The 134,768-nt window shown below is 44.6% G+C and overlaps 2 protein-coding genes across 2 annotated transcripts; one reads left to right on the plus strand and one right to left on the minus strand.

The window, feature by feature from the left end:
- The first annotated feature begins 3,766 nt into the window (after nt 1-3,766).
- Nucleotides 3,767-61,011, plus strand: LOC132582269 (zinc finger CCCH-type antiviral protein 1-like). The gene is made up of 15 exons (XM_060253810.1): nt 3,767-4,074; nt 4,330-4,341; nt 15,127-15,259; nt 18,740-18,992; nt 19,090-19,221; nt 20,204-20,244; nt 27,245-27,389; nt 31,732-31,855; nt 39,129-39,291; nt 46,701-46,821; nt 47,478-47,571; nt 49,476-49,563; nt 51,043-51,173; nt 54,085-54,236; nt 59,789-61,011. The coding sequence occupies exons 1-15, from the start codon at nt 3,767-3,769 to the stop codon at nt 60,067-60,069; spliced, it is 2,178 nt and encodes a 725-aa protein (XP_060109793.1). The 3' UTR covers nt 60,070-61,011.
- A 918-nt stretch (nt 61,012-61,929) lies between these two features.
- On the minus strand, nt 61,930-90,485 carry TTC38 (tetratricopeptide repeat domain 38). The gene is made up of 14 exons (XM_060254145.1): nt 90,438-90,485; nt 87,696-87,773; nt 86,287-86,368; nt 82,148-82,319; nt 80,783-80,956; nt 79,705-79,780; nt 77,895-78,014; nt 77,073-77,132; nt 74,268-74,306; nt 70,867-70,948; nt 68,692-68,857; nt 68,346-68,505; nt 65,463-65,536; nt 61,930-64,595 (listed from the first exon to the last, which is right to left on the minus strand). Exons 1-14 carry the CDS (start codon nt 90,459-90,461, stop codon nt 64,502-64,504), a joined length of 1,401 nt encoding a protein of 466 aa, XP_060110128.1. The 5' UTR covers nt 90,462-90,485; the 3' UTR covers nt 61,930-64,501.
- Nucleotides 90,486-134,768: the final 44,283 nt, after the last annotated feature.

Consider the following 134,768-nt stretch of genomic DNA (forward strand, 5'->3'; position numbering starts at 1 on the left):
AATTGCGGAGGAGACCCTGAGGAAGTTATACCCCGGCTACAGGGGACAGCTGTGGCCGGCCGATTTTGTACTGCGGGACTTTCAGAAAAACCCGGTTCAAATTGCGGGGTGGGCGAGGGTACACGTGGAGCGAGGGTCCTTCAAGGGCCCGCTAGATATTCTGGTAGTCAAGCGACTGCTGGCCACCCTGTTGGGCCTCACATGGTTCGATCCCTTAGGAATCAGAGTAGAGGTGGCACAAACGGCCACAGCCGGCGGGTTTGGGGAGGTGTGCAGAGAGTTCCCCGAGGTTTTTGACGGGTCGCTGGGTAGTTACAAGGGCCCGGCCATCTCCCTACCGCTGGACCCAACAGTCAGACCGATCCGGCTGAAGGCAAGGAGGGTCCCCTTTGCCCTAAAACCCAAAATCGAGGCTGAGTTGGACCGCCTGGTAGCACAAGGGGTCCTAGAGCCGGTCGATTACGCCATGTGGGAAACCCCCATAGTGACTCCGGTCAAACCGAATGGGGACGTGCGGATATGTGCCGACTACAAGTGCACAATCAACAAGGCGCTCCAGGATAACCCCTACCCAGTGCCGGTAGTCAGCCATGTCCTGGCCGCTCTTGCGGGGTCCAAGATTTTTGAGAAGCTGGACTTGGCACAAGCCTAGCAGCAGCTCCCAGTGGACACCAAAACAGCCGAGGCACAGACGATTGTGACCCATAGGGGGGCGTTTAGGGTGAACCGGCCACAGTTTGGGGTCAGCGTGGCGCCGGGGATCTTCCAGAGTATAATGGACGCTCTCCTCAAAGGGATCCCAGGAGTCCAGCCATTTTTCGACGACGTTTTAATCGCCGCCCCGGACCCTGAGGAGTTCAGCAACCGTCTCAGGGAGGTGCTCCGTCGTTTTCAAACCGCTGGACTAAAGGTGAAGAGGGAGAAGTGTTTGTTGGGGGTGCCCCGGGTGGAGTTCCTAGGATTCGCCGTGGACGCAGAGGGAATCCACCCGACCGAGGAGAAAACCAGGGCCATCGTCCAAGCCCCGGCCCCCACGTGTAAAGCGGAGCTACAGAGCTTCTTGGGGGTGCTCAACTTTTACCACACTTTCATACCTCACAAAGCGGCCATTGCGGAACCCCTACACCGGTTACTGGACAAAAAAGCTCCTTGGGTGTGGGGGAAGAAGCAAGCCGCTGCGTTCCAGGCGGTGAAGGACGTCCTGGTCTCCAACGCGGTGCTCCACCACTTCGACGAGCGCCTTCCGGTCATCCTGGCATGCGATGCATCGCCGTACGGGGTGGGAGCTGTCCTGGGGCACCAACTATCGGACGGCCCGGGAGGTACCGGTCGCTTACTATTCCCGCACCCTAACGTCGGCGGAGCGTAATTACGCTCAAATTGACAAGGAAGCCCTGGCGATTGTAGCGGGGGTTCACAAATTTAACGATTATTTGTACGGGCGCAAGTTCACTATAGGGACCGACCACAAGCCGCTGTTGGGTCTGCTGGCCCCAGACCGCCAAACCCCCCAAATCTTGTCCCAAAGGGTGCTGAGATGGAACCAATTCCTAAATTCATACACCTACACATTGGTACACAGGGCGGGCAAGGCGATGGGCCACGCTGATGCACTCAGTCGCTTACCGCTCCCAGACACGGGACCCGACCAAGCCCCCGCACACCAGGTGATGTCAGTAGAGTCACTCCCGGACCAGCCCATCCACGCTGCCGAAGTGGCAAAGGCCACAGGGAAAGACAAAACCCTGGCAAGGGTGCTCGACTGGGTGGTGAGGGGGTGGCCAGAAAGGGACATGGGGGGAGAGTTCAAGCCGTACAAAATGAGGCGGGAGGAACTTGCGGCCCACAAGGGGTGCCTGCTATGGGGAAGCCGGGTGGTGGTCCCCTCCCCCCTTCAGAAAAGGGTCCTGGAATCGCTACATGAAACACACCCGGGCATAGTGAGGATGAAGGCCCTAGCCAGGAGCTATGTGTGGTGGCCGGGAATGGACGGGGAAATAGAGGACTGGGTCCGGAGGTGCAGTGCGTGCCAGGAATTGCGGCCAGACCCACCCAGCGCCCTGGCCACACGGTGGGAAACCACAAGGAAACCATGGTCCAGGCTCCACATAGACTTCGCGGGGCCGTTCCAGGGGCAGATATTCCTAATAATTGTGGACGCCTACACAAAATGGCTAGAGGTCCTCCCTGTGGCGTCCACCTCCTCAGCAGCCGCCATCCGAGCCCTGCGCCGGGTCCTGTGCACCCACGGCATCCCTGACACCCTGGTCTCTGACAACGGGGCCGCCTTCACCTCGGGAGAGTTCCAGGCATTTCTCCAGAGGTACCTCATAAGGCACATCAGGTCGGCCCCCTTTCACCCAGCCACCAACGGCCAGGCGGAGCGGATGGTCCGCACCACCAAAGAGGCCCTGGGCAGGATCGTGCAGGGCGATTGGGACCATAGGCTAGCCGCCTTCCTCTTTGACAACAGGGTCATCCCAAACCCTGTCACGGGGGTCAGTCCAGCAGAACTCCTCATGGGGCGCAAGCTCAGCACAAGGCTGGACAGGCTACACCCCGACCGAGCCTCTGACATACGAGGGTCCCCGGAGGTCCGCGAGGCAGCTAGGGGGTTCTTTGCCGGGGACCCAGTGTTCACCCGCAACTACGCGTCGGGACCCGAGTGGCTGGCAGGGCGGGTGCTACGGGTCGTGGGTTCCCGCCACTACGAAGTATCCACGGAGGGTGGCCAGATCCTACGCCGGGACATCGACCAGATGCGCCGCCGGACCCTACCCGAGGCACCCACGGAAGCAAGGGAAGCGGCCAGACCCGAGGAGCCACCTACAACCCTGCCGCCATCCACAACTCTGCCTCCCCCAGCAGAGGCAACCCAAAACCCCGAACTCGGCCCGCAACCCCAGGAGGTTCTGGCTCCCGAGGAGACTCCGGGGGCCGAAGCTACCACGACTCCGCAAGCCACCCCACGGCGTTCAACTCGAGAGCGCCGGCCTCCCGCCTACCTCCAGGATTATGTTACTAACTAAAGGGGGAGGGGTGTAATGTATGGCGCTCGCAACCATTTCGTTATATTGCACCATCGAAAGAGCATTAGTCCGCGAAAGCCGCGGAGGCAACTGTGACAGCCAGGTGCCTCCGCGATGGGCGCCGAACATCAGCCAATCACAGCGAGTGGCGGAAAATATGGCTGGCCAGCATTGGACTGGCCAGCAGGAAGAATAGTTCCGGTGTTGTATATATGCGGGACCCGGCCCGCGTGTTCTCTCTCTTACCTCGTGTTTTGTACCATGCAATAAACTATGTTGCCCTACTCCCGTCTCTCAGACTGGTACATTACACACACTGCCCAACTTATATTAAGAATTGCTGCTTGCCATTCCCGTTTTGTCTGATGAAGTCCGCTTAAAAGCATAGGAAAGCTCATATTCTGAGTACAACTTAGTTGGTCTTAAAGGTGCCGCTCGCCTACGGCTTTGTCCTTCAGCTCAGAGGGAACCCCGGCTGGCAGCCCTCATTTCACGGCGCGGTTCCCCCCACCTGAAGGACTGGAGGCTCAGCAGAGCCCTGCGGAAGGCGAGACCCTCTTGCGCCCTCTGCAGGCTGCCTGGCGGTTCCAGCAAGCGACCCCGCCACGCCCTCCTTGGTCTCCTTGGCCGGAGCTGATTGGCGCGGGGCCCCTGCCGAGCACCGCCCGCCCAGCCCAGCCCTCCCGCTCCGTTTCGGTTTCGATTCCCCGCGGCCGGTTGCTGGGGCTGCCGTCGCCATGTCGGACCCTGCTGTGTGCGCCTTCCTCACCAAAGTGTTGTGCAGCCACGGGGGCCGCCTGGAGCGCGAGCAGCTGTCCAGCCAAGTCGCCGGCCTCTCGGAGCAGCAGCTGAGCCAGATCCTGGAGGAGGATGCGCCCGAGCGCTTCCTGCTGGTCCGGGCCCCTGGAGACCCGGGGGCCGCCTCGGCCCGCACCGTCTTGGCCGTCTCCGCGGTGCGCCTCTGTCCGTCGAGGGAGTGCAGCGGCAGCGACTGCGAGCGCCTCCACCTCTGCAAGCTCAATCTCATGGGCAGGTGCCGGGTCAGGTGAGAGCGGGGGGGGGGGGGTGATCCTTTTTGCCTGGAAAAGGCTTCGTTGAAGGCGGGGGGGGGGAGGGGAGAGAGTCAGACTTTTAGGGGAACCAACGCTGGGCCAGTTGGTTGCCATGTGCCACCGTGCTCTCCTCTTGGAATCCGCAGGATGGAAAAGCGCTTCGCTGTGGCTGGATCGTGCTCAGGCAGCATTTGTTCCAGAGTGGGGTGGCTTTCCTTTCTGCTGTTTCTTTGCCCCCGGCTTGGAAGCCAAACTGAAAGGTTTTAGCGGATTGGACCGCGGCTTTACGGAGGCCCCCCCTTTTTTTGTAGGAAAACTTCTCAACTGCTGCCCGCAGGGACATCTGTATTTGTTTTTTAAGCTTAAAAGTGTTTTGACCTCTTGATGGCTTCTTTCACTTGTTGGTTTTTATGCTCTTCCAGTGTTGTTCTGCCTGGCTTTATGGACCTCCCCCCTCCCCCAGTTTCCCCCCAGATGAAAGTGATCCTTTCTCAAGGGTCCTTGGTCAGCATGTCTGACTTCCCTTATGGCAGGGGTGGCCAACGGTAGCTCTCCAGATGTTTTCTTTTTGCCTACAACTCCCATCAGCCCCAGCCAGCATGGCCAATAGCTGGGGCTGATGGGAGTTGTAGGCAAAAAACATCTGGAGAGGTACCGTTGGCCACCCCGCCTTATGGGTTCCAGTCGCATTCTAGAATAAAGGGATAATGCAAAGGGTTGAATAGCACTGAACGGGGTGGCGGAGGCTTCTTTTCAGGAAGGTGTCAGATGCCTCTGGGTTTAATGCCTGGGTACTATTCCCCATCTGCTCAGGATCAGTTCTGCCAACCGGAATAGAGTTGCTGACAGAGGAACAGCTGTGTACTCGGGGCTCAGTTTGTTTGGTGGTAGAGATGACAGTCTCTCCACCCTGGTTGGGTTGACCTCAGTCAGTGGAAGCAGCAGCCAGCTGGGCCTGAGAATTTCTTTCCATTACTTTTCACCACAGAGAACCTTGTTTTTGAACAAACTGTGTGCAATTCTGGTCACCCCGCCTCAAAAAAGGATATTATAGCATTGGAAGGAGTGCAGAAAAGGGCAACGAGAATGATTAAAGGTTTGGGACACTTTCCCTATGAAGAAAGGTTAAAACGCTTGGGGCTCTTTAGCTTGGAGAAACGTCGACTGCGGGGTGACATGATAGAGGTTTACAAGATTATGCATGGGATGGAGAAAGTAGAGAAGGAAGTCCTTTTCTCCCTTTCTCATAATACAAGAACTCGTGGGCATTCAATGAAATTGCTGAGCAGTAGGGTTAGAATGGATAAAAGGAAGTACTTCTTCACCCAAAGGGTGATTAACATGTGGAATTCACTGCCACAGGAGGTGGTGGCAGCTACAGGCATAGCCAGCTTTAAGAGGGGATTGGATAAAAATATGGAGCAGAGGTCCATCAGTGGCTATTAGCCACAGTGTGTGTGTATTGGCCACTGTGACAGAGTGTTGGACTGGATGGGCCATTGGCCTGATCCAACATGGCTTCTCTTATGTTCTTAAACCAGAATTTGTCACCAGGAATATTCTTTATTCAATATTCAGATATGTCAGCTTTCAAAAGATCTACCTCTGCATTGAACATTCTTTACCATTGATTGCCTGTAAAAATGACTGCCCTTGCCATGAACTGGGCAACCACAAAATGGTTGCTGTGATAGTGCACTATGGTGAGAGAGTTCGTGCGCCTCTTAGACCAACACAAACAACTCAGAGAAAAAACTTACGTGTCCTTACACGACTCCACAATAGCACTTAAAAAAAAAATCAGTATTAGCCCCCTGTCTATCTCCAGTAGGTGACAATTTCTCCTTCATCTATGCCATTTCATGTACTTCCTTGTACTAAAAAGGGCTGCTTGTTTTGTGGCATTCAGCCTTCCTACTCCATTCACTGTTTCCTTTTAAATCAGAACAGTTTTATTGCTACAGCTCTGAAATGTAATCGGAGGGAGACCTCACTAAAAATGCAGGGAAATGCATGCATTGGAGGTGGAGCCTGTCACTACAGTAGCCATTTAGGGTCTGACCATGGAGGGGATCTGCGGGGCTTAAGGTTTGGCTCAAGGAGAGCAGACAGGGTAAACATCTAAGGTAACTGAAAACAACCAGTCTGAACTGGAAAGGAGTCTGTTTTCAAGGAGAAAGACTGATTACCCTGGTATTGCTGCGACTGGAAGGTTTAGCTAAAACTTTGTTCGTCTTAAAGGTGCATCTTGACTCCTGCTTTGATCATCTCTTAACAGTGGTTCTGCCATGTGGCATTTCACTCAAACAGGTTCTGTAAGACTGGGCTGGAGGTGATTGGAAACTGAAAATATTTGGTTAAATTGATTCCATGCCCTTTTGTAACAGTTTCTCTGTGAAATGTAGCTTTTACCTGAGCAGAATGCTATAATGCTACAACACTCCTTTCCCACCTGTGGGCACCAAGTACTACTTACATCATTCTCCTTACAATAGCCCTGTGAGGTAGATTAGGTTGAGAGTGTGACCGGCTTAAGGTCACCCAGTGAGCTTCTTTGGCAGATCAGGGATATGAACCTGGGTCTCCCAGTGCCTAATCTACCAGACTGGCTATCCAGAGATGGGAATTATGTGCTACCAAGGAAATAACCAACTCAACTTCTTTTGTAGTTCCTGCCTCTTACGCATCAGTCATTGTTATAAATATTACTGCACTCCTCACAACATATTAAAAGGGGAGGGCAGTTTACTGTCCTAGATCAGGGGTCCCCAACCCCTGGTCCATGGACCAGTACCGGTCCGTGGCCTGTTAGCAACTGGGCCATGAGTTGTATAATTATTTCATTATATATTACAATGTAAGTAGAAGATGACAACATTGGATTTATATCCCACCCTCCACTCAGAGTCTCAAAGCGGTTTACAAACTCCTTTATCTCCTTCCCCCACAATAGACACCCTGTGAGGTAGGTGGGGCTGAGAGGACTCTCACAGAAGCTGCCCTTTCAAGGACAACTCTTGCGAGAGCTATGGCTAACCCACGGCCATTCCAGCTGCTGCAAGTGGAGGAGTGGGAGTCAAATCCGGTTCTCCCACACTTAACCACTACACAAAACTAAATAGAAATAAAATGCACAATTGTGTCATCCCAAAACCATCACATCCCCCACCTCCTCGATCCATGGAAACAAAACCGGTCCTTGGTGCCAAAAAGGTGTTGGGGACTGCTGTCCTAGATAACCCCCAAAACCTACAGGGATATGGCAACCAGCAGGATTAGCTCTCTTTTGACTGGCTCCCAGACTGCAGTTAATTTGATAGGTCCCCAAGAACTGAATGAGAAATTCAGGAGCATACATTCTTTTTGCTCATATAGAATAAAAATTGAAGGCAAATGCAGCTCTGTGACATCACAACACTGCAGTGGCCCCCATTCTCTTGAAGACTAAATGGAAGCTGTGTGTGTGTGTGCGTGTGCGCGCGCATACAGGTTGAAGCAGATTCTCAGTGGTTGCCGGGAATATATGCTCATTAGGTCTGGCTGTAAAAATAAATAAATAAAAATCAAAAGTCCCATCTTGTGTTTTATTAGTATCGACTAAAATAATCTCCAAATTAATGCACAAAGTTCAAGTTTTCCAGAACTCATCATGCTGGATGTTAAAAACTGGAAAACCTTTTAATTTTTTAAATTAATCAGTAAAAGAAAATTTGGCTACAAAGGTTTACAAATTTATCACCAGTTCTATAAACAAATTCATGTATATGTTATAAAGTTCATTCTGCTAATCGGAATAACTTTACATTTATCAAATGTTTTGAACTGTTTACCATGTAACATAGAGGGTAGTCCACTCAACTGTATGCATTCCCTTCGATTCTTCAACCACATGTCTTTATTTGGAATCATGTTCCTTTTCCATTATCTAGCATAAAACTAATCTTGAGGAGATTATGGCATTTGCAACCAATTCTTGAGTATCTTTAGAAAGGAAGTCTGCATGATTTAAAAGGAACACTGGTGGGGGGAGATAATGTCGCCTAACCTTTCAGAAATAGTTTTAGAAATTTTTCCCCAATATCCTTCCACCAAAGAGTTTTTAAATGCACACCCAGCTTAGGCAACTTGGGGGTAATATTATGTCACCTTACATTTCCCGTGAGCAGTGAGCCGTGTTTCCTGTGCTTAAAGTTGGTTTTCTAATCACGTGACAGGAAAGATAGCTTATTTCATACTTGATGTTCAGAATACATTGTAGTGTTATTTTCGTTAGTGTGTCTTATTTTGGCAGCATCTAAATATGAAAGAATGTCAGTTTGAGGGTTGTGAGCCACCCCCCCCCCCCTGTGAGCTCACAGTCAACTGTTTGGTTCCTGTGCAGAAGCCAAAAGCCACAGAATTGGGCTACTGGCAGATAAGACTGGCGTTTCTGTGTACTCGGAAACTCCCAGGGGGTGCAAAAGAACATGACGCTGCTGTTTATCCGACAGAAAGAAGCCCTCGAAGATAGTGCTCTATAGAGGGGTCAAAGAAAAGCATGCTCTGGAGAGGGGAAAAATCAGCCTCCTTAATCCTCAGAGCTCATAGACTGTTGGGGGGTATTTTGTCAAGTTGGAGGTTGTCCCTTCCCTACTCTCTTCTCCTGCATTCCTTGCCTCTGACCCGTTTTTGTTTCTTTGTTTATAATAGCAGTTTCAGTTTGCAGAATCCATGAACTGAGCAGAGATATGATAGATGCGTCACTATATGTGGTCTGAAACTGTGTGTTTGTAGAGGAAAGGAAAAGGAAAGGTCCCCTGTGCAAGCACCAATCGTTTCCAACTCTGGGGTGATGTTGCTTTCACAATGTTTTCATGGCAGACTTTTTACGGGGTGGTTTGCCATTGCCTTCCCCAGTCTTTTACACTTTCCCCCCAGCAAGCTGGGGACTCATTTTACTGACCTCGGAAGGATGGAAGGCTGTGTCAACCTCGAGCCGGCTACCTGAAAACCCAACTTCTGCTGGGGATCGAACTTAGGTCGTGAGCAGAGCTTAGGACTGCAGTTTTATTACTTTGCACCACGGGGTTTGTAGAGAGGAGGGGGCATTAAATAACCCCTGCCATCCTGCAGCTGTTCCCCTTGGTGGAGTTGGAATTTGTGGTCACTTTTGTTGCTGGGGGAGTTGTTACACTCATGACTGGAGAGGGGCAGATCCCTGCTGCCTTCAAACTGCACCCCTCCCTCTTGACACCATAGCTCAGGGGTGGCCAACAGTAGCTCTCCAGCATGGCCAATGGCTGGGGCTGATGGGAGTTGTAGGCAAAAAAACATCTGGAGAGCTGCCGTTGGCCACCCCTGCCATAGCTGATTCTCTCTGCCCTTCTACCCCTCACATTGGAGGGGTGTAATGTTTCTCTAATGGATTCTAGCCTTTCTGATCTCTGCCTGGTGTTGTATGCAGAAGGATAGCAGGAAAATTGTATGTTGGGGGCAGCAATTTTGTGATTGTACTCTTGTCTCCAGGCTGGTTTTTTTCTTCTGCATGTATTCTTCTGCATGTATTTTTACAGAGTTTGAAAAATTACAGATAACAAAAAACAGATGATATTCAGTTTGTTTATTAAAATATTACAACAACAAGCCTTTATTGGCATTAAACAGATTTAGCAGTACAAATAACAATATAAGTAATATAAAATCCTGGAAAATAAGAGTACGCAGGGGAGCTAATGTACATAAAATGAGAAAAATATATGTAATTTCAAATTTAAAAAAATTAAATGAATAAAACAAATAAGATATGGTCATTCCAGAGCCAGTCTCTGTCGGATTTCCATGGCCTGTTGAAGAAATTCGGCAACCGTTAAAGTTAACTCACAGCAGGTGTCATTTAAAGTCTGTAGACTTTGCCTGAATCAGCACAGCTCAACATATCCGCTAAAATATCTTATCTGTGCCTTCTGATGAAGTTAAAGAACTAATTTCACAATTGAAATTAGGTAAAGCAGCAGGCCCTGATGCTATTCCTTCGGAAAACCCTCTTTACAAGTATTGACAGAACAGACATAATTCCTAAAGCCTCGCTCAACTCAATAGTGGTCCCAATTTATAAAAAAGGAGATCCTGCCATCCCAAATAATTACAGGCCGATTAGTCTCCTATCTACCATTGGCAAACTATATTCTAAACATCTGCTGAGTAAACTTGAACAATGGATGACACGAGAAAAAATTCTTGGTCCAGAACTGGGATTTTGTAAAGGCAAAACTACTCTTGATCATTGTAATACCTCGTCTCATCTAAGGCAGTGGTGATTCAGTGAGCCTGAGTCAGGTTCTCAGGTGCTCTTTTGCCTTTTTTTTCTTTGGCTTGACTGGGCTGTGCTATATTTGCCTTCAGTTTCTATTCTCGCATGAGGTGAAGCAACCAAGGCGGAGTTTGGTCTGCGGGTGTAACTAAACGCAGTCAGAACTCTCTCCCCAGAGGTGAATGGGCTGGAGGGAACATGTCTGATCCTGCTGTCTGCAGCTTCATTACTAAAATCCTTTGTGCTGGAGGGGGGGCCTTAAACTTTAAGGAGCTCCCGCAGCATGTGGAACTGTCGGAGCAGCAGCTGAAGCAGATCCTGACCCAGGCAGGGAAGGAGCGTTTCTTGGTCTGTCAGCAGGGCCTTTCCTCCCAGGTGCTGGCCGTGTCTCCTGTGCGACTGTGCCTGAGGAATGAGTGTGAGGGGTGCGAATCTCTTCACCTCTGCAAGAACTACTTCAAGGGCAGATGCTACAGGCCTCTCAGTGGCAGAGGGTGAGCATAAAGCAGGAAGGGAGGTGTTGCTGGTTTGGAAGGAGTTATTAACCAAAAGAAATGTTTGCTGGGTCAGGCCGTGAGCAAAGGTTTGGTGGCCAGTGGCCAGGCAAGTAGAGGCCTTTCTTACCCCACTGTGCTGTCAGTTCAGTATTTGTTCATTCAGTAGAGGGGAGGGGGGAGGAGAGAAATCATCCAAACGGTTCGTCAATGACTGTTGCAAGGTATAGTGATTAAAGTGTCAGATTGGAGATCCAGGTTCGGATTCCCCGCTTGGACACAAAAGCTTGCTGGGCCCCCTTGGGACTAGTCACATGCTCTCAGTTCAGCTGACCTTCACAGGGTTGTTACGAGGATAAAATGGAGGAGAGGCAAATGATGTCATAAGCTGCTTTGGCTTCCTTTTGGTGCAAAAAGTGGGGTATCAGTATATTTTGAGGGGAAACTTTTGTTCTTAGATTTTAGGCTGTCAGCATGTTAATAAGCTGGAGGCTTTTCAGCACGGCTTTTGTGTCTTGGAGTCCATAGTGTCAGATTTGTGTCAGTGTTCCTTCTAAGCTGTGCATGTGAGCAGCTGCTCATTAACTAGGAAGCCCCTTCTCAGCAGTTATGTTTTGCTCAGGATGCGAACTGTTCCATTCGGGTGTGTGTGGGGGGGAATATTCCATTCAGGCAGGGGGAGGAGGACTCACTGTATGTATGTAGTTTTGAAGAAAAATAGTTTAAATAGCCATGGAATGCAGGAAGTACAAAGTATCATCTGATTAGGTCAAACTCAAATGCAATGATGACGAATACTGTGATTATTTACAGTAGAAGTAATTGGTAGTCGCCAATTTCCTTATGCCCTTCCTAAATTCTTGGGAAATGGTATCAGACTAACTTTCCGTGGTTTTATACTGAAGCATCTATTTGACTCCTCTAGAATTGCTTCCAAGTGTATGTGCCCTCTAGCCCTTTGCTGGATTCTAGCTTTGAAATCTGAGCTGGTTTTGGAATACATTGTATATGTGATTGAATTCTAGGAAGGTGGCCTTGTTACGTCTGTTGCAGCAAAAGAAAAAGATAAAGTCCTGTGGTAACTACAAAAGCTTTCATGGATTAGGGAGCCCTCATGATGAAGCAGAATAGTAAGATAGTTGCAAAGCACAGGCTGATACAGACCAGGTGGGGAAGACTCCCGCAATACATAGTGGGACCTAGTTCTTCTTTCCAGAATGCAAGTGTCATAATCCAACACCTACAGCAATCAACCTATAATCCTGCTAGCGTCCATCCTCAAAGACTGGCACGACAGGGGCTTAAGATCTGGACCCTGAACATTTGTGTCCCGCCTCCCCTTCGTTGTTGTTTTTTTTAAACATCTGCCTGATGAAGGGTTCTGTAGAACCTGAAAACTTGCACAATCATTTGTTTTAATTGAGTTGCCCTCAGTAAAAGGAATTACATTATTTAGATTTGTTTTTTCTGGTCAGAGTAGCTGTGAGTTGTCACGCATATTCAGGTGATGATAGGTCAAGGTATCCATGGGTGGGGAGGAAACTCCAGATAGGTAGTCAAGGCAGCAAAAGTAAACAGAACTCTTATGGTGCTTTAAAGGCAAACAAGAATTTATCCCAGCAGAAGGTTTTGTTGACTAAAGCCTCCATCTTCAGATGCTGCCCAGTGGGGGCAGCTGTAGGGCACTCTTGGGGTGTGTCCTTGGCATAAGAACTTGTGGTTGGATTGGGCTCCTTGTTGCTTATTACAGCCAGCAGCTGGTAGCCCCAGTGGTGAGAAATCGACACAGCAGAAAAATCAGCTCATGACAAAGCAGACTCTCCATCTTGGGCTATAGTTTGTCCTTTAAAAACAAACAAAATAACATTTTGTATTTAGGCAGTCCCGTCCTGCGCAGAGAAAAGCTGCATTCTGTGGCCTGTAAAAATACTTAGTCTCTGTTACTTTGCATTTGCATAATTTCTTTTAGCTTTCTTTATTTTGGATTTTGCTGTTTTGCATATTTTATTTATTTTATTCACAGTCTGCTTTTCTCACTAAGGCTCCTTATTTGTTTTTGCTGTTCATGAGAAGGGCACGGACCTCAACCATTGAAAACTATTCATCCACCATTTTGAATTTTGAGATTTCAGCAGGTTTTGCCCATACAATTTCATACATATCATAGCTATTAAGACCAGAAACCTGTGTTGGAAAAAAAAGAAAAGAAAGCTAAGATTGCTAAAGATGATGTGCCCACTAGCATACTTCCTTTTCCCTGTGGCCTAATGTATGATATTGCATCCACATCCTTGCATATCCTGCAACTGATGTGTCCATCTGTAGGGGTCCATGGGGGTGGAGGGGGTGTCTTAATTCCTTTCTGCACTGAAGTGCTGATAAGTTAGTATTTTATTGTTGTAGCCATAGGCTAAACTCAGCAACCCTCCCCAAAGTATACAGTTTACTTCCAACCATAAAAATTAAAACATAAAAATACATAGCAAAATACAGTACTATGAACAAGATTTAAAACATATATAATAAAACAATGTGACAGAATGAGGCTATAACTTGGCCAAAATTTCTTATATTTATTGCTAAAAAGATGAAAGTAGCCACATTAAGGGTAACATCTGGAATGGTATCAGCCATTAAGAATTTAATACATTCCTGATTTAAACTTTGTGAGAAATTGATTCAGCAGTTTATTTCGGATGGGCCCGTAAAATGGACATGATAGAATACAATGAACAATATCTATCTGATCGGTACCACAGGAACAAAAACACTGGTCCACGGGTATTTTTTGAAATCTACCCTGAAGGTACAAGGATGGCATGGTTTGGAAATGGGCTTGGGTAAATACCTTTCTTAAAGGGGCATTTGAGAGATCAGCTAGATAGCGGGAAAGGGATTTATTTTTCTTGAACTGGGGATACCAGACAGAGAATTTAGATTGACGGATCAGATTGAACAATGAAGAGTGCCAGAAAAACATTGTCAATTCTTTGACACCAAATCTTCAACTGCCAACCGTCCCCCAGCTGTTTGTGAAAAAGGACAAACCACAAATACATAAGTGTGCATTGCTAATCATTTAGTTTTGTCTCACTTGGCCTGCAGTTTTGAATGACTTGAGAGCCATTTGCTTTTCTATTCGTTCCGCTAGCCTTTGCAAGCTCTTAAGGTACAGAAGGAGCTGCCTTGTACTGAACCATCACTTGCCAAAATCTGAGGCATTTATACATTTAAATTCCATAAATGTGGTCCATAGTGCCATTTTAGATGCTAATTTTATGTTGTTGAAGTAGTAGGTTTGATAGGGAAATGTTTTTTACTTGGTCTGTGACCGTAAATTGACTGACTGACTGACAGATTATGTAAATTTCAGGTGGGAGCGTCAAGAAAATCCCTACCAGTCCTCTAAATGTAGATGTTTGCAACTGAACCCAGGACTTCCTGCACATCAAATTGCCTGGCCTTGTGGTCCAACATAACATAGTCTATAGAGGGATGAGTAAAATTGCAAATTGGAGAAGGGAGCCTGGGGGATTCAGCTATTAGCACTATTCCCGTATCCATACAGATGGGTTTTGAGCAACCAGTCACAGACAAACTCTGCTTGGTGAACAAACAGGTGCCCTGAACCTCTTAGTTACTTAATCAGCCAGCAGAAGTTCTATCTCTTGATCTAGAGGACAGCTTTGTAGCTTCTAGGCTTTCCACTCCCCCCAGGAGAGGGGAAAATGCCCAGAGATTCTTTACTTCCTGGCAAACTGTACATCAGCATGTGGCGTTCATGTGTGTAAGAAGGCCCTGTAATGCACAGAAACACTGCACATCTCTTTTTATGGGGCCCTTATATCAGTGAAGACCAGACCACGAGTTATGAGGTATGAAGGGCAAATTTTGCCTACACAGGAACATAGCCCATAAGCACTTTGCTTTTCTCTACGGCGGTGAATACCACTAATTCAGTCATGTGAGAGAAAGTACGGGTATTCCTTGTTCCTGCTGCTCAATCCTGCCCCAACTTTCATAGCTCTAGTTTATCATCTGCACTTCTCCATCCTTAATACTGTTTGTTTTGAGGTGGGTCACTCTAGAGAGTGATGGGATTTTGGGAACCCACTTTAGATTTGGTTTGATATTACATTCTTCCAAAGAACTTAGGACAGATTTAGAAACACAGAAGAGGAAGGAGGAGGAGATTCGCTGTCTGTACACACCTAGTCAGGTCATAATGCTGACATTTCCGCTCCTTTGTGATTTATTCCCAGGGCCTGTAAGTATTCTCATGATGCCTTCTCGGAGCAAAACCGGAGGATCTTGAAGAACCACGAACTCTCTGGCCTCAATGAGGATGAGCTGCATGTTCTGCTTCTCCAGAATGACCCTTTTCTGCTGCCTGATGTGAGTTGTTTTGATCCCATGGCACTGTGTGGTTATGTCAACTGCAGGGTCTCTTATTAATTAAAAGGGCTAGTTGGTCTCAGCAGGGCCACGAGAGAGGTGTATTTAAACAGGGTGCAGGAAGAAGAAGAAGACTGCAGATTTATACCCCGCCCTTCTCTCTGAATCAGAGACTCCGAGCGGCTCACAATCTCCTATATCTTCTCCCCTCACAACAGACACCCTGTGAGGTGGGTGGGACTGAGAGGGCTCTCACAAAAGCTTCCCTTTCAAGGACAACTCCTGGATAGCTATGGCTGACCCAAGGCCATTCCAGCAGCTGAAAGTGGAGGAGTGAGGAATCAAACTCGGTTCTCCCAGATAAGAGTCTGCACACTTAACCGCTACACCAAACTGGCTCTCAGTAAGGTCTTGCAATCAACGACGTGGAACGAATAAGCTTCTGTCCTGCCTAAGCTGACCATATTAACCGATCTATGATGGTAGTTTTACATGGTCTTAGATGAACAAGGGTTTGACGTGAATTCAGCAGTTGTGCTAAAGTTGATGTGAATTCAGCAGTTGTGCCAGTTTACAGTATAGAGAGGAGATTAATATTTCTCAGCTTGTGTACCTATGGATAGCTTGTTTGAAAGGTCCCTCAAGGGGGAAAGAGAGCTCCTTTTATATAAGAAAATCAGAGTGGACTTCAGCTTACCCTTCTAGCAGGCTAGCTTTGTGTGTGTCTTTCATATGTGGGAAATTCATACGTGAATGGCCCTGTGGCTTGAAATACGTCCGTCTGGAAAATGTTCCCCTGTTTGATTCTGCAGAATAAACTGGTTCTGTCTGGATCCTCCGAAAAGGGAAAGAAAGTCAGGGCTTTCTGACCATTTTAAAGAGGAGCTTGGTGAGAAAGGTAGGAGGCCTCAGGTAGAGAGGGAGAGGCACCCATAATGGGTAAGCAGTTCAGAGTTTGGACAACCTCTCTTTTCCAGCTGCTTATAACAAGCTAGAATTGTGGATAGAGTTGCCATCTTCCAAGTTGGGAAATACCTGGAGATTTGAGGGGTGAAGCCTGAGGAGGGCAGGACTGCGGAAGGAGGGACCTCAGTGAGGTACAATGCCATAGAGTCCGCCCTCCAAAGCAGCCATTTTCTCCAGAGAGATTGATCTCCGTAGTCTGGAGATCAGCTGTAATTCCAGGAGATCTCCAGTCCCCACCTGGAGCCTGGCAATCCTATGAAACTCCCATTGATTGGAGCACCTGCCACTGATTTGGACATTCTGCTTAACCGATGCTTGATCAAACTGGGAATTTGCCCTCTGTGCACTATGTTACCAATCCGTTCTGTCCTGCTGAAGGGAGAGGTGGCACCCAGAGAGAGAAGGACCGTACACCCTTCATATTTAATATCACTCTTGATATCAGTTCACATAAAATCAGTGCTGGTCCCAAACACTGCCTGCCGGGAACTAGCCTGGGAAACAAATTTGGAAGTGACTGAAAAAGGCTGACATGCAAACACGTCTCTCCCACCTGAAAAGGAACAACAGAGGGTTCCCAGGAACACTTTGAAACGTATCAGTCTCTGGGAAGACATCAAGTCTTTTTGTTCTTAGACATCATTTTCTTTTCTATAAATTCAAGCTCACATCTTCAGTGGTTTGCTTTTAGCTTGCCTTCTCGCTTGCAGGGAGAGGGGGGCTTGCTTGCTAAATCATTTTGGCTTGCTGGGTTGCTCTTCCATCTGTCTTTTCCCTACTCACAGGTAGGCTCTTTGAAGTGCAGGTAATTTCTCTCTCCTTCACAGATCTGAATCTTCAAAGGCAGGTAATTACCTATATATAACCTCTTCCCTAATCGTACATCCCCTTTTCCACAATGTTTTTTTTCTTCCTTAGGCCAGCCTTGCAAGAGTGTTTCAGTTTGTCTTTTAGAAGTGTATATTTGTCTTTTTTTAGCGTTTTCCAATAAAAACGCTACTAGTTGAACATCTGCCTGATTTATTTAAGAGTTGTCTAAGGGGAAATCCTGGTGTATACAGGTGAAAAGATCCCAGGTTACTCCCTCTTGTTTAGTTAGATTTCCCAGTCAAACAACCAATTAATTACTAGACCATTTTGAGTAGTAACTAGAGGAGAAGGAAGAGGCATCTGATGAACACAACCAAATTGCAATGCATTTTACACTTTAGATTCCTTCCTGTCATGCCCAGGCTTTTCCGTGCTCTCTGCAAATCATTTCTTACTTCTTGTCCAGATTATACCTCCTTTCCACTTCCCTTTCCATCAGCTCTCGGCTGCTTCTATGACACCCTGCCAGCAACTTTCCTAGCTTCTGAGATGGCACTGGGTAAATCACATACACTGTCAAGCCTGCCTTGATGACTCTAAGGGCTAGGAACTTGCTTGTTTTCAACAACAAAATGGAGGCAGCTGTTGCTCTGCTTTCATGTCACCATGGTGTACACATGTTGAAGAATAAGCAGACTCAACCCAGGCTAGGTCAAAAGGGTTTTGGTCCCATGGATAGCAGAGACAGTTTGGTGTAGTTGTTGAATGCGCAGACTCTTACCTGGGAGAATCAGGTTTGATTCCCTACTCTCCACTTGCAGCTGCTGCAATGGTCTTGGGTCAGCCATAGCTCTCACAGTGCTTGTCCTTGAAAGGGCAGCTTCTGAGAGAGCCCTCTCAGCCCCACCTACCTTGCAGGGTGTCTGTTGTGTGTGTGTGTGGGAAAATAAAGGAGATTGTGAGCCACTCTGAGATTCAAAGTGGAGGGCGGTGTCATGTTCTCAGGGTGCAGGCAGGCAGGAGTCCAAAGCCAGTCCAAGGTCAAAGTCCAGGAAGTCAAGCAGGAGCCAAGTCACCAATGCAGAATCACAAACCGGAATCAAGTCAATGTCCAAAAGCCAAAAGGTCAGGATCAGGAAGGAGTGTGGATGCAAGCCAGAGAATAGACTTGTTTCTTCCACAAGGTTACCAGGTCCTTGGTGGGAGCTATATGGGAGTCTCAATCAGCCTGCTCCCTGAATGGCAGTGACTCTGCTAGAACGCAGGGCTGAGAGATCTGAAGCATTGCTGTGCTTCATGTCTTTGCTCTGAAAGTTCTTTCCGGAGCCTGCTTCAAACTCTTGAGATGGGAGGAGGAGAGCTTGGAGGAGATTGATCATCAACAGCTGACACTGGTGCCTGGAGAGTGATTGATGGGCCAGCTGCTGTTTGTTCAGCTGAGGAACTGGCTGGCAACTCTTCCAGGTCTGTTAACCCTTCCAGCTCCTCCTTGTCAGGACTCATGACAGGCGGAACATAAATCCAATGTCATTGTTGTCATCTTCTGGAAGACTCAGTAGCATTTAAAAATGCAATGATGCTTGAAGGAGTAATACCAGTAAAACAGATTCGAAGAATGTTATCTTTGCTTTGTGCTGCTTAGTGTCATATAGCATGATCTGGAGTAAAATCTCTCCATGTCATCTTCTTCTCTGCTGGTTCCAGGTATGCAAACTTTACAACAAAGGAGAAGGAAATTGTCCTGAAAAAGAAAATTGCAGAAAACTTCACATTTGCAGTTTCTTCCTCAAAGGAAACTGTCGTTTTCTCAGATGCAAGAGGTCTCACAACCTTTTACAGCCGAATATGTTGAAACTGCTGCTTGAAGAAGGGGTGGATGATAAATTAGCTTGGAATATCCAGAAAATCCGTGATCACAAAACTGCTGAAGTGGCCAGGGAATTAGGACCGCTAAAAGGTGAGTGCTTATTAATGCCTCGTGAGCAGACAGAGCTGACTGCATCCCACTCTGGTTTGGAGAAGTTGCCTTTCTTATCCTCTGTGCATCCTTTCAGTGCATCCCCCGAAGCCCACAACTGCCCCGTGTGAAGAAAAAAAGAAACCAAGAGCTGGAATTCAGGGAGAACACAGCCCACCCCCTAATCAAGCTTCTCCATCTGTTTCTGGAAACAAGGATCTTCAGCAAGGTGAGCCAATTTGCTTTCCACCATAGAGCACTTCTGTGTCCCCAAGGCAAAGGTTAGCATTCAACCTCTCCTCACTGAGGGCTGAGCCGTACTTACCTTGGACTGTAGGATTCACTTTCAGATTTGTTTTTGTTGAACAGTCTGTGGTGATTTATATGCTACAGTGATTGTCCAGAATGGAGTGAATGGGGGGGGGCATACTTTTCAGCAAGGTGATGATGCCAGATGAATTTTGTGAAATTAGGCCTGATTTCCCCGCTCTTGAGATGTGCAGAAGTGAATGCAGACAATCTCATTTTGGTGACTGTTGGTATTTACTGAGATGTATTAGTATTTTCAGATATTCGCTGAGAGTTTGGAGTTCTCTCTGACTGTTGGCTACTCCCATGTGTATTTGTTTTGATTTTCAATTTTTTAGCTGCCCTTTAGGCTGCACTTTCTATTCAAATGTTTCTGAAGGGCCTCACAAATAATTTAAAATAATACTGAAATAAACATCAACGTAAAATATTTTTAAAATAGCAGCAATCAGAATTTCAAAATGTTAGCAGTAGGGTTTTTTGTTTCGTTGTTTTTGCTGTCAAGTCATAGCCGACTTATTGTTACCCCTGGTGCGATTTTCAAGGCAAGAGACACTCGGAGGTGGTTTCCCATTGCCTGCCTCTGAATAGAGAGCCTGGTATTCCTTGCTGGTCTCCCATCCAGACACTGACCAAGGCCAACCCTGCTTAGCTTCTGAGATCTGACAAGATCAGGCAGTTAAACAGCACTGAAATCATGATACTAAACAGAATGCTAACAGCAGTAAACAAAGTCCAAAATATATAAATAGTAGCAGCCTAAAATAGAGACGCTAGTCTCCAGGTGGGACCTGGAGATCCCCCAGACATATGTGTCATTTTCAGTTCTTCTGGAGAAAATGGATGCTTAGGTAGGTAAGCGCTCTCTTCTCCTCTTCTTTTCTCCTCCATTTTTGCTTCAGCTTACTCCTCACCTGCCTACAAGTCAACAGTGCGCTCTAGAGTAGGGTAGGAAAGAAATACCTGACACCATCTGAAATAATGTAGTTGTTCTGTTGGTCCTTGTTTTAAACTTGCTTTTAGAAGAATTGAATTGCAGATTTAGACCCCGCTCTTCTTCCCCCACAACAGACACCCTGTGAGGTGGGTGGGGCCGAGAGGGCTCTCACAGCAGCTGCCCTCTCAAGGACAACCTCTGCCGGAGCTATGGCTAACCCAAGGCCATTCCAGCAGGTGCAAGTGGAGGAGTGGGGAATCAAAACCGGTTCTCCCAGATAAGAGTCCACGCACTTAACCACTACACCAAACTAGCTTTTGATGTAAATCGCCTAGACCCTTACATTATAGGGAACAGGTGATTCATAAATTGAATGAATGAATGAATAAATATAAATAAATATATATATATGGCATTGTACCCCACTGAGATCCCTGTCCTCCTCAGGATCTATATGTCTTGGAACCTTAGCAGGCAGCAGACTCCATTTACCTTCAACTGCCCACTAAGGTTTTTGGAACCAGGCTTCTGTGCTCCAAACACCCTTTAAAGCCACAGAGTCCTAGCCCCATTTTATGTTGTAAGCTGCCCTGAGCCTGCCTCGGTGGGGAGGGCGGGATATAAATCAAATAAATAAATTCAGTAATACTGCCACCAGGCCCTAAGATTACAATTCCCCTCAGGCTGTAGGCAGGGCCAACCTCCAGCCTTCCTCGGGAGTTTAACAAGAATCCTGCCAGGTTGTCTTGCAGCACAAAACAAGATGATAACACCTTAACTTGTAGCGAGCAGTCTAGGCACTTAGACTTAGTTTTAAGAGCAAGGATTCCACACAGACTTATAATATATGTTTTATTGTGTGCAGTTTATTATAAAGGACAAGACTTGTAGGAAGGGGAAAAAACAATACTAGATAACACAATTATAATTACCCAGGTCACAGCAAACAGGCATGAGGACGTAGCACAAGTAGTTCTTAGCGTTCAGCCAGACACAGAATTTAGGTAGTTACCCATCTGGTCACAGCAAGAAGACACATATGAGGACTAAGGGGGTCTAACCTCAGGGGGTCTAACCTCAGCAGCATGAAGGCCTATACGGCCTCGGCCAATGTTCCCTCTAAGCTGCAGAGTCTTGTTAGCAAAAAATTCTACTTGGTGAGCTACTGGCATTAAAGCGGTGAGCTGCTGGCATGAGAGTTGTGAGCTACTGCATCAATGATTGTGCTCTGGGGGTCATCCTGAGCTAAGACAAAAATGTGTGAGGTGGAGGCTAAAAATCTGTGAGCGAGCTCACGCTAACTCAGCTTGGAGGGAACACTGATCTCAGCCCTCCGGCATGAAGACTGACATTTTCAGCCTTACAGCATGACGACAAGGTCTGAAGACTGAGGGGCTCAGTCTTAACAGTGATTTCTGCATAGCCAAACTTATGCTCAGTTTGGGTTCATTGCTGGGCCCTAGCAGCCAACCAGAAGCAAGCATGATGATATACCCGTAGGCTAATTGTTAGTACAATTAGCACTTGCTTGATTTAGGGTGGCCTTGAATCTCTCTCCTCAGCTGGATGGAATCCATGAACAGGGGAGCTAGCACTAGGTTGGTAACACTCCCACCTGAACTCAGTTATCTGAAGGCCACATTCCAATTTACTTACCTCTGTAGGCACAGGCAGTCAGTCTGCTGGCAAGAGGCCTAGTTTGGGAACTTAAAGCAAAAGGCTTCTTGACCAGAGTTTTACATTTAGGCCAAGAACCAGTGTTCAGCGATTCTAAGGGACAGAGGAATGGAAAATTCCCCTGTGCAAGCACCAGTCATTTCCGACTCTGGGGTGGCGTTGTTTTCACAGCAGACTTTTTTACGGGCCACTGCTTTTCCCAGTTCTATCCCAGCGAAAGCTGGTTCAGGTAGCCAGCCCAAGGTTGACTCAGCCTTCCATCCTTCCAAGGTTGGTAAAATGAGTACCCAGCTTGCTGGGGGAAAGATGTAAAAGGGACAAAAAACATCTGGAGAGCCAACATTCCCTACCCCTGGACCAGATGAAGCTTTGGACAATCTTTAAAGGCAGCCCTACATAAAGTGTATTGCAGTTGTCTATGTGAGCTTGGATGACGTCCAATTCACCTGCTAGGAAAACCACCAAAACCACCTCTCTGTGTAAAATACAAATTAATTTACAAATAAGTTTACTAACAAATCCAAACAGTTGCTTCATTCAGTAATATTCAGAAGTCAAATAATACAGGGAGAAAACCATCCACAATGCACAATACTACTACTACTGTCCTTGTATGACACAATGTCCAAATCAAATTGTAAAAATCTTATTAAAGTCCAACAATGGGAGAATCAGTTCAATATCTTTTTGGATTAAACATTCCTTCTTCCTGGGACCGTCTTTTCTAACGATGAGTCCAGTAGTTAGGAAGTGCCGTTAGATTGTGTCTACAATTCACTATGTATCGCTTCTCCTGGCTTTCTCTGTTACAAATTAATTTCCTTGCAGAACGCTGCTGCCTATTTACCTTCATGTGTTTGATTTGAAAGTGTTCCTGAGCAATGCAGGAGGTGGCTGCTGCCAATAAAATATTGTGGGGGGAGAGGGGTGCCCGCCCTGTGTCTTCTGGCTGTCTCCCCATGGCCTCAGAGTGGGAGGGGGCTCCCCACCCAACCCCTCTCCAGCTCCTGCCCAGCACAGCCGGGTGTGGGAACCTGAAAGTGTCCTTGCTAGTCATGTTATCGTAGCTTTTAAAGCAAGTGTGTCACCATGCTCGTGTGCTCTGGCCTCCTGCAAGATTCTCTGCTCTGCCAGGAGATCACAGGCAGAAATGTTGGCCAGAGTGCTATCATATGATGTGAGTGGCCAACCCAGCCGGTGCCTCCTCATGGCCTGTTGCTTACCAGGCACCCATCCACGACGTGGTGTAGAGTTCCTTCTCTCTGCACTGTACTGGGGCATTTGAGGCAGCCGTGAGTTTGAGCCTCATGCAAATTTAGCCACACCTCCAGTCTTTAAACCTTGATGTTGGAGAGGATGAGAGACCCTTTCTCAGCCAGGCTAGCTTCTCAATCCTTCATCAGCTGCTGCATCAAGAATACCACAACAGTCTTGTTTTGCATGATGAGAGCTTCAGTTTGTCAGCCCTCATCCAGCCCATTATTGCCTCCATGCAGCCATTCTGAGTCTGACCATCCAGTGTCTTGCTTCACGGCGTTGACAAAGCAGAGGGGGGTTGTGTGTCATTAGCATATTAATGCTACTCTGGATGCTCTCTTGTGGCTTTTTCATGAAGATGCTACCAGGGCCATCTTAACAGCATTATGGGCCCTGGGCAAAGCAGTGTACTGGGCTGCTACGACAGCTACTCACAGGAATAAAAATGTAAATGGTTATTAGTACTGCATCATACACAGATTAGTGTGGGGCCTACGGGCAAATACCCATCAGGCCCATGCGTTAAGACAGCCCTGGATGCTACAGAGCAGGGGCCAAGAAGATTCCCTGAAGAGCATCGCTTTCATGGATCCAAACAGCTTTTTTCCAAACACCACTTTCTGTTAGTGGTTGGCCAGAGTGGGACAGAACCACTGGATTGTGGTGGCCCCAGTACCCTTCTCTGCCTTCCATTTCAGAAAGGTACCATGGTCAGTGACCTGAAAAACCACAGAGAGGGACAAGAGGCAAAATGGCTGCATTCCCAGTGAAGTCTGGCACAGCAAACATAGCAGTGTGAGTCTTACAGCTAGACCTGATGCCATATTGAAACAGATCCAGATTTCAAACATTCATCATAGCATAGATAGCCTTCTCTTTCTTAGTGCAAGGTTACACTATAAACCCATAGTTTATTTATTTTACAACATTTATATCCCTCCTTTCTGCCCTCACAGGGTCATCCAAGGCAGATGACAAATTAGAGGGGCTGTGGCTCAGTGGCAGAGCATCTGCTTGGCTTGCAAAAAGTCCCAGGTTTGATTCCCAGCATCTCCAGCTGAAGTATCAGGAAAACAGGTGATGCAAAAGACCTCTGCCTGCCTGAGACTCTGGAGAGCTGCTGCCAGTCAGGGTAGGCAATACTGGCCTTGATGGACCAAGGGTCAGACTCTCAGCATAAGGCGCCTTCATGTGTTCATGTGCAGAACATACATAGATCACATTTTAAAGCCACAAAACCCAACCAAGACGCAACAGTAGCACATCTTTGAAACATTTAAAATCAGAACTAAAAAATGAACATAAACATCTCTGCCAACGGAATTCCAGCCTCTCCACCTCACCTCCGCCCTTGCGTTCCTGGAAACTCTATACCAACATCAAAAGTCTCCCATCTTCAGATTCAACTCATTTCAAAGGTCCGGTGACTTTCTTTCCACCCTGTATATTATAAGCACCGTAGAGCCTTTATTTAGCTCTCTGTCTCTTTAAGAAAATCGCCATGCACAAGCATATGGGAAAAGGGAGAGGAAAAGAAGTTCATGGAGGCTCCCCTTAAATCGTCAGAAATCTCCTGCTTCTTTCCTCTTTTCCCCTCTTCTTCACCTCCTCTGTCTCAGTGCTCTTCACAAACTTTTACAATCATAGCCAGTCTACGACTCCCAACCTCTGCCGTTGCTGCCAAGGTAGTCCTCCACCACTCCTCCGCTTTCTACCTTTGTGCATTCGCCAAACCAGGTCTCTTTCCCCCCAGCTTCAGATTCCACTCGAAAGTAGGGGCAGAACAACGCACTTAGTAAGTTCTTTCCTTCATTTATGTCTCCAGTTTAGGGTCAGATATACTTTTTCCCCCCTTCTTTACCATTTATTCTGTCCTCCAAATGCCGCTTCGCCTACTCCCCTTCTCCGGTGGTCACAGCTAATTCGCCATTAAGGCGTCTGATCTATCCGGGCTTGAAGTAATACGTTGAACGGGCTCTATGCTCAGAAAAACCGGCACAGAGCACCCAGCACTCCCCCGCACGAGTGCCCCTCCAGCTGAAGAACCCCCCCAAAAAGACCAGCACAGACGCTGCAGAGCCGGAGCTCCGACAAACACGTCTGTTAGCACCGTGCTGTTACCGTGCCGTTACCGGATTTACTGAACTGGCTTTTTGAACTGGTAGCAGAAGAGAGGAGCAGAGATTGAGATTAAGAAGAGGAAGAAAAAGGAGAAGAAGAAGATGAAGACAGAAGGATAAGCGGTTGGGAAACATTAGATGGCCTGCAAAAGCAATTGACGGAAGTAAAGGAAGAGATTCATGGCTTGACACAATGTGCAAAATATGTGGAAGGAAAGTTGGAAGTGGTGAATGAAAAGTCTGAGGAGATTGAAAAAGTTCAAAAATATGAAGGGGACAGATTAGTGAGAATAGAAACGGTGCAGGTAGTGCATATTTCAGGAATGCAGAATATTCCAGAGGATAGGTATGACCATATAAAGGAGGTGATAGTAGAGATCTTGACACCAGTTCTTGGTATGAAGAAAAAGGAATTGGAGAAAGATATAGAAAATGGCTACAGAGCTTGCCTTATTTATTTCAAGGAACACCGCCTGCTGAGAGAGGTTTATATAAGGTGTATTAGGAGGAAAATGAAGGAATTGGTCTGCCAGACGATGAGAGACAAATCATTAAAGTTATATCGTTGGCATATTACACCAATAAAACTGAAGAAAATGTATTTCGAAATTGCTGGGTGCTTTGTTGCAGGGAAACAAATTGATACCATGCAATTCACAAACAAAGTAAGATGTTTTGAAATGCCAATGTTTTTTTTCCTTCTTTTTTGGACCACAGTGTAGAAGAAAGAAAGTTTTCTTTTTTGTTAGTTCTACACTTAGCTGAGGTAGATACTCTGATGGAGATACTAAGAGAAGAAATTAACAAATAGATAGAAGGAAAACGGAACTTATTGTATGAAAGTGTATTCCAAACTTGCTGGGGGGGGTTGTTGTTGTTGTTGCAGGGAATTAAATTGATACTGTGTAATTTACAAATAAAGTAAGATGACTTGAAATGCCAAATGTTCTTTTGGATCACAGTGTAGAAGAAAGAAAGTATTTTTGGTTGGTTCTAGACTGAGCTGAGGTAGATACTCTGATGGAGATATTAAGAGAAGAAATTAACAAATAGACAAATAGAAGGGAAATGAAACTTATTGTATGAATGGTTATGGGGGAAAGATAATAAGAATATAGTGTAAAAAGGGGTTAACTGTAGAATGTATGATTTGGTTTAGGTTAGAACAAAGGATTTGTATTCTAATGATATAAGTATATAATGCATCCCGCGGTCTACATCCCTAAGTTTATGTTTTGTGTGTGTGTGTGTGTGTATATATATATATAGTCTTATTATTGTTGTTAAATGTAATAAAAAGTTAAAAAACTAAAAAAAAAGAACATAAAAACAACAAATTAAAACAATTAAAATATTAGTCAGGAAGAGGAATACCAAACTAAACAAAAGGGCCTTCACCCACTTGTTATAAGATGGGAACAGAAGGGGACAGACAGTTCTCTTTTGGGAAGGATTTCCAGAGCATTGGTGACACTACTGAGAAGGCCCTTTCCCACCCAGGGTCAAAAGGTGGGAGCACCCATCAGGGCCTCTAAAAACCATCAGTGGTCAGATTGCTCCCCCACCCCCGGTTATTATATCAGTTTTAGCTGTCATGGTTTCCCCCAGGTATTTTAGGAATTGTGCTTTGGTGATGGTGCAGAGGTTCTTGATGCCCCCATTTGTGCGCACAAATCATCATGGCTCCCAGGGTTCCTTTCTTGGTTAGCTTTTCCCTTTGTTTTTCTCTCTACTTCTCCCTCCACGAAACGGGCATCTCGTTGCTGATTCAGTCTGTTTCTGGTAAGGTTGTGACTCATCGGTGGGTCAGCGAAGATCAGTGTTCTGTTCAAAGTCATCCTGTGGCATCATGTAGTGTTAACCCCACGGAACCCTAATGGGCATTGCTTTAAGGTCCTGAATTTGGCAGCTGTTGCTGGATGGTGTCAGCAGCTCTCATGTGGTTTTCTTAGGCATTAATTAATGTGGTTGTTTTATTCTTTTTTTTCCCTACAGATGGCAAAGCAGCTCCTCCTTCCAAATCTCCCCAGATTGAAGAGAAAAAGAAAAGCGATGAAATCTGTCTGTTCTATGTCTGGCAGTTCTGCAAAAATAAAAGTAAGCCCAACAGAGAAGCAGATAGCAGGCTTTCCATCTAGGTTGCTTAGGGATAATGCCTCCTGAGTGCATTTGAGCCGCATGGTTCACATTTCCTGTGCCACCCTCTCCCTCACCCAAGGGAGATGTACGGGCAACTACGGGGAGGAGGTGGGCAGAGTACCCCAAACAGGAGAGTGGGAAGCCGTTGGGATGGGGACAGGTTCTCCCCATTTCCACTCTCCCCGGTTCACTTAAATGGCCATACAATTTGCAGTACACCAAGGGCTCTTTCAGCCATGAATTTGGGAGTAGATTGCAGCAACATCATTAGTGCGGTTGTTCTGCTCATACTTTTTGTGGTTTAGAGCTGGAAGGTTTCATCCGTTCTACTCCCAAGGTTCTTAAGTTGTGAGGCACTGTAAGGTTCCATCTTGTCCCCATTGTTTTTAGTATCTACATGACACTTCCAGGGAAAACCACCAGCCCTTTGGAGTACGGTGCCATCAGGACTAGTGCTCCCTCTAAGCTGAGTTAGTGTGAGCTGGCTTACAGTTTTTTTTAGCCTCTGGCTCACACATTTTTGTCTTAGCTCATGAAAAATGGCCCCAGAGCAAACTAATTTATGCAGCAGCTCACAACTTTAATGCCAGTAGCTCACAAAGTAGAATTTCTGCTCACAAGACTTCACAGATTAGAGGGAACATTGAAACAGTGATGGAAGTCCTGGGACTAGCTCCTGGCTGATGTCTTGGGCTGAAGGATGGCTAATGAACTGAGGGAAAAGGAAAGGTCCCCTGTGCAAGCACCAGTCGTTTCCAACTCTGGGGTGACACTGCTTTCACAACATTTTCATGGCAGATCTTTTGGTGGTTAAAACAATTTTATTTGGTAACATATGGTAACAAATTATATTTCTTGCATCATTAATAACTTCTATTATCTATCCCATATATTACTTTCTACCCACCCCTCCCACCGTTACTTGACCCCCGCCGGTGTTATTTACTTAAAGTACTAATGTTTAAAGATACCCTTAACTAATAAAAACAAAAATTAATATTCTTCTTTTTTCTAAGACTTAATCATTATCAAAAATTGTCCAATGTCCTTTTATTTTCCACTCTTTTTCTACATATCTTCTAAACTTTTTCCACTCCATCTTAAAAACTTCTAAATCATAGTCTCTTAAAATTCATGTTAATTTGTCCATTTCACTCCATGTCATAACTTTTACAATCCAATCCCATTTCTCTGGTATTTTTTCTTGCTTCCACAACTGCGCATACAATGTCCTAGCAGCTGAAAGCAAGTACCAAATTATAGTTCTATCTTCTTTTGGAAATTTTTCCATTTGTAATCCCAACAGAAAAGTCTCTGCAACTTTCTTAAATTCAAATCCCAAGATCCTAGAAATTTCTTGTTGAATCATCTGCCAATACTTTTTTGCTCTTTCACAAGTCCACCTCATATGGTAGAAAGAACCTTCATGTTTTTTACATTTCCAACATCTGTCTGGCAGACCTTTTTACAGGGTCGTTTGCCATTGCCTTCCCCTGTCATTACACTTTTCCCCAAGCAAGCTGGGTACTTATTTTACCGACCTCGGGAGGATGGAAGGATGAGTCAACCTGGATCCGGCTACCTGAACCAGCTTCCGCTGGAATCGAACTCAGGTCGTGAGCAGAGGGCTCTGACTGCAGTACTGCAGCTTTACCACTCTGCGCCACGGGGCTCTTAATGAACTGAAGCTTAGTCTTAAAAGGGCATAAGTGTTGATGGTGAATCAGCCTAACAGTGAGGTGTTTATCTTCCCGGATGGGGTTATGCTCCCAGCTTTTAAAGTTTTGACCTCTGTTCTCTGGGCCTTGGTAGCCTCAGGTCTTGAATTCTGCAGGGCTCTTGCATAACACCATACTTGAAAACTTTGGAATTCACAACTGGTGCTGGACTCAGGGATTTCAGGATGGAGGTGAAATTCAGGGAACGTCTGTCTCCTGGAGCAAACTCAGCTTTGCTTTTGCAACTGAGCTCCAATTGGCAGCATACATTCCTCATGCCTGGCCTGGCTTGTGGGATGCTCTGTGATTTCTGACATCTCTCGATCCAGTGGTCCTCTGGACTACTCCCTGAGTAAGGAAGGAGGCTGCCTATTTTTCAAATAAAGTACATAAAGGAGAGCTTACTTTGGTGTGGCGCTCAGCATGGAACTCCTTTCAAAAGAGGAAAGCTTCCTGAGCAACTCTCAAAGAGTGTTCGGTCAGCAGGTCAAAACATTTTGCAGGCATTTAATCTTTGGGGCACCCCTCTTTTGACTAAGCTCCTGTCTGATTCCCAAGAAGACCCTTCCAGTGAGGACAGAAAATGCCCACAATGGGGCCACCTGGGGAATCAGGGAAGCGTTGCATGAAGAAATATCTGACAAGTTACCATATTTTTCGCACCATAAGACGCACTCCCCCCCCCAAAAAAAAGTGGGGGGGGGAGTGTGTGCGTCTTATGGAGCGAAGGTACGTATGTACCTTCCTCCGGGGGGGGGGCGATCCGCTGCCTCCACCTCTGATCCCGGCGCTTCCTCCGCGCCTGCCTGCCTGGCTCCAGCTCTGACACTTACAGCAAGCGCCAGGATCGCTCCCTCCGCCCTCCGATCCCAGCGCTTGCTTTAAGCATCAGAGCTGAAGCCAGGCAGGCAGGCACAGGGAAAGCATGCCGCCCCCTCCACAGCTGGCGCTCGCGAAGCGCTGGGTTTGCGGAGGGGGCGGGTGCTTCCTTCGTGCCTCTCTGCCTGGCTTCAGCTGCTGCTTATAGCAAGCGCTGGGATCGGAGGGCGGAGGGAGCGATCCTGGTGAGTGCCGGGTTTGCGGAGGGGGTGGCATGCTTCCCCCGCGCCTGTGTGCCTGGCTGGGAGACAAGCGGCGAGATCGCTCCCTCCGCCCCCATCACAAACCCAGCACTTCACAGGGAGCGATCTCGCCGCTTGTCTCCCAGCCAGGCACACAGGCGCGGGGGAAGCACGCCGGCGCCTCCGTACCTGGCTGGGAGACAAGCGGCGAGATTGCTCCCTGCGAAGTACTGGGTTTGCGATGGGAGTGGAGGGAGCGATCTCGCCGCTTGTCTCCCAGACAGGCACCTGCGTCTAATGGTCCGGAGCGTCTAACGGACTGAAAAATACGGGTAAATATGGTGCCCCTCCACTGTCTGGGCATACACAGATGTCACAAAAATCCAGCACAAAGGAAATGTATGTATTGAGATCAGCCGCTGGGTATGGAATCTTGATGGTAAACATTCTCATGAAAACCAGCCCTGAGGAAAGGGAGGTGTGCTTGTGTTGTTGCTGAGCTCTTGAACTCTCCAGATCCCTGTCTCCATGACCATGGCAGGATGGCACAAGGGTGCTGAGAGTGTCCTCTTTCGTAGGCAAACAAGCTTGGGAAGTGTGCCTTGTATTTAAAGGCCATTCTCTGATACAGAGCAAGCAGAACCACTCATAGGATGGAATATGGGACTGTGGCCGCTGAGGTCAGTCTCGGAGTGCAAAGATGCACTTTTACACAAGGTAAATCATTCCGTTCAATCCACCTCAGTGGCTGTTTGCAAGTGGTTTTGCCATTTCACACAGTAAATCCAGTTGCAAAATGCATTGCAAAGTGAGTTCTTTAGTGTGTGTGAAAGCACCTTTGGAGTGTGTGCTAGGATACCAGCTCAATTTGCTGGCATATTTGTCGGATGTAGATTTATTTGTGTACACACAAGCATGTATACTGGGGCATTTGTCTCTATTGCCTTTGGCAAGTAAGAATTACTCCAGACTAACGGGAAAATTAGAGTAATGAGTAGCTGCAGGAAACTTTTCTGAACTAAAGTGTATGTTTGTGTATTTATCTAGTAACATTATCTACATATACACTTGGACACACACACCAGACTGCCTGGTAATCCAATTGTTGGGCAGTTATAGGTGTTTGATCTTTAACTTACAAAATCAGCAGTAGATACAAGGGGGTAGCCGTGTTGGTCTGAAGCAACAGAACAATGTTTGAGTCCACCTTTACAAACATAAAGTTTGAGCATCTTTAAGACCAATGAAGTTTAATTCTGGGTATAAGCATTCATGTGCACGCACACTTTTTCAGTGCACATAAAAGCTGGTACCCAGAATTAAACTTCACTGGTCTTAAAGATGCCACTGGACTCAAAATCAGCAATAGAGCAATTTATCCCACTCCTTTGGACCATTGGAGCCAGTCTGTTGATTTCATCAGAAAATATAGGGCCAGTTTGACATGGTTATCCAAGTGGGGTGGTCGTTAGGAATTTGCACTCAGATCCTGTTAGCTTTTTTCTGTTATTCCCTTTGCAGATAACTGTGAGATGATCCATTACCATCTTCCTTATCGATGGCAAATATATACTGGAACTGACTGGAAAGAATTGCCCCAAATGGAGGAAATTGAAAAAGCCTATTGTGATCCCTCCATTACAAGGTATAAAGACAGTCTCTCCTGTCTTGAAAAAAAAAACTGTTAGTGGCATAGCTAGAAGCGGAACTCTGTTTTCTTTGTGTGGACATCCTCCTCCTTTTCTTAGATGAGATGTCAACGCTGCGCTTTCTCCACTGGCTGGCTGCTTTCCTCGGTCCCATGCATGCTGCTGTGCTTTTCCCAGAAGATGGCTCTTATGTTTCAAAAACACGAATACCACCTTCTCCCTCTTTCATTCTTGGGAGCTGGCTTCAGAGTTTTTTATATGTCTTGGAGTGACAGTTGAGTAAAGGTGTATCAGGATGATTGCCTTAAGGCTATTGATCCTAGATTGGGATCCATGCTGTTTTGAGTGGCAAGAAGTTTCAGTGGGCAGCCTATAACAGGCCGCGTTTCCTTCTGGTTTGAGAATGGTGGAGCCTTACTGTCCTTTATGATGTTTACCTGTAAGCTGAGCCTGAGGGTGAAGGCAGGCACCGGGAGAGACAGGGTTAATCTTTATTCAGGCCGATCCAAGTGGGTAGCCATATTGGTCTGAAGCAATAGAACAAAATTTGAATCCAGTGGCACCTTTGAGACCAACAAAGTTTTATTCTGGGTATCAGCTTTTGCATGATAGCCAGTTTGGTGTACTGGTTAAGTGAGCGGACTCTTATCTGGGAGAACCGGGTTTGATTCCCCACTCCTCCACTTGTACCTGCTAGCATGGCTTTGGGTCAGCCATAGCTCTGGCAGAGGTTGTCCTTGAAAGGGCAGCTGCTGGGAGAGCCCTCTCCAGCCCCACCCACCTCACAGGGTGTCTGTTGTGGGGGAGGAAGGTAAAGGAGATTGTGAGCCGCTCTGAGACTCTTCAGAGTGGAGGGCGGGATATAAATCCAATATCTTCTTCTTGCATGCATGCTCAAGAAATATGCAAGTGTATCTGAAGAAGTGTGCATGCATGCAGAAGCTGATACCCAGAATAAAACTCTGTTGGTCTTGAAGGTGCCCCTGGACTCCGTTTTGTTCTTAAGACAGTTGTCACGTTACCGAACGCAGAAGCCCTTCATGACCTTTCCTGCGTGACCGACAACACCAGCAGCGGAGTTGAGAATTCTCTTTTCTTTGCTGGTTGCCTTCTGACTGACTGTCAGCATCCATGGAACATTTAGTGGTGTTGCTGAATGCTGTTTCCAGTTGCTGTGTTTTTAATTCTGCTGCCTCAGGAATTTGGCCCATCAAACTACCAGGCATAACAACACATGCATCAGGGATGGTGGTGGAAGTGATTCTGAGTGTATATGGAACATGGGCTCTTACTTGATCGTATCTTCTGGACCAAATTGTAATTGATTGTGCCTTCTGGATCAAAATTATAGTAATGTTATTCAGGATGTATATACCTGACCATTTCACAAGGCAGTATTCTACGAAGCCTCACCAATATTTTCAGGCCTTGCATCAGTTGATTGTGACTGTAAAACTCCTTTTTTGGTCCTACATTGATGTACTAATTGTCTTATTATTGTACCATTGAGCCTATATGTACAAATATTGATTGACCACTGAAGAAGGCCGATTTGGTTGAAACATGTCTAATGAAAGTAGTTCTGGAATGAGCACACTATCTCAGGCATTCTTGCCACAACCTTGTAAAATAGTCTAGTCCCATTATCACCTAAGATTTGGGGGGGGGGCATTAAAACACACACACACACCAGTAGCTTGCCTACAGCAGGGATGAGCAGAAAGAAAAGAGAAGACGGCCCTGACGGGGAGCGCTGGCCAGTTTCCAAAAGAGTTCCTAGTGCTTGATATTTTTAGTATTACTCCTGAAGGCTGAGAGGGAATAAGACTTGTACCCTTCTAGTTGGATCTGATGTGGAGTCCAGGTTTCTTGGAGTAGTATAACATCAAACCCCTTAAGATACCTTATAAACTCAGCATCCTTGGCCTTATTCTGCCAGCTGGCCACATTCCAGGAGTCGATCTTAATATCCAGAATGGTGAAGGGTTTGGATGGCGAGAGTATGAAAGGGGTGGTGAGTCATTCTTCTCTAGCTAGTTGTTCAAGGGTGCCATTGGTATAATGAAACACAGATCTATTACCCAAGCCGCTCGAGATGTTCTTAATTAGTTGACTTGTATTTGGCCACACAATCTCACTATTGCTGCTCAGAAGGGGGTTCTCAACCATTACTGGAGACATATGAACTTCAGCTTGTGTTGATGACTCTAGGCTCTCCTTGAGATCCAATTTACCTTCTGTGGTGGAAATTAAATCAGTCTTCTCTTCAGGATTCACTTGTTGGGAGGGTGAGTGGTTTACTCCTGTTTTCCTTTGGTCTACCTCCATAGAAATGAGAGAAGTTAGAGGGGCTGATAAAGCTGAACCATTCTCAAGAGTGTTGGGCATCATGAGCAGATTAGATACCTGTTGCGGATGATCACTTTTTGTTTTCAAAAGTTTGTCCTTCAACACTTTGAGTTTAGTTGTGATTGCAAGTTGTTCCGTAGATGGGAGGGCTGTGAAAGAGTTAATTAGATCCTGTTCTATGGAGTTCTCAAGAAGGAGATGCTCTGAAGCTGGGTTCAGGTAGAAAGCTGAATCAGGACCCTGAGCCAAGTCACTCTGGTCTCCAGCTTTCGTCATTCCTGCCTTGAAATTGATGTCCTCTGTCAAAGAGCCCTCTTTTTGCCAGTGGGGTAGCAGGGGGTTTATAAGAGAATTGACAAAGACCCTAGCTGGAAAAATCCCCTTGGTGTGAAGGAAGTCTTTCTGGGACTGCAGCAGACTGGGGATCCTGGAACTGCTGAAAGTGAGCAAGATTCTTTGAGCCTGATTTGGGCTGGTAAGAGGTTCCACCATACATAAGAAGAAGAAGAAGATATTGGATTTATATCCCGCCCTCCACTCCGAAGAGTCTCAGAGCGGCTCACAATCTCCTTTAACTTCCTCCCCCACAACAAACACCCTGTGAGGTGGGTGGGGCTGGAGAGGGCTCTCCCAGCAGCTGCCCTTTCAAGGACAACTTCTGTCAGAGCTATGGCTGACCCAAGGCCATTCCAGCAGGTGCAAGTGGAGGAGTGGGGAATCGAACCTGGTTCTCCCAGATAAGAGTCCACACACTTAACCACTACACCAAACTGGCTCTCCTACTTAAGTCAATTGATGGTAATTTCCCCCTTAGAAGAGCTTTTAGATGGTAAGTAGCCCATCGAATTGAGTTCCATAAGAACTTCTGTTCTTTGTAAGGGCAGACAGTTAAACACACTTTGGAAGGTTGCAGCTTTAATTTTAATTGGGCTCCCTCCTCACACTGCTGCTGTACCAAGTTCTTCTTCAGGCTTTTCACCTCTTCACTTGCTAATTTCCCAGGGTTTGTTTTAACTTTGGTATTTAGCAAGAATTTCTGAGACAAGTGGTCAGTTTTATTTTCAATTTGTCTAAGTCTCTCAAAAATAGATTCAACAGTTTTAGCAATTAGCTGGATATGATCACTTGTAGCAAGTGCGAAGTCTTTGTCAGCTGTTTGCAGCAGGAGAGATTTATCTTCCCTCCCGTCAGTGGAGTTGGTATCTTCCTCGAGATTTATGAGGGGTGTAAAGCAGTTGGAAGTTGGAATGTCGCAGGTTGGTGGGAGTAGACTTGAAGCATAGAAATCATTAATTTTAGTTGGTTTACGTGCTGGCTGAGAGAAAGAGTCATCTAGGTCACGAGTTCTTTTGCTGACGCCCATAATGAAGAACCGGTATTCAGACCTAGGCTCAGAAGGGGAGATTCCTGCAAAGAATCTTGTATTTGGGCTGGTCATGCCAGATGCTTGCTGTGTTTTTAATAAAGAATGCTTACCGGTTAGCACGCTAGGAAAAGGTCTTCCTGAGTATGTTGTTTTGCTTTGTAGACCTATTTACAAGGCTGCTGTGATCCTTGGAAGCAAGGGGCATCCTGTCTGTCAACTCATATTCCAAGATTCCATGCAGAGCCATATGTAATTTTCCCCTGAGGTTTTCTTCTTAGCCCAAAGCAGTTCTGGGGAGGCTGCAGTAAAACTTTCCTCTCCTGGTGGTTTCCCCACTCAGAACTGGCCCCTGCAGAGGGAAAAGCAGTTGTGGAGGGCCTTTTTGATCTGTGGCCTTTTTTATCCACTTCTGCCACCCCTTCTTAAAGAGTGCTTTTAGTTCTTTCTCTCTCTGCCCCTCTGTTGTAATCAGAACACAGCTAAGTCAGTGTCCCCAGGCACTCCCAACTGTGCAACACCCTTAGCTGCCGTGCACAGCATCTCTTTTTGTTGCCAGTTTTGCACAGCTGCTTCTCTAACTGTACAACTTCTTTATCAAAAAACAATGAAGAAGCTGGAAATGAGGTTCCATTCCAGCCGTGTACCCATGGACCCATATATTTTTCTGTGACCGTAGAACAGGGTTTCTCAAACTTTTCTTTCCTGTGGCCCAGTTATTTTCACACTTCTCCTTCGTGGCCCACTAAAATTTGGGGGTGGAGCCGGGAGACAGGAATTATGTCATTTCCTGTGGTGTCAAGGACCAAGTGATGTCACTTCCGGGGCACACTGAACCAAAATTCCACCTTTTCCTGTGATGTCACTTCCAGGGCACTCCCCCAAACCTGCCTTTTCGGAAGTAAATTCATTTTCAGAAAAATCTCTCTGAAACGCATGCTGAGCCAAAATGGGGGTGGAAAGTGAGCAGTCCTCTCTTTTCACCCCCACACCTGCATGCACCTATCGGTTTGTGTGTTCTTCTGCAGCTTGCAAGCACTCCGAATGCCCATGTTCAATTGCCTGCACCACCTACACATTCCTTCCTCAACAGCACTGGCCAGTGTATGCAGTTGGGAGTGCTATTGCCATCAGGAATGCCAGCACTATGTATTACCCACACTGGGCCCTGGCAGCTGCTCTACCTCAAAATATGCTGACACATTTAGTAGGCCCTTCCTTCAGCTGCTGCTACTGGAACCCTGCCTCAAGCTACAACCAAGCTTGCTTGGTTTCAAGAAAATCTTTTGACAGCTATTTTTCATACTTTTCTTTGGTTGAAACACAGTGAAATTGCTGTGAAAGGTAGCAGAGAATTGTACTGCAATTAATGTATTAATTTCAAAGTTACATGAAGTTCATACAAGCTTTTCTGCAGTTATCCCAAAAAGGATATTTATGAGGGACTTGCAGCTTTTTACTGGATGTTTCCCATGCCTTTAAAAGCAACCTGTTGTGAAGATACTTAGCCAGTGAACTAGTTTCATCCTTTTAAATATCTACAGGAGGAGTTTAAGTTTGGTGTCAGACAGATGTTAAAAGCAGGACCAGCAAAAAGGTGCCAAGTTCATAGTACCATCTTTTTCAGTGCTGTTGAGATATACTGCAGAAATCTCCAATAAACTCTTTCTGCCCCACACCTCTTACTCACTCACACAGAAATCTCATAGAAGGCCACCTGCTACAACTGGGGGTGCCAACTTTTCATTGGCAGAACTCCTATGTCTGCAACAACAGTATGATGAACAGAAAGTTTCATCCAGTAAAAATGGAAAGAAAGAAAGAAAGGGAAAGAATGAAATGGAAGGAAAGGAAAAGAAAGACATGGAAAGAAAGAACATAAACATAAGAGGAGCCATGTTGGATCAGGCCAGTGGACTATCCAGTCCAAAATTCCCTCATACAATGCCCAAAAAGCGCCAGAATGTCCACCAGTTGGGCCAGGGCACTAGAAGCCCTCCCACTGTTGCTTCCCCCCCCAGCACCAAGAATACAGACAGAGCATCACTTGCAGAGAAAGAAAGGAAGAAAGCCTTCCTCACCATCAGATGACCCCAGTCAGCAAAAATTCTGCCCAGGGGTCATTTGGTTAAAAAAAAATAGCTACTGGAATGCCCACTCCCCGCTCTTCCTGGTTGAAAAAAACACACACAACCTTCTTTGCTGCCCAGGCCTCCCGGGGAAATCTCCCCAAAAGAACATACTGCAAGGCACATGAAAGCTCATACCTTGTAGAGCACTTCATGGGTCTAAAGTGCCAGTGGATGCTAGCTTTTCTCTTAAACACTGGGAGCGGGGGAGAAGGAAGGAGAGGCAGCCCAGCTCTGCTCTGCACAACACAGAGATGGGGCGGGACTAGCTTTGCTGGGGGTGGGGCTAGCTTTGGCTTTTCTTGTGACCCGGTAGTAAGGCTTCTGTGGCCCGGTACCGGGTCATGACCCTGCAAATGGGAAACACTGATATAGAAGAAATCTGCAGCTGGCCCAAGGAGATCAGGAAAATGCTGCCCTCTCCTGGGAATTCAACTGGGGTAACTGGCCAGCTGAGCCTTCAGGGGCTAGAACCCCAGCTCCCCCAGTCTTAACCATCCCTGATGGAACCAGAGGCTCCCCTTGTGTGTGCTGGCATGTGCTGAGTCCCCACTCTGGGATTTAAACTGGTCTGTCTGATTTGAAACCAAATCCATCCCCTTGTATGATCAAGCATCATTTTCCTGCCTACGACCCTAAACAAATAAAATGAATTTTAATGGGTCTGTGACAAGACAGATTGAAATTAGAAGAGTTTTTGGCTAAAGATTAGGGAGAACTTCCTGACAGAGCAGTTCCTCAGTAGAACAGGCTTCCTCGGGAGGTGGTGGGCTCTCCTTCTCTGGGGGGTTTTAAACAGAGGCTAGATGGCCATCGGACAGCAATGATGATTCTGAATGTAGGCAGATCACGAGAAGGAGGGTTGCAATAGTGCTTACATACCCAGGGAAATGCTGTTTGCCACTTTGGGGTCAGGCAGCAATTTTTCTCCAGGCCAGTTGGAGGGATTTTTGCCATCTTCTGGGTGTGGAGCAGGGGTCTCTGTGTGTGCATGTGTGAAGGTATCTGTGAGTTTTCTTGCATTGTGCAGGGGGTTGAACTAGATGATCCTGGAGGCACCTTCCAGCTCTATGATTGTATTATATGATTGTCCCAGTGAGTGGCATTGAAAATCATGCTTTGGAACAATGGGGAAAGGGGCCATCCTCTTCCCTCAGCATTCCTGTGTCACAAGACACCACAAATCACTCCCACCCTCCAAACATGCCTTCATCCACACATCTCCTTCCATCTGGAATCTCACTCAAGATATCAGGGTTCTCCTGTCCAGCAAGAGTTCTATACAAGGGAAGTATTCTGACTCTACTGACACTAATGTGTGGACTGAGGAGCACGTTTTGCCTATTCCTGATCAAAATTGAATTGTTCAGTACTGTACTGTATGACTCAGTAAGGCCCGTTCGTTGTCTCTCTCTTTTATTCTCATAGTTTTCAAAACATCAATTTCAAGACCATGATGGCTTACATTAATCCAGTTCGGCGTCAGTCCACACCGTCGTCTGTCACCAAACCTGCCAAATTTGTCTTAACAACCAAGTGGCTTTGGTACTGGAAGAATGACCAGGGCCAGTGGATTGAATATGGGAAACAGGTCAGTGTGCTGTTGGTTGTTTTTCCAATACCCTGAAGAGCAGATCTTTCCCTCATATGTGAGCCTTTTCAGAGACTGTGTTCTAGGAGGATGCCTCAGTCACAGAAAGTGTCTCAGACTCTTCTCTACCCTCCCTTCTCCCCATGAGGAGAAAGTAATTTATAATCTAGGCTGCAATGCGTTGATTTTATTTTGATACCTTCCTGACTGGAACATCTGTGCTTTGTTGGCTCTTTTGTGGAAGTTGCATCAATTAGCTCTACCCTGATGGGGAGGGGACAACACATCCTGTGCTGGATGTAAGAGGAGCTGAGAGGGAATGGAGGGGAGGAAAGCTGAGGCCCCTCTTAAATCATCCTAAATATCTGTAAAGCTGAGGCCCCTCTTAAATCATCCTAAATATCTGTAAAGATACAGAACCTTTTCCCCAAGTTATGCTGCCAGTTACCACAGGTCCAAATTTTCTTCATATGGTGATCCCTCAAGGACCGCCTAAGGATATTTGGCATCCTAGGCAAACAGTGACCTTGGCTCCCATCTAGTTTAGCATTTCATTTTCTAGAGTGGCTAACCAGATGTTTTTGAGAAACCACCAAGCTTCTCACAAAGGGTGCAGCTGCTCCCACTGAACCCCAAGCAAGTGACATTTTGACATACACAGCCTTTGCAGATGGAGGGTTATATTCCAACGTTTGAGCACCCTCTTGTCCTCCGTTCTCTTGTTCTCCCTCTGATCCCCTGTAAGATTCTAGGAAATGCATTCTAGTAACTATCAGGACATATTTTACTTGATCCGCATGTATATGCAGTGATGAAAAAAAATACCAACTAATGTGTGTCAAGCATTGATATTTCTCAATAGTCAGTCTTTTGTTGTTAGATCAAAAGTTGCTTTATTGTAGAAACTCTCAGAAGCTTTACCAAGGACAGAATCCTTGGAAGTAATGAGGTATACATGGTTACATAGTTACTATATAAGATTACTTCAAAGGATAGCATGCAGATGCAATTTGAGTCACGGGTTTAAAGGTTACTAACATAGTATCTCTTTTACTACTATTAAAAACATCTCCCTTTCTCACACATCTCTGAGACGTTATAAGAACTGTCTGTGTGAATCTGGGGGAGAGGCACCTCACAGCTTTACCAGCCAGGCTGTAGCGTAAACATCCTTGGGCTAGATAGATTTACTGCTCACCCAAAAGTTGCAAAGGAGAGGGGGAGGTGGATACTAGTGGCCTGCTCTTTGGCCAAGAAACCATCATGGCACATAGAAATATGCATGCTTGACAGTATGACTTGGAAGATAATGATTCCAGGGTCAGATTTTGGTTTTCAAAATACAAAAGAGAATAATGGAGAGAGCAGAGGCGGCTATTAGGGAGGGATGGTTCATGACCAACATTCAGAGGCTTCACAACCCATTTTTGGGGTTCCAAATCATAGGTTGGGGAAAACTGTTTTAAACCACCTTTTTTTGTATGAAGTTCTCGCTCTGAGGAGGAAGGCATGTTGGAATGGGTGATTCCCACCAGTTGCTCAGGGAGATAGGACTTAATTCTCAATTCAGAGCAGAAGGAAAACAGGGCTGCACTAACCTGTAACTGTTGTTCATTGACGTCTCTCTGCTGTCACACATTGGGACTGCGCTTGCTCAGGTCGGCTGCAGAAAATGATCTTCTAGCTTAATAAAACTGTAGAACTGGGGTGGTTCATCTGAATCCTAATTGCACATGTGTGGAATACTGCATGTGACCCAGGATGGACCGCCTCTCTTCTCTCAGTTCCATAACCAGCTGCTGTGAGCCCTTAATAATAACAACAACAATAGTAATAATAAGCAACCCTTAATACAATAAAAGAGCTCACATGGGGTAGGAAGGAGGGAATGTGTCTGCTGAAAAGATGGCTATGAACAACAGGTACAGGTAAGTGCAACTCTTTTCATAATTTGTCTTCTGTAGCCCCACATTGGGACTACTTACGAGCTTTACCTTCGGAGGCGGGTTGAGCTTCTTACTGAAGTAATTGGTGCAGAATTGCTTCACCCGCACCTGTGTCCCCTTGCTTCTGGAAGTCAAGGGCACAGTGTTGAACAAATGTTTCCTCTGATGCCCAGTTGGCTGTTCTATAGAGATCTGTTAAAGGTACATGCCCACAAAATGTGGTGGAAGCACCCTGAGACCTGGTGGAATGTGCCTGCATCCCAGTTGGGCAATCAACACCTGCTTCCTTGTAACGCAGTTGACAGAGCCCATCTGGACAGGGACTGTGATGTTGCAGCTTTACCCTTCCTTGTGCCCCAATAATAAACAAAATGCCTAATGGTTTTCCTAAAGTAGGGATCTTTTAATATCCAATATATGCAAGTTTATTTCAGAGTCAATTTTAGGATCTGGTCCCGTGCCTAATGGAACTTACTAGCCACCTTGGGAAGAAAAGTCAAACAAGAGTGGAGGACAACCTTTTTCTCAAAAATTGTTTATGTTTGGTAGGTCCACTCCTAATGCTGAGAATTCACTGACTCAGTGAAGTTACTGCCCTTAGAAATACTGTTTTCCACGAGAAGTGTGAAATAGGACAAGTAGTCATAGGCTTAAAAGGTGATTTCATTTAGAGCCAGTTTGGTGTAGTGGTTAAGTGTGCGGGCTCTTATCTGGGAGAACCGGGTTTGATTCCCCACTCCTCCACTTGCACCTGCTGGCATGGCCTTGGGTCAGCCATAGCTCTGGCAGAGGTTGTCCTTGAAAGGGCAGCTGCTGTGAGAACCCTCTCCAGCCCCACCCACCTCACAGGGTGTCTGTTGTGGGGGAGGAAGGTAAAGAAGATTGTGAGCCGCTCTGAGACTCTTCGGAGTGGAGGGCGGGATATAAATCCAGTATCTTCTTCTTCATTAACTGAGATCACCCTTGACAAAGGCCATTGCGGGACGATGTAAGGTGTGGGTGGAAACATATTCAATAAACCCTTGAGAAAACACTTGGCTGGTCTAGTCGAAAAAATGGTCCTTCCAACTACAGTATCATGGAAAGCTGAAACTGCAGCCAGATGTACACTAATCAAGGAAACTGAGAGGCCCGATTGTGCCAGCATAAACAAATAGTCAAAAATGGATCCCATTGGATAAGTTAATGGACAGGCAGCTTTATTTAACATCCACTGCTGAAAACGCATCCATTTATTGTAATACGAATGTCTTGTAGACGGTTTGCAAGCCTGTAGTAGAACTTTTGTAATGAATGAAAAAAAAAAAAAGAACCTGTCAAAGGCCAAGTCTCCAAACTGTTAAATGGAGACTCTGTAGTTCGACTCCTGTGTTAGCAGGTCTGGCACTATTGGCAAATGAATGAATCTGGATTCTGCAAGTCTGAGGAATTCTGGAAACCATTTCTGTCCATGCCAATAGTGAGCCATTAGAATAGCCTTTGTTTGATCCTCTCTCATCTTGCCCAGCACCCTGGTGAGTAGGGGGATTGGTGGGAAGGCTACAGGGCTCCCTTCCATTTGAACTAAAATGCATCTCCTATCAGACTCAGATCTTGCATGCCCCCCCCCAATGAACAAAAAATCTTGGCTTTCTTGGAACTCTCTGTGACAAACAGGTCTGCAGAGGGCATTCCTCAGTGTTTGAAAATGGGGAGAATATACTTGTCTCGGGCCCCGTGGTGCAGAGTGGTAAGCTGCAATGCTGCAGTCCTAGCTCTACCCATGACCTGAGTTTGATCCTGGTGGAAGCTGGGTTCAGGTAGCTGGCTCAGGGTTGACTCAGCCTTCTATCCTTCCGAGGTCGGTAAAAGGAGTAACCCAGCTTGCTAGGAGTAAAGTGTAGATGACTGTAAAAGTCTGCCAAGAAAATGTCATGATGCCATGTCACTCCATGGGTCAGTAGCGACTCGGTGCTTGCACCTTTACCTTTACCTTTTACTTGGATTCATAGGTACTACTATGAATACAAGTACTACCATTCATAGGTAAGTGGAATTTGCCTGCTGAAGGCATCTGCCCTGACATTCTGGGTTCCTGCTATGTGAATAGCATGTAATTGTATTTAACAGTCTGTGATAATTGAAGGAAGCAAGAGAGGGAGAAGGAAGCAGATTTGCTCGTGGGCCTGGTAGGAGCCCTCCAGGGGCCTCATCCGTGGGCTGCATGTTTGACACCCCGACATAGAACATAGTGGATGAGTTGTCTGTTTGAACTGTTTGACAATATCTACAAATGCTGTCAAGGCCAATATAACTGAGTGGAGTTCTAATAAATTGATATGTCAAGAACTCTGAATAGGAGACCAGACACCTTGGGCTTCAAATCCTGCACAATGGGCACCCCAATATCAGGTGTCTACACACCGAAGGAGACATCCTGAAACAAATTTTCATCACCAGACCACCATTGTAAAGATCTGAGAAAGTATATTGGAATAGAACAACAAGTGTCTGGACAGTGTGCCATCAGAGAATACCAGCGTATAAACCAGTTGTAATTCTCACATATGCTGGCATGCATTGGGAATGATCGCTGTAGTAGAAGCTAGCAATCCCTAAAGACATTGAATTGACCTTACTGTTTGAAAACATTTCTTATGAAATGCCTGTACCATCAACCTTGTGGTTTTCCCCGTCTTGTGGAAGGAAGGCTTTCCCACATACAGAATCTAAAGTGGAACCAATGAACTGTATTCGTTGAGTGGTTTGGAGATGGGATTTTCCAAAGTTAATCATTAGTCCTAGGTTCTTTTACATAAAGCAACCATTTGAGCCACCTGAGATGCTAGTAGTTCCTGAGATTCAGCTACTATTTTTTTTTTAGGAAAAAAAATAATGTATTGATTATAAATTCTTCAAATACATTACATTACATCTGTATGCCATACATCCTGTTATTGTTTCCTGTTTCATAATCCAGTTACAAATAAATAAAAACAATAAAATACGAAATCCACAAAATTATTAAAACAGAGAGCAAAGTTTTCTAAGTTCCTACAGTGCTTAATATTCTTACAGTCCATCCATTCCTTTTTCTTATATTCATCCTCTATTAGTCATTTCTTACAACTTTTAACCCTTTACTTGCTTTCCTCATCTTTGACTCTATTTTGTATCCAATTATATAATTTCTCCCATCTTTGATTTGCCAATTTGTTTGATTTCCCATTAACTATTGCCGTGAGTATATCTGCTTCTGCAGCTTGTAAAACCTTATCTATTAATTCTTCCATATTTGTTTTGTCTAATCTCCAATATTTTGCATATGACATTCTCACGGCGGTGAGAACGTGTATTATCAAATGAACATCTTCCTTAATCACGTCTTTCTTAACCAGACGTAGTAGTACAATTTAGGCTTCAACTGAATTACCGTTTTCAGCATTGCTTGAAGGAATTCAAAGACTTTGATCCAATATTTTTTTGCCCTTTTGCATGTCCACCATAAATGATAGAACGTGCCAATTTTTTCACCACATTTCCAACAATTTGGCGATAATTCTGGATATATTTTAGCTAACTGAACTGGTGTGATGTACCACCTATGAAACATCTTAAATAGATTTTCTCTAAAATTTACCGCCTTCGTGATCTTACAGTTGATCTGCCATAATTGTGCCCATTGCTCTGTCTATATTTTTTCCCAGATTTTGTGACCATTTTATCATTACTTCTTTCACTGTCTCATCCTCCAGTTTCCGTTGCATAAGATAATTATAAAACTTTTTTATTAGTTTATCCTCCTTACTGTTTGTCAAAATCAAAGTTTCCTTCATTAAAACCAATTAGCTTGTCTTTGTTAAATTGTGCATTAATCTGCATTGTTAACCACCAATCCATTTTTATGCCTTGGTTCCCTAACTTCTCAGCCGTTTTTAAAGTATCATCTTCATTTTAATAAGTCTTGATATCTCACAATCTTTGACATTGTAAACAATTGTGGTTGTATAGACGCTTTGTTGGGAAAAAGCGATCTTGGGGTCTTATTATATATTTTCTTTTTTACTTTTTCCCAGCAATCCAACCATGACTTACATACCAAATGATTACTAAAATACGTATGCCCTTTGCTAATATACCACATATTCTCATGCCATCCTGCTTTGAGATCATTTCCTTCTATTGCTAAAAAAGCAACCATTTGAGCCACCTGAGATGCTAGTAGTTCCTGAGATTCAGCTACTATTAACCAATCATCCAAATATGGAAATATCTTACAACCCTTAGTCCTCAAATATGCAATTACCACTGCTACGCACTTTGTGAATACACAAGGTGCTGTAGCTAAGCCTAAAGACAGAGTAAAGTACTGATATACCTGGGCAGTGCACCCCGTCTGAAGTGTAAATAAACTCTATGAGAGGGGTGTATTGAAATGTGAAAATATGCAGCATGTAGATCCATCACAGCAAGCCAGTTACCCACTGAGAGGAGCTCTAGTACTGATGCTAAGGAAACCATTCTGAATTTTCTAATGAATAGACACACATTTAATGCTCTTAAAATCCAATATAGGACATCTGCCCCCATCCTTTTTATCTATCACAAAAAACCTAGAATGGAAACGAAGTGCTTGTAAGCCTTGTGATACCTCCTGTACTTTCCCCTTTTTAAATAGATCTGTCAGTTGTTCAGTCAACACTAGAAACTGATTATCATATGCTCCAGAGGCTGGAGAAACTGGTGGTAGTCAGGATCTCTAACTTGTAGCCATGAGCAAGAATAGAAAGACACGCAGAGTTGGAACAGAACCCAAGAGTCCCAAACAATCTGAAAAACAAACATCTTGCTTAAGCCCTGAACGTGACACCGACAGTCAAAGCTTGGGTTGTTGCTGAACCACAGGAATGGACTCTTTTTGATGCAGGCTCCAACGTCCCCGAGCGGCACCTCTGCGTCTAGGATACTGTGGGACCTGAGCCATGAAACATCTGACTGGACGATACTGGTAAGGCTGGCATACAGGAGGACTTTGCTGTCAATAGCATGTAGATGCATAATTTTGAGGTCATTGACCATAGTGTTGGGCTTGCTGAAATGGTCTGAATAAACACTCAGGGAATGAGCAGCCCTGTTGCTCTTGGTGATGCCATAGAGATAATCATCAGTATTTTGAGCAACATCTGAGCCTGCCCCTGAGGAGTTAGTAAGAGAGACTAACCCTGTGACACCCACTTAGTGCATTTTTGTACTATTCTATTACAAGGGGGGGGGGGAACGGTATTTGTGTTAAAGTAGTGTTATACTTTACCTGAAGGTCCGGGTCGTGACAGCATATGTCAGTGTAGAAAGAGGGAAAGCTTCTTCCCCTCTTGCTGAAGAAGAATTTGGTGTCAGCAATGAAACAGATTGGGAGTGGGTGCAAATGACTAGAGGAAATATTACCTCAGACAAGATGAACGGTTTCCTGTTCCCCCCTCCCAGGATAGACAGTGCTCAGGCTCCACGTTAAGTTCTGATGACCTGGAGAATATATTCTTGTCACAGCCAGACGACGGTTTCCAGTTCCAAGCAGGTTCCCAGATATATGAAATAAACTTTAAAGGTACTGTACCTCTTTGCTCCAACAGGCTGTGGTATGTTCAGAGTTCCTGTAGGCTGAGACTTCCTCCACCCTTTTATGTCAGAGTGGACCAGGAATGCCCTTTTAATTTGCTATGTGTGCATCAAGGCAGTTTTGCGAGGGAGTATAGGGAAATGTTCTGAAGGCCTGCAATTCCCTTCCTGTGAAGTTGTAAGCCTTTGCTTTAATTGGCTTGCAGTGGCCAAGGAAAGGAAAGGGGTGGAGTGAAAAGGGGTAGTTGTGAGGGGATTTAACCTGTTGTTCCAAGAGGCAGTTTTATCTGCTTCTTTTTGTAAATAAATAGGAATGGGCATGAACCGGTTCAGGAATGTCAGTTCATGACAAATTTTGGCATGTTCGTAGTTCATGAATGAAGCTCATGAACTGAAGGGCCACCAAAGACTTCCATGGATTTTAAGGCAGTTTGTGGTGGTTCATGAAGAGCAAAAGCAGGGCTCTAAGCCATTTAAACCTCTGTTTTCTGTTCCCTGTAGAAAGCAGGAGCCACAAACTGCTATGACCAGTTTAGGTCATAAACCAACTGGTTTGTATTGGTTTGTAGTTTGGTTTGTAGTTTGTGCCCAATAATGAATAAGCCAAAGAAATTCTGATGGAACATGTTGTCTTCTTTTTTCAAGACATGATCCAGAAAAACGTGTACTTCCTCACTCAGAGAGAGGTCCGGAGACGCCCAAAATATGTTTCTCCTGAAGATGTGAAGAGTAAGAAAGGGTATGAAATCAACTTTTATCTTTTAAAGGTCTTTTGGGGGCCAGGCCATTCCTTGTACAAAACAGTGTGTTTTGAGGAGATATGTTCAAAGTTCCTGTAGGCTGAGACTTCCTCCACCCTTTTATGTCAGAATGGATCAAGAATACTTGAGACCTTGGTGTTTCCAAGCTCATAGCTTACTGATCACCCCAGAGATAAGTTGGGTCATTTTGGTATCAATTTTGTATCAAGGTCTGCATTGGTGCAGATCTTGGCCCACCTATGGTGCTCCTGCCGCTGTAGAAAGGTGGTAAGATGAGCAGCTACCAAGAAAAGAGGATACCCTTCAAACTGCCAAGACGAAAGCACAGAAGGGTATGTTTTGGGTGGAAGAAACATCTAGTGAAACCACCTCAAGTAATATAAACTTGCATGAAAATAGTGAACAAGGAATTAAATACGTCATGATGGCAAAAACTCAGAAAAAATGTTTTATCTGGTTGTTTTATATTTAATTCATTGTTCTCTATTTTCATGTGTATTCAGATCATGTGTAGGAATTCAGTGCATTGTTTTAGTAGCTGTTATTAATGACATTGTCATCTTAACTGGATACGTGGGGTTGATTATTTTTATTAGTGGGCTCAAAGTGCTTTGATTCGATATTTTCCCACCTGAATGTTATGCCCTTTTGTACTTTTGTGTGAGCCACATTGTAAGTAAGGCATCAGAACCAAAGTGCTGTGAGATGAGATCCCTAGGACTATAAAGTTCTCGGACCAGCTGTGAGAAGGTCCTCTATCAGGCAAATGAAGTCTTTTCCCTCCCTGCTGATTTTTGGTACTGCAGCAGCCACCTTTAAGGAAGGGATGAGACTTCATGGGTGGTAAAGGGGGGGCACCAAGCATTCCAGGGATGGAGAGGAGCCTGCAGCAGCAAAAAAGGCACCCTGCTAGCACCACACAGATCTTCTACCTGCTGGATTTTTGCAGGGGTGTTGCTGGCATTTGTAGTAGTGTGACATTAGGGAGAAAAAAACACCCACTCTTCCCATGACAGGAAAATTGGGGAGGGAGGAGAAACTCATGGGGGATCTTCTCTCTTCCTGCTAGGCTGTTGCAGGAGGTGCCAGAGGCAGCAAGGCATCGGCTATTGCAGGCATTTCCAAGCTTTTTGATCCTCCAAGCACCTTTGGATTTCTGACACAGCACAGCAGGCCCAAGCACAGAATGGCTGCCACAAAATGGCTGCCACATGAGATAGAGCCAGCCACAAAAATGGCTGCCGCATGAGTTAGAGCCAGCCACAAAAATGGCTGCAGCAGTTCACCTTCTGTCACACAGTAAAGATCCTTGTGTGGCAGCTGCTGTCCAAGCAACATTTAAAAAAATCTATACAGACAATTAAATCTGGTGGCCAATCAGAAGCCTTGCTGGACAAAAAACCCTGTCTGGCCCTGCCCACTGTCTAAAACACTTGGCAGGCACCATGTTTGGGACCCCTGGGCCACTGCATGTGTAGCAGCTCAGCAGAAAGAAATAAAGGCCCAAAGAGAAGGATTGATTAGACCAGGGCTTTTTTTGAGCAGGAACGCAGTTCCGGCTGGCTTGGTGCCAGGAGGCGTGACCTAATATCCAAATAAGGTTCTGCAGGGCTTTTTCTACAAAAAAACCCTGTGTGAAACAATGGTGACCTCAGGGGATGTGACCTAATATGCAGATAAGTTCCTGCTGGCTTTTTCTACAAAAAACCCCCTGGATTAGATCCATACATAATGGCTGACTAGTAGACTAAGCTTCCCCAGAATTCTAGTGTGCCACTGTGTTAGCTAAACTGAGGCGAAAGGGGGGTTGTTGTGAGGGTTCAGACAGAAGAGATGTCAAGAATGTATTCTCACCCGTGGTTTTCTTCTGGGCATTAATCAGCCACAGGGACCATTCTTCAGCACCTATTCCAGACCCGATATATCCTAGAGACTGGGATAAATCTGCACTGCCTGCAATTGGATACAAGGTATATGCTTTACTAATGTTTTCAAAAGTTGACCTTTTGCAGATTGATGGGTTGAATTCAGCTAGCTTTTCTGGGAGGAAAAAAGGAACTTTGGATCCGACTCATTCATTAGTTCTGCTTTTTTGGTAGCAGGAACTCCTTTGCATATTAGGCCACACAGCCCTGATGTAGCCAATCTTCCAAGAGCTTATAGGGCTCTTAGTACAGTACCTACTGTAAGTTCCGGGAGGATTGGCTACATCAGGAGTGTGTGGCCTAATATGCAAAGGAGTTCCTGCTTCAAAAAAAGCACTGGTTCTGTTTGCCACGTCCTTGATTAGATGTGTGGTGGTTGTCTGTCTACAGTTGGGAGTGATGCTCACCCACTCAGAATGAGTAGATTTTTCTTTGAATTGTTATTGTCTCAAACTGGCCGGAGGACGATCAGGGAGCGATACTGAGACTGCGCACTGGCCAGAAACCCTCCCCTGTCCCTCTGTGATGTTGGGAAACATCAGAGAGGGCGGGGAAAGCTCCTGACCGGCGCACAGTCTCCGTATCTCTCCCTGAGTGTCCTCTGCCTGGACCGCAGGGAAAGAACCGGGCCATGGGAGGGAGGAAGTTTGGGAAACCCTGCTTTAGGTTGTTGTGAAGGGGAACTGCTTGGACCCTCTCCTCCCAATTAGATGTTCCCTGGCTGTGTAGGTGTGAGACCCTTAACAGCAGAAAGGAATTATGTTGTATTCTGGGTAGTGTTAAATCTGCCTCAGCTGACAAGATTTAGGAAGGACAGACTTTGTGGCAGTCTACACTAGCCGCTGTTCCAGACTCCAGATCTGTGTTTAGTGTCAACTGAAGAATGGAACCCACTTCTGATTTTTTCATACATTATGCCTTATTCCTTTTTGGTCTGCCAGCTTCTCTGTCTGTGTGCCTTTAAGCCCTTCTCCTTTCTTTTAGCACACCTTCCCTCCTCCTTCCCTCTTTTCCTCCCCCTGTGCTGGTGAAGATGCTAAGGGACATTGCAGGCCTTTGGAACAGGAAAGGGGAGAGGGCAGAACTAAAGTGGATTCTAAACTGGGCATTCTGGCAGCTGCACTATTACTGTGTTCCTTCTCAGAGGCCATCTCCACACATCTAAAATGAGCATATTTGGGAATGTTAAGTCTTTATTTTGGTAATAAAACAAAGGAGGCACAAATGTACTCAGTGAGAGCTAGCCTGGTGCAGTGGTTAAGAGCAGCAGACTTGAATCCGGAGAACTGGGTCTGATCTCACCTACCTCCACGGTAAACCTACTGTGTGACCTTGGGCTAGTCACAGTTCTCTCAGAATTCTGTCAGCCTCCCCTGCCTAACAAGGGGCCTATTGTGGGGAGAGGAAGGGCAAGTGATTGTGAGCCACTTTGAGACTTCTTAAATTAGAGAAAAGCCACTCTTCTTCTGCTGCTTCAATTGGGCTGAGCTACAGGAATACATTTCTCGCACAATTTCTGTTTAGGCCATTGAACTCAGCAAAGTCTCTTCAGAATACACAACAATTGAGAAGCTTTTTCAGAAGACAATGGTTGATTACATCATCCACAGCATCCAGAGGATTCAGAACCCATCCCTTTGGCAAGTCTTCCAGTGGTTTGTATCTCGTTTTATCATGTTTTCCCAGCTGGTTTTATGAGGAGACTAAGGGAAGAGAGATCGTGAATCAGCAGACTGCTGAAAGTTTTTGTTTGTTTGTCTTTTAATGGGAAAGTTGTTGCAGGAGAGTACCAGTTAGAAGAAGAACAGCGATGGGAAGGAGCTGCCTAATTTTTCCCACATTTTCCAGCTCAAAATAACACACCCCAAGTTGTTTTTCTCTCCATGGGGGAGAAGGTGTGAGATTACTTTCACTTTGAGGGAGAATTTAGACAAGCGTAGAAAGGAAAAGGTCCAGCTGCTCTTCCCTCCCACATTATAGCCTCAGTAGGGGCAGGGAAGGTCAGGTAACTGCTCACACAAATGCTGTGTAACACCTGGTTTGCCTCACCCATGTTTCCAGACTTTGCTTGAAACCCTTTCAGTTCCATAAGTTAAACAAAAAAAACCTCTGAAGGCAAAAATGGACACATCAGAAGAAGAAGATGATATTGGATTTATATCCCGCCCTCCACTCCAAAGAGTCTCAGAGTGGCTCACAATCTCCTTTACCTTCCTCCCCCACAACAGTCACCCTGTGAGGTGGGTGGGGCTGAGAGGGCTCTCACAGCAGCTGCCCTTTTAAGGACAACCTCTGCCAGAGCTATGGCTGACCCAAGGCCATGCTAGCAGGTGCAAGTGGAGTAGTGGGGAATCAAACCCGGTTCTCCCAGATAAGAGTCCACACACTTAACCACTACACCAAACTGGTAAAATTCACTCATCCTGGTATCAGGCCAGACCGTTGTATCACATGTGATGTGATACAAAAATGGAGAAAAAGCAGCATACTTTCCAGAATATTCAGGGTGCTGTGCATGCTGAGGTTCAACGAAGGACAGAATATAATCTTGGGCTCAGCATTCAGTTTCCCCAGGATCTTGGAAATCTGTTCCCATGACCACTAGCCGTTCACCAGTCACATGAGCAGTATAATATCCAAGCATCCAAGTCCCGTGAAATTGGGCTGGTGTAATGTTGTAGCTAAGACTGATGTGAATGAGGAAGATCCCCAGGTTGAATCTCACCTCATCGATAAACTCGCTGCGTGGCTACTTCATCTCACCAACCAGCATACAGGGACTGGGTACTAGCTGACTTTCTGTGGGTTTCTGAAGATTTCTGGTAGAACTCCAAAAGGTAGAACATCTGTCCTTATCAACATCACCATCCTTTTATCTTCCATATTATTTATTTATTTACTTAAAACATTTATTAGCTGCTTTTGTTCAAAGCAGCTTACGACATAAATAAAACATAAAATACATTAAAAAATTAAAATCCAAAATTTAAAATCGTAACTCAGGAGGGTTAGTGAAATTGAGTCCTAAATAAAACTGTCTTCAGCTGCCCTCTCCCCACCCCCCCACCCCCCAGGATCAAAAGTTAGGGGTCAGGCATACCTCTTTGAGGAGGTTGTTTCATTATTGTGGGGCTGCCACTGAAAAGGCCCTCTCTTCTTTGCTCACTAAGTTGAGCATCTTTCATTGATGGCACAGTGAGGAGGGCCTCTTCCTTTTGATTTTAATTTCTGGGCAGGAACAAATGGGAGAAGGCAGACCTTTAGATACCCAGATCCCAAGCCACATAGGGCTTTAAAGGTAAAAACAAGTGCCTAAAATTAGGCACTTGTTTTTACCTTTAGCCACAGCATTTTGCACTAGCTCCAGAATATGAAACATGCAATGCTGTTTTCTTCATCTCTGAGTAGACCGGGAAGCTAACTAGTGTCTCATTCTTATGAACACTTATCTGCACATGAGAGCTAGCATTTGAGGGCAGTTGGCTGCTTGCTTGCGTTCATAAACCATCCTTCTCCTACCCAGTTTTGCTTTCAGTGGGCAAATACTGGAATTGTGTATGTGCCCTTTTTTGTCTCCCTGGATAGGTTGTTGTTATAGTTAGCCAAATATGACTTTACTTTTCAATTCACATTTTTTTTTTTTGCATCTGTGATAGGAACATTACAGTTGGTGTTACTCCTCTTCCATGAACAGTAAAAAGGAGGCTGCTGGAATATCATTCTCATATATCCAATGCTGAACTGGGCCAGAGAGTGTGGATCAGTAGATCCACAAAATGGAAATAGAGACAGATAGGGAAGGATTTCTCTACAAACATGAAGGAAGTCTGAAACCTAGAAAAACAAAAAAATCTGAGGCTTAAAACTCACAAAAACAATAGAAATGATGCCTCTACCATTAAGAAAAGAATTCTCACTGACCCGTGAGTTGCAATTTTGGAGTTGCTAAGCAGCCATGACAGACAACAATATTATTGAGCCCCCTAAGTTGTTGTTTCTGTAAAGCAAAGCCATTGGAGAGATGGAGCAGGGATGGATTTGGAGGCCAAAATAGCCTGTGAGGTGGCCACCCTGCAGTTGGGCACAACTTTTTCCATGGAAAGGCTGAGGGGAAGGGAAACGAGGGAGGGAAAGCTGATAGTAGATTGGCTGGTGTGTGGGAAGAAGTGTCGGGGGGGGGGGTGCTAGGAAAGGTAAAGAGGAAATAGTGGGATATAGGGAAAACAAGATGTCCTCTTAAACTTGGCTACACCCAGCAGTGGACACACTTGAGCAACTTGTTATCATGTGACTTTTGAAATTTGGCTTTACTTTTCCAGGGATGAGGTTACCAGAGGGATGGAAAGAGGGGAAGTAGTGGTATAGTGGTCAGTCTAGGACCTGGAAGATCCAGGTTTGTTTGTCATGAAAGTTTGCTGAGTGACTTTAGGGCAGTCACTTTTATCTCAGCCTAATTTACCTCAGTGTCTGTAAGGATAAAAGAGTAACAGAATGAAGCACTGATGTGGCAGTCCCATTGTTTCTGTCAAGGATTCATGCAAAGTTTCTTTCTCATGTTCACACTAGGCAAAAGGAGCAAATGAAGAAGAAGAAAGGGGGCCAGGACGTAAAGGAGGAGCTCCTGTTTCATGGAACTGGCTCTTCTAATGTAGAAGCCATCTGCAGTGACAACTTTGACTGGAGAATATGTGGGACCAATGGAACAGTCTATGGAAAAGGTCTGTAGGACATGAAGGTGGCTCGGATAAGCTGACTGTAAGATAACACTAAAAACCTGCAATCCCCCCTGTTCATTTTCAAGGGAGAACACTGTCTCTGGGATAAATTGGTCTTCAGTCGATAGTTATTTTATGATGAAGGAATTCTAATGGGTATTTCAACTGAGGAAGGAAATTATTTAGGTAGGTGATCATATTTATGAGAAAAATAGTTCTACTAAAAGCTTCTCAATAGTTCTACTAAAAGCTTCTCAATGCACTGTTCTCCGTGGCTTCCAGGAGAGGAGAAGAATGTGAGAACTGCCTTCACTGCCTCTCATATTTCACTAAAGTTGACTAAACTGACCCCAAGGTGGAATCTCAGAGCTCAAACTGTGAAAAATTGTGTGTGTGGGGGGGGAGAGAAGTGATCATTTGTTAAACATCAAATGTCTGTGTTGTCATATTAAGAACCTAGAAAGAGATCCTGTGTCCTTCTAAGAGCAACTGGAATTGTTTTTTATTGACTGAGGATGCCTTTGAAGGTGGTGGTAAAACGTGGGGTCAGGTCACAGTTTGTTTATGGGTACCCTGTAGGTTTTTCAAGGCAAGAGACAAACAAGTGGCTTGCCATGGTCTCTCCCTCTGTGGAGCAACTCCATACTCCTTTGGTGGTGTCCCATCCAAGTAGTAACCAGGGTTGTCCCTGCTTAGCTTCTGAGATCTGGCTAGATCAGGCTAGCTTGGGCCATCCAAGGAACTACATTTTAAGTATTAACCTCTTCTGTCAGATGTTAGGGTAGAAGTGCAATTGAGAGGTATTTTTTTATTTTATTTTATTTGTAATTTATATCCCACCCTTCCCACCAGGTGGCTCAGGGCGGCTTACAACACATAAAATCTAACATAAAAATATAAAATTATGCATAAAAATTAGACATTCACAATTTACCTACTAAAAATCTAAACAATCACATAGTTATATACTTAAAACATTCAAGACATACGGCGGTCTTGCAGCTACATTCAGTGTCAGTTTCAGTGCTGGTTAGTTTTTGGCCAGCCGGAAGAGGACTGTCTTACAGGCCCTGCGGAATTGAACAAGATCCCGCAGGGCCCTTATCTCTTCCGGCAGCTGGTTCCACCAGGAAGGGGCCATTACAGAGAAGGCCCTGTCCCTTGTTGTTTTCAAACGGGCTTCCTTTGGCCTGGGAACAACCAGGAGATTTTGAGTTCCAGGGGTGCTTGTGCTGAATCCTTATAGGGGCAGTAATCTATACTATGAATGTATAGGAAAAATGCAGGGTATAAAGTGTGAAAATCTTCTCTTACAGAAGCTTCTATACAGGGAATGAACCAGAGAATCTGGTTATATAACTGATGATTCAGTCCAGAATGTTCTGCCACTTAATGCTTTGTTGCGCTGTAAGGAAAGATGCTCTTGATGTTATGTTAGTAATCTCTGACTTGGTGCCTGAAGGCAATGTTCCCTCTAAGCTGCAGAGTCTTGTGAGCAAAAAGTCTACTTTGTGAGCTACTGGCATTAAAGTTGTGAGCTACTGCTCTGGGGCTGTTTTCCCTGAGTGAAGACAAAAATGTGTGAGCTGGAGGCTAAAAACCTGTGAGCTAGCTCACACTGACTCAGCTTAGAGGGAATGCTGCCTGTAGGTACCATGGTGCTCAAAGCAAAGAGCCAGATTTGGCTTTCTTCCACTTGAGCAGCATGTGCTTCAAACAACTCCAGAAGGCATTATTTTGGGGTCTGTAGGGAGCACCTGTGTGGAAATAACTGCTTCCATCAGAGAAGGATATTCAGCTTGAAGCCTCCCAACATTTTAAGATTCCCCCCACCCCCCAAAAGCCATTATTTTGTCATTGGCAGCCATTTGGTCATCCACAGCTCTTTCTCAAGATACCCAAAGTGTCCACAGGTTCAACAATACTATAGCCCTCTGTTACAAGTTATCTTCTGTATCATAGCCAATCTTCAGAAAGCTCGGGGGGGGGGGGGGGCGCATTCAGTTTATCCTCTTAATCTTTGCAGTTAGGGTAGCTGGTGGCAAAGCCAGAGCCAGTAAGCTGCATGACTCAGTGGGGATTTGAACCTAGGTCTCACTAGCCCCAATTCAATATTTAATTCCACTAAATCCACATTTGGGCTGTGGTCAGATGGCAGGCTTAGCGCAATCTGATTTCCCCTCTGATTTGATCCGATTGTTTTTGTGCTGGAGAATTTTGATCTAACATCAACCTGAAACCTGTCTCCGCGCACGATCACCCTGTGGTTGACCATTCAGACTGCAGTGGGTAGTTGGGCAGTTTTTTAAAAAAACAACTTGTTGATCACACATGCACATAGGCAGGCGCCTACTCAAACCGCTGCTCCTTTTCAACAGCTTAGTTAGCGGTCCCTCTGCCAAATATTTTGAGCTCATTAGTTCCTATACAACCATATTTCTCTTCCAAGAATCACTTCCTTCCCCACCCAGTGTCATTCCTGATCATTTTTTACCTTTGTCCATCAGATAGATCAGCATCAGAAAAATGCATCCTCAGGAGAATTCCTTTGGACTTCACATGTTTAGGGCTCCTTTCACATTACCAGTCTAAAGTGGATGCCTGGACTTAGCGCTGAAATTGTAGAACCAGGGGTGTTAAATACCTGGCCTTGGGCCAGATCCGCCCCCCCCAAGGCTTTGATCAGCCCCCCCCCCCAGACTCTTTTCTCCCCCCTCTTCCCCCTCCTGTCCTTACCCTTTAAAGCTCCCAGGCTGAGTCTCTTTCAGTTTCAGTCTGGGAGCTTCAAAGGCTCTTTGAAGCCCCCTTTGAAGCCTGCAGGTTGAGTCCCTCTTCCTGCCTTTCTTTGCTGGCTGCTGCAAGGAAAACCTGGGGGGTGGATTTTAAGATCCATTCCACACTTCTTTGCAGCTGCGTCTGTATTCTGCAGTGGTGTCAAATGGAGTAGAGATTGTTACATTTTCAGTTTTCTTGTAGCTAGCTGAAACCCATGCTTCCTGGAGTTGTGTCCTTGCAAACAAGGGTTGATGCTTTCAGCCAGCTTGTTCCTGTTGAATGGACCTAATCTAGTGACTACTGTAATGTGGGAACCCACACCCAAAAATCTAGTGACTACTGTAATGTGGGAACCCACACCCATATTATACTGGAAAGGCTTTGTCAATCTGAGTAGACCGGGGGCGGGGGAGACGCTTACAATGCCATTTCATTGTTTCCACAGAGTCAGAGCCTTGTGCTTTTGCTTGATGTTTTATTTTAAAATTTGCATTGCGAAATTCTACTAGTCTCCCACCTTTCCAACTTAAACTATTGGAAGAGTTTTAAGCATGTTTGTATTTTAAGTCTCAAAAAAAATCTTTAATTGTGTTTGTGTCCATTATAAAGTTTATATCTCCACCACCTGGCATTATATTTTATGACACTCATAGCCCAGCCTCACAAAGTCCCGTTTGTGTCAGATCTGGCCCTCCTGAGTTTGACACCCTTGCTGTAGAGCATCGTGGCATGCAGATTTACATGAGAGTAGCCCCACTGGCTTCAGCACATTTACTCCTGTGTCAGTCACAGGAGGAAGTCAAACAGCAACGCCTGAGGAAGAAACCCCTTTTTTGGCTTACACAGTTTGTGTGGGGAAAGTTCCAATTTGTAACTAGGCTTATCAGATCCAGGTTAGGAAACAACTCCTGGAGATTTGGGGATGGAGATTTAGGGAGGACAGGGACCTCAGTGGAGTGCAATGCCCGAGAACCCACCTTCCAAAACATTCATTTTCTCCAGAGGAACCAGTCTGCATTGGGAATCCAGGAGAAGGGAGATGGAATCATGGCTGCAGAAATGCGAGCCCAAAGAGGAACTGTTTACACTGCCATCCCACACCAAGAAATGGCAGAATGGGGCTTTTTTATGTGGCGCAAAGTGGTAAAGCTGCAGTACTGCAGTCAGAGCCCTCTGCTCATGACCTGAGTTCAATCCCAGTGAAAGCTGGTTTCAGGTAGCCAGCTCAAGGTTGTCTCAGCCTTCTAAGGTCGGTAAAATGAGTCCCCAGCTTGCTGGGGGGAAAGCGTAGATGACTGGGGAAGGCAGTGGCAAACCACCCCGTAAAAAGTCTGCCGTGAAAACGTCATGAAAGCAATGTCACCCCAGAGTCGAAAATGACTGGTGCTTGCACAGGGGGGACTACCTTTACCTTTAATCCCAACAAAAGATTGGGGCACATAAAAATAAGAGCAGTGCCTCATGACCCTTAGGCAGAGATCCACTTATGTGCACATGGTTGACTTTTGAAAATGGAAGGGAAGGTTCAGACTTTGCATCTGGCTTGAGATCACAGTGAGGGAATTCTGACATCTGGAAATGTGGGGTGAAAGCAATAACATCTGTAAAGACCAGACTTTCCCTGGTGTCAAAAAAGTCTGCTTTAGAGAGGGGTGAGAACAGTGTAGCGATGGCTGGGGATCGGGATACAGATGTTGCTGTCTGAATGTGCATTAACATCAAATAGCTCGTCTGACTGCAGCCTTGGTATTGCTTCCGCCAAGAGTGCTGTGGTTTTCTAAGAGTTTTGCTTTTTTTCTGATTGTTAGAAAACAAACCACGGGGAGTCCCAGCTTTCTGTTTATCCTGTATTTTGTGATCACTCACCACGGTCGATAGTTGATGGACCTATCCTTCCTGAATCTTTCTAACCCTTAAAAGCCACCTATGCTCATGGTAATCCTTGGCAGTGAATCCCACACTTTAATTTCTTGTTGAGCAAGAAATGTTTCCTTTTGCCTGTCCTGAACCTATGAGTTTTATTGGGCACCCTTCATTCTAGTATTACAGAAGAGGGAGGAAAAGCTCTCAATCTGCTTGCAAATTTTATAAGCTCTCCTTCCCCCCTCTCCCTTACGCTGAATAGACTTATGATGCTTCATCCTTCTCACATAGAAAAGGTTCTCCAACCCCTTATTTATTTTGGTTGCCCTCTTTCTGTACTTTTCCCCTCTCAGATATCTATTTTAAAATATGACAACCAGAATTATATACAGTATTTTAAATGCAGGCATACGGTTGTTCTGTACAAGATTCTTACTTGTGATATATTGGGCGGGAGGGGAAAGTCTTAATGTTTATCTTAATGTTTTTCGGCAATCTGCTTCTCCTTTTTCTCACCTTACTGTCCTCTTGCATTTATTTTGCTAGAACCTCTGCTCCTTTCTGTTTGCCTCTCTTCATAAGTGCTGTGATCCTCCTCAGATTGAAATGCGGGGCATCCCCCTGACTGCCCCCTTGGCTTGCTATGATGCACTTCAATGGGGCCAGTGCAGAGCTGTTTTCCAGAGAGTATGTCTTGTCTGTTGGTATCAGGAATCAAGTAGCAATTCTTTGCGGAGAATCCAGTAGTAAGAATTTTTCTCCTGTTTACATAGTAATCAGATTTTTTGAGAGATTCTGGGGCAAAATCTTCTAGTAGCACGCAACTATATATAAAGTACTCTGCTGTAATTGCACACTTTTGCGTTTACAAAAATACATTACAAACATTTTTACTTGTCTTTCCCACTTCTTTATAGGAAGCTACTTTGCTAGGGAAGCAAAGTATTCCCACCAATACTGTCGGCTGGATGCCAAAGGGAAAACTATGTTTGTGGCTCGTGTTCTGGTTGGTGATTTTGTGGTAGGGAATCAAAGTTACAATCGCCCCCCACTCAGATCTTCTGTCACGACCCACTGCTACGACAGCTGCGTGGACAAGATGATTGATCCGTCCATCTTTGTCGTCTTTGAGAAGCATCAGATTTACCCTGCGTATATGATCAGTTACAGCGAAGAAAAGAAATGTATTTTAGCATAAATAATGACGTCTGCGACACTTGGACAAGTGTTTTTTACAAGCTTTTGTAATAGCTCAGATTTAAAGCAATCCTTGCCTCCCGAAATGCGTAATAAATGTTGAGGAAGCTAGGAGCCATATATTCTGAATTCTAACAATGGTATGTTAATATGTACTGCAGTAAGGAAAGGTTGGATTTTTCTGGGGGAAATGAAACAGTTTGCTACAAGCAATTTCATACTTTTAAAAATGTTAAAGAGTTTGCAGTTTAACCTTTAATGTTATACGATTTTTATGGATGGGTGTTGTACCCATCAAATGATGTAGGACAGAGAAATAGATGCATATGTTCTTTGTTCTACTTGACGGAGATTAATTTTCGTTGTGCCAGGGACACATGCAGCATACTTGTGTCAAAAGATACAGCTGTTGACCTTGGCCCTGAATAGCTTTCGGTTGCACGCAGGATGTTTAGCTGTTACTGATCGTCTGTATTCCGTAGCTTAGTCTACAATGACCAGTTAATGGTGAATAGATAAAACGCTTTTGATCATGAGACAGCTTAGCTCAAATACGTTTGGCCGTTTTATTACACAATCGCAATCGAACACATGAATACTTTCTTGGTTTTGGATAATTAGAATGCTCCTGGCCAAATGTACTAAACCTACAAGAAATTACTGCTAAGCTCTGCCTAACAGTAACTATGGCAAAAGTGAATAGCCACCCTGCCAGCCAGAGAAAAATGTTCCAGACACGTTTAGTAAGACTGGTGTTGTTCTCTAGAGGGTATTGTGATTAGTTGGTAGTGTTCTCACCTTAATTTTTGACACCCCCTGCCCCCGCTTTACAAGTTCTTCTCGTACTGTGCTGCAAAAGTAGAGGATGTAGTGTGTGTGGGTAACTGTAGGTTAAGGTAATGTTTCTGTAAAGGTTTTTAAAAATAAAGTTTTTTTAAAATCAGCATCCTGTGGGGTTTTTTTTGCTTTTTAAGCAAGGGGAATTGTGAATGACAGGGATAATGCCCTGGATATCACCTCATCCCTTTTGCATCTAGGACAACCAGAAGGATATCAAAAACAGGAAGCATGACAAAATACGTTTTGACAAATGAAAGACTTTCTGCAGTTTTAACTCTTCATTGCATTTTCAGGTAGAATTCAGAGCAGCAAAACGTTAATGATTTCACTGTTTCTTATCGACTATTACTGGAATTTGATTTTAGGAATGAAAATTTAGGCTGTCAGTGGTGGATCTTCATTTACAAGGGCATGGTATGTGTGTGGAGGCCCCAGTTGGACCAGGAAGCTGACCTCTTTGCCATGCTATCGAAATTCACTGCATTCAATGGAACTGAAGAGAAGCCAAGAAGGGGGTATGTCCTTGGGACTGGCTATAGCATGAGGGTTGCTTCAGAGGCTGGCTCTGATTTTGGGCAGCAGAGAACTACAGTTGCCTGCTATCAAGTGAGATCACTTAACTGCTCCACCTAGCCCAGTGTGGTCCAGTCCGACTGGCAGTGATGTTGCACTGCAGAGAGTACCAAAATGCAAAGGGGGGGGGGGCTGCTTCAGCTTTCTATGTATGATGGTATTGGCCCTCTTCGTTGCAACACAACATCACCAGCACACACACACAGGGTTAACTCTGAACATGTCCACACTCAAATGGTCCTTCCGCTATGAATTACCAGGTGCAACAACCACTGGCTTTCTAAAAACCAGTTTCTGCTGTTCAAGATAGTGGCAGCAACATCATTCTGCCTTCTGGTGGAAGAAGAAACTGTGGAGGAAACAGCTGCTGCTGTTTGGGAATGGGTATTAGAAACACCATGAAACACACACAAGGCTAGGACAAGAACATATAACCATTGACTATAAAGATGTTCTAGAGAATATATTCAGAAGTGTGCATGTATACAATCGTCCCAAATTTAACATATACAGGTGTGCTCTCCAGCACAATCATGTCACTTAAACATTCATCTTGCTGGTTAGTGTGCCAATTTCAAATAGAAACATTCATCTCCTTGGGCTGTTCCGAGCTGTCTCCCACCTCTTCTCCTGTCCAGCAAGGTCTGTCCCCACTTCCTCTGCTTCTCTCAACAGGCCTGGACTCAGCTGTTCTCCTTCCCTCTGCCAATTGAAGGAGGCATGTATCGCCTGGAAGCAGACCACAGGGGGGAGCCATCTTCCCCTTGCTACAAAAGAACCTGGAGTAGTTAGCACTTAACAAAAACAACATGGCTCCAGTCCCTTCCTCGCATCCTGAGGTAGAAACAGATCTGTGGATATTAAGCTGTAGCTTAAAAAACAAAACCTCAGGTAGGAAAGAGCTTCCTATACCGGAGCATATTCAGCCTGTGCTGAAAACACCGCATTGGCTGCCTGTGGCGTTCTGGATTCGTTTCAAGGTGCTGGTTGTTAACCTTTAAAGCCCTATATGGTCTGAGACCTGTCTACCTTCAGGACTGCCATTCCCCACATGTGCCCCAGAGAGCACTGCATTCAGGATCTCAAAATCTTTTAACAGTCCTTGGGCTGAAGAAAGCCCGGCTAACCACCACCAGGGCCAAGGCCTTCTCTGTGGCAGCTCCCCCATGGTGGAATGTGCTACCGGAAAACATCAGAGTCCTGAGGGACCTCCCACAGTTCTGCAGGGCTTGTAAGGCCGAACTATTCTGCCTTGCATTTAACGACTAATGGGAGATAGCTGTCAAGTTGCCACATAACTGACAGTCTTGGCCAATATCACTAACAATATTCTGAGCACCACATTGATAAGATCCTTGGATAATATTGATAACACTACAGGTTACCAATGTTGTAATTTTAACTGTCTATTTTATGATATAGTAATGTCTAGAAGAGCCCCGTGGCGCTGTGTGTTAAAGCTGCAGCACCGCAGTACTAAACTCTGCTTACAACCTGAGTTCAAACCCTGGTGGAAGCTGGGTTTTCAGGTAGCCGGCTCAAGGTAGACTCAGCCTTCCATCCTTCCGAGGTCGGTCAAATGAGTCCCCAGCTTGCTGGGGGGAAAGTGTAGATGACTGGGGAAGGCAATGGCAAACCACCCTGTAAAAAAGTCTGCCATGAAAACATTGTGAAAGCAGCAACATCACCCCAGAGTCGGAAACAACTGGTGCTGGCACAGGGGACCTTTCCTTTTTCCAATTTCTTGATTGTTTACATCTTATGTTTCTGTGTTGTGTTTTATTGATTGTTAGCCTCCCTGAGCCCGCTAAAAGGAGTGTGGGATATAAATCTTAATAAAATAAAAATAAAATTTATTCACATACAGTGACCACAAGTGAATGAAAAAATGCACAGATGAAATGGAATATCTGAAGTGGTACATAGTTGTCCCGACCTGGAAAGCCAAGACTAGCCCAGTCTCCTCAGATCTTGGAAGCTAAGCGGGATCGCCCTGGCTAGTAGTTGGATGGCAGACCACCAAGGAATACCAGGGTCTTGACTAGTGTTCCCTCTAAACTGAGTTAGCATGAGCTAGTTCACAGATTTTTAGCTTCCAGCTCACACATTTTTGTCTTAGCTCAGGAAGGATGACCCCAGAGCACACTAGCTGATGCAGTAGCTCACAACTTTAATGCCAGTAGCTCACAAAGTAGAATTTTTGCTCTGCAGGCTTAGAGGCTCTGCAGCTTAGAGGGAATACTGGTCTTGACTCAGAGGCAAGCAATGGCCAACCACCTCTGCCTGTCTCTTGCCTCAAAAACCCTGCAGAGTCACCAAAAGTCAGCTGTGGCTTAATGGTAAAAACAAGATGGTTTCTAGGAATCCCCAACTGCTCAAAATACATTCATTGTAAATGCCGCTTGTGCATTCCAGTGGGTCAGTGGCAGTGTTCCCTCTAAGCAGAGTCAGCGTGAGCCAGCTCACAGGTTTTTAGCTTCCAGCTTGCACATTTTTGTCTTAGCTCAAGAAGGATGACCCCAGAGCACACTTATTCATGCAGTAGCTCACAACTTTAATGCCAGGAGCTCACAAAGTAGAATTTTTGCTCACGAGACTCTGCAGCTTAGAGGGAACATTGGTCAGGACTATACATTCCGTACGTCCAAATCACATTCTGCACCTTGCTCACCTTGTTAATCCTAATATCAAACAATCCCCACTGGTGTTTTAGAATATACGAACTCTTGCTTTAGCCAGTCAGTTAACTCCCATTTCCCCTTTTCTTCTCTAGATATGCAAAAAAGCAACTGATTTTGAACAGACAGGTCAAAGGTAGTGCAAGAATAAGAAGCGTGTACCCGAAAGTCCAGGAATAAAAAGGAATCTTTGTAATCGCAATTCCCAAAGACCTCGCGCACTTAAGAGGTATACTAGATTTCATTGTCGCATTTAGGCAGTGATTACGGCATACTGCTGTGCTGGGAAACAGATTCGGACTAAGAACGCTGATTAGAAACTGGTTGAGAAACTTCCAAGTTTTATCCTAGGGCATGAACAGCTGCAGCCTTCCGCATGAGTCGCTCAGTCATTGGAGCATTTGGTCTAAGTTCCTCACGTTCTATCAGAAGGCATCTAAAGAACAGAAGAGGGGGCAGGAGAGAATGGGAAAACTCTTAAAGTAGGCTCTGTTTTGGTTGCAGCAGTTAAATGTCCTTGGAAGCAGCAATCCTGTTATGTTTAAACACAGCCAGTCATACGTGAGCTGGGCCAATTTTGCAAGGCCCTTGGCAGACAGCTGCTGCCCTGCCGGGTTTCAGCCCAACGTGGTGTAAGGACCCTCAGAATGGGCTCAGCGTGCAGAATGGCCCAGCCTTCAAATATTACTAAGGATGAATCCACAGGACAGCAACCCCCCAAGCTACTGCAGCTGAATCTCAAGGGCACTTCCCAGCTTTTTAGCAGATTATATAAACCAAATTTATGCAAGTCCCATATTAGAACAGCAGCTATTTTCAGCTTATGGCCCTCCAACCTTCCTGGCAGTGAAATACTCTTAGGGCAGAATGCAGGTCAAGTGCAATTTCTAGAGAACAGCAGAGACGTACATAGGGTTGCCAGGTCCCCCTGGCGCACAGGGGATCCCCTTGTTTCCAGTACACCCACTTGAATTTTTTAAACAACTCAGTGTCCCATTCCACAGTAAGCTGCCTTCACCCAATCAGAATGAGCTCCGTGAGCTGCCAATCATTTTTCAGCTAGCTCACCTTTTCTCAAGCAGCATTGCTTCAAAGCCTACAATTGCTTGCTGTCTGTCCCAGCATCGCTAGACACCAATGTCACCGACATATGCACACTGGCAACTCCTTTTGGGATGCAGTGTAAAGGGACTGAGATGGCTAGAGATATCTTCTCACACACCACCTATGTTCATGGATTCGTCCCTGCCTTTTGAGCTAAGCAAAATCCAGATGTCATTTTTAGAAAACGGTACTCACTCACCTGGCAAGTTTCTGGTTCGCTTTGGATTTACAGTTTAACGCAGCATGGATCAGGAGCTGGGCAAAAACATCTCTCTGGGGGGAAATTCAAGTGACAGATGTTACAGCTGTGTAAGAAGAGATGGAGGGATTCCTGATTGTCAGTGATTTAAACACACAAGCAAGGAAGATTTGCTACTGAGGCCACCCAGCCCCTGCTAAGTGTTCATTTCACTGTCAATTTAAACATCAGCAGAAGACCGGAGATGTTCCACAGGGCCTTTAGTTGAGGCAATGGGTGTCTCATTTATTCTGGCCTCCCCTGCTCCATCCCCCCCCCAACATCTCTATAGACTTATAGGAGGAGCATGCTCCTAGGTTTATGGGCCATCTTGCTGTAGCTAATGTGTAAAAAAAAAAATAGACCTGTCAAAGACTTTTATAGTGTTAACTGTGCTTTTAATTGTTGTGAGCTGCCCTGAGTGCAGGGAAGGACAGGATAAAAATTTAATAAAACAATAAATCAGTATCATGGGCAAAATTATCAGTGGGTCATCGTGCAGTAACAAGGATGCAGAAGTGCCACATTCTTCTTTCAAAGGCAGAAATATCACAGGAAATGGAGCCCTCCAACTTACGCTGCCTAACAGTGGAGGAGACTGAAGCCTATGGGTGCTTTGCAGAGCCCCTCTGGTTGCGATGTCTGTAGAAGAGACCACCATTCTTATGAGAGCCAAGGTTTTTGTAGACTGGGAACCCTGTAAGCTAGGGAAAGGCCTGCCTTCGTTCACCCAATTAAAGCAGCCTTGGAAGCATTCTTCCCCACATTAAACGGGCAGGAAACGAACAAAAATAAACCAGCCTATGACATTTCAGGAACTCTTTCAATAACCCAGGAGTATTCCATGTACTATTTTTTGGTCTTTGAATCTTTGTCCCTGTGGAAATGGGTGTTGATCTTTTTATTTCATTTATTTATTCATGTTAATTTCTAGTCTGCCTTATCCCGCAAGCGGGCTCAGGGTGGACTGCAACAAACTTTACCAATAACAATAAGCAATAAAATTAGAAGTAAATTAAACAGTTTTGTGACTGTGATGGATTTTTAACATGACACTGTCCTCCTGAGAAATGTGTAGCTTCTTCTGAACCAAAAAGAATGCCCAGCTGGAAATTCCTTCTGGCTGATGCAGGTCCCCTTGGCTCTGGGTGCAGGGAGGAGGAGAGGGGCCTGCTGCCTCCTTCCTTGCCTTAAGGAGACAGGGCTGACTGAGAGCTAGATGCCACTGTTGTTGAAGCCTTGCAGAGCTTTACAGCTTTCCCACTGAGCTGATTTTAATAGCCCACTGGAGACTGACAGGGAAGCCCAAATTCTCTACACTAGAGCAAGCCCAGGGGTCATACTCTGATCCGTGACTAGCGCTGGTCATTCTTCACACAGCTGGTTCAGGCCTAGCAGGGTATCAAACATGTGGCCCGGGGGCCAAATCAGGGCTCCTATCAGTCCCTCAAGCAACTGGCTGTCATCTACTTCCTTCTCCCTCTCTCTTGCTTCCTTTTGCATCACAGCTTGCTTTGCCAAGCTTGCTCAATTGCACAGGAGCTACAGAGCAAAGCCTCTATTTTCTCCATTGGCTGAGGCTCCTCCCTTGGGGAGGAAGGGGGGAGGAATAGCTTGCTCCAAAGGAAACTCTGGCTATTTCCTTCCTTCTTCAGAAGACTAGGAGGAGGAGGAGCCTCAGCCTACAGAAGGAAGAGAGGCTTGGCTCAGTAGCTCTGCTGTGCAATTGAGAGAGCCTGGATTGCAAGGGAGAGATACAAAGAAAGCACCTTTAAGACCAACAAATGCTAATGTTTTAAGCATGTTTTATTTTAAATTTTAAAAAAGTATTTGTGTTTGTCTATGTCTTTTATAAAGTTTATATCTCTGCTACTTGGCATTACATTTTATGACACACATGGCCCAGCTCTACAAGCTCTCATTTATATCAGATATTGCCCTCTTAACAAGTGAGTTCAGTTCCCCTGCCCTCTAGTGTAAGAATTTGGTCTCCCTGGCCAGCCACATGGGAATCTGACTTTCTAACCAGTGTAACTGCCATGAAAGGCCTCAGCAAAAGGAACTGTTCCAATTTTCAGTCACTGTTCTGAGGAAAAGAAAAAACGGGGAAATAAAGCAGCTGATGAGGCCAAGAAAAGGTGGAAAAACCTTTTCAGAGCTGCAAATCTCCCCTCATTTGATGGGTCAATGCTGTTTGTACTACACTGCCTGAGAAGGATGTGGGAGGAGAGACTGCAAACTGGATAAATGCCAGCAGTGAAAGAGAACAGGCATCGCAATTGTCTAACATGCAGGAAAACTAAATCATGAAACAAAATATGGGAGGAGCAGGAATGCAGAAAAAGAAAGCAGAAACGTCCCTGTTGGAATTCCAAGGGGGAAGGATGGTTCCGTCTCCCTTCATGGTGGTCAGAAGACCATCAGAGGAAGGTCTTATGGTCACTCAATGAAACTAATGAGCAGCACAGAAGTGAAAAGGTCACTGACTACTGGGCATGATTGACTCCTATCAGATCTAAACCTCCAGGTGGTTTTGGGGTGGAAATTGCACCAAGGCCCTGAAATGTATGCAGGCCTGGCAATGAACCCGCAAGTAGTTCTTGGCTTTCAGCTCTTGGGTATATTCAGAAGGAACAGGGTTAGAGAACAAGCATGGCAGCCATCTCCAACTAAGCCCAGCACAGCTCTCATTCCCACTTGTTTTTCAAAGCTGAAGCAAGGCCTCAGGCACTCCTGGAGACATTTCCTCTCCAGCTAGCCTCCACCTTTCCTGGAGCACCAACTCAGGACAGACCAAAGCCAGCCACATCCCCATTTTACAAAAGCCCCGCCACGCCCTTTTACCTGAGCATTGCTTCCCCCTATCTCAACCACCTGGTAGCGAATGGGATAGAGCAACTCCACTGCCTTGTCGTAGTTGCCACTCTCGAACTCGACCAAAGCTTGCAACAGAGGAAGGCCCAGCTTTGAAGACAGGTTTAGCTCGTAGTCTTCGCCAGGTGCCCTGGAGAACAGATAAGAGAGGCAGAAGTCACAACAGCCAACTAAAGCATTAATAAACCGCTGCATTGGGGGCGGCTGCACCACTAGATCATGAGAACCAAGGCAGAAAATTAGAACTAAACCCTTTTAAAAAAGCATCAAGCAAGAAGAAAAAGAAATCTGTATTCTAAGACTATTTGCAGCTTACTGGACCAGTTCCTGGAGAGACGTTAGCAGCTCGTGAGTCGTTTTTTGGTCCTTGGCCCCTAACGAAGCCATCAGAATGTGAGCATTGTTGAAGAGCAGGACATGATCTGAGGCATGTTTCTGTGTCAGCTGGTTTACTCCTTTCCACCTGTTGCCCACTTTCACACCTAAGGGCAAGCACCACATATTTAGAACATCTAGCCTAGTCTTTTTTGAAGAAAATTATTTGACTGCAACTCTATGCAGTAAGAAGAGCACCGTGGCACAGAGTGTTAAAGCTGCAGTACTGCAGTCCTAAACTCTGCTCACAATCTGAGTTCGATCCCCAGTGGAAGCTGGGTTTTCAGGTAGCCAGCTCGAGGTTGACTCAGCCTTCCATCCTTCCGAGGTTGGTAAAATGAGTCCCCAGCTTGCTGAGGGGAAAGTGTAGATGACTGGGGAAGGCAATGACAAACCACCCCGTAAAAAAGTCTGCCGTGAAAACGTTGTGAAAGTAACATCACCCCAGAGTCGGAAACGACTGGTGCTTGCACAGGGGACCTTTCCTTTTTCCTTTCCCTATGCAATTACCTAGGAGCAGGCCCCATTGAACGCACTGGAACTGACTTTGGAACAGTCATACATTACATTGATCTATTTAGTTTTGGAATGCTTTTTAAAATGTAAAATATAGTTTTCTCTATTGGAATAAATATTTCCTGACCATCTGAGTCCACCTCTTCGCCGACTCAAACTGTGTTCTGCTGCTTCAGACCAACACAGCTACCCACTTGAATGCCTCTAACTCAGTTCAGCTAGAATTTGTAGCTAAACCATCAGAACAAAATGCTGAGGGTCGGGGAGAAGCAGAGAATGAAGGCCAGGGGGGGTGGGGGCAGCTCTTGCTTTGCCAGGCCAAACTTGGCTCTTTGCCGCTTATTCTTTCTGTTTAACACAGTCAGCAGAGGAGAGTGGAAGCAGATGGCTAAGAAGCCCTAAATATGGTTCCAAAGTTGAGTGGCTTCCTCCAGCTCCACCTTTGATACAGGAGTTTCATACACACAATCTTCAGTTAAATTTTGTGGAACTTGAAGGGCCACGACTCAAAGCTTAATGAAAAAACTGCTTCCTTCCCATTGCCTCAGATGTTCAGGGAAATGATGGGAAAAGGGAGTTTTTAAAAGTGTCATGTGTGCACCAGTGTGGTGTAGTGGTTAAGAGCAGCAAACACTAATCTGGAGAACTGGGTTGGATTCCCTGCTCCTGCTCCGCATGAAGACTGCTGGGTGGTTTTGGGCCTGTCACAGTTTTCTCAGAACTCTCTCAGCCCCACCTGCCTCACAAGGTGTCTGTTGGGGGGAGAGGACAAGAAAGGCAATTGTAAGCCTTATTGAGACTCCGTAAGGCAGAGAAAAGCGAGATATAAAAACCAACTCTTCTTTTTACAGTCCCAGGAATCAGGGATCCTCAGGAAGGTATTATTTATTTAGGAGATTTCTCTGCTGCCTCTCCAGAGTCCTGCTCGAGGTGGGAACAACTGAAAAAGTGCACCCCTGGTTTGCAACCAAGAAACAGCAACATACAAAGGGGTCATTCAAAAAGCTTTCCCACCCTTCCTGCGGTAAAGAGTGCAGTTGTGTGTTTCTGCAACACAGAAACAAAAACAAGCAAAGAAATACATCCCTTTAAAGCTAGCTCCTTGTGTTCCAAAAAAAATAAATAACAGAAAGTGTTGTTTGGCATATAAAAGGCATTTTATGGCTGTAGGTTTTTATTATTATTATTATTATTATTATTATTATTATTATTATTATTATTATTATTTGTTGCTTTCTATGATACAGAAGCACACAATGCACCACAGAAACAAAAAATCCTTCTAGCGCATCCCTTTGCATGCAAAAAAACAAAAAAAAAGGGACATTTTAAAAGCATGGGGGCGGGGATTGCTCTCAAAAGGAATTCTGAGGGGGATCCTTTTGGGTTTTTTGTTTACTTTTTTCTATATATGTTGTCCTCTTCTTGGGAGCTCTGCATTTTAACAGATGCAGAAAGGCATGTGCATCTAGAGGACTATAACAGGAAAAAATTACTTTTGTGTGAAGGCAAAAGGGGGAGGGTCCTTCTGGATCACCCTAAAGCCTCATTTTCTGAATGATGCTAATGAAAAACACAAGGAGAAAGCGCAATTCTATACCTTCTAACTGCAGCCGATACAGCATGGAGCAATTATCAACAATATCAAGCATGGTCCCGCTTGTCTGGCACCTGGGTCCAATCTGTAAGCCACAAAACAGACAGCACTTGGATTGGCCACATTCAAGGAAGAGAGACAACGCAAGAGGGGAGAAGCAGGAGCCCATGGAGGGGGGGGGGGGATTTCCCCTCCCCTGTGAGTCCTTGCAGGTCCCCTATTGCATTCTTCTAATTTTTGAAACTCAAAATTAAACTGCTCTTTATTAACTTGCTTTCTCAGCTCTTTATTAACTTGCTTTATTAACTTGCTTTCTCAGTGGACTTAGTGCCTAAATATCATTAAGGCCCTCTTCTGTAAATCATTTTGATTAAGGTGAGCTAACTTGCACTTTTCATAAAACTAGTACACAGATCTATGCTTGCCCAGAGACAAGTTTGGTTGTTGTGTTCACAATGTCTTATTTTTATTTCATTATTTACAGTACACCTTTCTCACATTTCCACACATGCTGAACAATGTACTTTCAATCCACTTTCATTGAACTTTAGTGACCATTTGCAAGTGGATTTTGACATTTCACACAATAAAATCTAGTTTCAAAGTCCATTGAAAGAGGACAGAAAGTGCATTATTCAAGATGTGTGAAAGTAGAGCCCAACTCAAGAAAGATTACTAAATATGATAAAAACAACTCAGGGTGGGGAGACAATGCAATGAGGTTAGAATTGAAGAACTGGAAAATAACGTAAGCAAAGAAAAAAAATGTCCAAGGCAACAAGACAGTGTACACAAAGATTGTTTAGGGGCATCACAGTGAATACTACAAGAATCAGAATTTCTGTAATAGTATGCCAAAACACTCTCATATTTTAGTACCGTAATACTTGAAATAATTCATAAAAGTGTGGGAAGACTGACAGATGATATTCATATTACCACATAGCTAATACCTTTGAGTAAAGTAAGCATTTATTTATAACCCAGGTATCCTGGGACAGATATCGTCAATCTGGTGGTTTTAATTTGATTAATGCCTGGTGACCTCTGGATTTGACAGTCATCTTGTAAGGATTTCTGAGGTATTTTCACTCTGTCTTCTCTGGCATCAAGAAGCATTTTTGTTTCAACAGTGATTTCTTTGTTGCAAGGCAAGGCTAGAAGTGTGCATTATTATGGGATGCTGCCCGAGTACTGAGATAACTTGCTTAAGAAAAGATTATATATGCACTCAGATTTTGCTCAGGAATAAGCATGGGATATAGGGTGGGAGGAAGAGATGGACTAACACTCATAACTGTATGCTCGCTTTTTTTTTGTAAATATGTAATTTTAAACATTACTATCTTGGATCTTGAGGTTTTATGTTGGAACAAGCATTCAAAAATGGAATGTTTCTCCTTCTGCTTATGAGGTTTTAGACAATTATTCATATATTTATTTACTATTTACTTCAATTATATCCTACCTTTCTCCCCAGTAAGGACCCAAAGCAGCTTACATCTTTCTCCTCTCCTCCATTTTATACTCACAACAACCCTGTGAGGTAGGATAGGCTGAGACTATATGACTGGCCCAAATGCAGCCAAGGTAACTAGGCTTCTCTTGCACAGGACCCCCCTTCTGCCAGCCTGCACCCCCCCTCCAAAGGGTGACATGAGAGTGTCTGTCCTGGAATTTACTGGCCAAAAGAATTTAAACCTGTATAGAAACCCCACATATAAATAATCAGGCCTGTTCTTGGCTTTGGGCTCAGCTTTAACCAACCAGCCTATTGATGACAGAACCTCTCAGCAGAGTGTCGCCCCTTCCCTCCGCTTACATGTTCCTGCCAACATCAGTCAGGTAGATGAAAGCAAAGTTCACATTGTAAAATGGTAAAACAGAGAAGCACAGAAAATAATTCATATTTTAATATCAGCAGCTTGCACAATGCTAGCAGCAAAATGGGTGGACAGTTCTCCAACAACTATATGAGCCTTGCAACAGCGTCTATGGGATTATTTCATAATGAATAAAATATCGATTCAAACTCAATCAATATGAACTGAAGGCTACGAATCCCGTTTTATTGCTGTTTGGTTCCCTATAATTAGTTATTTAACTGAACATGATGTTCTCTCGTATAGATTGCTGTATAGACAAATGATGTATTTTTAGTAAGTTTATTTATTTATTTTAGTCACTAGCTCCAGTAGTTTATTATAAGAGTTATCATTTTGGTTTATAACTATGGGTTTATTCTGTAATATGTTAAACATTAATCATATATAACAAAGCAGTAGACAAGTTGCACGTTTAAGACCAACTAAGTTTTATTCAGAATGCAGGGCCATCCTGAGCAGAGTGGCACCCTTTTAAACTCATTGATGCCGGGGGATTTAAAAGGGTGCAGCTCCACTTAGGGGGGTGCTGTCTGCCTCTTCTTCCTGTTCTGAATATTTCATTCTGGTTTTGTTAATCATGAGGGCACAGAATCGAGGAGGGGCAGCCAAGCCTTCTCCAGCATGTCCTTCAAAAGATATTCCTTATAGGCCTCATGATCAGCGCCGGCTCACCAACTAGGCAAAATAGGTGGTCGCCTAGGGAGCCAGGAGGGTGGGGGTGCCGAATTGGGCTCCCCCCCTCCCGGTGCCCCAGGCAAGCTCCTAGTTTGCCTGCCTCCTCTGCTCACCGCCACTGCCGCCTGCCCCTCCTTACCCTTCCTATCCCTTTGCCTCCCCCCAGGTGGAGAGCCAGTCTGGTGTGGAGAGCCAGTCTGGTGTAGTGGTTAAGTGTGCGGACTCTTATCTGGGAGAACCAGGTTTGATTCCCCACTCCTCCACTTGCACCTGCTGGAATGGCCTTGGGTAAGCCATAGCTCTCGCAGGAGTTGTCCTTGAAAGGGCAGCTGCTGTGAGAGCCCTCTCAGCCCCACCCACCTCACAGGGTGTCTGTTGTGGGGGAGGAAGATAAAGGAGATTGTGAGCCGCTCTGAGACTCTTCAGAGTGGAGGGCGGGATATAAATCCAATATCTTCTATCTTTTTCAATCAGAGTGCGCCACACCTGGGCCCTGCCAGCCGCAATGCGGCATGCATCTTATCTTTTGAAGGACATGCTGGAGAAGGCTTGGCTCCCCCTCCTCGGTTCGGTGCCCTCATGATTAACAAAACCAGAATGAAATATACAGAACAGGAAGAAGAGGCAGACAGCACCCCCCTAAGTGGAGCTGCACCCTTTTAAATCCACTGGCATCAATGAGCTTAAAAGGGTGCCACTCTGCTCAGGATGGCATTGCAAGCTCTACAGGCCACAGCTTTCCTTGGCCAGGAAAAGCAATTACTTCAGCATCAAGTCACCACACAGCTGGATAGGAATGGCGAGAACAGGGTCGTCTGCCTGCAAGAAAACACTTGTACTTACGTGAGTGTCGTAAATGGTCAGAGCAGCCTCATAGTCACCCTACAAAAGCAAAAAGAATTTCATGCTTTGATTTTTACAGATCTGGTAACAAGTAGCACGGACAGAAGTGAGTAGGCTCAGACCATCGCCATTGCTACCCACCACCCCAATCAGGAATTTGGCTGTTATCAAGGAGTGGGATGCAACTAGAAGCAGACTGTGTGAAGAATGATAAAATCTAAATTTCGTTGCCACAATTTCTGGCAGACTGGAAAACCAACTTGCTTTCTTGCATGATGTTAGCAGAGAAAGATATCTGCACCCTTGCACAGTAACTGCAATTTAAAACATTTGTTCTTATATACCTTGCCTTTCTCCCCAGCGGGAACCCAAAGCAATTTAGATCATTCTAATTGATGGAGACTGACCAAGAGAGAGATCTTGGGGTCGTGGTAGATAACTCACTGAAAATGTCGAGACAGTGTGCGACTGCAATAAAGAAGGCCAACGCCATGCTGGGAATTATTAGGAAGGGAATTGAAAACAAATCAGCCATTATCATAATGCCCCTGTATAAATCAATGGTGTGGCCTCATTTGGAGTACTGTGTACAATTCTGGTCACTACACCTCAAAAAAGGGCAACTAGAATGATTAAAAGGTTGGAACACTTTCCCTATGAAGAAAGGTTAAAATGCTTGGGGCTCTTTAGCTTGGAGAAACATTGACTGAGGGGTGACATGATAGAGGTTTACAAGATTATGCATGGAACAGAGAAGGTAGAGAAAGAAGTTCTTTTCTCCCTTTCTCACAATACAAGAACTCGTGGGCACTCAATGAAATTGCTGAGCAGTTGGATTAGAATGGATAAAAGGAAGTACTTCTTCACCCAAAAGGTGATTAACACGTGGAATTCACTGCCACAGGGGGTGGTGGCAGCTACAAGCATAGCCAGCTTCAAGAGGGAATTGGATAAACATATGGAGCAGAGGTCCATCAGTGGCTATTAGCCACAGCATATTGTTGGAACTCTCTGTCTGGGGCAGTGATGCTCTGTATTCTTGGTGCTTGGTGGGGGGGGCAACAGTGGGAGGGCTTCCAGTGTCCTGGCCCCACTGATGGACCTCCTGAAGGCACCTGGGTTTTTTGGCCACTGTGGGACACAAGAGTGTTGGACTGGATGGGCCATTGGCTTGATCCAACATGGCTTCTCTTATGTTCTTATTCTCCTCTCCTCCATTTTATACTTACAACAACCCTGCAAGGTAAGTTAGATTGCCCCAAGGTCAGCCAGCAAGCGCCCATGACAGAGTGGAATGGGGGTGGGGGGTGTTTGATCTCAGCTCTCTGAGAACACCGGCCTGGATATTGCAGAAAGCATCCCCAACTACCAAACTGGCATTAATGCCACAACCTTCCAGCATGCATGTGGATAATGCCACCCATATACATCAGGGGTCAAACCTCATGTGCCACAGTAGCTATGCTGCACACACACAGAGCCAGATCTATTTAGCAACTTAAAAACAAAGTGTTAATTCATTATTGTTCTGTTACAGAAGGTTTCACAATGATCTTCTGCCCAAGTTTACCACAGCTTGGCTAGAGCTACACTGAAGGATCAGGTGTCTGCAGTCCACCACCTCCCTAGTCAAGGTCGATGCACAGGAATTACAGGTAGGCAGAGCCGTAGCACATGAGTGTGCTGCCACAGCCTTGCACATGAGCCCACAGAAGAGGAAAAGTAGTTCTCACGTGGTTGTGATTTTCTGTATTTTAAGGGAAGGTTATGTTGCTGTTTTAAAATGTACATTTTTGGAGAACTTGGACAGAAAAGGAGCCAACTGTGTAGATAAATTATTTGCCTCCCCCCCCCCCCGCCACAAATGATTCTTTAGAAAGAAAGGAACAAAATGAAATCAAGGAAATCTGTATGAGGCGGCCTTTGAAATCACCTCATCTAATTAACTGTCTCAAACCATACATACATGCAAGATAGATCAAGATGGGTAACCATGTTAGTCTGTCTGTAGCAGTAGAAAAGGTTTGCCCCGTGGCACAGAGTGGTAAAGCTACAGTACTACAGTCCAAGTTCTCTGCTCACGACCTGAGTTCGATCCCAGCAAAAGCTGAGTTCAGGTAGCCGACTCGAGGTTGACTCAGCCTTTCATCTTTCCGAGGTTGGTAAAATGGGTACCCAGCTTGCTGGGGGGAAAGTGTAAAAGACTGGGGAAGGCAAACCACCCCGTAAAATGTCTGCTGTAAAAACGTCATGATTCGACGTCACCCCAGAGTCGGAAACGACTGGTGCTTGCAAAGGGGACTGCCTCTCTCTCTCTTTTTTTAAGCAGTAGAAAAGAGCAGTAGAAATGAATCCAGGAGCACCTTCAAGACTAACAGAACCTGTGGCAGGGGATGAGTTTCGTGGGTCACTGCTCACTTCTACCATGCCACAGGTTCTGTTAGTCTTGAAGGTGTTACTGGACTCATACACACAAGAGAAACCAACTAACATTTTCAACCATGGCATGTGCTGCTTTCTTGTAAAGAAGGAATTAATCTCATTCCACACACTTTTTTCTCCAAATGGGGCAATATTAGCACCCTAGATCCCAAGACAGGGGGAATTTAAAATGCCACCTGACCAGAATGAAGAAAAATACTGTGAAAAATTGTGTGTGTGCACAAGAATCAAAAAGTATCAAAATTCATCTAAATGAGCAAACCAAATGAAGGGAAAGAAATGACAAAAGGACAGAAGAAAAATCAACCTTATTTCAAGGATTTTCATGTGAACACTGGCAAAGCAGCAGAAATTTCCACATACCTTTTCAATAAAATATAAAGCCCAGTGCCAGTAGTTGTGGCAAGCAAGCATATCACCATCCTGGTAAGAATGGGAAAAAGCAATTTTTTACATTAAATTAAAGCATTGAACAACTAGAAGAAATTCCAGGACTATTCAGAGGCAGAATACTCCATAGTGGGCAGGCTACATGGGTCCCCAATTCAATCTACTGTGCGCCCCCCCCCTCCAACAGCATCTGATTTCAAGGATCCCACTTGCAAAATTAATCCTTACAACATCCATGGAAGGCATTCTCACCCCTATAATTCTGGCCGGAAGGTGGGGGAAGAAAGGATAATGGCTTGCACACCCAGTGAGTATAGTGGTGGCTTAGGGGAATTTGGACTTCATAGTTCGCAACTTAGTAAAACATTCATACCTCACTTTTCCATCTGAGACCTACAAAACAGTTCACACCAATGTTCCCTCTAAGCTGCAGAGTTTTGTGAGCAAAAATTCTACTTTATGAGCTACTGGCATTAAAGTTGTGTGTTACTGGCATTACAGCTGTGAGCTACTGCATAAATTAGTGCACTCTGGGGTCATCCTTCCTGAGCTAAGACAAAAATGTGTGAGCTGGAGGTGAAAAATCTGTGAGCTAGCTAATGCTAACTCAGCTTAGAGGGAACACTGGTTCACAATAATAAAAACACTGACCAATTAAATGACAGCTCTTACACTAAGGCTGCAGACCTCGAACACTTTCTGGGGAGTTAACCCCACTAAATAAAACTGAACTTAATTCTAAGTAGACCTGCATATGATTGTTCCCCACTTGACAGCCAAGTGAGAGGAGCTGACCTTCCAGTTGTTTTCAGTTTGCTTCATGAAGTCCAGTCCACTCTTCAGGTCTGGTTTCATTTCATTCACATGAGCAATGGTGTGGACGGACCATGCGTCTGTCTGGTTGATTGCTAAAGCCTAAGAGAAGAAGGGTGGGAGAGATAAAGAGTCTCCATTATGGGAGATTAACTGAAGTACTGCCTTCTTATTCCTCACTCTATTTTTTTAGAAAAGCCTCAAGTGGCTTGTGTCTCTTGGGTGGGCACAATGACAAGTAACAGAGGAATAATAGCTAGGACACCAAGATAAAGAATGGGATAGAGAAGGCAGAGAAAGAAATGCTTTTCTCCTTGTCTCACAATACAAAATCTTATGGTCACTCAATGAAACCAATGAGCAGTAAGCTTACAATAAAGGAAGTAGTTCTTCACCCAAAAAAGTCATTAACACGTGGAATTCGGTGCTGCAAGAAGTAGTGATGGCTACAAGAACAGACAGCGTCAAGAGGGAATTGGATAAACATTTGTTGTGTTTAATTGGATATGTTGTATTTATTGTTGTTGTAATGTTTTAATGTTGTAAGCCGCCCTGAACCCGCCTTGTGGGATAGCGCGTGGTATAAATCGTAAATTAAATTAAATGTGGAGTGGTGGTCCATCAGTGGTTATTACCCACAAGGTATAGATGCAACACTATTTCTGGGGCAGTAATGCTCTGTATTCTTGGTGTCTAGGGGGTAAACCAGGGGTGTCAAACATGCAGTTTGGGAGCTGAACCAGGCCTCCAGAGGGCTCCTATCAGGCCCCCGAGCAACTAGCTGTCGTCTGCTTTCTTTTCCCTATATCTTGCTTCCTTCTGCATAACAGTTAGCTTGGCAAGGCTTGCTCAACTGCATAGGAGCTACAGAGCAAAACCTCTATTTTCTCCATTGGCTGAGGCTCCTCCCTTGGGGAGGAAGGGGGGAAGAATAGTTTGCTTCACCAGGCTCTCTCAATTGCACAGCAGAGCTACTGAGCCAAGCCTCTCTTCTTCCTATTGGCTGAAGCTCCCCCCCCCCCGGTCTTCGGGGAAGGAAGGAAAGAGCCAGAGTTTTCTTTGCCCAGTTCCCTGGATCCCATGGGAGAAATAAAGAAAGCACCTTTAAGACCAATGAGTGCTAACATTTTAAGCATGTTTTAAGTTTTTAAAAAAATATATTTGTGTTTGTCCGTGTTCTTTATAAAATTTATATCTCTGCTACCTAATCTTAAATAGGTACAAACATGGCCCAGCCCAATATGGTTCGGCCCAACCAGACAAGGCCCGGCCCAACAAGGTCTCTTTTATGTCAGATCCAGCCCTCATAACAAATGAGTTTGACACCCTGGGGTAAACAGTGGAAGGAGTTCTGGCCCTGCTGGTGGACCTCCTGATGGTATCTAGGACTTTTTGCCACTGTGTGATACAGTGTGTTGGACTGGATGGGCCACTGGCCTGATCCAACACAGCTTCTCTTATGTTCTTAAGAAGGAAAGAGCTCTGCCAGAAGGAAGGGAGATGAGAGAGCAGCCAGCCGCACACCCAAGTGAGTCTATCGGAGGAGATGAAAACAGATAGCAACTGACAGAACAGTGTGAGGAGGTGGAGTGAGCAAAGCAAGTTGGAGTAGAGTGTGTTCTGGGCTCTCCACTCTTGATAAGAGAAATTCAGTGAAGCTAGCAGATTTTTAAAACACTGGAAAACCATCATCTTTTTTCATGGACTGAGAGTTACTACTAGCCACTTTCCTCACTCAGCACTTCCACAGACACGTTGAAAATGCCAGCGGTTAGCCTTTGGCTTTCTTTACCTCATAGGCAAGCTTCTCTGCACGATCAAAGAAATTGGTTTCCATAAGCCCGAAGGAGTACAAGCCTTTCAGGTAACTAAGCAAAGAGTGAAAAAGCCTAATTAATATCCCAGTAAAGATAACTCTAGTCTATAAACACTAGTTATGTACAATCTTAGTATTTCTGAGAGGGTCTCTCCAGAAATTAGTATATTCAGGGAATCAACTCTGCATTCTCAATAGACTTGACAGCAGCTACAAAGTCTGTGTAATAATGCGAGCGGCAAGCAAGAAATCTCATCTCAATCAACAATTCACTAAGCCACTTACTATAAGCCACTGTCTCTCAAACAATATCATCTTAGATTCCTAAGAATGCTTTCCTGACAGTTAAGTGCTGCCCACTGAGTAGACCTGACTAGGATTGTTCTATGAGACAGCAATCCTAAACAGTCGGTTCAGAATTCTATTCAGGGGTGGAATTCTAGCAGGAGCTCTATTTGCATATTAGGCCACACACCCCTGATGTGGCCAATCCAAGAACTTACAAAGAAGAGCCTTGTAAACTCTTGGAGGACTGGCTACATCACAAGTGTGTGGCCTAATATGCAAAGAAGCTCCTGCTAGAATTCCACCCCTGATGCTACTCACGTCTCTTCAGTGGGGCTTACTCCTAAGGATGTCACTGCCAATGATACTTGGTGGAAAGTGAATTGTTCCATCAGATTTGGTTGTGAACTTGGTATGTGTTTTAAATCTGTATGTTTTCAAAATGGCAATTTGTGTGTTTTTAATCCATTTAGTTTTGTTAACTGGACTAATATGTCCTCGCAGCTTTGTACTACACTGTCTGCCTTGAGACGATGGAAATAAGGTGGAAGAAAAATGTTTTCAATAAATAAATACTGGAAAACACTAAAACATCTGTGAAATGTAACTGATTCTGAAAGGGTCTCTGAAACCAATTTGCATTGAATTACATGCCATTCTGTAGGACTACAAACTCAGTAAGGAACATTTACATATGTTCTTTGGTTTAAGAAAATACCATATTAAAAAACAGCTTGTGTGGACAGCTGAAGAACAAAAATTATCTTACCTACTGAGAGGCATGTCATGTGTCCAGTGAGGATAAACTCGGGCCACAGAATCTCTCATTTGTGCCTGATATCCCAAGTAAAAATAAGTATCATGTGCAAATTTAATAGCCAACAAGTCAGTTGGGTGGTTGTGTAGAATTTGTTCCCAAGTATCACAAGCTTTAGGAAGCTCCCTACAGGGGAGAAAACACACAGGTTGCTGACAGCCACTTACCTGTTCAGGTTTAATTTTTAAAACAAAAGCTACTAAACTTAATTCAGGCCTACACAGCCTGTGATCCACTAAGCCAAACATAACCCATTGGTCATGCAGGGCTGATTCCCAGGGACTAGGTTCAAGAGGTGACCTGGTGTAAATGGCTGGTGGACCAACACCTTTGTCTCGGCAGGTCATAAGATGAGGAGGCTTGACATGGCAAACTATAACGTAACAGAAGGAGCCCCACTGGTGGACTTCCTGATGGTACCTGGATTTTGGCCACCGTGTGACAGTGTTGGACAAAATGGGCTACTGGCTTGATCCAACATGGCTTCTCTTATGAACTTATGAGCACCCCCGTCCCCCACGCAAAAAAAAAGTTTTCCCACCCCTGATTCCAAAACATTTTATATTTACTTGCAAGCTGGAATGTCTGGGTAAGATATGTGTAAGATAAGATAGGTAAGATAAGGGGCAAGGAGAACTAATCCAGAAACTATATGACAGAAGTAGAACAAAGTAGGAGCCAAGTTGAACACAAAAGCTTACATTCTGAATAAAACTTTGTTGGTCTTAAAGGTGCAACATGACTCCTACTTTGTTCTACTGCTTCAGACCAACATAGCTGCCCACTTGGATCTATTTGACAGAAGGAATTTCAAACAATGAAAAGCATACTAGAGAAGCCTACACTCTTGACAAGGTTCATTTTTACAAAGAAAGTTAACAAGAAATGGTTTATACAAGAAAGGGGGGGAAACTGGAAAACAGGTATGCCCGTTTAGATCTTTCTAACAAGGATGATTGCTGAGAAAATATTTCTAGAGCATTAGATCTTATTGAAAGGCTAACAGTCTTTTTACTACATTTATTGTATGTCTCTCATTGTTCTTATGGCATGTGTGTAAATTCTTCATGTGTATCATATCAGAATTTTTTTCCAATCATATACTCAAACAATGATGACAAACCATTCAAACCAGATTAGTCTGTAACGTATGTAAAAGCTGGGATTCTAACAAGAACTTACAGTGAACTAACAAAACGACCCCTGGGCATGTGTAAATTCTGAAGTTCACCTTGAGTCTCAGCAAGAAAGGTGAGCTATAAGTCAAAAAATTAAATAATGGCTTCTGGACATATTCTCCACACACCAAGGGCCTACCCGTTAGCAAAGAGCTCCACCGCTGAGACGTGCAGCTTCTCCCGCTCAGTTAATGGCTGAGACTGTGAGAGTACCAACATTTTCTTTATTGCGCCATCTAATTTTTTGTCAAGCCGCACTGAACTCCCAGTACCAATCAGAGTCAAACCATTAGCAATCACATGCCCCATTGCTGCAGAGGGGAAAAAACCCAAAGTAAAGAATCTTTAGACAAAATTTCACAGAGTTCTTGTTCTTCACATTCAGAAACCCTAGGGCCAAGAGCTGGTATGAAAGACTACATCGGGCTCTTTTTCTAGCAGGAGCTCCTCTGCATATTAGGCCATGCCCCCCTGATATAGCCAATCCTCCTGGAGCTTACAGTAGGCTCTGTACTAAGAGCTCTCTAAGCTCTTTGAGGATTGGCTACATCAGGGGTGCATGGCCTAATATGCAGAGGAGCTCCTGCTAGAAAAAGAGCATCCACTTCTCTCCCTCACAGGCTAGATTTCCATCTGCTTTTCTGTCCCCTTACTGACTGAGCAGACATGGTAACATGCTTTCTTCTCATCTGAAGAAACCTTGGCTTTCCCACCCTGCCAGTAAAATATCTTTTCGCTCTATGCTCAGTCCAGGAACCTGAGGGAAGGGACAGGATCGACCTTCAACGTAAATCCTTGAAAATGGCACTTGAGGAGTCTTTTTAATTAAAAAATAACAAAAGGTTTTTATTTTTGAATTATAAAGAGAAAAGGTCAGGTGAAATCAGGGACTGAAATTACTGAGGTAAAATTCATACAAGCACAGACATTTGTTCTTATCAGGCTGATGAGAGGTTCTACACCGGTTTGGTGTAGTGGTTAAGTGTGCGGACTCTTATCTGGGAGAACCAGGTTTGATTCCCCACTCCTCCACTTGCACCTGCTGGAATGGCCTTGGGTCAGCCATAGCTCTGGCAGAGGTTGTCCTTGAAAGGGCAGCTGCTGTGAGAGCCCTCTCCAGCCCCACCCACCTCACAGGGTGACTGTTGTGGGGAGGAAAGTAAAGGAGATTGTGAGCCGCTCTGAGACTCTTCGGAGTGAAGGGCGGGATATAAATCCAATATCTTCTTCTTCTTCTTAAATAATTCAGTTACTTAGATCTTTTTTATTACAAGGCTTTAGTTCCAGTTTTTTCCTAAACACTCTAATTCACTTTATTTATATATTCGGTGACTCTTTTCATGCCCACAAGTCTGGTATCCTCATCGCAGTACCCAAACCCAAAAGACCTTAGTCTAAGACCCTGGAGTGCCACTGCCAGCCTGAGCAAACAATACTCTCCTCGATGGACCGGTGGTCAGTATAAGGCAGCTTCATGTGTATCGTATCAGAATTTTTTCCCCAATCATATATTCAAACAATGATGACAAACCATTCAAACCAGATTAGTCTGTAACATATGTAAAAGCTGGGATTCTAACAAGAACTAACTACAGTGAACTAACAACTTATTAACTTTTACGAATTTCCCTGTGTGATGATGATTGTTTTTAAGCTATCAAGTATTGGGGCCTTGAACTCCACAAGGCAGAAAGATGACTAGCAAATGTTTCAAATAAATAAATATTAGTATACCTACAATGACTTGTTTCTGAGGTATTAAAATTATTACATTTGCTTTGATGCCAAAATTCTTCATTTAAGCATGACCAAAGGACCACTAATTACTTTGTGCATTTCAATGAAGCAGAAAATACTTAAGAACATTAGAGCTGTGTCTCACTTAATTTCTTTTTCCCCCCCTCTCCTTGAAAGGACAAAAGATTTCAGAGAGTTCATCCAAGTTTGTGGGCTTGGAATAAAAATTCCAAAATTACAACTGTCAGCAAACTAGATCAGCCAGCGGGCCAATCTAGTTACAGACAGCATTAGAACATTTTAAAAAACAAACAAGCCATGCACTGCCCTACCGCAGGACTTCAGGAAAGATCAAATAAAACATACAAAAGGAACTCATGACCCAGAAAGGGAGGAAACTTTATTTTCTTATAACCATATTGCTTCAGACCAATACCTGGTGCTATAAAACATCGTTTTTGCTTTATCTTTTACTTTTATTTGTGCAAACATGACAACTAAACTTTTTTTTTTAAGAGCTGGGAACTACCAGAATCTTTTTGTGCAAAAGCCAGTATTTTGGAATGAGTGCCTGGCATTTCTTGAGTTTAATTGGAATGTTCTGAGCCAAAGTTCATGGGCTGCACCGCCCATATTCAAAGCAGAAGAAGCCTTCCTCCTGATGTAGGCAGTATTTGGTAGCCTTAAGCCCTCATGCAACGTAACAGACTTTTCAGTTTGATGTACAGGATCAGTAATCCTGGCATCTTCATCTGGTTTAAAGACTTCTTTGAATAAAGAGCCATTATGGTATACTGGTTAGTGGACTAGTGCATAAGAGCTGGGTTCGAACCTCCACATTTCAAGAAGCATGTGACTTTGGGCCACTCTCTCTCAGCCTAGCCTACTAAACAGGGCTGATGTAAGGATAAAAGGGGGGTGGGGATTATGTATGGCAGCCTGAGCCCCTTACAAAGAACAGTGAGATAAGAATGTCTAGGCAAAAACTGAGCTTGGGGGCTCATCAATGGAAGCAGGGAACCCACACATGATAAAGAAAGAGGAGATGAATTCTAAAATCTTCCACTTAACACTTAAGGAGTGTCAATTGTTTTTAAAGCTTCTGAGATGCAGTAAACAAGTATATCAGGTTTACTGCTCTAAGTTACAACATGAGTGCCAAGCCTGGGGTTCAAAATTCTGGTATCTGTATAAGACAGGAGGTGAAACTAGAGACTGATCAGAAAGCCCAACAGACTCTGGCAAGAAACGAAGCTCACAGAAAAATGCTTTATGTTGCCTTCTGTGGCTGAAGCGGGTAAATACAACAAGCTGAGCCTGCATTCTACTGCGAGAGCAGGAACTACTCAAGAAATAGGCAGGGGAATAGTCTGTACAGCTGCTGCTTGCTTCCCTGCAACTCACCAGAACTTATGAGAAGGGGTTTTTTGTAGAAAAAGCCCAGCAGGAACTCATTTGTATATATTAGGCCACACCTCCTGATGCCAAGCCAGCCAGAACGCATTCCTGTGCGTTCCTGCTGGGGGAAAAAAGCCTTGCTTATGAGCATGACTACAATGGAAGCATTTGTGAGGGCCAAGGCTCAGTGGGAGAACATCTGCTTGGCCCACAGAAGGCACCACGTTCAATCTCCAGCATCTCCAATTAAAAGGATCAGGTGGGAGAGATATGAAAGACCTTTGCCTGAAAGCCTAGAGAGCATGCTGCCAATCTGAGTAGAATACAGATCTGAATGGTCTGATTCAGCATAACACAGCTTCATGTGTCACATAAAAGTTTCTCACACAGGAAATCATGAAATGATGCGTTATGGATAAGCACAACAAGCACATTTCATTCCAGCATGTACCCCAAATGGTAACTGTGCTGCAGAAAAATCCAGCTTTGCTCAAAAATGTCAAGCACTAAACCCAAAATACCGCAAGAGTCAACTTTATGTCTCTTCACCTAGCAACAATCATAATTGTTTGGTGATAGGGTTTGCCCCCACCACTGTGGCCTCTTGTTAAAGATACCTGCTGGGCCACAAGTGAGCAGATGGGAAGGGAAAAAGGAAAACCACAAAAAAAGGAAGACAAGGAACAGTGCCATGCCCTCTGCAGGAAATGCAAAATAAACCAAAGGAGAAAGAAAAAAGGCGAGAGCAATTAAAAGCAGTTGTGAGGAGATATATGGAGAACATTCCATTCACTCTAGCTCAGGCTTTCTCTTCCATAACTTTTTAAGACAGGAACATTCATTTGGCAAAGAAAAGTGCAACTTCATAACCCATCTGAGTTTTGAAAGTTTTTTGCGCTACATGCATATATTTCACTATCTTTTCTTGCCAATCCATCCAGAATATAAGTTCTGTATCCCCAAAAGCTTGCAAAATGCATTGTGAATGTTGGTGCACCCTAATCCAACAATTGTTTCATTGACCCATTAAATCTTTCTTGCGCTTTTGTGAAAGCTTTCTTTGACCATATGTTTACATTTTGCAGCACGGGAAAGCAAGATTTCCATGTCAGGTAAGTTCACTTCATTCTAAAAATTACTTACTAAAATTTGGATCAGCTGCTTCTAATTTTGAGAGAGATCCTTCAATGCCTCCTAGACTTTTATCGTTTGTCCATTTTGTGTACTGCAACCACAAAGAGAATGCACCTCGTTAAGAATCTATGCAGAAAACTGCATTTTCAGCTTTCAATATATGTGGAAATCAAGGGGGACATTCTTAAGAACACTTTCTTTGTTCAATTCAATTATAGCATTACTAACAGACCTAAGTTCTGCTTGTCCAATCACTGGAATGGACTGGGATGTGGAATGGTTGGATGCAGCCTGATCTGGTCAGATCATGGAAGATAAGCAGTGTTAGTACTTGGAAGGGAGACCGCCAAGGAAGACTCTGTAGAGGAAGGCAATGGCAAACCACCTCTGCTCCTCACCTGCCTTGAAAACCCCCGGCTGGGGTTGCAAGTACATAGAATGGATTAGCCAACTATGTCGCCTTTTGGGTTGTGTTCCCAAGGCCATTTCCGATGAATCAGAAGAATTAATGGCTACCTAATATACAACTGTGCATACAGTGGGGTTAAGGAAAGGAAAGATGGCAACAAAGATGGTGAGGGGTCTGGAGACCAAGTCCTATGAAGAAATGTTGAAGGAGCTGGGCATGTTTAGCCTGAAGAAGAGGTGGCTGAGACGTGATATGATGACCATCTTCAAGTACTTGAAGGGCTGTCATATAGAGGATGGTGTGGAATTGTTTTCTGTTGCCCTAGAAGGTAGGACAAGAACCAATGGGTTGAAATTAAAATCAGAAGAGTTTCTGGCTCAACATTAGGATGAACTTCCTGACAGAGCAGTTTCTCAGTGGGATAGGCTTCCTCGGGAGGTGGTCAGCTCTTCTTCCTTGGAGATGTTTAAACAGAGGCTAGAAGGCCATCTGACAGCAAAGCTGATCCTATGAACTTAGGGGGAGGTATTTGCGAATTTCCTGCATGGTGCAGGGGGTTGGACTAGATGACCCTTCCAACTCTATGATTCTATGAACTGCCCACAGAAGAATTTCCTTAAACATCCTACTTAAATATTTGAGATTCAGGGAACAACAGATGCTACAGTATAATGGAAACTACATAAGCATTCACCTAATCAGGACTCTGGATTGTAAATTCATGGAAGCTCCATTAAATTGAAAGGAAATCCCTTTCTATATTAAATAATCTAAAAGTGGTGCAACTACATATTAGGTTCATTTATCACGCTATAATTTACATGTTGAAGATGGTTAGTCATGTGGATGGTCACATGCATGAGAGGGACCCCTTTTCTTAGGGTAACTTCCCTTCCCCCTTTATGTGGAGAAATCTGCAGACAGCATCCACAGGAGACAATCAGCTGGAACTAAATACAGATTGATTTATGTCTGTTAACTTCTCCAATAATCTCTTCATCATTCCTACCTGAGTAAGTGTGGCATCAAACATTTTACAAGCCTCATTACTTGTGGTGGAAAGGACGAGTCCAGCATCCTGCCAAGCCTATGGAAGACACAAAAGAGTACAATGTGTATGTTGTTTCTGATGAAGACAGAACATTAATGGAAATTTCGAAGCCAAGGGAAGAGGCGAATCTGTTCACATCTGTGTTTCAAACAAAAACAAAAATTTGGCAGAAATTAAAATACATGCAAAATGAATTTAAGCATACAACATGTGTTGTGTAGAATCTGGCACTGTTATACATGGGACTTTTATTGCTTTTGAGCCTTGTGCAAACCTGCCCTTTGACAGGCGATGCAAACCATGCCATTAACTCTGATAGCCCAGAAGATTTCTCAAGAACGTGAGCATATTTTGTGTGATACAGCAACCAGAAACATGTTTTTGTTGTACAGAACAATTACAGTTCTGAATGCAAACAATGTGATGTTGCGTGTCCCCTTTAAAAATTAGCCTTTTTTTTATTAAAGCACATTTACCAAGAAAAATGTCATCCTCAGAAAAAGATAGCCCTATTCATGTCTACTCAGTTGTAAATTCCAGTGTTCTACAACCCTCTGAGATAACATTTAATAAGTCTGTTTAATATGTTTTTTATACTTTCATCTGGAGAGCTTCCATCTTTGCTTCTTTTTCAGAGCGTGTCGAAATTCAATTTGATATCCACTAGCCACGCCTTGTGCCCATTGAAGTCTTCAGAGCATCACCAGCACAGAGAGACAGGAACACCGTGATCCTCCTGAAAGTTATGTTTCTCTCTCCCTCACCCCATTTTATTTTAACATCTGGCCTGATGAAGCCTTCTGGGGAAATCAAAAGCTTGCGCATAGGTCCTAATAAAAAGTAACATATAAATTCAGGTGTTGGATTTTACTACCCTTAATAGGATCACAAATCCATTGCCTTAGGCAACCACTTACAGTGAAGACTGAATGTTCTCTGCCCTTCGGATCACTGTGGTTTTTACAACTAGCTTTAAAGGCAGAGGCAGATTGGCCATCAGGGCCACCAAGAAAAGTCCCAGTGGGCTGCTGACACTGGGGGGGGGGGGGGCGGTTGTCCAGGCCCAAAGAGAATATCATACACAATCTACACATACCCAGCCTCACCTGGTCCTGCCCCACCCAGCGACGGACAGGCCAGCACCAGCCTCATCCTGCCCAGCTGGCATGGCAGGCTTTCCCTCCTTCTTTGGGGTGTGTGCTTTTCCTGTCTCCTCTAAACTGTCCCTGCTTCAATGGCATAATCAACCACTAGCTCTTCTCTCTCCCTTCCTCCCCCCCCCCCCCCCAGCATTAAGTCCGGCTTTTTCGGAAGGAAGCAACTAACAGTGTAATCCTATGCAGTCACTCTGAAATCAATGGGTTTAGATTGGAACAACTCTATACAGGGAAAAAAATTTGAATCCAGTGACTTTGAACTTTATCCTTTTAGTGCATGCATACCTGTGCTAGTAACAACGCTGGCAACTGCACACAGGGGAAAGTTCAGCCTGTAATCATCTCTAACTGAACTCGCTTCAAATCCATGAACAAGGCCCACTGACTTCTTAAAAGTATATTAAAAGAAAGATTTCTGCAACAACCAGGAATTGGGAGAGGGGGGCTATCTCCTAATCACGTTTGTTCACAGAGACCATTCTGACAGAGGAAGTGACATATAAGATTTTAAATCTAGTTTCTGCAAAAGTGCATTCCCCGGGTGGTGTTAAAAGCGGATGAGCAAGTTTGCCTCACTGGAATTAGGATTTATAACCTAATACTAGAAACTTGTGGGGCATATTTCCACTCCTGGAGAACTGGGAAAAATCTGCAGTCTTTCAAAACTAAACTCACACAGATGCATTTAAGCTTCTGTGTAGGCATATCTTCTCCATAGATGCACACTGGCACGATGTAAAATAGAACAGACACCTGAAGAGACTAACAATCTTGATTTCGGCATGAACTTTTATGAGACAATACCATTGGATTATTGTTTTATTTTGCTTTTCCTGTTTATGAGAGACTGACGAGATCTGAGAGGGCTGCAGCTCCGGTCAGTGGCGCTACAAACATGCACTTTGGAGCCCAGCATTTCAGAGAGATTCCGGCCAAAGGCGCTGCAGGCCGAGAGCCATTCCCTGCTCTCCTCCTCACCCCACGGCCGCTGGCCCTTGGCTGCACAACCGTCTGCGAGAGCATCCTCAGCGCCTGCCGCGCTTTCGAGAGGTCAATAAGCAGGCGGGAAAGCCCCGGTGAACGTGGATTCTGAATATATATGAACATATGAAGCTGCCTTCTACTGAATCAGACCCCCCTTCCCCCCCCCTCGGGTCCATCAAAGGCAGTCTTGTCTACTCAGACTGGCAGCGGCTCTCCAGGGTCTCAGGTTTTTCACGCCTACTTGCCTGGACCCTTTTAAATTGGAGATGCCGAGGACTGAACCTGGGAGGGACCTCTGCTTCCCAAGCAGATGCTCTACCCAGACTGAGCCACCGTCCCTCCCCATTGAAAGTGCATTATTTAGTGTGTGCGAAAGCAGCCCGGGAGTCCTTCCCGCGTCAAATCGCTCGCGGCCCGGAGCCTCGACGGCCCCCCAACCCCCAGGCACACTCCAGAGCCGCCCCGCAGAACCAGACGCTGCCCAGCAGCTTCCCGCCAGCCGAGGAACGCTCTCTGGAGCCCCACCGCGGGGCCGGAGAGAGACCCTCCCCGCCGTCACCTTGCAGTCTCTCCACGACGCCATGTCCTCCGGCGGCCCTTTGGCTCGACTGGGAAGGCGTGTTTGCCACACTCTCCCTTTATTCCCCTTCCGGCCCCGGAAGAGCCTCGGGACAAGGGAGACACCTTCTGCCCGCCCAGAAAGCAACACAGAGGCGCCGCCCCAGAGCTGCCAGGATGGCATTACGCAAGACCGCCCCTTCCCCGCCTTGGCCCGTTTTCAATGGCAGGGTTTGTTTGTTTTTTTCCCGCTCACATTTTTTGGGGAGATCAGAGGTGCATGGCAGAACATCTGGGACACTGAGCAGAAATCCAGGGATTACTGCACTGGTTGCAAACTCAGCTGAAGAAGGGGACTGCGGAAGCTCGTAAATGTTCAAGAGTCCAGTAGCAGTTCTCGTGTCCGTGTACTAGCTGTTTAATTCCAATTTAATAACTGAATGACAATATCTGAGGAAACAAATCATACCTATTTGTAAAATGGGATGCTAAATCTAGAGGTTAAACTTTGCCATGTTGTTTACTCCCAACATTCTCTTCCACTGTAAATGACTATAAATGTTTTGAAGTTTAATAAAATTATTAAAAAAATTTAAAGAGTCCAGTAGCACCTTGAAGACTAACAAAATTTGTGGCAGGGGAGGAGCTTTCATGAGTCACAAAAACGCCTCCCCAGGCCCTGCCACAAATGTTGTTAGTCTTTAAGGTGCACTTGCTCTAGTCCAGGTAGCTCTCCAGATGTTTTTGCCTACAACTCCCATCAGCCCCAGCCACTGGCCATGCTGGCTGGGGCTGATGGGAGTTGTGGGCAAAAAACATCTGGAGAGCTACTGTTGGCCACCCCATCTCTAGTCTTTTCTACTGCTACTGCTGCAGACAAACACAGCTACCCATCTTAATTTCCCTTAATGATATCGACTGCCTAAGTCTGCGGGGGGTGGGGGGAGGAAAGGTCCCCTGTGCAAGCACCATTCGTTTCTGACTCTGGGGTGAAGCTGCTTTCACAACATTTTCACGGCAGACCTTTTTACGGAGTGGTTTGCCATCACCTTCCCTGGTCTTTCCCTCCAGCAAGCTGCTTCTGCAGGGCTCTGGGCAATGTACATAAATTAAAAGCATATTATACCAGATAAAACAATAGACAAAATTAGATTCATTCCTTGTTAAAGTCTCTAAGTTACAGACTGCCAGCCACTTCACAAGCAGGGCAAAGGTGAAGCAGACATGAGGAACAGTGTGTCAGCCAGGATGGAAAACTGTTGCTGCCTCAACCAGGCCCTGTGGAATTACATAGAACCCGCAGGGCCTTCGTAGAATTTGGCAGAGAGTTCCACCAGGTTGGGGCCAGAAACAAAAAGTTCTCAGCCTTAGTTGAACTGTTCCTATGGGACCATAGGATTGCTTTAAAAGTTCACCATGGGAGCAAGAAAGTGTATGCTAAAAGCTCCAGCACTGAGATTAAGAGAGAAGAGACTGTCACTCTTCACTTTTTTCTAGAAGAGGAAGTGAGGATTTCTCATGGGACTGTGTTCTATTATTGCATGGATGTGAATAATGTTCAAATAAACATTGTTACCATACGTTATAGGTTTAAAAGTGTGTCAAATGTTTATATAATATTTGGGGACTCATTGTGCTCCCATTATTTCAGCGTTTGTGTTTATCGTTTTCATTTGACGCTGAAACCCTATTTTGCATGAGTATTTAGTACTGCAGTCCAAGCTATGTTCACAACCTGAGTTTGATCCCCGCAGAAACTGGGTTCAGGTAGGTGGCTCAAGGTTGAGTCAGTCTTCCATCCTTCTGAGGTTGGTAAAATGAGTACCCAGCTTGCTGGGGGTAAAGTGTAGATGACTGGAGAAGGCAATGGCAAACCACCCCATAAAAAGTCTGCAGTGAAAACATTGTGATGCGACATCATCCCATAGTCGGAAACGACTGGTGCTTGCACAAGGGACTACCTTTATTTTCTCCAGGGAAGCTGATCTCTGCCAGCTGCAGACCAGTTGTAATTCCTGGAGATCTCCAGGCCCCACCTGGAGGCTGGCATCCCTACTTTTGAGATAGGGATAGATTTTGAGATAGCTGATAGATTTTGCAGCTACAATTCAGGGAGTAATTTATTTATTTATTTATTATATCCTGCCCTTCCCACTTAGCTCCTCAGCTTATTGGATTGTCCAAATTTCACAGGTATATAACAGTTACAGGAAGTGCCGCAGCCTTTGCGTAGCAAACGTAAACTGGGTTTTAGCGGTTTACGTTTGCTATGCAAAAGCTGCGGCACTTCCTGTAACTTTGTCGCAGATGGTGGGAAATCCGCAGATGGTGGGAAATCCGACCAGATGCTGCAGAGGGAACAGGATTGTGACTGCGAGGTGAGCTGTGTGCGAAAACCCCTAAAGGATTTTGCTAGTCTTCAAGCCCATGGTAAATTACAGACTCTTTTGGCTGGAAGCAACCAAGAAATCAGAGCAGAGAATACATGTAAATAAATGTTATTAGTCTTTCACAGGTGCAGCTGGACTTGTGTTTTGGTTTGCTACAGCAGACTAACTGGGCTACCCTTCTGCAATAACAACTGGGAACAGAGATGCCAACACCATTGCCACCATGACTGGAGCTTAAAAGAACCCCTAAAAGGCAACCATGAATTAATATATACATGAGAAGTTATGTGATCCATGGAAACACTACTTAAGCTAAATCTTGATCCTTGATCATCACAGGTTGCAAAGTGTTCTTGACCACCCACTGTGAAATGTGCTCTGGGAGTCCTGTACTTGGTTCTTCATCCTCAAGGACATATGAGTCTGGTTTAGATTGCAACTATGGTGTAAGGAGGAAGGGTTTAAGTTTGTTAGGCACTGGGATGCTTTCTGGAACAAGCAGGAGCTGCACAAAAGAGATGGTCTCCACTTGTCCCCAGAAGGAACCAGGCTGCTGGCGCTGAAAATAAAAAAAGGTGGCAGAGCAGTTTTTAAACTAAATCTTGGGGGGAAGCTGACAGGAGATGAGATGTCTCTGGTTCGGGAGGACTCATCTCAAAGAGATGAAGGGTTAGCTGTTACTTTTCTACCGGGTAATGGATCAGAGTTGTCCACTGAGATGGTGACAAACAGTATGGACTGTCTGTCTGCCAGAGTCTTGAGGAAGCAGGAGAAAGGTTGCAGGCCTAACTTGCCTGGGAAATTATAGATGTTTGTATGCAAATGCTAGAAGTGTTCAAAGTAAAATTGGGGAGTTGGAATATTTAGTGTTGGGGGAAAAACAGACATTGCAGGAATTTCAGAAACTGGTGGAATGAGGAGAATCAGTGGGACACGGTGATTCCTGGATATAAGTTATATCAGAAGAATAGGGAGGGAAGGGTTGGAGGTGGGGTGGCTCTGTATGTCAGAGAGGGTATACAGTCCAGTAAGACTGAGGACAGAGAATTAGATTCCCATCTAGAAATGCTTTGGGTCGAAATAGAGGGCCCAAAAGGAAATTTAACTATGGGAGTTTGTTATCGCCCTCCAAATCAAAAGATAGAGGACGATTATAATATGGCGGAAGGATTAAAGATAGTGGCTAAACGTAAAAACTGTGTCATAACAGGTGATTTCAACTACCCACAGATTGATTGAGTCAATATGTGTTCTGGTCAAGAGAAAGAGATTGAGTTTCTAGACACTCTCAATGACTGTGCTATGGAGCAGATGGTCACAGAACCTACCAGGGGTGGGGCGATCCTGGATTTGGTCCTAAGTAATGCCCAAGACCTGGTGAGAGATGTAAGATTGCACCGCTTGGGAGCAGTGACCATAACATTATTAATTTCACCATTTGTATAAATATGGAGTTGCCCCAAAAGACCAGCACAACCACGTTTAACTTTAAAAGGGGTAAATTCTCTGAGATGAGGAGGCATGTGAAGAGGAAACTGAAAGGAAAGGTAAATGCAATCAAAACCTTGGGGAAGCCTGGAGGCTATTTAAAACTACAATCCTAGAAGCTCAGATAAAATATACACCACAAGTTAGGAAAGGCACAAACAGGTATAACAAAAGGCCTGTATGGTTAACAAACAAAGTTACGGAAGCAGTAAAAGGTAAGAAGGATTCCTTTAAGCGATGGAAAGTTAGTCCAAGTGAGATTAATAAAAGAGAACACAAGCTGTGGCAAATCAAATGTAAGACTGTGATCAGGCAGGCAAAAGGGGACTATGAGGAGCATATTGCAAAAAACATGAAGACCAACAAGATTTCTTCAAATATATTAGAAGCAGGAAACCAGCCAGGGAGGCAGTGGGGCCCTTGGATGACCATGGGATAAAATGATTAGTTAGTTAGTTCTTTATTCACGGTCATCCGACCAGCTTAAAAATACAAACAAAACAGCAACAAACGCATCACCTCTTACACAAAATTCCTAACATATATTGTTAAAACTCATAACCAAGATTTACACTCTCAATTTCCCTCCTTTCCAGCTGAGCAGCATAGCAGAAACGGGCAATCTTAGAAGAAACATCAGAATGAGCGTCAGACAGGAGGAAGGCAATTTGCTCATCCTCCTGCCAGCCCACCAAGGGTCCGAGAATCGGAGAGATTAGACTTGCCCTCAAGTCCTTGTGGTTTGGACACTGCAGAACAATGTGGGAAGTTGTTTCAACCTCATTGCAATTGCAGGGGCACAGTCTTTCCAGATATGGGTGCCCGGCGTAATGACCCAAAAGCACCGATGAAAAAAGTGCGTTGAGCCGTGCTTTTGAAAAAGCTATCCAATATTTTGAGATAGTAATATTGAAAAGATAACTGGCCGGGAATAGTACTTTGGCTTGCTTCCCTAAGAAAATGTGCGCAGAAAGACCAGCTCTGGAAGATCTCAGTTCGAGCTCCACCAACCTCATGCGCAGAAGTTCTTTCGCGTCCCTCAGCTCCATCATTGCTAAGGACTCAGGGGAGAGATCACAAAGTCTGAAATGGTCTAGACATATTTTCTCCCAGGTTCCCACAAAAGGGTCTGAAAGAATCAAGTGGGGAAGACCATCTGACTTTGAAAGAACCTTCAAAAAGTAACACAAGGTGTTTAGCCACATAGACATCTCGATGCTTGGGACGCCAGCTTCTAATCTGATGGCGGAGTTTGGCACACAGCTAGGAACAGACAGAAACTTGTGCAGGATTTTAGTTTGTACTATCTCCAACGGCTTGGTGGTTAAATGAGCAATTTCAGTGCCATAAAGCAAATGGACCCTGGTCTTTGCAGTATGCAACCTTAGTGCTGCAGGCAGGAATTTGGCCCCTTTAGAGATATAAAAACGGTAGATGGCATCAGCTGTTCTTTGCGCAGATTGTGCAACATAGTTCTTATGTGCTAAACGCTTTCCCTGATAATGAAAAATCATCCCCAGGATAAAAGGATTACTGAAGGAGGATAGGGAAATGACTGAGAAGCTGAATGCATTTTTTGCCTCCGTCTTCACTGTAGAAGATGAGAAGGGTTTGCCCACTCCAGAACCGTTAATTTTGGAAGGGGTGTTGAAAGACCTGAGTCAGATTGAGGTGACAAGAGAGGAGGTCCTACAACTGATAAGACAAATTAAAAACTAATAAGTCACCAGGTCCGGATGGCATACATCCAAGAGTTCTGAAAGAACTCAAAGGTGAACTTGTGGATCTCCTGACAAAAATATGTAATCTTTCATTGACATCTGCCTCCGTTCCTGAGGACTGGAAGGTAGTAAATGTCACCTCCATCTTTAAAAAGGGTTCCAGAGGAGATCCGAGAAATTACAGGCCAGTCAGTCTGACTTCAATACCGGAAAAGTTGGTAAAAACCATTATCAAGGACAGAATGAGTAGACACATTGATGAACACAAGTTATTGAGGAAGACTCAGCATGGGTTCTGTAAGGGAAGATCTTGCCTCACTAACCTGTTACAGTTTTTTGAGGGGGTGAACAAACATGTGGACAAAGGGGGCCCAATAGGTGTTGTTTACCTTGACTTCTAGAAAGCTGTTGATAAAAGTTCCTCATCAAAAGCTCCTTGGTAAGCTCGAGAGTCATGGAGTAAAAGGACAAGTCCTCTTGTGGATCAAAAACTGGCTAATTAATAGGAAACAGAGAGTGAGTATAAATGGACAATCTTCGCAGTGCAAGACGGTAAGCAGTAGGGTGCCGCAGGGCTCAGTGCTGGGTCCCATGCTCTTTAACTTGTTCATTAATGATTTGGAGTTGAGAGTAAGCAGTGAAGTGGCTAAGTTTGCAGATGACACTAAATTGTTCAGGGTGGTGAGAACCAGAGAGGATTGTGAGGCACTCCAAAGGGATCGGTTGAGGCTTGGTAAGTGGGCGTCAATGTGGCAGATGAGGTTCAGTGTGGACAAGTGCAAAGTAATGCACATTGGGGCCAAAAATCCCAGCTACAAATACAAGTTGGTGGGGTGTGAACTGGCAGAGATTGACCAAGAGAGAGATCTTGGGGTCGTTGTAGATAACTCACTGAAAATGTCGAGACAGTGTGCGATTGCAATAAAAAAGGCCAATGCCATGCTGGGAATTATTAGGAAGGGAACTGAAAACAAATCAGCCAGTATCATAATGCCCCTGTATAAATGGATGGTGCGGTCTCATTTGGAATAGTGTACAATTCTGGTCACTGCACCTCAAAAAGGATATTATAGCATTGGAGAAAGTGCAGAAAAGGGCAACTAGAATGATTAAAGGTTTGGAACACTTTCCCTATGAAGAAAGGTTAAAACGCTTGGGGATCTTTAGCTTGGAGAAACGACGACTGCGGGGTGACATGATAGAGGCTTACAAGATTATGCATGGGATGGAGAAAGTAGAGAAAGAAGTACTTTTCTCCCTTTCTCACAATACAAGAACTCATGGGCATTCAATGAAATTGCTGAGCAGTAGGGTTAGAATGGATAAAAGGAAGTACTTCTTCATCCAAAGGCTGATTAACATGTGGAATTCACTGCCACAGGACGTGGTGGCAGCTACAAGCATAGCCAGCTTCAAGAGAGGTTTGGATAAAAATATGGAGCAGAGGTCCATCAGTGGCTATTAGCCACAGCATATTATTGGAACTGTCTGGGGCAGTGATGCTCTGTATTCTTGGTGCTTGGGGGGGGGGGCAAAGTGGAAGAGCTTCTAGCCCCACTTGTGAACCTCCTTTTTTTTTGGCCACTGTGTGACACAGAGTGTTGGACTGGATGGGCCATTGGCCTGATCCAACATGGCTTCTCTTATGTTCTTATGTAGGAATAGAAAGCATCAGTCCAACCAGCCCCCCACCCCTACAATATTTTCGCTGACCTGAAATGGCTCCAGGACCCCACTGAAGAAACTTAGGAAAGGTCCCCTGTGCAAGCACCAGCCATTTCCGACTCTGGGGTGACGTTGCTTTCACAACATTTTCACGGCAGACTTTTCACGGAGTGGTTAAATATAATAAACTTAATATACTCATAAATGGAGCAAATAGCATTCATCCCCATACAGTATTGGCTGAAATTAATCTTTTCCCCAAAGAGGTTGACAAGCTTAATCTTCCAAGATATATCAGTTCCACCATGGCTTAGGGTCATAGAGGAAAAACTTCCCTATTTTGGCCTTACAAAAAAATATCTTTGTTCTCTTACATACGATAAAGCCAGAGAGCTGGTGGAACAGAGAATATCAGATATTGCCGGACAGAATGATCTTAATAGTACCTCAAAATGATGTGCCCTTGTAGAACCGGTTAATAGGATAGCACCAATGTCATACTTATACCAGCTGGAAAACTATGAGTACAGGAGAATTTTTACCCTCATGAGATGGGATGCCCTCCCTTCTGCAGTCTTGGAGGGCAGATATAACAATATCTTTTGAAGATCGTATATGCCCCTGCTGTAATAGAATCTTTAATGCATGTCCTATATGACTGCAAGGTGTACAACATTCACCGTGAAATCCTTCCTTTTCCTGAAATCTTGCCTACCACTCTTAATCAAAAAATGCAACAGCTGAAGGATCTTCTGAACGACAGGAACCCTATGGTTATACTCAAATTAGCGAAATTTGGCTGGCTTGCCACCAGAACTAGAAAGTCACTCATGGCTCAGAAGGGTAATAGCTAGGCATTTTCTTTCTTTCTCTCTTAATTGGTAGCTTTTAAAATGTTTAATCCCATTATAAACTGTATGTCTGCTTTATAATTGATTGTAGCAATTTTACCTCTGTTCTCTCAGCATAATTTATATGGGTTACTGCAACCAGTATTGGTTTTTATTTGTATTGTTTTTGCTGGCTTCTGCTGTGAATAAACTAGAATATTAGCATTCATTCCCTGGGGCTAACACTCCTCCTTCTGCAATAGTCCAATCCAAACTGGGTCTGTGCCATATGCGTCAAGGAAGTCAACTCCAAACACAAAAATTCCAGAGCACAGGACTACAATGGACATACAGTTGCGTGTGTGAGAGAGAGGGGAGCGGGGGTGGGGAGAGAATAGGCCTCAGGTGACTTTCCAGAATTCAGGAGTTACTAACTAGCAGTTCATACAAGTGAATACAAAAGACTTAATTTTTTTCACAAGAATCACAGAATAATGGTTTTAGATATAAATAGACAGCATGTTTTCCACCAACAATTATTGGGTCAGGGACCCTTCAATATAGAGGTGGGCCACTGTAACAAATATAGCTTCTTGTTGCCTAGGGCAACAGCTGAAAGGTTCTAGAATTAAGACGGTTACTGAGTCTAGGAGTTGGTGGGCAGCTCCTCTTTCACCAAGATCCTTTCTCCCACCAAAGATGTATTGCCCCACACCACTTATCCTCATCTTGTGGTACTGCTTTCAGCAAACAGTGGTTGTACCCATTTCTTTCCTGCCACCCCCATTGTTAGTCACCTGTTCAGACCCTCAAGACCGAGTCTATCAGAAGCAGGACAATGAGTGCCATATCTCATGCTTGTGGGCCAGGGATATTCACCTGGAGTATTCAAAAGTTCCAGGACTTCTTCCTGAGATCAAGAGGGAAGAGAATGTTCAGCAGCCCCCTCCTCACTGCCGCTGGTACCGAGACTCCATCTTGGTAAACAATACAAATAACTGGTCAGGTCAGCTGGTGATGGGCACTGGCCTAGTCAGTGGAGGTCCCCATCCACCTTGGGTCTTCACACGTATCACCATGCAGTGTGTATCATCTGTCTGCTATGGGCCCGGGTGCCTTCACCACAACCTGAGCATTGAAATGACTTGGCAGGATGTCCGTCTCTTCTTGCTTTGGCCACATAAGGTTCCCATCCGTGAATGGCAGCCAGTGCATTTGGGTTGGTGTGCACGCCTTAAGAGATCTACCTGGATCTACCGCTTTAAGAGTCAAGGAGGAAGTCCTTCAGACCAGCTTATTCCCAGCAACCAGCACACTGAACCAGCTGCAAACACTGTGTATCCCCACGCAGAACTGCACCAAGTGTGTAAATTGTATTATAGCTACCACACAACTGTAAGGTACCCAGTGCGTGGATTCTACACTGTGTCACTCCACATGGAGAATGGGCCTCAGTTGAGTCGTAGCCTGGACTTGTACGTGCAGCCTGCCCTGCTTCATGTCTTCACTGCCTCTTCCAGACTGCTGGGCTTCCCCCAAAGGACCCTCAGCCTTTCCTGGACCCTCCAACCTCTCAGCTCCAGAATAAAGGCTTTCACATTGGTGGATCAGCAGGGTCAGGGGGACTGGTACCAGTCGTACCATTATAATCCATTTGCTCTACCAAGTAATTTCTGTGCTGTACCCAAACCACAGCATTCCAAACAGAAAGTAATATCCAGCATCCACTTCCATACCAATAAAAGGATATCTGGAGAATTGAGAGGCAAACTTGATTTTTTGGGTGACACCCTAATTTTCACAGCAAGCCATACCCCTCCAATTCATCTCACCCTCAACCCACAGAAGATAAGGACTGGCATTTACATTTTAAGTCATAAGCAGGGGCTTTTCTATTCCATGCAAGAAGGCAGTGCTGTGAACGCTGCTGGTGAGAAATCTAGCTCACACTACATCTTTTACCAGCAGGAGAGCATCTCATACCTCATTGTCCTTGAATCTCTCCAGCTGCGATGGTATCGATTCAGTATGCACGTATATTTGAACCACAGGGGGATTCTATTCAGGTCTCTAGGAGAAAAAGGTATAGAAGTGCATGTTTTCAGTGGCCATTCACCTGATAAAAACTTGGTCTATATTGTGTGGTTTATTCCTGTACAACATCCTGTGTTGCAGTGTGAGTGGGCCTTCAACTTACAACTTTTAGATTCAAGGAATCACCATCTACTTTGGAACAATACTTATTCTTACAAGGATCGTGTCAGAAATGCTGCCCGTTTTCTTCCCCAATCTCTTCTACCTTTCAGAACTGCCCTCTACGCGGGATTTGTAGCAGAAGTGAACTGCAGAAGCACTGGACTTGCTCGAGCTGTTTTAAAAGCCACAGTCAGCACTTATGCATCAAAGGTCTTAAAACCAGCAGTGCCTTGTCAAAAGAGTTTCTGTCATGAAGTGACTGCCGTAATCCAGAAACCTGATCCTTCTAACCCAGTCATAAACTATACAAGTCAGTCAGCAATTACCTTGCAAGCAACGGGAAAGGCATTGTGTAGGACACATTCACATATAGATATAATCTGGGATATCTCCTGTGTTCATAGCTCAGCCCCATCAGGAGCAACTGGCAGGATAAGAACAGTTGGAGTCACATTTCATATGCCTGCAAAGCTATTAAAGCCGGCCTTGTATCGTCTTAGAATGACCATGACAGTATATCTACCAGAATATAATATAACCATCAGAAAGTCTGATTCAGTTACTATACGTATTGTAGAAAGTGATTTGGTGGCAGTCATAGCTGGAGGCTCTTTCAGGACAGTAGGCGTTTCTGATCGCTGGACTTTGGATGCCACTGCTTCCTCTGATCCTGACTCAGTCAACCCCCAGGAAGGACTCGTACTTAACTGGCTGTGCTCCAAACGAAAATCAGACTTTTTAGAGCAGAAGCTGAGTACAGATGGAAAATGCCGTCAAGATCAAGAGACTTTGAAATGGACAGATTCCCAGGATCCAGTTCAAATAGTACAACAAGGAACACTTCTACCGAACAATGCGTATTATTTTGTTCTGAAAATTGCTAAGGATAGAAAAACTGCAGATGCTTATCAGACAGTTCAGGTACTGCCTGGTTCTCTTCCTGTGCTGAATTTCACCTGTATCCAAAACTGTAGAAGAAATATTACACCAACTGAAAGGCTACTTCTGTATGGGAAATGTTTAAACTGTAAAACTAAACCGATCATCTACCGCTGGTCTCTTCTTTCAGCAAGCTCCAATAAAATACCTTTTGACTGGGATGCCAAAACTTCCACGGGGAGGTCAAATCCCTACCTAAGCATCAATCCTTTGGCATTCAACACGATGCCACACAAATCTTATATTCTTAGCCTCACAGCAAGTACACAAGGAAGCCAAACAGCTACTTACAAGTATGCATTTTCTATTAACACTCCACCACGGATTGGGAAATGTAGCATTCATCCAAAGGTAGGCACAGCATTCCTTACGACATTTATTGTCCAGTGTAGTGGATTTGAAGATGAAAATGGGCCACTTACATACAAAATCATAGCGCATTCTGATGAAACGGAAATAACTGAAATGTCTTTTTCAGAAAATAGTTCACTTGGAACAATAGTGTATGTAGGTCATCAGCATAGAATTCTCCCATCTTTTCTTCCCCTTGGTGTGCCATCTAAAAATTATGCCTTGGTAGTATGTGTTCAAGTGTATGATGCCCTTGGAGCATTTTCTCAAGAAAATCTGCAGGCCACTGTGCACGATCCGAGAAAGTATAAGCCAACCAATGATGTTCTCAATGAACTACACTATTTAATCAGCGGACCAAGTGGCCACATGGCAATTTTCTTTGAAGCAAAAGATTACTTTAATATAGGCTATTATGTATATATGGTAGCCTCAGTATTAAACAATATTGAGGCATCACCAGCTATTTATGGTTCTAAAACCAATTTGCGGGAAACTCTCCTGAATGTGTCTGCAAGGATTCCAATGACTGAGGTTGAGGTAATAAGGCAAGTGATTGCAAGTATCAGTCAAATAACACAGGATGTCACAGAAGTAAATGGGAAATCACAGCTTCTTGCAGTGAGAAAACTAAAAGAAGCAGGCAAAGCTCTACAAAGGCACAAAACCCAAGACCTGGGTTCTAAGGAAACCGAAATCCTTGTCCATGGTATATTTAGGGGACTGACAAATGTGTTAACAGCTACTCTACTGAAAAGTAGGCATGTCAATGTAAATTCAGTTAAGGAAACCATTGCTGTGACAGAGATACTAGCAAACTTAGTATTAAAGGACAAAGTACCTGGAGAGTATGAAACTAATCTAGAAGCTAAATACTGGACCATTCATCTACGGAAAGATGAGAAGCAGCATGTTTCTCAAACTTTTAGAGAAAGAAACTGTAAGAACTGCTTCTATCCCAAATTGAAGAATGAAGATGACACTGACTTACCAGCAGATGCTGTGGTCTCCACTGTTTTATATGAATTTGTTGAGAATCCTTTCCCTTGGCTTTTGGATACAGCAGTTAATTACACCATAGTGACTGGATTTAGAATGATCGCAGATAAAGGAGATGGTGAGGTCATAGGGATCATACCTGAGATTGCTGAAGTAGTGATAGACATTAAAAATAGGGATTCTGCCGCCTTTGGTCTAATGATAGGGCCAGCTAAAAATCACCATAAGACAACAGGTGGCTTTAGTTTTGAAGTGAAAAGAATCTCCAAAGACATATTTATCCAGATTGTGAGTAACCTAATGGTTACTTTCAACGTATCTCTCTACCTTGAGCTCAATGTCAGCCATCTTCCAATAATTTCTTATATTGCTTACTCTGACAAACCTCCAGTACTTAATGGAAAGGATTCTAATATTAGTCACTGTCCAATTAAGGCTCCATACATCCTTTGTCTTCCTCAGTCGTTGCTTTGGTCTTCAGTGGAAGGCAGCTCAGCAGACAAATGGAACATTTCAGTTGTCTTACAATCCCATCCTATTGTGAGAGAGCAAACCACAAAAATTGTTCACATTGCTGTTTTTGCAGCAGAGTGTCTAGACATAGATGAAGTTCAGAACCAGTGGAGAAAAGGAACATGCAGTCTTGGCCCTCAGACCAGCTGGTTCAAGATTCACTGTATCTGCAAATTAAAAGACAGTGGCATAAAAACAAAAAGGCCCAGGTCTACAGGGGCCTCCAGATCTAGTATCAGATTTCTGGCTGGTACATTTCAGATCTATCCCAATCCTTTGGATATAAACAAGGTCCTTTTAGCAGAATTTAACACAAACCCAGTGACACTATTTACAGTGTTTTTCATTTTTGCAGGCTACATCTTTCTGATTATCTGGGGCACTATCAGAGATAAAGTTGATATGAAAAGAAAAGACAAAATCCTTGTTTTGCCAGATAACGACCCTTTTCACAGGGTTTACTACCTGGTCACTGTATACACAGGAAGCCGGATGGGATCAGGGACCACAGCAGAGGTCTTTATTGAACTGATAGGTGAAAATGGTGTCAGCGATGTACATCGCTTAGAACACCCAAGTTTCTCAATCCTCTTTCGTGCAGCTGTTGACACCTTTCTCTTGACCACCAAGGCAGACTTAGGAGATATTTTTTCCCTTCATGTCTGGCACAATAATGGTGGTAATTCCCCTGACTGGTACTTAAGCCGAGTTAAAGTACTAAATGTAAAAACGAAAGAGTCCTGGCTGTTCTTATGTAGAAGCTGGTTTAGTCTCGGTAAGGCAGATTGCAAAATAGAAAGATCATTTCCTATTTTTAACAAAAACCAACCTTTAAAAAAAATGGATTACTTCTTGATAAAACTTGCCAAAGACTTGGAAGACAGTCATATCTGGCTCTCGGTTGTTTCTCACATTGTCACCGCTCCTTTCAACAGAGTAGAAAGGATATCTTGTTGCTTGACAATCATGCTCTCCAGCCTATTACTTAACATCATGTTCTTCAGCGGTGAACAAGCAAATCAGGTAATTTCAATACAGCTACGTTATATGAGATCTATGTATATCGGATTTGTGAGTGCTTTTTTTTCTATTCCTGTGCACTTGACAATCATAACTTTATTTAGATATTCACAAGAAAAGCCTTTGGATCAGGGAAAAAATGAGCAAAGGAGAGGTACCCTCCTCCTTGAGGGTACCTCAAAGTTTGAAAACTTTGAGGAAAGTGGCAATATAAACTGGAATGCCCGATGCCCGTCTCCACCAAACACCAATTGTAGTAACAGTTCTTCAATGAAAAAAAACAAGGACACTAAGTCAGCAAGAAACTTAATACGCCGCATATGGCACTTCTGTAAAAGACCAGAGTTTCCATGGTGGTGCAGATATGTCTCTTGGACACTGGTCTTTTTGATATCTACAACTGCATCTTTTTTCATCATATTATATGGTTTGACCTATGGTTATACAACATCATTGGAATGGTTTATAGCGTCCATGACATCACTTGTTCAGAGTGTGTTTTTGCTTCAAACTATGAAGATGGTTCTTATCTCAGCAATTAGCACTCTATTTAAAAAATACTATAAAAACATCTCCTGGATAAGCACAGAAGAATATAATCAGATGAAGCTGGAGAAAGCCATTGTAGATGGTAAAGGCATGCGGAGGCTGCACCATGAACTTGAACAGCTTAGAGAATCCTGGGAATACCAGCCTTTAGAAGAGGATGAAGTCATCATTATGAGGGAGAGAACAGGGGCCCAACACCTAGCCTTTGTTTTTGCCAAGGATATCATTGTTCATGTAATCTTCTCATCCTGTGTTTTGAGCATCACTCACTCAACAGATATCACTACTAGCTTTTATTACAAGCAAGCTATTTATAATAAATTATCTCTCAATCTGTCCCAAGTAAATAAACTGGAGGACGTATACACATGGACAAAAAATGTCTTTGTGCCACTGATACACAATGATTATCAACCAACCTATTTTTCAGACACTTGGTCTAAAATCCTTGGTTTGCCTAGAATGAGGCAAATAAGAGCCACAAAAACGGAAAAAAAATGCTTCTATTCAAACAGTTTTGTAAATAGTTTTCTGATTAATGAAACCCATTGCCATCACATATATGGAATTGATCCAGAAGATGAAGCTGATTATACTGGATCGTGGACAAGCCCCACGCATACATCCACTTCTAAACACCCCAGCAGTTTTCAAGGGTTTACCTATCAGCCAGACATTGATCAGTGGAAATATAAGTCTTATGGTGTTTTAAACACATATGGACCTGGGGGATATAGCTTTTATTTTTTCCCTGGAGAACAGCAACCTAATACAACAATGAGGTTGGATGCTCTTCAAAGAAACAACTGGCTTGATGAGAAGACCTGGGTAGTGATTTTTGAGCTGACCATTTTCAATCCAGACGTAGATCAGTACTGTAGCATCACAATTATGTTTGAGACTTCCCCTATAGGGGTTATTAATTCCAGCTTGTCAATTCATGCTTACAAACTGTCTCTTTTCCGTCTTCAAACCAAGTCCCAAATAGTGGCATATGGAGTTATGATATTCATTCTGATCTTTTACCTTGTTGATGAATTACATATAATACGTCAGGAAAGGATAGGCTACCTGAAAACAACAACTAACTTAATCAATTTTGCTATAAAGACCAGCTGTATATTTTTTATATCGGTAATGGCAATGAAATTCAAACTGGCTTTTTCCTTAATAGAATTTTACCTTCTTAACCCGGAAAAATTTGTTCCTTTTCATGTGGTTTCTCAAATAGATGAACAATATGAGATGGTTGCCGGATTTTTGACCTTTCTTCTGGTTTTAAAGCCTTATCGCTATTTTAGATTCATCTATAATGTGCGTCTAGCAGAAAAAATCATAGCAGCTGCTCTCCCTTTGTTTGTTTCCTTGACCATACTTACTGGTCTGATCCTTTTTGTACACATATCATTTGGATACCTATTATTTGGCGAATATGAATGGGGTTATAATTCTGTGATTCATTCTGCCCAGACTGTTCTTTCATATTGTGTTCACATGGCATCACTTCAGAACATTCCGTTTACACCCAATACATGGCTGGGGATCTTGCTCCGAGTTTTTTTCATGTTTACAGTCACCTGTGTTATTATCAGTTTATGGCGCGCTGTAATTATCTCTACCTACACATCCATGAAACAACCTACCTATGAACAGCATTCTGATGAAGCAGAAGCAGTAAATTTTTTGATCTATAAAATCCAAAGGCTATGGTTTTTTATCACCCATCAGACACCATCTACAAGAAACAGTGACTTTGTGGATACTATAATATTTGGAAAACCCAAGAGGGGAATGGTCAGCATCTAGGGCTCAAGAGTGCAGAAGTGCAAGGCAAGAAAATGATTTATCTTTCCATTTAAGAAGAACATTGGTAAAAAAATTAATAAATTCCATATTTGTTTCCTAAACTAATATCTATGGACTCTTTCTGAATATGCTGTCATGTTTAGTTAGTATGTTCTACTTCACAAGCATTTCTGTTCCTGCTATCCATATGACTTCTGATTTTTTTTTTAATTTGTATTCATGTTGTGTGTATGTATGGACCTGGAAGTCATGATGACTTCTGGTGACTGACCCCTACTGCGGGTCTGGAGGATATTCAGAGATGTGGCTGAACAAAGCCTGCTCCTGCCTCTGACTCTGATATTCCAAGGAGGTCTCCCCATCCAAGTAATTGCCAGAGCCAATGCTGCTTAGCTTCTGAGATCTGACGAGATCGGGCTTGCCTGGGTTATTCATGTCAGGACAGATTCCTGATTCTTTATGAGCTTTTAAACTTGTGCCTAGGGTTGCCAAGTCCAATTAAAGAAAAATCTGGGGACTTTGGGGGCGGAGCCAGGAGACATTGGGGGTGGAGCCAGGAACAAGGATGTGACAAGCATAATTGAACTCCAAGGGAGTTCTGGCCATCACATTTAAAGGGACAGCACACCTTTTTAAATGCCTTTCTTCCATTGGAAATAATTAAGGATAGGGGCACCATCTTTTGGGGCTCATAGAATTGGACCCTCTGGTCCAATCGTTTTGAAACTTGGGGGGTATTTTGGGGAAGCTATACTAAAAATTTGGTGCCTCTACCTCAAAAAATAGCACCCCCAGAGCCCCCAATACCCATGGATCAATTCCCTATTATTCCCTATGGGAATCGTTCTCCATAGGGAATAATAGAGTGCCCAGTAGACATTTCCCTCCCCCCATGCTTTCTAAAGGGGGAGAGGGCCTCCAAACCAGGGAATCCCCTGCCCCCTCCCTCTTTCACACACACAAATACTTACTAGATCTTTTTCCGGAGAACTCTACTTGCTGTGAAAACGAAAGCAAAAGAAAGGGAGGGGCCGTTCTCCGAAGCCCTTCCTGTTTCCTGCCCAGCCTTAAAGGGGCACACATTTTACAAACAGCTCAGGAGCGCTACAACAACACGAAGCCTACATGTATGTTCTCCCCCCCCTCCGCTTCCCGATTTTTGGAGAGCTGGGGATGAGGCTGCGAACCCAGGGGTCTCCCGCCAGGGCGGGGGGGTTGGGAAGCCTACTTGTGCCACTATAGTGCCACTTTTTCTGTGTGTCCTGTTGAGTGTGAAGGCCAGCCCAGACCTGATTATGGCACCCTTGTGGCTGCAACAGAGACAGTACCACCATTCAGAAGTAGTTTTGACATAACACATGGGCCTGGAGTGTAGTTCTCATTCTCCTCACGTGCCTTTTAAAGTGCTGAAACAGCAGCAGGGGTAGGGGAACAATTTATCACTTGATAAGGATTGGGAGGGCAAGAGTACCGTGCTGAGAGCCTGATCAGGATTGGATCCTCACATCATTTTAAAATCATTTTAAAATGGCTGTGGTGTCTCTGAGTCTATGGTAGCCATGAGGAAGCTGTCATACCTAGTTTGGCTTTAGAGAGCCATTTTACCAACTGCTTTTTTTTACTCTTGGGGAAAGGAGTGAACTGTGGTGGTTAGAATCTCATGTAAGTGCGCATCTCTAACCCAGGATGTATGTCTAGGATGTATGTCACCCTTTCTAATTGGGGTGGGGGTGTTTCAAAGCAATGAAGGTCAGCACCTTTATGACAAACAAATGTGAAAGTGCTTCAAAAGTACGGGGGGAAACATTCAAGGTATTATGGTCTTCAACATAACAAATATTTATCACAAACCTAACTCCACCATTACAGATAAAACAGAATAATAATGTCTATGAACATAGTAACATGCATAAACAGGCTCTTCAGCGTCCGTCAGGAAGAGTGCTCAGTACAAAGGTATGTTCCAACAAACTGTGCCCAAAACAAGAAAGTCCAAAATGTTTACATTTACAGAAATGGAGAACTACTTCATCCTTATATGGTCTTCTCTCCCCTTTGCAGGTCAGACTGAGTGACAGAGTCAATCAGAGGGAAAAAGTTATTAACCATATTTTTAAACACAACTCAGCTGGACAAACCCCTTTCTTTATATCAACTTCTAAAGGGGAGACTTTCTCCCTGGCTGTTGTGCCCACCACATGCCTGCAAAAGAAATCAGCACTTCCCTTCAGTTAGGCTCTGGGCCTTCTCTCTCCTTTGTAGGTCAGACAGACTGAAACTAACTGAGGCGGCGGGACTCCTGCCCTCAGTGATATCTGAGCAACATTGCCAACTGTTCATGCTCTGTGATCTTTTGCTCCCTAGGCCCTAAATTCTAAAGTTTTTTTTTTAAAAAATAAAATGTTAAAGTGAAAATGATATGGACTTAGGGTCCCCACCTCCAGTTTAGGAAACACCTGGAGATTTATAGGGCGGAGTCTGAAGACGGTGGGGTTTGGAGAGAGGAGGGACTTCAGTGGGGTATAGTGCCAGAATCCACCTTCCAAAGTGGCCATTTTCTCCAGAAGAACTAATCTCTGTTGCCTAGAGAATTGTAATCCCAGGAGATCTCTAGACACCACCTGGAGGCTGGCAACACTACATGTAGAAACCTATTATGACAGCAATCTATTTTAAAGGAAAGGCCCTGAATATACGGCTGGACAAGTATAATTCAACAGTGGTTTAAGGAGGAGTGTTGGGTTGCCAGGTCTTACCTTATCTGCAGATAGCTAAATCTACACATAGGTGGAACATGGAGGCTAAAGAAAGCACCAGGCAGAGTCCAGAAGCTGCAGCTTTGTCTCAATAGAGGCGACAGCTCCTGCAGACCTCAGCTGGCTGGTGACTGGAGTAAGGTTGCCAAGCCCCCTCTATGGTACCATAGAGTTTCCCCCAAATTGCTAGAGTGTCCCACAAAACCATAAAGGTTCCAGCAACTTCCTAGAGCATCTGACGCAATGTATTCAGTGCGATACCTCAATTCTGGATGACATCATCGTGCGGTGATGGGCTCTTTGGGGGGCCGGGATCCCCAAGTGGCCTCCTTAGGGTTGCCAAGTCCAATTCAAGAAATATCTGGGGACTTTGGGAGTGCAACCAGGAGACCTTGGGGGTGGAGCCAGGAGACAATGGAGGTGGAGCCAGGAGCAAGGGTGTGACAAGCATTATTGAACTCTAAAGGGAGTTTTCGCCATCGCATTTAAAGGGACTGCACACCTCTTAAATGCCTTCCTTCCATAGGAAATAATGAAGAATAGGGGCACCTTCTTTGGGGGCTCATAGAATTGGATCGCCTGATCCAATCATTTAGAAACATGGGGGGTATTTTAGGGAGAGGCTCTGGATGCTATACTGAAAATGTGGTGCCTTGTGGCAGGGGGTCAAAACTTGGCAAATTCTGCCATGTCAAACCCCACATGCCATGCAGCAGTTAAGGTTTCAGGAGGGGCTACTCAGCATCAGGTAAGCCCTGCAACCAGTGTTCCCTCTAAGCTGAGTTAGCGTGAGCTAGCTCACAGTTTTTTAGCTTCCAGCTCACAGTTTTTTAGCCTCCAGCTCACACATTTCTGTCTTCGCTGAGGAAGGATGACCTCAGAGCACAATAATTAATGCAGTGGCTCACAACTTTAATACCAGTAGCTCACAACTTCAATGCCAGTAGCTCACAAAGTACAATTTTTGCTCACAAGACTCTGCAGCTTAGCGGGAACATTGCCTGCAACGCCTCCCCCGCCCCACCCCAGCCCTGGCTATATGAGGCTGAATTGGTGAGCTCCCTTCATCATTTAGATGCCAAAAATTCCCTCCCTATGTAACAGTGATCCACACTAATATTGCTCTCAGTTCACATGGAGCCTCCTCCCCGCCAATTTGTAAATTACAAAAATAAAATTGTATTAAAAGCAGTCTTAGCAGTGTTATTTTAAAAGTGTTTACCAGCTTTTAAAAGTATTGTTTACCAGCAGCTCCCAGGGCATAAAGTACAACTCTTCTCATTACATTTGGGGACGGGTCACAATTCAGTGGGAGAGCCCATGCTTTGTATGCAGAAGGTCTCAGATTCAGTTCACACAGGACCTTGGGTACTATGGCTAGAATCCCTGAAACCTTGGAGAGCCACCGCTAGTCAATGGATGAATGGTCTAACATGGCATGAAGCAGCAGCAGATGTTTATCCATTTCTGTTTCTACCAGCTAGCAATATTTCAAAAGGAGGTGGAAATGTCCTCCGAAGTATGCATGAGAGTGCACAAACATACACACTCTTCTAATAAAATGTGTAAGTAGACAAGCTTCGTATTCTGTTTTTACAAATAAGGACATGGTTTCAGATGAAGGTGCTATACCACCTTGCTGTCATGTCATCTTACTGCACTTTGATGAATGTTGTAATCGGTTTTATTGTGATTTTATTTCTATTTGCTGTACTCTGCTCTGAGCCCCCAATGGGGGAATGGGCGGAATATAAACAAACAAATAATAATAATGAAAGAGAGATGAAGCAGAATATTTTATGAGAACTTCAAAGAGAGTGAAGGATGGGAGACATTTTTTTGAGGGGGGCAGGGAAGGATGGACTCTGGTTGCCCCAGCGATGCATGCAATTCTAGAATTCATGTAAATGTTTCATCTATGGCAGTTGGGGATGCTGAGAGCCAGGGTCTGCTTCTGATTCTAGCTTTTTGCATCCCTCTAAAATGCTCCGCATGTGGTTCCCCCTTGTCTTCTTCTGGTACTGGGGCTGCTTCCACTATCCAGCAGCCACAGTGCCTCGTTTACTGCCGCCACTGCTGCATGTCACTTGCTCAGACCAACAAACCTGTTTCTGTCGGCAGCAAAATTACACTCTTTGGACTTCATGTCTGTGGGATGGAGACACCAAGCTGCACTATTGGAGAGCCTCAGGGTTCATTTCAAGAATCAGAAGGGGACAGACAGATTTGCCATCTTGTTGTTGTAGATGGTACTGGAGGTCAGCCTGGGTGCACAGTATGATACTCTGGCCACGTTGCTGGGTGCTGGGCTCCAGCCTAGAAAAAGGAGCCTTACATTTGCCTTGGGACTCCAGCCACATCCCCATACGGTGCATATCGCTTTCCTGCAGGCTGCCCTCATGCCTTCATCAGAACCTGAGCATTGAAGTGTTTGGCCAGGATGTCCAGCTTCTTCTGCTTTCGCCACTTACACGTCCTATCCAAGAGCAACAACCGGTGCAGCTGGGCTGGTGTGCACACCTCAAGAGCTCAAAACAGCCTTCCCGCTACAACAGTCAAGGAGGCGAAGCCGGGACTTTGCTCCCCACCACTGTCTATAATCTAGATTATCCACACTACCATGGTGGTGAATTGTACCACATGTGCACCTCTTATTTCAGCTACCACCTGACTGTGCATTATACTCACCAAGGGTTACGTGTTGCTTCCCTCTACATTACGCATAGGCCTCAAGTCAGCTTTAGCCTGGACTTGCCGGTGGAACCCATTCTAGTACACATCTTCAGTGCCAATTCCAAGTGGCTCAGTATCACTCATAGCGCCATCAGCCTGTCCTGGAGCCTCTTGCTTGTAAGCCCCAGAAGAATGGCGTATAGACTGTTGGATATTGACAGTGGAGGCTTCTGGTCTACCTCCTACAATCCGTACGCTTTGCAGAATAATTACGCTGTTGGCCATATTCCACAGCATTCCAGGAAGAAGGTAGTGGCTGTCATATACTTTTTCACTGAAGAAGGGAGGACTGGAGAGCTGAAAGGGGAACTCGGGTACTCTAATGCCACCTTAACTCTATCATCTCAGAGTGAGCCACCATCTCGCTTCACTCTCAACACACGCAAAATCAAGATAGGCACATACCTTTTTAGCCCCTCTCAGGGCCTGTACTATTCCACCCAAGAAGGAAGCACTCCTGACGACCCTTCCAGCATACACTACTTTTTCTACCAGCAGCAAAGCATCTCATACCTCTTTACCATTGAGTTCCTCCAACTGCAGTGGTACAAGTTCAACGTACATCTATACCTTAACCGAAAGGGAGTCCTTTTACAGAAGTCTTTTCCAGAGAGAAATATTGAAGTTCATGTTTTCAACAGCGGTCCTTCTTTTTTACAAAGTGTGATCTATATTGTGTGGTTTGTTCCTATACAACATCCGCTGCTGCAGAATGAGTGGACCTTCGAGTTGCAGTTGTTTGATTCAAGAGAGGAGTTCCTCATACAGAACAATACTTACACGTATAGGGATCATGTAAAAAATGCTACCCATTTTATTCCTCGCTCAGTTTTACCGTTCAATCCTGTCTTGTATACGGGCTTTGTAGCACAAGTGAACTGTACCAGGAGCCAACTGATAAGGGCTGTTTTGAAAGCTACAATCAACACTTATGCTTCAAAGGAAAGCAATTCCATGGTTGCTTGCCTCCAAAAAAATTGTTTTATTAAGCAAGTGAATATATGGAAACCTGATCTTTCTAACCATGTCTTAAAGTACAGTAAAGGAACCTCATTTACTCTGTCTGCCGACGTACAGATGAACTGCCCAAGTCCGAAACAAAGAGACAACATCTGGAAAATCTATAAGGTTTCAGATGTGAACACTACTCCTGACTGGTCAAAACCTTTTTATTCACCTGGCCTTGGAAGGCAAGATCTCATCATGTTAGAAGTTCCCGGTTCTACTTTAGATGATGGCTTGTATCTCTTTAATTTTACAGTGAAATTAATTGCAATGGATACTCTGGAGAGCCTGGAAGGGTCTGATTCTGTGTTTGTCCAGGTTGGTAGTCTTGTGGCCATCATTGCTGGAGGCAATTTCCGGACAGTTGGATTTTCTGATCTATGGACCTTAGATGGATCCTATTCCTACGATACTGATGCAGCCCTTCCTTCTGAAAGACTCACGTTTACTTGGTACTGCACCAAACAAAAATCAGACTATGTATCTATGACTCTAAGTCTGAAGGGAAAATGTCGGCCAGATCAAGAGGACTTGAAATGGACAACATCTTCCGATGAAGTTCAAACAGTGCTGCCTGAAACGCTTCAAGAAAATGCTGTTTATTATTTTTGCCTTGTGGTTCAAAAGGGTGTCAGGACAGCTCAAGCTGAACAAATGGTTCACATAAAGCCAAACTCTTTGCCAGTTCTGAACATCACATGTATTGAAAATTGTGGCAGATCAGTCACTCCCACAGAAAGATTTTGTCTCGCTGGCAAATGTACAAACTGTGAGAAATTGAGCAGACCGCTCTATCACTGGTCACTTCTCACGGAAAATTTCACTGAAGTAAATTTTGATTGGGATGCCAAGTCTACAACTGGAAGGTCCAGTCCATACATATGTATACAATCATTTAGTTTTATAAACATGACTGAAGAAACATACATGCTTACCCTAAAAGCAAGCATCTGGAGATACCGGTCATCTGTTTATAGCTATTTATTTTTTGTAAATTCTCCGCCTCAGATTGGACAGTGCTTGCTTAAGCCTACCGTAGGCATTGTATTTCTAACAAAATTTGTTGTTCACTGCAGTGGGTTTAAAGATAAGCATTTGCCTCTTACATATAAAATCAGGGCAGCATCAAACACCCTAACAGTTACCAAAAGGTTTTCTACAGACAACAACACTCTGGGGACAATTGTGTATTTTGGTTATCAGCCTAAAATTCCGCCATCTTTTTTACCTATTGGTGTCCCCTCTAAGCAATATACTTTGCCAATATATATTGAGGTATACGATGCTCTTGGAGCATTTTCCCAATTAACCTTACAAGCAAAGGTACATGGTCCATTCAAGGGTAAGCAAACGGATGTTATTCTAAATGAATTACATGGTTTTTCCAGTGGACCCAAGGCTCCAATAACGTATTTTCTTGAAAGTGAGGATTACTTTAATGCAGGATACTTTGTCTACATGGTGGCTTCTGCTTTAAATAATATTGAAGTGTTGCAAAGAGTTCACTCCTCCAAGACAGAACTACGGGAAATCCTTCTGAACAGGTCAGCAGGAATCCCTGCAAAAGGTGTAATGGAACTAAACCAAATGGTCTCAGGAATTTCTCAAATAACTCAGGAAATCACGGAGGTAAATAGGAAGTCACAACTTCTCGCAGTCAGAAAACTCAAAGAACTGAGTGAAGAATTGAAAAGGTACAGAGATAAAAACACAGGCTCTAAGGAAATAGAAGTCCTCAGCACTGGTATTTTTGAAGGGCTGTCCAATATTCTGAAAGCCTCTCTGTTAGACCTCAGAAATGTCCATAGAAATGGGGTGAAAGAAACTCTCTCTGCCGCTGAAGTTTTAGCAGAACTAATCTTACAAGGTAAAGTCCCTGGAGAAAATGAAACTGTTCTAGAAACCAGTGATTGGACCATTACAGTAAGGAAAGTTGAAAAATGGGATGTTTCTGGTACTTTCTCTAAAAGAGTAGTCTGTAAGAATTGTTTTTATTCTAAAATCAAGCAAGAGGGTCATGATGAGTTGCCAGCAGATGCTGAGATCTCCACTGTTCTTTTTGAGTTTCATAGAAACCCTTTCTCCTGGTTGCCCTTTTCAGAAGACATAAGCACAATGGTGACTGGCTTCAAAATGACAGGAACCAGATCTAATGGTAACACAGTGGGGATCATCCCTGAAGTAGCTGAAATGATCATGACTAGAAAAGATGAGGGCTCTGCCATCTTTGAGTTGAATATGGGGCATGACAGAGAACTGCTCAAAACAACTGGAGGCTTTAGTTTTGAAGTTCCTAGGAACTCCAAAGAAGTTTTCATCCAGATTGTGACTGAACTGAAGCTTACTTTTCAGGTATTTGTTTATCTAGACTGCAATGCCAGTCATCCTCCTATCGTATCTTTCAGTGTATCCCATAACAAGAATACAGTAACAAGAGGAAAGAAGTCTAAGGGCCATGATTGTGCAGCTCAAGCCCCTTATATATTCTGCCTTTCCCGCTCTTTGATCAGATCCATATTCCAAGGCAACAGTGCAGAAAAATGGAACATCTCTATTATTTTGCGATCAGACCCATTCAAGTGGGACCCAAGCATTCAGGCCATTGGTATCAGGCTTTTTACTGCCGACTGCTTATCTCTAGACGGAATCCAGGGTCAATGGAAAGAATGTGTCTGCCACCTTGGCCCTCAGACAAGCTGGGAGAAGTTGCATTGCATTTGCACGGCTAAAAAACGTACCTCAAGGGCAGCGAGTCCTCAACCACGAGGAACATCCAAAAATGACATCATGTTTTTGGCTGGCAAAATCAATGTATACCCTGATCCTGTAGACATGAAGGCAGTCTTGTTGGAACAAAACAACAACAATCCGGTAACAACAGTGACAGTAGTTTTCATTTTTGTCGTATACGTCTGGTTGGCTTTCTGGACAACAAGGAAAGACAGGGCTGATATGGAAAGCAGAGACCATGTCGTAGTCTTATCAGACAATGACCCCTATGACCAAGCATGTTACTTCATCACGGTACACACAGGGAGTCGCTTTGGAGCAGGGACCACGGCCGATGTTTTTATTCAGCTGATAGGTCACTGTGGTGCAAGCGACATACATTGCTTAAGGCACCCTGAATACCCAACTCTTGTTCGTGGAGCTGTCAACACTTTTCTCTTGACTAGTAAGAATGACCTTGGAGATATTTATTCCTTTCATGCGTGGCACAATAACGGAGGTTCATCTCCTAATTGGTTCTTGAGCAGAATCAAAGTGCAAAACGTATTTACCAAACAATCTTGGATGTTCATATGTCGAAAATGGTTTGCGCTCAATAAGGATGATGGTCTAATAGAGAGGTCATTTGTCGTTACTCATCCAACTACACCTTTAAGCAAAATGGATTTGTTCTTGATAAATCTCACCTATGAGTTGGGAGAGACCCACTTATGGCTTTCTGTTTTTGCTCCCATCAGCACCAGTTCTTTGAACAGGCTTCATAGATTGTCTTCTTGTTTAGCAATGTTGTTGTGCAACCTGCTCTTTAACATAATGTTCTTCAACGCTGACAAGGACAAATTAGTCATTTCTGAACAGCCATGGTTTTTGAGATCTCTACTAATTGGAATCCAAAGTGCCTTCATTTCCTTCCCTTTGCAGATATTTATAACTGCTTTGTTCAAGTACGCACAGCAGGAGCCTTTGCCACAGGAGTCATCTAGCAATCAGCCTAAACAATGTTCTGCCTCCATGACTAGAAATCTTAGGAACTGGAAAGAACTTCTGCAGAAATGGTGTTTTGCAGAAGGCTATAGTTTCCGAAAGTGTCTTTCCAACGCTCCAGATTCATGCAGTCTGGAACAGCGGAGCAAGAAAAGATGGGGGCAGGTGGCCAAAAAATGGAGTAACTGTACCATTTCTGAAGGGGATGCAAATATAATTGCAATGGAAGAGGACATAGGTCATGAAGCCAATGCCACCAACAATTTTATTAGTAGAAATGAGAAGAAAGGTCCATATCATCAGATAAAACCACTCAATAGTCCCATCATGCTCTTTCATAAAAGGCCACAAGTAATAATTTCCTGGTGGTATAGGTATGTCTTATGGGCGTTGGTCTTGGTCACTTCAACAGTGTCATCATTTTTTATCATATTTTATGGCTTGTCCTATGACTATGAAGCATCTTTTGAGTGGCTTGTGGCATCTAGCATCTCATTCTGTGAGAGTGTGGTTTTGCTGCAAACCTTGAACGTTGTTTTTTTCTCAGCCCTTAGGACACTCTATCCAAAATATTGTGAAAACATCCCATGGTCAAGCAGAGAGACCAACTTAGAGATTAAACTGGACAATGTAACTATGGATGCTGATGAGAAGCGGGAGTTACATTATGACCTAGTCAGACTTCGAGGCACCAAACAGTATCATCCCTTGGAAGAGGAGGAAATAACCCTTTTTAAGAAAAAGCAGAAGGTTCAAAGCCAAGCGTTTGTTTTCATAAAGGATGTCATATGTCATTTTGTCTTTCTAATTCTTATTTTAAATATTGCCCGCTCAATGGAAAACACCACTAGTTTTTACTACAATCAAGATATTCATAACAAATTCTCTCAGGGGCTTGAAGATATAAGTAAGTCAGAGCACATTTACACCTGGCTGAAAAATGTCTTTCTACACTTGATCCACAACAAGTACCGCCCAACTTATCTTTCAAAGTCCTGGTCCAAAATCCTGGGGTTGCCCAGGATGCGACAAATAAGAGCCAAAAATACGTCAAAGGAATGCTTTCACACACAGAGTTTGGAAAATAGATTCCTGATTAGAAATAGCCATTGCCTTCACAAGTATGGATACGACCCAGAAGATCAAAGAGATCATCTTGGGTTGTGGACAAACGTTGCCAATAAATCAGTTTCCAACCTTTTCAGCAATTTTTCAGGCTACACTTACTATTCAGTCACTGATCAGTGGAAATATGCTTCATATGGAGAATTAAATACTTATGGAGCAGGGGGGTATACGTTTCATTTCTATCCAGAAGAACAACAGACCAATTCGACAAAAAGAATTGCTTTTTTGAAACAGAGAAACTGGCTGGATGAAAATACCTGGGCATTAATAGTTGAACTGACAACTTTTAATTCAGATGCAGATTTATTTTGCAGTATCTCAGTTGTTTTTGAAATGTCTGACTTAGGCCCTGTTAACACAAGTTTGTCAATCCATTCATACAAACTCCCAGTTTTCCAGCTGTTAAGTATGACACAAAAGTTTGTGTACATTACTGTTGTTTTTATGCTGGTATTTTATATCGTTGATGAGGTTTGCATGGTGAAGCAATACAGACTAAAATATGTCAGAAATATTTCTAACTTAATTAATTTTGGGATAAAGTCAGTCTGTCTGTTTTTCCTTGTGTACCTTTCCTTCAAATTTAAGCTGGCTTCTAGCTTAATAGAGTTTTACTTACATCATCCAAAAGAATTCATTCCATTCCATAAAGTTTCCCACATTGATCAAACAATAAGGATTGCTCTGGGCTTTTTGATTTTTCTTATCATTTTGAAAACTCTGCGATATTCCCGATTCTTCTATGATGTGCGACTGGCTCAGCGCTCCATGTTAGCAGCCCTCCCTGGAATCTGCTCCATGGCTCTGGTGGTGGCTGTGTACTTTTTTGTCTACATGGCCTTTGGCTACCTGGTATTTGGCCAATATGAATGGAACTACCATACTATGATTCATTCTGCTCAGACAGTATTCTCATACTGTGTTTCAGCTTTTAAAGACACAGCCTTTGAATCCAACAGGGTGCTAGGAAGTCTCTTTCTGTCTTCGTTTATGATGGTCATGATCTGTGTGTTGATCAATTTATTTCAAGCGGTGATTATGTCCTCCTATGAGGACATGAAGCAACCTGTCTACGAAGAACCTTCTGATGAAGCAGAAGTGGTCAAATTTCTGTGTCACAAGATCCGCAGGATGTGGTTTTTGGCTACCTGTAGAACACCACCTGAAAGTGATGCAGAACTTTTCATTCGAGTTCTCTATGGGCATTCTGAACGGAGAAACTCAAGTCACCTAGGACTCAAAGCCAGGAAAATAAATGGCCGGAAAATGGTTTACCTTGTTGTTTGATTCTATGCTAGCCTTACATGCAATGCCTGAACTGGAAGGTTTAGAATGAAATTGTATGTTTTAAAAAAATGAGAAGTGCAAGCAACAAAGGGATTGTCTTAATTAGGAATTAATTAGGAATTAAATCTCAATCCTAATGAAGCTGTTTTTCATTACTTCCATCAGTCGGTTGATTTGTACGATGTAATCAAGAGATACACTGAGTTAACTACGAGCACTTATATAGACAGCTTGAATGAAGAATTAGAATGACCTCCAGCTTCTTTCACCTTTCTTAAAGTGTGAGCTACAATGAAAATCAAGCAAACGAGGGTATTATAAACATGCAGCAAACAACTGGGGGACAAGCCCGTTGTGTATGTCTCTTTTCTGGCAAAGGGATCTTGGTCACCTGAACACACTTCTTATCCAGCCCTCTCTTAAGATACAGCAATAGTTATTCAATAGTATATGTGTGTGATCTGTCTTAAACTCCCTTTTGTCAGATGGACAAGGTGAAAACCGAACAGTAAGTAAAAATATACTGTAAATTTTATGAGGTTGTTTTTCTATATTGTATTTATTTATTTATAATTTAAATCTATACACTGTCCTCCCCTGAGCACACAAGGCTGAAGGCAGTGGACAACAGTGATAAAAAATTATTATTATTATCTGTATATCTAATTCCCAACCATGCCTCCTATGTGCGGATACTTATTTCGTAGATAGGGGGCACATGGAGATTAAAGAGATTTTTCTGCATACTTTGGGTTCCCCAGGTGTGCAGGAAAAAAAGTATATGGGGAATACTTAAATCCTCCAAAAAAGTACAACAGTTTTCTCTACGCGTGCACAGAGAATGCACTTACCTTTTGGGAACTGTGGCAGAGCTTGATAGTGGCAGCTGCAAGGGAGCCTGGTGAGGGTGAGCCATACAGGACTCGCTGCTGCTGATGGGGGGTGTGGAGAAGCCTCAGTGGGGTCCAGTGTCGCTGTCCTGGGGAGAGAAGGTTTGGCGGTCCAGTTGCTGGGAGCCACACAGAGTTCACATAAGAACATAAGAGAAGCCATGCTGGATCAGGCCAATGGCCCATCCAGTCCAACACTCTGTGTCACACAGTGGCCAAAAAAATGATGGACCTCTGCTCCATATTTTTATCTAACCCCCTCTTGAAGCTGGCTATGCTTGTAGCCGCCACCACCTCCTGTGGCAGTGAATTCCACATGTTAATCACCCTTTGGGTGAAGAAGTACTTCCTTTTATCTGTTTTAACTTGACTGCTCAGTAATTTCATCGAACGCCCACGAGTTCTTGTATTGTGAGAAAGGCAGAAAAGGACTTCTTTCTCTACTTTCACCATCCCATGCATAATCTTGTAAACCTCTATCATGTCACCCTGCAGTTGACGTTCCTCCAAGCTAAAGAGCCCTAAGCGTTTTAACCTTTCTTCATAGGGAAAGTGTTCCAACCCTTTAATCATTCTAGTTGCCTTTTTCTAATGCTATAATATTCTTTTTGAGGTGCGGTAACCAGAATTGTACACAGTATTCCAAATGAGACCGCACCATCAATTTATACAGGGGCATTATGATACTGGCTGATATGTTTTCAATTCCCTTCCTAAAAATTCCCAGCATGGCATTGGCCGTTTTTATTGCAATCGCACACTGTCTCGACATTTTCAGTGCGTTATCTACCACAACCCCAAGCTCTCTCTCTTGGTCTTGATGGAGTGTGGACTCTGCCAGTTCACACCCCATCAACTTGTATTTGTAGCTGGGATTTTTGGACCCAATGTGCATTACTTTGCACTTGTCCACATTGAACCTCATCTGCCACATTGACGCCCACTCACCCAGCCTCAACAGGTCCCTTTGGAGTACCTCACAATCCTCTCTGGTTCTCACCACCCTGAACAATTTACTGTCATCTGCAAACTTGGCCACTTCCCTGCTTACTCCCAACTCCAAGTCATTTATGAACAAGTTAAAGAGCATGGGACCCAGTACTGTGCCCTGCGGCACCCCACTGCTTACCATCTTCCACAGCGAAGACTGCCCATTTATACTCACTCTATGCTTCCTATTAATTAGCCAGTTTTTGATCCACAAGAGGACCTGTCCTTTTACTCCATGACTCTTGAGCTTACTAAGGAGCCTTTGATGAGGAACTTTATCAAAAGCTTTCTGGAAGTCAAGGAAAACAACATCTATTGGGTCTCCTTTGTCCACATGTTTGTTCACCCCCTCAAAAAACTGTAACAGGTTAGTGAGGCAAGATCTTCCCTTACAGAACCCATGCTGAGTCTTCCTCAATAACTCGTGTTCATCAATGTGTCTACTCATTCTGTCCTTGATAATGGTTTCTACCAACTTTCCCGGTATTGAAGTCAGACTGACTGGCTTGTAATTTCCCGTATCTCCTCTGGAACCCTTTTTAAAGATGGGGGTGACATTTGCTACCTTCCAGTCCTCAGGAACAGAGGCAGATTTCAATGAAAGATTACATATTTTTGTCAGGAGATCCACAAGTTCAACTTTGAGTTCTTTCAGAACTCTTGGATGTATGCTATCAGGACCTGGTGACTTATTAGTTTTTAATTTGTCTATCAGTTGTAGGACCTCCTCTCTTGTCACCTCAATCTGACTCAGGTCTTTCAACAATAATGTATTGGTATCCCCAAGGATTGCAGCAGCAAATTAAATTGCAGCATTAAAATGAGGAGAGGGATTACCCCCCCCCCCCAATGATTGTCCTGGGTCCCTACTTTTTATTAATAATAATGGTAATACAATAATGGTAATACAATTCACTGCCACCAAAGTTGTTGATGGGGGGAGAGACATGATGGATTTGGCAGTCAGGGGCTGCACGTGGCTTGCCACTATTGATGGTGGGAGGGAGAGGGGGTGAGAGCCATGGTGTCCCCAAGGATTGCAGCAGCAAATTAAATTGCAGCATTAAAATGAGGCGAGGGATTACCCTACCATGATTGTCCTGGGCCCCTACTTTTTATTAATAATAATGGTAATACAATTTACATATTACATAATTTAAAACATTCCTAGATGGCGCTAAACCTTTGTACATTAAACATTCTGCCACTGCCTCACAGTGGAGGTAGAGAAGAATCAGAACGGGGGTTGGAGGAAGGGAGTGGCAGAAGGATGGGACCCATTGCTGTCCTCAGCCAAAAATTAAGGACATCCTCAGTTGAATACCAAACCTGTCCCTCCATGCAGATTCAGGGCTTCTTTTGTAGAAAAAGCCCAGCAGGAACTAATTGGGATATTAGGCCACACCCCCTGGCATCACCATTGTTTCACACAGAGCTAGTTTAGTGTAGTGGTTAAGTCTGCGGACTCTTTTCTGGGAGAACTGGGTTTGATTCCCCACTCCTCCATTTGCACCTGCTGGAATGGCCTTGGGTTAGCCCAGGGGTGGGGAACAGTGGCTCTTCAGATGTTTTCTGCCTACAACTCCCATCAGCCCCAGCCAGCATGGCCAATGGCTGGGGCTGATGGGAGTTGTTGGCAAAAAACATCTGGAGAGCCACTGTTCCCCACCCCTGGACTAGCCATAGCTCTCGCAGAGGTTGTCCTTGAAAGGGCAGCTGCTGTGAGAGCTCTCTCAGCCCCACCCACCTCACAGGGTGTCTGTTGTGGATGGAGAAGATATAGGAGAAGGGCGGAATATAAATCTGCAGTCTTTTTTGTACTAGAAGCCCAGCAGGAACTCATTTGCATATTAGGCCACACTTCCTGACACCAAGCCAGCTGGAACTGCATTCCTACTCAAAAAAAGCCCTCTGCAGATTGATAGTTCCAGAGAAGAGGGTCAAGTTCAGAGGGAGTATTCTACAAACACGGGAGATCGCTCAATTTGCAGGAAAAAATGTCTCTCCCCAAATTAAAGGGGGGGGGCTATATTTTCCCAAAACAAATGTATTGCCTGAGCAAATGCAAACAATGTAAACCTACTACCGGTATGAGTGGGGAGAAGAGGAGGGGGAGGAGCCATTGGAGGGCCTGCTGCTGATTCCAGCCCCACCGCTGTGCTGCTCCTCTGTTGATTGACAGGTGGGCGAGCAGGAAGGGGAGGAGAAAGAAGAGTTGCCGCTACCCTCTCTCCACTGCCAGTGTCAGCTCCACCACTACTGCCTCTCCTCAAACTCTGTGAGCAGGGAAGGAGGAACAGGAGCCAGCTCACCTCCTGCTGTCTTCTCCATTGCAGAAGTGGGTAGGGGAGGAGAACTTGAAGCCCTGCTCACTCCACTGACACCTGCCCTGTCCTGCCCCCTCTCCTTTGCAGGTGTGGGTAGGGGTGGAGTAAGAGGACTGATACCCTCCCCCCACACCATGTGAGCCAGGCAGGCAGGTGGGGAGCAGGGACCAGGACTGGCGGCATTGTGGGTGAATTGACTGACACAAGAGTAGCTGGCCCAGTGGCAGTGAGAGAGGGGCAGGGGGAGGATGGGATTCTTCACCATAACAACTCTGAGTCTTCCAGGTGCCTCCTTGTTCCTATTTTCTGGAAGAGCCCTTTACAAGGTTTTGTTAGAGCATGCCATAACTGAACTGACATAAGTCAACTAATTTTTATTGATTCCTCTTCTAAAATAAATTCAGTCAACAAATGCTTGCAAGGCTATTGTGTATTCCATATAACGTGGGCTACATTTCCCCTAAACAAATGTTGCCTGCGCAAATGCAGAAATGTGGTTTTGCATGCAAATAACTAAGACTTGCTTCTATACAGCAATGCTTACATCCAGAGCTTCCCCCCCTTTAAGCAGGAACGCACAGTTCTGGCTGCCTTGGTGTCAGGGGGTGTGACTTAACATGCAAATGAGTTTCTGCTGGGCTTTTGCTACAAAATGCCCTATGCAAAACAATGGTGATGTCAGGGAGCATGGCCTAATATGCAAATGAGTTCCTGCTGGGCTTTTGCTACAAAAAAAGCCCTGCTTACATCAATAAATGTATAAAAGAGCAAGAGTCTACCTTAAAGAGTAACAACGCTTGTGGCAGGGTAGGAGGTTTCTTGAGTCACGGCTCACTTCTTCAGATACCAACTTGTCTATGTCAATAAATGTAGGTAAGTTGCTGTACAGAGTTGCCAGCATGTTTGTAAACCTCCGTGGAGGCTCCATTAATCCAACACCCTTTTAAAGCTGTCTCCACTCCTGGCTATCACTGCCTATTCCAGAGTGTAGTTAGTAGCTGAGTAAAGAAGTATTTCCTTTTGTCTGTCCGGAATCTATTGCCCATCAACTTAATTGGATCCCCTGCATGTTGTATATTGAACTCTGTCTTGCCAGAGATTGACCAACACTGCCCACTAGGCTTCAAAGCTTTGTCCAATCAGGAAAGAGACTAGGGCTGCCAAGCTCCCGGGTGCGGTGGGGGTTCTCCCGCCCTGGAGGTCCCCAACCCGCTGGCCCACAGTGGGCCAGCAGGTGATCCCCCCAATGTTGCCAGCACGATGATGTCACTCACAAGTGACATCATTGCACTGGTGGCATTGTGCACCAGCTGCTCTAGGAGCTTCTGGAAAACTCTATGGTTTCCCCAGACGCTCTAGCAATTTGGTACCATAGAGTTTTCCATCCCAAACTTCTAAAGCGTCCAGGAAAACCATAGAGTTTTTCCAGAAGCTCCTAGAGCGACTGATGTGTGACTGTCACATTCTCAGGGTGCAGGCAGGCCGAAGTCCAAAGCCAGTCCAAGGTCAAAGTCCAGGAAATCAAGCAGGAGTCAAGTCACCAATGCAGAATCACAAACCGGAATCAGAAGTCAATGTCCAAAAGCCAAAAGGTCAGGGTGCCAAGGAAATCAAGCAGATCAGGAAGGAGCATGGATGCAAGCCAGCGAATAGACTTGTTTCTTCCACAAGTTACCAGGTCCTGGATGGGAGCTATATAGGAGCCTCAATCAGCCTGTTCCCTGGGTGGCAGTGACTCTGCTAGAACTCGGGGCTGAGAGATCTGAAGCATCGGCATGCCTCATGCCTTCGCTCTGAAAGTTCTTTCTGGAGCCTGCTTCGAACTCGAGATGGGAGGAGAGCTTGGAGGAGATTGATCATCAACAGCTGACACTGGTGCCTGGAGAGTGATTGATGGGCCAGCTGCTGTTTGTTCAGCTGAGGAACTAGCTGGCAACTCTTCCAGGTCTATTGACCCTTCCAGCTCCCCCTCATCAGGGCTCATGACACGGATGTTGCTGCCATGGTGACGTGAGTAACAGCACTGTGCTACACACACACACAGCTTGCATGAAGAAAGTCCCCTGCTGTAGGCCACAGGGGCTTGGCAACCCTAAAAGAGACTGTTTTGGAGGAAACTGTCCTGATTGGGCCTTTGACGAACATTTGGATTGGCTGACTTTTGGGACACTTGTAACATTGTATATAGTTATTAAAAGATGATTGGCTAGAGGCAATGTCTGGAGTGTATATAAATGGGGATATTGTCGAGCTGTTTTTGTGTTGTGCTTTGTGAGCTGAATAAATCAGTTGCTGTTTTCAAAGAAGAGCTGTTCCAGCTTCAGTTTATAATACCACCCTGTTCTAGTATTATGGGAAAGCAGAACAGGCTGCTGCTCTCTGCACACTTTCTGCAAACCCATGCATAACTTTAGAACCCTCTACTATATGCTGTCCATTTCGTCCTTCCTCCAAATGTCTGGATTTCACGTACATATTAAAAGGGCCCCCCCCCCACGCTGCTTTTGCAGGATTGCCTAAACCAGGAATCCTCAACCTGTGAACAGATTGGAATTCTGATGTAAGCCAGTGGGAAGGGAACAATCACAAAATGGCTGCTGCAGGAGGTGGAGCAAAACACAAAATGTTTTATAACATAGCGTTTGGCCGTTGCCAGGAAAAGTATCCAGAGGTCATAGCGCCCTAACTCATTGCCTAAACAAAGAGAATATCCTCAAGATGCCTTCCTTCAACTGGGACCTGAGGAGCCGCCAGAATTACAGTTCAGCCTACAGAGAGGGTGGGCTCATTGTATCCTACTAAAATCCTTGTTTCCCCCAGGCTCCGTCCCCAAATCTCGAGGAATTTCCCAATCTGGATTTCCGCCCCTCCTCCCGACTAACTCCTTTCTCCCCGGCTATGCATTGCTAAAAAGACATGGCTCATCACGCGCTGTCCGCCGGGGAGGATCTGTGCCCTGCGCCTCCCCCTGGGGCTGGGGTATTAACTCCACTGCCCACCCAACACAGCCTCAACTTGGGCGCAGCAGTTGCGAGGCGGCCCCTTTAAGGGGAGAGGACGCGCCTGCAACAAACCTGACGTCATCCCCATGTGCCCGGAAGCGTCGCGTGCTGCAACAGGGCGAGCTCCTCGGGAGTAAGCCCCACGTATGCCTGTGCATTGGATCGCGGCCTCTGCAGAGGAGATGGCAGCGGGGGCAGGACAGGTAAGGGGGCGGGGGGAGGAAGGGATGGTGTTGCATCTGCGAAGGGGCTGGATTCTTTTAGGCAAAGGCCACCCAGTGGCAAACTTCTGTGTGTGGGGGAGGGATATTCGGGAAAAGATGCATTTCCCCCCAACTCCAGATGCAGAAATTCCTGGAGATTTTTTGGGGGGATGGGGTGGAACCTGCGAAGAGCAGGATTATAAGGAAGGGAAAAGAGGGACCTTGGCAAGATAAAAAGCATAGAGCTTACCTTTCGAAAGTGCCGTTTCCTCTTCCAGGGGAACTGATCTGTGTAGCCTGGAGATCAGCTGGACCAGCTTGGCCGCGGAGCTCCCCACCCCCCTCCTCCAGCATTTCAGTCGCGACTTCCAGTAGGGGTGGGTGGGGCTTGGCTTGTGGCATGGGAGCGATGTGGGGCGGTGGGCGCGAAAGAAACATCTTTTCCTGGCCGCACTTGTCCTATGCTTTACGGTTGTCTCCTGAATGGAGCTGGCAGCCTCCGGGGTATGGTGGTGGGGATCTCCCGGAATTGCCACTGATTCCTGAACTGCAGAGATTAGTTTCCCTGGAGGAAATGGCAGCTTTGGAGGGTGGGCTCTATGCCATCACGTCCCTGCGGAGCTTCCTTCCCTCCCCAGGCTCCCTCCCTAAACCTCCAGGAATTTCCTAACGTGGACTTGGCAACGCTACGTGTCCCACAGCAGGGGTGTCTTCGAAGCATGTCGGCGAATGCCATGTTTCTGTGGCTCCTAGGCCAGCCTCCGTTTCCCCAACATCTATAACCACATTTTTTGGTAGGAGAAATGCTTGGGCTCTTTCTGCACGCCATCCAGCCAGCTTTGGATTTGAGGAATATCTACTGGCAGGTTCAGTGGGGCCCCTCCAGGATTGGTGCTGGGGTCTCTGGTAATAACCTGACTTACTCAGTGATGAATGAGAACAGTGTGAGTGGTTACATATGACAGTGAACTGTGTGCGTGGTTGTGCATGACAGGGTAGTCCAGGCTAATATCTGGAAGGGCTCCAAGGAAACCCACGGTTGTGACACAGAGGCAGGCCATGGCAAACCAATAAACCACCTCTTGCCATTAAAAAAATTCTCAAGTCTAGCTTGCCACCTAGTGGTACATAATGTTGAAAGAGCTAAGGCAGGGGTGGCCAATGGTAGCTCTCCAGATGTTTTTTGCCTACAACTCCCATCAGCCCCAGCCATTGGCTATGCTGGCTGGGGCTGATGGGAGTTGCAGGCAAAAACATCTGGAAAGCTACCGTTGGCCACTCCTGAGCTAGGGCATCTGGCTGCCAGATAATCTTAGGATCTCCTGATAGTTCTACACACAAGGCCATACTATAGTTATTAGTGAATGGATGGTGATGGTGAAATCCAATGTAGACCGTAAATCTACTTATTTATTAATTAATTTATACCCTGCCTTGTTCCTCAATGGGGACTCAAACTGGCTTACATCATTTTATCCTCATGAAACTTTGTGAGGAAGGTTAGCCTGGGACAGCATGAGTGGCCCAAGATCACCCAGCAAGCTTCCATGCTGTGACTGGGGATTTGAACTTGGGTTTTCCAGAAACTAATCCAACCCTCTTAACCACTACACCACACTGGCTCTCGGAAGAATCTCTTCTTGCTGGATGCCATAAAATGGCTCATGAGCTTCGATGGAAGTGATGCAGGTTGGGATCCCATAAAGACATTGATGGAGTCTGCATTGGCTGGAGTGGATTTCAGGGTTGTGGTGAATGATGTTCAAGGGTGTGGTCACAGTGGCAAAAGCAGAGTTTGGAATGATTAGGGAAGGGATTCAAAATGGCATCTGAAGTCTCAGTGATGAAGACGGGCTGTGCATCAAGTAAATAACACCAATGCCTGCTGGCCTGCCTACAATCTCTGGGTAGCTGGGTTGGGACAGCACTCAACAGTTTATCATAAGGGAAAGGTATAAAAGAGAGCAGCTGAACTGATCAGGAGGCTGGAGCACCGTTCCTGTGTGGAAAATGCTCACCTGTTTTGGGCTTCTTAATAAAAAAAAGTGGAGATGACTGGTCTGTCTATGGAGAGAGGTTTCTTCTTGCAGCTTTCCTAAAGTGGTTCCAGGACAGAACAGGTCAGGTTGTGTGATCCCCCAGGCCAAGCGCTGCCACATCAATAAACAGCAGCAGCTCAGAGGCCTGTCTTGTTTGGCATAGGGCACTTTCAACATAAGAAGCCATGTTGGATCAGGCTAGTGGCCCATCCAGTCCAACAGTCTGTGTCACACAACGGCCAGAAGCCAAGTGTCATCAGAAGGTCCACCAGTGGAGCCAAAATTCCAGATGCCCTCCACTGTGGCCCCCTAAGCACCAAGAACACTGAGCATCACTGTTCCAGACAGAGTGTTCCATCTAAGTGTTGTAGCTAATAGCCACTCAGGGACCTCTGCACCATATGTTTATCCAATCCCCTCTTGAAGCTGCCCATATTTGTAGTTGCCACCGCTTCCTGCAGCAATAAATTCCATGTGTTAGTTACTCTTTGGGTGAAGAAGCACTTCCTTTTATCTGTTCTAAGCTTACTGCTCATCGATTTCATTGAGTGCCCATGAGTTCTTGTATTGTGAAAAAGGGAGAAAAGTACCGATACTTCTCTACCCTCCCTATCCCATGCATAACTCTGTAAACCTATATCATATCACTCCTCAGACTAAAAAGCCCTCACCTTGTAAACCTTTCTTCATAGGGAAGGGGTTCCATCCCCATAATTATTTAGTTGCCCTTCTCTGCACCTTTCCCAATGCTATATCTTTTTCAAGATACAGTGACCAGAACTGTAGACAATATTCCAAATGAGGCGATATAATAGATTTATACAAGGGTATTATTATGCAGGCTGATTTTTCAGTCCCCTCCATAATTCCCAGCATAGCATTTGCGCTTTTTATTGCAGTCACACGCTGAGTCAACATCTTTAGTGAGTTATCTTCCATGACTCCAAGATCTTTCTCCTAGTCAGTTACTGCCCTTTCAGATTCAACAAAATATATTTATAGTTTGGATTTTTAAGAAAGGTTTGGTTTGGGGGACTTTGTCCTTTAGCCTAGTCTGTCCTGCTGTGTTACCCTCAGTGCTCTGCTGAGCCTTTGTTTGGCTGGAAAGAATTGACATTTAGAAGAAATCAGCAGTGGAATAATAATTCTGTGATCCGTAATTCCCCTCTTTGCCATTTTCATAACATTGCTGTTGTTTTTCTCTGGGAAGAACATCTGGCGACTCAAGCATTTTCAAGTTTGCTCTCTAGTGGGCAGCAGTGTTTATACATCTGCTAGACTTTTGCCTTACAGTCACGGTCTATTACTGGCCTGAGCAGCAGACAGACCTTGACCCTCTGAGCTACTTGGTGCCTGTTGAGGGTTGGGATCTTGCAAAGTTGGTCTGACTAGGCCGACTTCCATCTGTGCATGTGTGCTTTGTACATTTATACACAGCAGGGACAACAGAAATTCCAATGAAAGGGCGGGGGGGAGGGGAGCACTAATAAAGCCTGCTTTATTAGACTAAGATTTGGAATTCTGGTTGTGTCCTGAAGTATTATAATAAATGCCCTTTTGCTTGGAACTGGTTGGATCATTCCTTCCTTACTTCCTTGGTTCCCCCTCTCCCCTTTCTTTTTTGTTTTAAATGAAACCAACACAATTTACAACAGTAATTCAAGGCTGCCCTGACCTGGATCAGATCTTGGAAGCTAAGTTGGGTTGGTCCTAGTTAGTAATTGGATAGGAGACCATCAGGAATACCAGGTTGGTGCGCAGAGGCAGGCAATGGCAAACCATCTCTGAACAGACCTTGTCTTGAGGCAAAAAATAGCAAAAAAAAAATAAATCAGGGTAAATGTATTTTTTGTTTTGTTTTGTATCAAACGTTAGTTGCTGAGTGGGATTGCTATCTTTTTTTTCCAGGCTGTGCATTAATTCAGTTTAATTTCATAACTTCATTCATGTGAATCCCGTCTGAACGTCTCATGAACTAAGTTCTTTGCTGTTCGTAGACAATACTAGGCTGAGTGTGTGTGATTTAAGAGGCTAAGTGACTGCCAGGATGTAATAAAAGTTTCAGCGTCATAGACTAATCCTTTTTTAAAAAAATGGTGGGGGCAGAATTTTTTTTTTAAAGTGCAATACTTTCCCATCAAACCTATACCCATTTTGCTGCCTTAAAAACATAACATGCATCATTTGTAATTTAGCATATAAAATTGTAGTAAGTGGAATTTAAAAATACAAACACCTTAGTTTTCTATAAGCAGAACTGCAGATATGCCCAATACTGGAAATCAAGTGAACTGCAAACTACTATTTTCTGTGCTGCCTTAGCGCATGGATGTTTATATTTTTCCTCTCAAGCAGTTTCCTTGATGGAAATACCCCTCCATCAAAGGTGCTCTTCGTTAAACAGGGCACAGAAGCTGCATCTGTACTTCAGTCATTGGTTGCAGCGACCTCTTGAGGTGGAACATCAGCCACAGCTAGCAAGTTAAATCAGGCGGAACGGCAACACTCAAGCTTGGTTATAGACGTGCTTTCAAACATGGTTTCTGTTTTGCAACTGCCCACTAACAGCCAGGCCTCATTTTGGGCAGGAGCTCACAGGAGCAGAGCTCCAGAACGAGGCCCGTAGCCAGAAAATTTTGGGTGGAGGGGCCCAGGTGGAAAAAAAATGGTGGAGGGGGCCGCAGGGCTTCTGCTTTCGACCTCCACCTACCCCCAGGCGAGGATCACTTCCCCCTACTACTCAAGAGAAAGCCCATGCCTGCCTGAGCAGTCTGCGGCAGGTCAGAGTCTGACCGTGGGGTGGGGGGAACGGGGGGGGGAATGCTATCAGGGAAGAAGCCCCCCCCCCCAACCTTGTCACACCTAGTATGCGCATTTGCAGCGCTCCAACAAAACCATTTACATTGAAGGATCACAAGTGACTAATTTTCAGTCCGCTACGGCAGGCAGCTAAAATCCTTGTACTGAAAAATGATGCTTTCCCCATGAATCGCTTGGCAGTCCGCAGAACAGTCATCTGCTTACAGAAGTGGGATGGACCATTGATGGGCGGGGTGGTTGAGGCTCGTAGCGACCCTCTCCGTCTCCCCCTCTGCTCAGGCAGTAACATTTGTTACCGCTCTCAGCCCTCTAAGAAGGTCGGGTTGGAACGTGCTATTATAGCAGGGAGGAGTAAGATAGCGCGGTGCGTTCAGTCCTCGGCAAAGTCACTGTCGTTTTAACTAAGCCGCTGGTGCTGAGTGACAGCCGCCAAACAGTCATGCCGTGCTGAGCAGACTTTTATTTGTTGCTGAGGGCTTCAGGAAGGACATAACTCTCCCCCCCTCCCCCCGCACTTTAGGATGCAGGTTGTTTGGCCCAACAGGCAACCACTTCCTACTTCAGCTCGCTTGCCTTTTCTGATCTTTGTTGCCACCACCTCAGAGGCAGAGGACAGTTTGGGCAAGGGCCTGTGGTAGCACGCAGCCCCTGTCCATGCGGGCCCCAAGATGTCTGTGGCGTTTGCAGCCCCCAGGTGTTGTCGCTCTCTCTCTCACTCTCCCCCTCGCTCTCTAGCTGTCCGTCTTTCTCTCACTTCCCCCCCTCCCATGCGCTGTTGCTCTCTCTCTCTCTCCCTTTCTTACTTGCTCTCTCGCTGTTTCCTCCCCCCTTTAACTCAGCTTCACCACCTCCGCTCATCAGACCCTGCTTGGAAAGAAAGCGCATTGGGTTCCTAGAGGGCGGCTCCAATGGAGGGGCCCTATAGAGGGAAGGGGGGTTTAAACAGAGGGGCCGTGCCCCCCATGCTCCTAATGTAGCTACGGGCCTGTCCAGAATCTCTAAATTTGATTGTGCTCTTTCTTTCTCTTCCCTGCCCCCCCCTCAATATTTGCTTCTGGGCTCCACTGTTCAAACCCCCTGTGAGAATTTTGCTGAACTCTTAAGATTTGACAAACTTTCTAAGATTTTTCCCCACACGCACAAAAAGGAAAAATAACCAAAACACAAAGCAGACAGATGGAAATGTTCATCATGCCACTGTGGCTACATAGGAGAAAGTCATTCAAAAAGTATGATGGGAGTAAGGTTTTATGATGGCAATTATAATTCAAGAAGCATTTTAAGGTAGATGCTGAGCTGATATAATTTAGTACACCTTCTGGTGATGTCAGGGGTGTATGGCATATGCAAATGAGTCATGCAAATGAGTTGTGCTAATGAGCTCCAGCACCTCTTTTTCTAGGCAATGACCCCCTGCTAACAGCCAATGGTGGCTTGTCAGTCCAAAGACACGCGTCCTTAATTTGTGAAAGCGTCTACCCTGGAAAACATCGTTGGCGTCTAATGTCTTATTGGACTCTAATTCCATTCTGCTATTTCAGACTAGCACAGCTTCCAACCTGAAACAAAATTTGCCCAGTACGTGAGCTGAGCTGATAGCAGCCTCTTTTTGGCAAATATTCTGTTGACCTAAATATAAAAATAATGATACAAGAACACCCTGCAGGGTGAAAAAAGCCCAACAAATGCCAGAACAGATTTAATTTTATAAGATTGAAGGTGTGTCCATGGAAGATCTCAAGATGATACCATCTCAACCTTTGCTTTAGACTTGTTTGTACAGAGTGTGCTTATTTATCCTTTCCTAACATGCAAGCCAATTTAATCTGCAGAGAATAGAAGCCAGCATCAAAATAAGCACTGTACAGACTTGTGTAAGGCAAAGAAATGAGGCAAAGAAAATCCAGGTAACTCACTTGTCCCCTTTCCTCTACTGACTGCTCAGCTTGGCTCTGGAATGCCAGTGTGTCTTTCTGGAGTGCTTCCGGCTGCAAAGATCCATCTGGTCAGAGAGAGAACTTTGTGTTTCAAGAGGAAGCGTGAAGGCGTTTCTGATTGTCCTCCCTCCTCAAAAGCTGATTCATTTTCATCTGTTTGCGGATTCTTCCTGTGTTGTAGAAGAGTGGCCTTGTTCACCACTGTCCACAGTTTTTGTAAGGTCACGAGTCAGGTGGGCATCAGCCGTTTGGTTTGTGTGATGTTTTCTGCTTGATCCTTCATCCTCAAATAAATTGGACCTAAGTGAGAAGCAGCTGAACTGTGTGCATGAAAGGCTGTGTGGACCCCTGTTCCTCCATCAGTGTACCCTTTAAGCTGAGTTAGCTTGAGCTAGCTCACAGATTTTTAGCCTTCAGCTCACACATTTTTGACTCAGGAAGGATGATCCCAGAGCACACTAATTTATGCAGTAGCTCACAACTTTAAGGCCAGTAGCTCACAAAGTAGAAGTTTTGCTCACAAGACTCTGCAGCTTAGAAGGAACATTGTCCTCCACTATGTGGAAATGAGCCTCAGTTGTGTGACTACATCATTATGCAAACTGAATACTTTGGTAGAGTTAATAGGGACCATCCTGACTGTGACCCATTGCCATGTCCAAACCAGATATGGTTGACTTGTTTTGGGGTTTCATTCAGAAACATGGCAAGAGCTAGTGTACAAAAACTTCCCTTCTAATCCTAGGTTAGGATTTCTTCCCCCTGAGAGCCTTTTTAATTCAAGAGAATGTAGAGTACTCTGCTCTGAACTCACAGGTGGAGTTAGGCAAAATCTTACCTGATCTTAGCTGAGCTTCATCCCATTGGCAACGTGGAAATAACTCTTGAAGGAAGGCTACTGTTAACCTGAACGAAGGATTAAAAATGCTTTGAACTCTTCCCTGCATTTCCAAGATTTTGTGAGTAGGTACATTTATGCCCCTTCTTCTCGCTTACTAATTGAGATACTTGCTACATGAGCCCCACAAATTTGA

The sequence above is a fragment of the Heteronotia binoei genome, chromosome 14, assembly GCF_032191835.1.
Source record: "Heteronotia binoei isolate CCM8104 ecotype False Entrance Well chromosome 14, APGP_CSIRO_Hbin_v1, whole genome shotgun sequence".
Classification (NCBI taxonomy): domain Eukaryota; kingdom Metazoa; phylum Chordata; class Lepidosauria; order Squamata; family Gekkonidae; genus Heteronotia; species Heteronotia binoei.

Excerpts from the sequence above, each read along its gene's own strand:
- LOC132582269 (XM_060253810.1), top strand. The coding sequence starts at position 3,767 with ATGTCGGACCCTGCTGTGTGCGCCTTCCTCACCAAAGTGTTGTGCAGC. Across the intron at positions 18,993-19,089 it reads GGAATTAGGACCGCTAAAAG|TGCATCCCCCGAAGCCCACA; the intron begins GTGAGTGCTTAT and ends GCATCCTTTCAG. Across the intron at positions 39,292-46,700 it reads GGATTGAATATGGGAAACAG|GATAGACAGTGCTCAGGCTC; the intron begins GTCAGTGTGCTG and ends CCCCCCTCCCAG.
- TTC38 (XM_060254145.1), bottom strand. The coding sequence starts at position 90,461 with ATGGCGTCGTGGAGAGACTGCAAG. Across the intron at positions 78,015-79,704 it reads CAGAGAAGCTTGCCTATGAG|GCTTTAGCAATCAACCAGAC; the intron begins GTAAAGAAAGCC and ends TTCTTCTCTTAG. Across the intron at positions 64,596-65,462 it reads GCGAACCAGAAACTTGCCAG|ATGCCTTCTGATAGAACGTG; the intron begins GTGAGTGAGTAC and ends TCTGTTCTTTAG.